At 36.5% G+C, this 144,179-nt stretch overlaps 1 protein-coding gene across 2 annotated transcripts; it reads right to left on the reverse strand.

Annotated features, from left to right (window-relative positions):
- Window positions 1-42,583: 42,583 nt before the first annotated feature.
- Window positions 42,584-101,546, reverse strand: LOC107863465 (putative elongation factor TypA-like SVR3, chloroplastic). Of its 2 annotated transcripts, XM_016709398.2 has the most exons (14): window positions 101,142-101,546; window positions 100,782-100,891; window positions 99,840-100,043; window positions 89,063-89,239; window positions 80,093-80,245; window positions 79,288-79,377; window positions 77,687-77,821; window positions 77,440-77,556; window positions 65,315-65,466; window positions 65,162-65,246; window positions 45,076-45,170; window positions 43,905-44,070; window positions 43,394-43,589; window positions 42,584-43,034 (listed from the first exon to the last, which is right to left on the reverse strand). In XM_016709398.2, exons 1-14 carry the CDS (start codon window positions 101,353-101,355, stop codon window positions 42,901-42,903), a joined length of 2,028 nt encoding a protein of 675 aa, XP_016564884.1. In that variant the 5' UTR covers window positions 101,356-101,546; the 3' UTR covers window positions 42,584-42,900. The 2 variants fall into 2 exon arrangements, with proteins under 2 accessions (XP_016564884.1, XP_047264337.1); XM_047408381.1 differs by lacking the exons at window positions 65,162-65,246; window positions 65,315-65,466 and having other exon boundaries at window positions 101,142-101,544.
- Between the last annotated feature and the right edge of the window lie 42,633 nt (window positions 101,547-144,179).

Consider the following 144,179-nt stretch of genomic DNA (forward strand, 5'->3'; position numbering starts at 1 on the left):
CTATACGGTGTTCATGTAGATGTGTTTACAGATCATAAAATCCTTTAGATGTATTCTCTTAGAAATATCTCAATCTTCATTGGAGAAGGTAGTTAGAGTTCTTGAAAGATTATGACATGAGTGTCCTTTATCATCCGGGCAAGGTCAACGTAGTGAATGACGCTCTTAGTAGACTGTCTATAGATACTGTTACTCATGTTGAGAAAAGTAAGAAGAAGCTAGCTCAGGAAGTCCATCAGCTTGTCAGAATAGGTGTTTTCCTAGTTAATTAGGAAGAGGGTAATTTATGGGCTTAGAGTAGTTCAGAATTATCCTTAGTTTCTAAGGTTAAATAAAATTAGGATAGAGATCCCAGTCTTTCTAAGTTGAAAGAGTCAGTCAAAGATTAGAAAGAAGAGATTTTCTCTCAAGGGAGAAATGGTGTTCTGCATTATCAGGGTCGTCTGTATGTCCTAGATGTAGATGACTTAAGGAAATAAATCCTTGCAAATGTACATAGTGAATGCTACTCTATTCATCCAGGGGCCACTAAGATGTACTACGACTTATGGGAAATCTATTAGTGGAGTAGGATGAATAGAGATGTTGCAGGGTTTGTGGCTAAGTGCTCTACATGTCATTAAATTAAGATTAAGCATCAGAAGCCTAGTGGGTCCATGCAGGAGTTCAAAATTCCTACATAGAAGTAGGAAGAAGTGAACATGGACTTTATGATGGGTTTGCCTCGTACTCATCATCAGTATGATTCAGTTTGGGTCATTGTAGATAGAATGACCAAGTCAGCTCATTTTTTTCTAGTCCATACCTCTTATTCAATCGAGTATTATGCCAAACTCTACATCAGAGAGTTGGTTAGATTGCACGGTGTTTTCCTATCTATTATCTCAGACAAAGGTACCCAGTTCACCTCTCATTTTTGGAAAGCGTTCTAAAAGGGTCTTGGTACCCGCGTTCACCTCAGTACATCCTTTTATCCTCAGATAAATGGTCAAGTAGAAAGGACCATTTATACCTTTAAAGATATACTAAGGGTGTTTACAATTGATTTTAAGGTAGTTGGGATGACCATTTGCCTTTGAATAAGTTTGCATACAACAACAGCTATCATTCTAGTATTCAGATGGCTCCATTTGAAGCTCTCTATGGTAGGAGATGTAGATCTCCATTCGGTTGGTTCAAAGTTAGTGAGGCCTTAATTATAGGGCCTGATTTAGTATTTGATGCTTTAGAAAAAGTCCAGTTGAATAGAGAAAGACTTCGGGCTGCTCAGAGCTGATAGAAGTCTTACACAAATGTGCACAGAAAAGATCTCGAGTTTGAGATTGGTGATCATGTATACCTGAAAATCTCTCCCATGAAGGGAGTGAAAAGATTCAACAAGAAGGGAAAGTTCAAACCCCGATATGTCGATCCCTTCAAAATTCTCAGTCACTTCAGCAAGGTAGCTTATAAGCTTGAATTGCCTTCAGATCTAGGCTAAGTCCATCCAGTGTTCCATATCTCCTTGCTCAAGAAGGGCATAGGTGACTCAGCAGTTGCAGTCCCTCTAGAAGGCATAGGTATTCAGAACAACCTCTCTTTTGAAGATATTCCAATTGAAATCCTCGACTACCAGACTCACAGACTGAGGAACAAGGAAGTTTCTCTAGTCAAAGTCCTTTGGCGAAATCAATCCGTTGAGGGAAATACTTGGGAAGCAAAAGCAAAAATGCGGACCAAGTGTCTTCACCTCTTCTCCACTAATTCAGACTCCACCCAAGGTAATAGTTTTTCTTAAAGTTTATTCATGTTTTATGTCCAAATTTTAGTTACAACTTGGCATTCATTTTTATGCTCAGATTCTCATTATAAACTCGGTATCAAATTACCATTGCATATCCAGTCATAAGTTCATGCATTATGTCCATCACATATTCATGCATTAGATATGCATCCTCATTATAAGAAACTCAACTTATCAAAAATCTCAGTCATACATTCATGAATCAGTTACGCATGCATCAGATATGCATGTTCAATATGATACATTCAGTTTATCAGTCATGTAATCATGTTACAGTTATTTATGTCCCATATAAACTTAAGTTATTATTTTTTCTCTCTCAGTAAGTTTCATTCGAGGATGAATATTCCTAAGAGGCAGATATTGTAAAGCCCCGCAAAATTTCTAAGCTTAATTCAGTCATTTAAGCTTGTCAAGGGTTCCCACACTTAGAAAACGCTAGCTAAGTTCAAAGAGTTAGCTTATTTTTGGCCTTTGAAAGTTGGAAATCTCAGTTTTCCACCTTAATGTCCTTTAGTGGTCCGTATGTTATTTAATTCATGATTAGAGAGGTCAATAGGTGTTCCCAAAAAAGTTTCATATTTTTTGGACTTCGAATAGACCACGTTTAGTGTCCCAAAGTAGTGGATCAATGCGATCATGGCGTGCCATGTCGTCCATCGCGTTGGTTAACATTGTTGCAGGGACTGTCAGTGAAACTACTGAGGCTTGGCACGATTATGGTGCGACGCATCGGGTGTCGCATCGATGGCAAATTTCAGTCATTAAATGTCCATATTTTTAAGGATAAAAGGGTCAATTTTTCACCCCTATATAAACCCAATAACACATGATTCAGTCATTTTTTACCCAAAATATACTAGTTTCCCTCAATTTTCCTCAAGAACACATTTAGGGTTTTCAATTGGGGATTTAAATTCAAGAAAATTCCACCGTCAAACTTCATAGAATCAAGAACTAAGGTATGCATAGTGTTCATTAATGGATTACTTCCATCCATTAAGTTCAAGAATCAGTTTTAAATTATGTATTGTGAATATTTTGTTGTGGGTTGATTATGTTTGTGAGATTATGATGACGTGATTCCAAAGCTAGAATCTTTTGTGTTGTTCATGAAACTATGTTAATGTGTGGCTTGAAATCTATAAGTTTAGTCGATTGATGGAGTTTTGAAGTGATAATTTGATGATTATTGCTATGCCTTAAGTTGTGCATGCAAGGTGTTTGATAAAATGCCTAAGGGACTAGAAATTATGCATCATAGCTCAATTGTAACCCAAATAATAAGTGCATGTTTTACCCCTATGATCATAATGGCTTCTATGATACTGTTCTACATTATAAATATTTTATAAAATACTCATAAGACTAGTTGATGAAATTATGACATGTTTATATGCTTTCCCATTCATGTACAAGATTATGATAACCATGTACTTCATGAAATCCTCAACTTATTGTATTGTGGCTTGTTGATGTTGGTCATTTATTCAAGAATTTCATGCCTAGTTAGTTTTCTTCTATCGAGTCCTGGGGGTACTTGTACCCAACAATTAAGTTGTGTGCCTAGAGCCAGTGTGTGTTTTCACGATATCCTCATTCAAGCCGTATTAAGTCAAACTTAGTCAGTCATGTGACTCAGGAAAACTTAGTAAACTCTGTAATCCCTGTAATATCAATAATATTCTATTAGTCAACGGAACTTAATGAACTCAGTCTAGTTTAATTCAATTAATTATGTTCAGTATCTATTCAGGTGGGAGTAAGATTTAGCACCGAGTGAATCCAAGGATGAGGAATCACACAAACAGTTGAGGGTGTGATCCTTAGAAGAAATCCTTGCATTTTTAGAATTATGTAGCTCGTATAGGTTGAGAAATCAATACTAACAGAAGATGGTTGATGAGTTATATAAACACTATTAGATGAGGGTCCCACCATTCTCTTTTGGGGACACTACCAGATAAAGGTTACCCATAGCCTGTCTTTACTAGTGGCGCGGTATTGACACCCTTCCAATTAGGATTACAGATTGCACCCCAACTCAGCTATAATACGTTATTTAGGGCTTATTGGTTCGATAACTACTTACCATAGTGAAAATCTCAGTCTCAGTCTCAGTAATAGAACTCTGATAGTTCTACAAAATTTAGGACTATCATCTATAGTCAATTTAGTACAGTACGGAACCCTGCTAGTTCTATCAGAACCTAGACTATCAGACATAGTCACTCTGTATCAGTTATATTAGTTATCAGTAACTCAACTTATCAGTATTCAGATTCAATAGTCAGTATCATCACGAATTCACTTACAGTCACTTATTCATATATGTATTCTCACATTCATGTTATATAGTTAGTTTGCATTGTTCGTGCATTTAAACCCTTTCCATTTAGCCTACCTCACTTATACCAGTACATTCAATCGTACTAATGCATTTACACTATGGTGTTTTTATACCATAGGTTTAGAAACACGAGCTCTAGAGCATCAGTAGCATTCCAATCTCAGCAGTCAGAGTCAGTAGTGAGTCCTCATCCTTTGAGGATATTATCATTACTTTATTTCTTCATTACTTAGTTTTTTTCAGTAGTTGGAGTTAGTTGGGGATATGTCCCATCAACTCCTTATTCAGACAGTTCAGCTTTAGTGGCTTTTCAGACCACAGTATGTTCAGATAGTTTTTTTTAGTTTGTTTTGATACTGATGTATCGTACTTTCAAATGTTATGTTTTATTAGCTTTGAACCTTATGGCCTTTCAGTCGTTATTTTTGCATTTATATAGTATATTATGCAGTGCTCAGGTACAGATATCAGTCATGGATTAGCTTATGATCCTTCGGGGTCATGACGACCGTGTGCCATTCTGGGTGTCAGATTCAGGACGTTACATCACTCCTTCCTCATTGTTATTTTACTTAAATCACATATTTTAATGTAAGGCTTTCATGGTATTATTATGGCATTGAGATAAAGGTTGGGGATTTTGAATGCTTATGGTTGAATAATTTTTTCCCATTGTTTGGTTATGGTTTTCTATGTTTTAAATATGGTTTTGAACATGTAGGTTCATGGTATGGTAGGAGAATTTTATAATGGTAACTTTCTCTAAACTTGTGACTTTTGAAGTTGTTAAGACCCCCAACCCTGTATTGTAAAATTGGTTAGTAGTTATGAGAAAGGTGATAATTTAAACTAGGGGTACAATGGAATCCCTAAAGTGTTTGGTTTGACTTATTTCTTGAAACTTATGCATGGTATAATTGATTAAATCGTTATTGATGGTTTTGAAAACCTTGTAGGGTACACGGGAATCCTCCAAGTAATTATATAATAAAAACCTTATGAGGTACACAAGAATCCCTCAAGTAATTTTAATAATAGAGTTTGTGGGGTTCATGGAAATCCCCTAAGTGTTGGATAATGATATTTCTTTCAAGCTATAATCAGTATAATAATACCACTTATAATGCCTTGATAATTGACTCCTAGAATTTGTGGTTTGGTTATGTGCTTAATGTTTTAATCGGACGATAATGAGGGTTGTGATAGCTAGTTGTGAAGGTATGAGTCCAAAGGACGAACACTGGAAACTCATGTTTTCCGACAAAAGGGTTGTTCCTGGTGACCATATGCTTGTGGGATACATGGGAATCCCCCAAGTATATACTTGTATATATGTATCATGTAGGGCAAAGGGTACACAGAAATTCCAGGCCATATATGATATATTCGGTTTGTGTACTTATGTCTGTTCAGAGGGTAACACTGGACCCATATAGATCATGGGTGGATTTATTATGGTAAAGCTACACAATCCAAGTTAAAGTTTTAAAATATATGATAAAACTTGTTCCCTATCCCAGCATGGTATATATGTATATATGTATTTGCGTATGGTTTATGTGTATTAGTTTGACTTGGTTTGGATTATTGGAATTACTTTATCTTTATCCTTGAGTTACATGCTAGTGTCCACCCTGCAAACTATCTTCAGGCATCGTATCCCCACGTGATGCAGAAACTAACTGTACTTTCACTCATCTTGTTCAGTGACTTAGTGATTCAAGGATAGCTTTTGAGTAAGACTGAATGGTGAGCTTTCATATTCCGAAATACCCCATTTTGTGTTATGGACTTCTTTATATCATATTTATTTCTTTGTTTTTGGTTGTGGCTATGGTTGGGGGCATGTCCCAACTGATATTCTTTGATTCTATTTAGAGGCTTTGTCAGAATACTATAGGCATGGGCCGTGTCGATATTAGTGTTAACATTGTATTAGTATTGGTATTGGGATTAGTATTGGATGGATAAATATTTTTGGCTTTTGGTTTTTATTTTGGACTTATTATCATGTCCTTAATTTGAAGTTATCTTATCTTGTTATATGTTTAGCATTCATCCGACATAGGGTGTAGGGCAGTTGACGATTTGGGTATTGGAGGTGGCCTCCTGTCCTGGTTTAACTTGATATACCTGACACGACTAAGCCTTGGTTTGGGTCATGTCAAATTTCAATCAAAGCCTAGGTCATGGTCAATTGGGTGTCTACAAACCCATGTCGAGTAGAGTCTTTTTTACCAGTGTAGCATGCCACACTCATAAGGTAGAATCAACGAGGCATTTAGGAATATTTTTATTTTGTGTGTTCTATTCTTGAGTTGTAAAGTATAAGGTGTTGGATCTCTCTAATTATTGTTTGTTCATGTTTCTGATCATGCCTTCGAGAAGATCTAATGTTTGTAGAAACCCTTCTATCCTAACTGAGGACAACAGAAATAAAGACCGTTCTACCCGAGAGGTTCAAACTAGTTTTGGGGTCACTGTCTCCAATGGTCCTAATGGAGCTCTACCAGTTTCTCCTCTCCCTTCTCAGATACCTCAAGCTGATATGTCTAATGCTAATTTTGCCAGTTGATTCATTTGCTCACTCAGTTACTCACCTCTCAAACTGAGCGTGTGGATTTTGTTATTCCATCATCTGAGGCCACTAGAGTTAGCCAATTTATTTGGTTGAATCCTTATGTCTTTACCAGTACAAAAGTTGAGAAGGATCCTTAGGGATTCATAGATAAAATAGAAAAGATTTTTTGGGTGATGCATTTTATTAAGGTGGAAGGTATGGAGTTTGCAGCCCCCTAGTTGAAGGATGTAGCTCATCAGTGGTATGAAGAGTGTGATCAGGTTAGAGGTGTGGATGTTGAGTTTGTCTTATGGGAGGACTTTTTTAGACATTTTATTGATCGTTTCTTTCCTTAAGAGATAAGGAAGGCAAAGGCGGAAGAGTTTCTTAACTTGAAAAAAGGCAAGATCTCAATCAAGGAGTATGCCTTGAAATTTCACTAGTTGTCTCGGTATGCTCCAAAGTTGGTTTCTAGCATGAGCGCTAAAATAAAAAAATTTGCTTTAGGGTTGTCCCAAGACTTGATTTTGGAGAGTAAGGATGCCTTGTTGAACAAAGACATGGATATTTTGCGAATAGTTATGCATATGCAACAGGTAGAGGAAGAGAAAAGGAAATAGGTTGGAATTAGGGAAAGGCAGAGCATGAAATTTTGTCATTCAGAATAAGGGAAAGGTCAACAGCAAAGTGGCAAGAAAGAGTTTTGGGTCCTACTCAACGATTAGTGATCCCTACCCAAAGCTGCCAGGTGACAGATATTGTTAGAGTGGTGACAAATATAGGGCACAGGGTGTCCAATCTCAGGCTAGTGGGGCCATATCAGCTCCATCATATCCTCCCTACAAATTTTATGGTCGATTGCATCAGGGTTTATTTAATAAGAAAAAGGACAAGAGCTTCAACTATGGTCAGCCAGGGCATATTCTTAGAAGTTTTCCAATGGATTAGGTTTTTTTGGGGAAAACAAGGTTTGATAGCCTCTTCATCAGCTCAGAAACAAAAGGGTACACCATCTGGCTTCGGCACTGATCGGAACTGACTCTATACTCCCACTACCTGTCAAAAGTATGAGGCATAGCTTGATATTGTTACTCATATGTTGAAAGTCTTTTCCTATTATGTGTATTATTTACTTGATCTGGGCTCCATTCTTTCTTATGTGACCCCATTTGTGGCTGTGCATTTTGATTTTGGTCCTGAGTGTATTTTGGACCTCTTTTTTATTTCTACCTCGATGGGTGACTATGCGATTTACAGAAGAGTCTATAGGGTTTGTGTGGTAACTTTGGGTGGTCGGGAGATTTTGGTGGATCTTTTTGAATTAGACATAGTTGATTTTGATGTCATATTAGGGATGGATTGGTTTCACCTGTGCTATGCTTCTCTAGACTGTCGGACTCGTAAGGTCATCTTTAAATTCCTCAATAAGCCACTTATTAAATAGAAAGGTGGTTCTCTAGCACCTAAGAGAAACTTCATATCATATCTTAGAGCCTGGAGATTAATCTCCAATGGGTGTCTCTATCATCTGGTTTGGGTTAAAGATTCTAACTTGGATAGCATTTCTTTACATTCTATCCCAGTGGTGAATGCATTTCTTGAGGTCTTCCCTGATGACCTTCCTGCTGTCCCTAATAATAAGGAAATTGATTTTGAGATTGATCTTGTTTTGGATACTTGTCCTGTCTCTATTCCCCTATATAGAATGGCTCCAGCTGAGTTAAAGGAGCTTAAAAAGAAATTAAAGGATCTTTTAAAAAAGGGTATCATCCTTCCTAGTGTGTCTCCGTGGGGTGCACCGATATTATTTGTGCGCAAGAATGATGGTTCCCTTCATATGTGTATTGATTACCAGCGATTGAATAAGGTGATGGTAAAGAATAAGTACCCTCTTCCAAGGATAAATGACTTGTTTGATCAACCTCAGGGTGCTAATTTTTTCTCCAAGATCGATCTTTGATCCGAGTATCATCTGTTAAATATTAGGGAGGCAGATATCCCTACGACTGCCATATATACCCAATATGGGCATTTTGAGTTCCTGGTTATGTCTTTTGGGTTGACTAATGCCCGGCAGCATTCATGGACTTAATAAATAGGGTCTTTCATCAATTTCAGGATTTGTTCGACATTGTATTCATTGATGATATTCTGGTGTACACTAAGAGTGAAGTGGATCATGTCGATCACCTCCGCATTGTGTTGAATACCCTGAAAGATCAGCAGTTGTATCCCAAATGTTTGAAATAACGTTTTCACTTTTTTGGGTTAGGTCATATATAGTTAAGGTATCATGGTGGATTCGGAGAAGTTATAGTGGTTAAGAAGTGGCCTAGACCCACGAATCCAATCAATATTCAAAGTTTCTTGGGTTTAGTCGATTACTATAGGAGATTTATGGAAAGTTTCTCAACTATAGATGCCCTATTGACTAAGTTAACTCTGAAGAAGGTAAATTTCTTTATGTCCAATGCTTGTGAGGGTAGCTTTGAAAAGCTGAAGGATAAGTTGACTTTGACTGACTTTTGCTAAAGTCAATAACAAATTTGTAGTTTATTAGGATGCATCGCGTATGGGGCTTGGTTGCATTTTTATGGAGCATGTCAAAGTGATAGCTTATGCCTCTAGACTGTTGAAGGTTTATGAGAAGAATTATCCGACTCATGACTTGGAGTTACTTGTCATGGTGTTTGTATTGAAAATCTGGTGTCACTATCTGTATAGAGTGTATATGGATATCTTTTCAGATCATAAGAGCGTGCAGTATGTGTTTACTCAGAAAGAGCTTAACCTCAAACAAATGATATGGCTTGAGCTGCTCAAGAATTACGATATGAGTCTTCACGACCATCCAGGTAAGGATAACGTGGTTGTTGATGCTCTTATAAGGTTATCCATGGGGAGTCTAGCTCATGTTGATGAGAATAAGTGGAAATTAGTGAAGGACATTCACCGTTTGGCAAACCTTAGAATTTGTCTCTTGGATGGTGTGTTTTTTCAAGAGGTGAAAAGGTCATATCTTGGTGCAGAGGTGAAAGAGAAGCAAGTATTAGATCCTATATTGATGTAAATCAGGGGAGATGTAGGTGGGCAAAAGGTGATGGCCTTTGAATTTAGTGGTGATAGTACCTTACGATACCAAAGGATATTACTTGTTCTGGATGTAGATGGATTGAGAGAGAGGATCTTGGCCGAGTATCATGAGTCATGTTACACCATTTATCCTGGTTCGATGAAAATATATCATGACCTTACGAAGATGTATTGGTGGAATAGCATAAAGCGAGATGTGGCTAATTTTGTGGCTAAGTGTTTGGTGTGTCAGCAAGTGAAAGTTGAGCACTTGAGGCCTGGAGAATTGTATCAAGAAATTGAGTTGACTTTGTAGAAGTGGTAAGTGATCAATATGGATTTCATAACCGGTCCTCCTCAATCTCTAAATCAGTTTGATTTGATTTGGGTCTTCGTGGATAGGATGACAAAGTCTTCTCACTTCTTACCAGTGAGGACTAATTTCATGACAAAGAATTATGTAAAGTTGTGCCTCTAATAGATTCTGAAGCTGCATGGAGTACTTGTTTCTATTATCTCAGATTGTGGTATGCAGTTTTCATTGCATTTTTAGCGATCATTTCATAGAGGTTTGGGGACTAAAGTGACTCTTAGTACGACTTTCCACCAACATTCGTATGTGCGAGCAAAGAGAATTATTTAGACATTGGAAAATATTTTTTGAGCTTGCGTGATTGACTATGGTGGTAGTTGGGTTAAACATTTTCCTCTTATAGATTTTACATATAATAATAGCTACCACTCTATAATCAGGATGGCTCCGTTTGAGTCCTTGTATGGTAAGAAGTGTAGGTCTCGTATTGGGTGGTTCGATATTGGTAAGGCAGAGATGTTTGGCCCAAATTTGGTTCACCAATCCTTAGAGTGTGAAGGTGACTCAAGATAGGATTAAAGCCGACCAAAGTATCCAAAAGCCCTATACGGATGTAAGGCATAGAAAGTTAGAATTTGAAGTTAAGGATAGGGTGTTCTTGAAGGTACCTCCCACGAAGGGGGTAATGTGGTTTAGGAAAAAGGGGAAGCTCAGTCCTCGGTATGTCGGAGCTTATTTGGTTTTGAAGAGGGTTGGTAATATTGCATATGAATTGGAGTTTCCCTCTAGTTTGGATCCGTTCACTTGGAGTTCCTCGTATCTATGTTGAGGAAGTATTTCGGTGATCCGTCGCAAATTGTACCTATCAAGGATATTTGTATTTCAGATTTCTTGTCTTATGAGAAAGTTCCAATTGAAATCTTGAACCAGCAAGTTCGTCGGTTGTGGACCAAGGATGAAGCTTCAGTAAAGATTATATAAAGGAACCACATGACCGAAGAGGCCACTTGGGAAGCTGAAGAGGACATGAAGTCCAACTATCTATTCCTATTTCCTATTCCGAAATATCGTGCTCATGGTATGTGTTGTTCTTAAAATATATGTTGTTGTATTTGTTAAAGGAAGATTGTAGCTTCTTTGGTAATCAGTATTTTGTCTTAAAGGTAAGAGTAGAGATGTTTGGGTTTAATCGTGCTAGTCATTGCCTTGTCCCATCATTCAAGGATGAATGATCTAAGTGGGGGAGAATTGAAACACCCCAGTGTAGACACCTAATTCTGTCACTCCCGAAGTTCAATTTTATCCATTTTTAGCTCACCTTACCACATACCCTCACCACATTCTACACTTTCCCCAAAAGAAATCAAATACAACAAATCCTAACAAATTAAATCCCTAATCCCTAATATTCCCTTATCCTAACTAATTTTTATACCTCACCACTACCCTACCCAACCCCCTAACCCCATATCCACATACCCCATCCCACCCTTGGTACATTTTTTTTCACTCACAATAAAATATACACACAGAGTAGCACACATCAAAAGGGGGGCTAATCATCATATTTCATTTTTTTACACACACAACACACAAAAATCACTGGAAATACGCACACATAGGGAATAATCATTGAACCTGCTCTATTTTTACTGAGAACACACAATAGAAGGAGGGAGGCATACTGACTGGAAAAGAGGAGCACGTCATTTTTAAGAATCTATTTTTTCTTTTCTTTTTCTTCTTCTTCTTGACACACCCAGCAACCAAAAATCGACACCACTATGACAAAATACATACAATGAACACAACCCATTGATGCATATACACACACCAGTAAGTGAGATAGAACCATGGAGAAGAGTGATCAAAAATTAAGAATGAAAATAGAGAGATCGAGAGAGGTATTTGGAGAAATGTAATAAGTGAGAGAGAAGAATAAAACAGGTGTGAATAGTGGAAATCAACAAAAATTCGGCCAAGGTCCAACAGTCGTGACCTTGTTTCAACTCTTTCGGTGAAATTTTGTTGTTGGGATTGACCTAACCTCATCGAACGAATTTAAAAAACCATAAAAACTTGCCTAATTTTTGGTTTTTTTGATAACGGTTTGCCAAAAACCATTATTCCATCACTATCGAGTTCTATTGAAACTCAGACGTTCACTGTTACGGCAAAACTCGCTGGAAAAAGACCAAATCAGAAATGGGTAAGTCAGATCGATTTAAATTAACAAAGTTTTTGGATTTTTTAAGTTGCGGGTTCATTGTTTTAGGTTGGACTGGTTCTTGGCCCGTGCTTCATCTTATTTAATCGAACAACACATTGATTTTGAAAGGTCCAATTTCTAACTCTACTTTTCTTAATTTTCATGTGATTGTGGTTGTGATTTCATACCGTTGTTTTATTTGCTTGGGTGATTTGTTGCTTGATATGTGTTTGTGTTGAACGATTGATCTTGAATGGTACAATTTGGATGAAAATGATATCTTTTTGGATAATTAAAATTGATAATTGGTTAACAAAATCGGGGTGAGAATTGAAAACTTGTTGAAAAGTGAATTTGAATTAATTTTGATTTATTTTTGTTCTATTTAATTTGGAATAAATATCAATTTTCTGATCTCGATAGGATCATGTTTTAGGCCGAAATCTTAATAGGCAAAAGTTTAGGTTCGGGTAGACAAAATTTAAGAATGGTGTTTTGTTAAATGTTCGAATGTGTGTGTTGAATATTTTCTAGTTTATCGCATTTGATTCAAGTGTATTCATTTGGCCGGAGAATGCCCCGATGTATTTATATTATTTTTATACGGGGAATGCCCCAAGAAATTTGTATAAAAAGCAGGCTCGTGATCAAGGCCCAAGACATTGGGTAAATCATTGGAGCGTAGTTTAGGACTAGTGTAGGTTAGCATAGGTTTATATTTTAGTACCTTTTTATTTTGGGTATGTAATAAATTGGACTGGACACTATATTTTTTAGATTTGTTTCATTTGTATTTGTTTGTTTGATTATTATGTGTTTTATGTGGTTTATACATTCATGTTTCAAATTAGCCCATATGCTCCACCGAGTTACCATAGTTGAACCATGGAAACGAGGGGTGCCTAACATCTTCCCCTCGATCAACAGAATTTCTTAGCAGGAATCTATGTTTGCTGACCAATTTTAGAGTCAAACCCATTTTGAAAAAGGATTTCCAAAGGTGAATTGGCACACCCGATTATGCCAAGTGGAGACTCTGAGTTAAAATGTAAAAAGTCCTTTTTTTTAAAACAAATCTTCATTTTGTCACTTTAATAATAAAAACTTTTTCAAACCTTAAAATTAAAATATCTTTTTTGGTTAGAAAAGGAACGTGACAGCTCTGGTGACTCCGCTAGGGATGTTTCAGAATTTGAGCTTATTTTTTTCAGTTGTGTCGGCTTAGTTTGACATTATGGTTGTATAAACATTTTTGTGTTATCTTTTGTGTTATTCTTTTATCATTATTTAGTGACTACATGCTAAGTGTTTATAGTTCTTTCTTTATGTGTTACCATTTTATATCTAGCATCATTTGCATAACCTAAGTCAATTTTTTCTGCAGTAAGTCCCGGAGTACACATCGTGTACACGAACTCTAGTTGAGTCACACTTATTTTAGGAGGGGTAGCCGTCGGATGTATGGAGTAGGTGGAAAGCAAAGAAGCCACTATCGACCATATGCTCCCCCGAACGGCCTTGTTAGTGGACCCCAGCATAGTCAACCTTTAGGTCAAGCTTATCTACATCATATTAAGACCTAACAGGACCCACTTAGTCTTTTGTAAGAGAGTCACCCATAAAGTATCCCTACGTTCTAATTGTTGCATCTTTGATGGTAATATAGTCATTTTATAGACTGATTTGGGGAAAGCATGTGCTAGAATTAAAGAAATATGTGTAGGCATGGAAAGAAAAGGAAAAAAAAAAAGAAGTAAGTCAAAAAAAAGAGTTTCGTAGTTTATTTTTGGAGTTTTTTATGGCTTTTGTTCTTCACAACCCAAAAATTCAAAAAAGATTTTTTACCTTTTGCATTTATTTTCTCAAAAGATCAAAAATTCAAAAAGATTTTTTTACCTTTTGCACTCATTTGTCAAAAACAAAAACATCAAAAAGATTTCCCTTTTGTTTCTTTAGTATGCATTCATAATTCAAAAATTTCAAAAAAAAGATGTTTCCTTAATAGGAACCTTTTGTAAAAGAAAATCAAAAGATGGTAGGTGCTTTGTACATCTCTTATAACGAAAATACCAAAAACATTTTCCTTTCAGAGTTGTTGGTGTCAATTTTATGTGAAATATCATATTTAAAAAATCAAAAAGATTTTATTGACATTGTTCAACGTCTTTCTTTGTTCATGTCTCTCAAGTTAGGGTTCAGTTCATTATTTAATCCTTAACTATCTAATCGGGACGAACTACGCACACCTGATTCTCCTCTCTCGGGAGTAAGATACATAGGCAGCCCTTCTAGGGTTAGGTGATCTTATTTAAAAAATTCAAAAAGTTTTTCTTCACTCTTTAGTAGAGTAGGGGTTTCATATGCATCTTTAAAAGAAAACTACAAAAAGATTTTTCTTTAATAGGTTCAAGTTTTATTTTCATATGAAATTCAAAATCGAAAATCCAAAAACATATTTCTTTGGTAATCATAGGTTTTATTTTGTATAAGGACGTTAAAGCTGAAAAATTCAAAAAGATTTTCGTCAATTTTGTTGAAAATTTGTTATTTTCTTTTCTCCTTAAAGTGTTGAAACAAAAAAAAGAGTTTGATCAGTCATGTTATGCTAAAACTTCACAAACTACGCACACTTGATTCTCCCCTCACGAGGGTAAGATACATAGGCGCCTTTCTTGGGTTCGGTGATCTTTTCAAAGAAATAGGGGTGTTCATCGATCGGTTCAGTTTGTTTTTATATATTATTGGTTCGGTTTATTGATTTTTGATTTTTAAATATGCTAAACCAATAATCAAACCAATAAGATATTTTTTATCTATTTTTGATTTATTGGTTTTTAGTCCTTAATGGTTTGGTTTTTTGTTTAACAAATAAGAAAATATTCATAAAATAGAAATAGTAGTAACTAACATGAAAAAAAATCGAATCTTAGTTGCAACCAAAAATCCTACATAATGTGTTCTAATTTACAAGAATCTTCAAGTTTGAACTAAATGTTGTTAGGAGAAATTAAGAGTTTGTATAATTAAAATAACTAGTTTGTTAATCGGTAGAAATTAAAGAGAAATATATAATAATTCATATATATATATATATATATATATATATATATATATATATATATATATTCTTATTGGGTTATCGGTTTACCCAATAACCCAATAAGAAAATATCAAACCGAGCCAATAACCCAATAATTTTTTTTATAAAACGATTAACAATCCGTTAACCCAATAACCCAATAACAATAAACCAATAACATTTTTATCAGTTCAGTTTATCGGTCGGTTTGGTTTTTGCACACCCCTACAAAGGTAAAGGAAAAAGAAAAGGTTTTGATAAAGTGTTGAACTCTAATGCATTTGCTATCTTTTGTCCAGTTAGTTTAAGGTGGTTGGTTTGTGGCATTTTGACTGGTCCTCCACATTGTGCCAAGTCGAAGAGAAAGTTATGGCTAATAAGGATACTGAGATTTTTGTCACTAATCAGATAGAGAGTTCAGGGAATGAGAATTTAGGAGCTAATAAGGAGATTCAAAAATTAAGACAACAAATGATAGAAATGCATCGAGCTTGGGCTAATGGGTTTCCACCTCCTCTATTTCCACTGACAATCTAGAATATCTTTATAGCTTGCCTTCAGTGTCACATGCATAGTTCCATATTTTTGTTGACATGCCACAACATGCATTAGGGTCTACTCTGGGGCAACACTATCCAAACACTTCCAATAGTCAATTCCTCACTCCTCAACACAAAACCACCACACACTCGGCTCCACCTACGATTCATGTTTTTACACCCCCCCCCCCCCCCGAAGCCCCTACTTTTGATATTCATGCATCGGTTGTGCCTCCCTACTCTACGGGAGAGCATGTATTGAATATTTTTGGTGATCAGCATTATTCTCCTGAGCCCATATTTAAGTCGACTGGTCCTTATGGCTACACTCAACCGCCTGAATTTTCTCTTAACACTGAGAAGCCTGTAAGAACAAGAGGAAATGACCAGAAAATAATTAGTTTGGAATTGGTTATGAAGAACTTTCATGTACTTGGGGGTTACAAAAGTATCTCATATAAGGACTTATGCATGTTTCCAGGTGTCAACCTTTCCCTCGGTTTTAAGATGCCAAAGTTTGAGAAGCTTGATGGACAGAAGGATTTTGTGAAACATTTGGGATGACATTGTAATCAGCCAAGGGAAATTGAGGAAAAGAAGAAGGAAAATGCACCTATTGTCATGCCAGGGAAAAAGCAGAGTTTGAAAGGTCCAACCTACCAATACTGTCAGTCTCAATCTCGAGCTTACATATTAGATCCACATAACCACTTGCAACAAGGTTCCTTTCTCCAAAATCAAAGAAATCTCATTCCACTTCCTTAATATCCTTTGAACAATGCATAGTCATATGCTCATCTATCTTCCCATCACAATGGCGTGCCCTGGTCCCTCAACGTTGTCCTCGACCCCCACAAATTTACCAAAAACCTCTAAATCCAAGTTTTATCTGAGGCTAGATTTTGCAATGAGGATGAAGGCAAAAGATAATTTCATGCCAATTAGGGAGTCCTATACCAGCTTATTCTAGACATTCAGACAATGGGGCATGATTACTCTTATCCCTGGGTATACTTACGATCCATATTCAAAGAATTTTGATCCTAATGTTTGATATGCTTATCATTCTAATGTGCAAGGTCACAGTACTAAAGATTGTCATATTTTGAAAAGAGAAATAGAGAAGATGATTCAAGAAAAATTGATTGTGGTGCAAAACATTGGCACCTCAGCCATCCCACAGAGTTCTTCACTAGCATGTGGTACTACACAATATGTGGGAGGAAATGAGTCAGTCATGGGGATCCAAAACTTATTTATTGAAGGGAATGTGTCTAGTCATGCTGGTATGTAAACTAGTGGCTAATATGTCAGGCTGAGCAATTGAGAAGTCACCGCTCTCCCTACTAGGAAGGGGTTTTGGTATCTAGTCTTGTCTTCCTTTCTGTTTTCTGAATTATTTCAAGTTTGTAATTCAGAATCTATCTTGTTTTATGTCTTTGTCATTTATGTTTAACCTTTTATCTTTTCTTTTAGCAAAATGCAGTGTCCTTTTTGCCTTTTGTCATATTTTAAGTTGTCTGTTTGTCTTCTTTATACAAAATATTTTATGTTAATTTTAGTGTTATGACCTACCTGCGGAATTTTCAGTCAAATCTTAAAATCCAACTTAATTATGAAACATTGAATCAAAGGGCTAAAGTTAGAGTAAAGAATCAGAGAAAATAGGTAGAGTGTTGAGATATTTGATGACAAATGAAGCCTTCTTTGAAAATTGAGGCAATTATTCTATGAATCACAAGAATAACTTGGTCATCAATTGAAAGATACGTCTCAATTAAGTCAAACAGTGGATGTGTGATCCTATATTAAGAGGGACAAAAAGAAAATCAGCTCCACAAAATCATGAGTTGTTAGATGTGAGGGTTGCACAACAAAGATGGAGTTGTATGTTTGACAATTGTATAAGAAGAAGTAACGCACATGCTCAGTTAAAGTTAGTGTTGTAAACGTGTCACAAATGATCTTCATCTTTCACTTCATACTGCATGATGTGTACTAACATTTTCAAGGACTGATATGATTAAGGAATTTCATTCTATTATCCCAACATGGTGTCATCCTTTGTTTACCCCGTTTGAGATTTAGTTCTATTTTCTTTCACACCCCTTTTTTGGAATCAAGAAAGAGTCAGCAAAGTTAAAGAAAAGTGACGAGCAAAAGGTTAGACACAAAAAATTTCCGAAAAAAAAAAAGAAGAAAAAAAAGTATGTCAAAAAGAAAAAAAAGATAAGAGCGTCAAGCAAAATAGAGTCAGAAAAGGTCCCAAAGAGAAAAAAGAGTCCAGAAAAAAAAAGAAAAGAAGAAGAAATCAAAATCAAGCAAAAGAGTGAGCTGTCGAAACTACGTGTGACCTGATTCTCCTCTCTCAGGAATGAGATATGTAGGCTGCCCTACTTGGGGATCGGTCTAACCTAATGATCAATTTAGAATTGCCCATTTAAAAGAGACTGGGCATGAGTTAATCTTCATTATTGGAGTCGATTCTAAAAGTTGTAAGACCCACCCCACTTCAAGTGCCGTTGGGGCCTCATGCCATCCTTTCTTTCTAACCTTATCCAAAATCCAAGTCACAACCAAAGAAAGACCTTCATATTAATATTTGAGGATATTAAGGCTAAGCATGCAAAGGATATAATAACGCATTTTGGGAACTTGTCTTCTTCAGCAAAATTAGGAGAGAAATAAAAATGAGAGAGTCTTATTGGTGAAAACCCTCATGGTCATTGTAAGACGATGGTAAGTTGAGAGAGATAAAAATGAGAAAGCCTTATCGTTGAAGACCCTTATGGGCATTGTAAGACGACTATGAGTTGATATAAATAAAAATGAGAGAGTCTTATTGGTGAAAAATCCTCTTGGATACCATAAGGCAATGGTGAGGTGAGAAAAAAAGAATAAGAGAGGCTTGTTAGTGAAAACCCTTCGAGGCGTCACTAGCCGAATGAGGTCTCTGGATACAATTGGCCCAGGGAAGTAACTCAGTTTCAAGGCCATTAACTCAAGAACAATTGGTAGAAAGTTTGGATGGAAAGATCAGGCAGCTTAATCCAAAACGCATGGCATAATCATTAGAGTTAACTGTCATTTTTAGATAAATTTTTCCTTTATTTTTTTAGATGGGGACATTCATTATCTTTTCTTTCTTTTTTTTATTTTTATTTGATTTTCTTGAATCAGTTATCGAAATAAAAATCATTGTCATTTTTCTCTTGTCTTTGAGTCAAGTCCATGTCAAAACAAGTGAGAAAAGAATTCAAAACTTGCTATCAGCTTCTTCAATTGCACAAAGTAAGACAAAAGCCAACACATGAAAGAGACATGATTGTGAGCCAAAAAAAAGCATGCAGAAAGTTTTGTCAACAGACAAGTCTGGGAACTCATGGAAATACCAAGGTTCAAAGGGTTTATCTGAGAAACATGGCAAGGCAGAAATACTGTATTTGTTTCAGAGTCACTCTTAATGATCTGAGTTTAGGTCAATGATGCAATAAATCAATGACATATGCTAATGGTTAGAAGTAAGGTTAAATGTGACGAGGGCAAGAACGATCTCCGCGAAAGCTAAAGCCACAAACCACTACCATGTTTTAAACTCACAAGCTTTCTTTGATGAAATAGGAAACATATTACCTTCAAAGAGGACTTCACAACATAAATATCAAGGTCTGCAATGCCTTACTTTTACAAATGCAGGAAGAAATATTGTTGCACGGTTTTGATAATCAAATCATGGTTAAAATTTATCATCATATATCCCTCGGAGACACACTTTCTTGTCCAGGGATTTGAGTTTTTATTTGCTAAGTGATACATTTCTTAAATTGAACCTTCACTCCTAGAAGACGTACATTATAGTTGAGTCATTCCCTTTGACTCCCAGAAGATGTACCTTTTATTCGATTCATTCCCCTTGAATCCTATAAGACGTAACTTTTAGTTAAGTCATTCTATACTTTTTAGTCGAGTCATTCCCCTTGATTCCTATAAGACTTACCTTTTAGTCGAGTCATTCCCCTTTACTCTTATAAGACGTATCTTTTAGTCGAGTCATTCCCCTTGATTCCTATAAGACGTCTCTTTTAGTTGAGTCATTTCCCTTGATTTCTATAAGACATACCTTTTAGTTGTGTCATTCCCCTTGATTCCTATAAGACGTACCTTTTAGTTAAGTCATTCCCCTTGATTCCTATAAGACATACCTTCTAGTCAAGTCATTCACCTTGATTCCTATAAGACGTACATTTTAGTTGAGTCATTCCCCTTGATTCCTATAAGATGTACACTTTAGTTGAGTCATTCCCCTTGATTCCTTGATTCCTATAAGATGTACCTTTTAGTCAAGTCATTTCCCTTGATTCCTATAAGATGTACCTTTTAGTTGAGTCATTCCCCTTGATTCCTATAAGATGTACCTTTTAGTTGAGTCATTCCCCTTGATTTCTATAAGATGTACCCTTTAGTTGAGTCATCCCCCTTGATTCCGATAAGATGTACCTTTTAGTCGAGTTATTCCCCTTGATTCCAATAAGACGTACCCTTTAGTCGAGTCATTCCCCTTTATTTTAGAAGATATATATTTTAGTCATGTCATTCTCCTTGACTCCTAGAAAATGCACTTTCTAATCGAATCATTCCAATTAACCCATAGAAGATGCATTTCTTTGTTCGGGTTTTTCAATTAGTTATGATGTGACTGTCACAAAAGTTCTCTAATGTTAAACTGGGGCAAAAAAATTTAATTCCTGCTTTGGGAAATTTTACTTTTCCTACAAAATGGAATCTCTCTTTATAATAATCGTTGTTTGAAATAATTTTCTTTCTAGTTTTAATGAGATTTCAGGATCCCACCTGAAGAATAGGGTGAATAAATGGAAAGTCAAGAAACAAGGTGAAGAAGTAGAAAGTCAAGCAACAGGGTGAAGAAGTTGAAAGTCAAGCAACAAGGTAAAGAAATTGAAAGTCAACAGATTAAAAAATAGCAAGTAAGGAGCCCGCCTAAAGAACAAGGAGAAGAAATTGAAACCAAGCAACAAGTTGAAGAAATTGCAAGTCAGGAGATCACCTGGAGAACAGGGTAAAGAAATTACAAGTCAGTAGCCCGGCAGAAGAATAGGGTGATGAAATAGCAAGTCAGGAGTCAAGAAAATCTACATAGATCGGAATTTTATAATTTTATTTATGTTTTTAACTTGTAATTTTCATTTTTGATGTAATGACAGAGCCTCCAACTGGAACCTCAATAGACCTCACTTGACTCTCTAACTCGGTTGTCCTTATTCCTTCTATTTCTTTCTTTGAATAATAATCGGGTCAAAATTTGGTCTCGTTGTATAATTTTCTGTCTGAAAATACTTTGTATTTACACTCAAAAAGGAGCATGATGTAAACACCTAATTTTGTCCCTTCTGAAATTCAATTTTATCCATTTTTAGATCACCTTACCACGTACCCTCACCACATTCTACAATTTCCCCATAAGAAAATAAATACAACAAATCCTATCAAATTAAATCTTTAATCCCTAATATTCCCTTATCCTAACTAATTTTTACACCTCACCACTACCCTACCCAACCACGTAACCCCATACCCATATACCCCACCCCACCCTTGGTATATTTTTTTCCACTCATAATACAATATATACATACAGTAACACACATCAAAAGGAGGGTTGATCATCATCTTCCATTTTCTTACACATACAACACACAAAAATCACTAGAAATATGCACACATAGGGAATAATCACTGATCCTGCTCTATTTTTATAGAGAACACACAACAGAGGGAGGGAGGCGTATTGACTGAAAAAGAAGAGCACGTAATTTTTAAGACTCCATTTTTGCTTTCCTTTTTTTTCTTTTTCTTGACACACCCAGCAACCAAAAATCGACACCACCATGGAAAAATACACACAATGAACACAACCCATCAATGTACGCACACACACACAGTGAGTGAGATAGAACAAAGAAGAAGAGTAATCAAAAATTAAGAAAGAAAAAAAAAGATTGGTAGAGGTATTCGTAGAAATGCAATAAATGAGAGAGAAGAATAAAATCAGTGAATAGTGGAAATCAGAAAAAATCTGGCCAAGGTCCGACAGTCACAACCTCGTTTCAGCTCTTTCGGTGAAAATTTGCTGTCAAATCGACCCAACCTTGCCGTACTAATTTTGAAATCCACAAAAACCTACCTGTTTTATGGTTTTTTTAATAACGGTTCACAAAAAACCATTATTCCATCACTGTCGAGGTCTATCAAAACTTTGGCGTTCACTGTCACGACAAAACTCACTGGAAAAAGACCAAATCGGAAATGGGTCAGTCGGGTCAATTTAAATTAGTATAATTTTTGAATTGTTCGAGTTGTGGGTTCATCATTTAAGGTTCGACTGGTTCTTGGCACGTACTTCATCTAATTTAATCAAACAACACATTGAGTCCGAAAGGTCCAATTTCTACTTCTAGTTTTCTTAATGTCTATGTGATTGTGGTTGTAATTTGATACCATTATTTTATTTACTTGGGTGATTTGTTGTGTGATATGTGTTTGTGTTGAATGATTGATCTTGAATGATATAATTTGGATGAAAATGATATCTTGTTGGATAATTGGAATCGATAATTGACTAGCAAAATCTAGTGAGAATTGAAAACTTGTTGAAAAGTGAATTTGTATTAATTTTGATTTATTTTTATTTTGTTTAAGTCGGATAAATATCAATTTTGTGAACTCGATAGGTTCATGTTTTAGGCCGAAAGCTTAGTAGGCAAAAGTTTAGGTTCGGGTAGGCAAAATTTAGGAATGGTATTTTGTTGAATGTTCGAATGTGTATGTTGAATATTTTCTAGTTCATCGCATTTGATTCAAGTGTATTTATTTGGCCGGAAAATTCCTCGAGGTATTTTTATTATTTTTATCCGGGGAATGCCCTAAGAAATTTGTACGCAAAGGAGGATCATGATCAAGGATCGAGATGTTGGGTAAAGCATTGGAGCGTAGTTTAGGACTAGCGTAGGTTATCATTGGTTTACATTTCAATACCTTTTTATTTTGGGTATGTAATAAATTGGACTAGACATTATATTTTTGGGAGTTGTTTTGTTTGTGTTTGTTTGTTTGATTATTGTGTATTTTATATGGTTTATACATTCATAATGTAAAATTAGCTGATATGTTCCACCGAGTGACCGTGGTTGAACCACGGGATCGAGGGATGCCTAACACCTTTCCCTCGGTCAGCAGAATTCCTTAGCCGAAATCTCTGTTCGCGGATCATTTTTAGAGTCAAAACCATTTTGAAAAAGGATTACCAAAGATGACTTGGCACACCTGATTATGCCAAGTGGCGACTCTAAGTTAAAATGTAAAAGGACCCTTTTTTGAAATAAATCTTCATTTTGTCACTTTAATAATAAAAACCCTTTCAAACCTTAAAATTAAAATATCTTTTTTGGTTAAAAAAGGGGTGTGACACCCAGATTTTTGGCCTTTGGAAATTTCCTGAGCGTTTCCTTAATTAAGACTTGATCATACGAGTCGTATGGTGTCTTGACGGGTTTGGTGACCCTAGTCATAGGGTGTGCAGTGGATCGTGATTGGGTTTTCTGTCTTGGTTACGACTTGGCGGTGATTATTCATTAAGGGTGTTGACGAATTGTTAGGACAAACCTTAACCAAATTAGTAACTTAGTGGCTTGACTTGGTTCTAAATACGAGTGGCTCACTAGGAGCCGTAAGGATAGGTTATGAGTCATGAGGTGAAGTCATAGGTTGTCCATTGTCTGACATTTTGGGTATTGTGTTGGTCACGACTGGACCCTATAGGTCATAGGATCAGGTTATGAGTGAGATCATGAAGTCATAAAATAGACAGCGTATAGGGGTCCTACACACTGTTTAGGATATAACTCAAGGCTACGAGCCGTACAATGAGGTGATGAGTCAATGGGTTGACTCGTAACCACAGACGGCTTTTTACAGTTTTAAGTTGTGGAAATTCTGCATATTTTCCACTTTAAGTTTCTTTGATACCACGACTTAAAACCTCTTTTAAGACTTCGCTAACATATCATTCCCAATAAAACACTTTAAAATTCTCTCTCAAACTCTAAGTTTAAGCTAAGGCTAGGGTTTCAAAGAAAGTGGTCATCTAGGGTTCAAAGGGTGCAATCTCTTTCAAATTTCTTGGTATTTCAAGCATGTCACTCCTCCCTCATTGTTATTTTACTTAAAGCACAAGTTTTAATGTATGGTTTCATGGTATTGTTTTGATTTTAAGATAAAGATTGGGGATTTTTAATGCTTATGGTTGAATAATGTTTTTCCATGGTTTAATTATAATTTTATATGTTTTAAATAAGACTTTGAACATGTGGGTGCATGGTATGGTGGTAGAATTTGATAATGGTAACTTTCTCTAAACTTGTGACTTTTGAAGTGGTTATGACCCCAATCCTGTATTGTAAAATTGGTTAGTAGTTATAAGAAAGGTGAAAATTTAAATTAGTGGTACAGTGGAATCCTCAATATGTTTGGTTTGACTTATTTCTTGAAACTAATGCATGGTATAATTGGTTAAAATGATTACGGATGGTTTTGAAAACTTTGTGGAATATGAGAAAGTCTCCCAAGTGATTATATAATGAAAAACTTGTGGGGTACACGGGAATCCCCTAAAAAATTTTAATAATAGAGTCTGCAGAGTACATGGGAATCCCTTAAGTATTGGCTAATGACATTGCTTGCAAGCTATAGTCGAAACCTCAAAGTGGCTCTATTTCATTATATTCCATCCATATCCCAATTCCATTCATTTAATATCCCTTTGGTCTCATTGACATAACAGATGTCGTTTCTAGTCTATCTATTTCTATTTTTTTTTCTATATATGGAAAGTGAAAAAATCATCATATAATAATCCAGAAATTGCAATAGAAAAAGAAATAAGGGAGGTTTGTGATGATTTTTCAATCTTTTCTACTAGGTAATCTAGTATCCTTATGCATGAAGATAATCAATTTGGTCGTTGTAGTCGAACTCTATTATGGATTTCTGACCACATTCTCCATAGACCCCTCTTATCTCTTTCTTGTTCGAGCTCTGGTTATGGAAGAAGGAACCGAGAAGAAGGTATCAGCAACAACTGGTTTTATTACGGGATAGCTCATGATGTTCATATCGATCTATTATGCGCCTCTGCATCTAGCATTGGGTAGACCTCATACAATAACTGTCCTAGCTCTACCATATCTTTTGTTTCATTTCTTCTGGAACAATCACAAAGGTTTGGTTATGTGGCAAATGTTTTCATTGGGCGATAATAGGGGTTGTGATAGCTAGCCATGAAGGTGTGAGTCCATAGGACGGACACTGCAAAATCCTATTTACCGAAATGAGAGTTGGTCTTGGTGACCATATGCTTGTGAGGTACACAGAAATCCCCCAGTCTATACGTGTATATATGTATCATGGAGGTCAAAGAATACACGAGAATCTCTAGCTATCTATGATATCTCTGGTTTATACAGCTACACGCATTGGGGCCGTTCAGGGGGTAACACTGGAACTATATAGCCTGTTGGTGGATTTATGACGGTAAAGCCACATAATCCAGGTTAAGGTTTTAAAATACATGCTAAACCTTGTTCCCTATCTTGGTATGGTATATACATATATATGCATTTGCATATGGTTTATGTGCATTGGTTTGACTTGGTTTGGACTAATGGCATTACTTTATCTTTATCCCTGAGTTAATGCTAGTGTTCACCCCGTTGGCCGTCTTCGGAATCGTCCATACTTTCACTCTTTTTGCTCAGTGACTTAGTGATTCGGGGACGGCTTTAGAGTAAGACTGAAGTGGTGAGCTTTCATATTCCAAAAGACCCCATTTCGTATTATGGACTTTTATATGTCATTTTTATTCCTTTGGTTTTGGTTTTGTCTATGGTCGAGGGCATATCCCGACTAGATATCCTTTGATTCTGGTTAGACACTTTGCTGAAATACTTGGGCATGAAAGGTGTTGATATTAGTGTTAGCATTGGTATTTGTATTGGCATTGGGATTTGTATTGGATGGTTAAATGGTTGTGGCTTTTGGTTTTGATTTTAGACTTATTAGCATGTCTTTAATTTGAAGCTATCTTATCTTGTTATATGTTTGGAATTCATCCGACATGGGGTGTAGGACAGTTGATGGTTTAGGTATTGGGGATGGTCTTCGGTCCTGGTTGGACTTGAGATACCCGCCACGACTAGGTTCTGGTTCAGGTGTGTCAAAGTAAAATTTAAACTTAATAAGAAAATTAGGGCAAAAATTCTAACAAATGTTTCTTTTTGGCTTGATTTTCTTCACTTGATCCGCCTTCTTCACATGTATGATCTTCATCCTTCACATAATCTTCAATATTGCTGCTTGACATGTTTAAAAATGGTGCCCGTTTAAGTTCAAAAATATTAAAGTTCTTTCGTATTAAAAGTATTATAGTCCTTTGCAACTAAAAAGAAAACTTTATTTTTAAATTTGTAACAGTAAGATTCTAAATAAATATGATTATAATCGTCTCCACATGTAGTTTTTGGGACATATATCTTCGTAATTATCAAATTGGTTTCATATTAATTTGAAACCGCTTTGAACTTTTCTTTAATCTAGTTTTACCAAATCATTGGACCTTTGAACCATAGGCTCTGATACCACTTGTTGGGTTTAAAATCGAGAGAGCGTCATGTGGAACCTTATAGTTTGGAAACCATAAAGGCAATAATTCAGACGACAAAGAAAATATACAAAAAGCATAATTATTATATGGTTTGTCCAACCATACGTATGAAAACCTAACCTAAAAAAATCATAAAAAACTATTAGAGAAAAATCTCTCCCTAAACGAGACTTTTTAAGGACTACATTGTGGATATTATTGTGTTATGACTTAGAAGATGGATTTTATATTTATAGAGGTCCAAAACTTTTCCTCCAAAAAAGAAGTTAGTCAATTATTGAAGACTTTTACATTTTCCTTTTAGAAAGAATAAAAGTAATTATGATTACTTTTATTTTCCTTACAAGAAAAAAACAAAACTTAAATTTTGTACGAAAGTCGGTGCAAAAACCTAACAAATCTACGTGTATGCATTTGTAATACACGCACAATTGGGTAGTCTAGAAAAAAATCAAAATATTGTGATTCAATAGGTTTAAGGCAAAGGGGTGAATAGGAGAGTGCATGTGACAAATAGGGACACGTACTGACAAATAGGGACACGTACAGGGGTTTCCCAAGAAATTACATGAAATGACCCCCACAGTGGGTGACTTTGATTTTTTTTGTCCCCCATAAAAAAAGTCTTTAAAAACTAGTGTTCCTTTTTTTTTATTAGTAGAAGTTCATTTTTGTTCCTCTACACCTCAAATGTTTTTAAACTGTCCAAGCCTATTTGTCTCTCAACTTATATTTTTATTTCCTTTTTTTTTCACTTTTTCATTTTTCCTTGATTTTTATTTTTTTCTATTCTTTTTTCTTGTTTTAATTCATTTGAGTCAATCTTTATTTTCTTTTACTTTTTTTCTCTTTTTTATTTTTTTCTCAAACATTATCTATTTTTTAATTTCTCTTTTTTAAAAAAATTCATTTGACTCAACTATTATTTTTTTTATTTTTATTTTTATCATTTCTTTTTTATTTTATTTTTCTCAAACTTTATTTTTTTTCTTCTTATTTTTGTTTTTCTCAATCTTTGTTTTTTCATTTTTTTATTGTTTCTCTTTTTTCTTAACTTTTTATTTTTTTTCCTCTCTTTTTTTTGCTCAATTCTTTTTCTTTTTTTTCAACTCTAGTATATTTTGCTAATAAATAGAAAGTTGGATAATCAACAAAGGGATCTTCCTTTTTTGACATCAAAGTAAATTTAAAGGCATGACTTGTTGTTTGGAAGTTCTTTGGGATAAGTCTTGCCTCTAAGAAAAATATTATAAAATATCTCATAAATCAAGACATAATGTGATAGTGCCGAGTCTTACTCGTGGGGTTTAACTTGTTGTTTGAAAATTTTTGAGATAAATCTTGCCTCTGAGGCAAGAGTTATAGAACATCTCACAAATGGAGACACAATGTGGTGATGTCAACACTTACCCATTAAGCATAACTTATTATTTTTTGGATGTTCTTGGACTAAGTCTTGTCTTAGAGGCAAGACCAGTAGAGCATCTCATAAATCAAGACACAATGTGCTAGTGTCAACTCTTTCCCATGGGGTGTAACTTGTGGGATAAATCTTTCCTCTAGGATAAAAGTTATAGATCATCTCATAAATCAAGACACAATGCTATAGTGCCAACTCTTGAGATGGAGCGTAACTTGTTGTTTGAAAGTCTTTGGGAGTCTTTGTTTTTAAGGAAAAAGTTACAAAACATATCATACATTAAAACACAATGTGGTAGTGTCAACACTTGGCTATGGGGCTTAACATATTTCTTGAAAATCTTTGGTCTAAGTATTGCCTCTAAGGGAAGAGTTATAAAATATCTCATAAATTAAAACAGAATGTGATAGTGTCAACTCTTGTCCATTAGGCATAAATTTTTGTTTGAAGGTCCTTAGGATAAGTTTTACCTCTATGCCAAGAGTTATAGAACATTTCAAAGTAAATAACACAATGTGGCTGTGCTGACACTTGCCCAATGTATGTAACTTGTCATTTGAAAATCCTTGAAGTAAGTTGGGCCTCTAAAGCAAGAGTTATAGAACATCTCATAAATCAAAACATAATGTGGTAGTGTCAACTCTTGCCTATGGGGCATAACTTGTCGTTTGAAAGTTCTTGGGCTAAGTCATGCCCCTAAGGTAAGAATTATAGAATATCTCATAATAGAAATACAATGTGGTAGTGTGAGCTCTTACCCAGGAAACGTAACTTGTTTGAAAGTCCTAAATCTTACGACTCTTGCCTCCAAGGCAAGATTTATAGAACATATCATAAATCAAGATACAATATGGTAGTGTCAACTCTTGTCTATGATGCTTAACTTGTTGTTTGGAAGGGATCGAAGAAAAGAAAATAACAAAAGTTGCAGAAAAAGAAAAAAACAAATTCAAATATTAAAAAATAAAAAGTATATAAGTTGAGAGGAGAAAATAAAAATAAATAAATAAATGTTGAGAAAAAGGAAAAAAGGACAACAAAAACAAGGGATGAGAAATTTTTTTAAAAAAATGAGAAAAGAAAAAACAAAAACCTAAAAAAAAAGAGAAAAAGTATAGAAAAATAGGAAGTTAAGAGGAGAAAATGAAAAAAGTAAGGGTTGGAAAAACTTTTTAAAAAAAGAGAGAGAAACGAAAAAATAAAAATCAAAGTAAAATTTTTTTTTAAAAAAAATAGAGGTTGAGAGGAGAAAAGAAAAGAAAAAGTAAGATTTGAGGAAACTTTTTTTAAAAGAATAAAAAATAAAAATAAAAGTAGAATAAAAAAGAGAAAAAAATAAAAGTTGAAATATAAATAAATAGGAAATTGTTTAGAAATATTTGAGATATAGAAGAGAAAATAGGTATTTGTTCCATACATAAAAAAAGAAAGAATGTTAGTTATGTAGCACTTTTCTTATGGGAAACGAAAAATCAAAGCCACCCAAGGACCATTTATGTAGTTTACGACTCCTATAGTAGTGACTTTGATTTTCTGTCTCTTATAAGAAAAGTCTTTAAAAATTAGTCTTCATTTCTTTTCATGTATAGTAAAAGTTCATTTTTGCCCCTCTACATCTCAAATGTTTTTAAACTTTCCATGTTCATTTGTCTCCCAACTTATATTGATAAGACTCATAGTGGAGTTACTGCTAAATTAGAGGTTTGGAGGCAAACGCTGGAGTCTAGAGGGTTTAGGTTGAGTAGGTCCAAGACGGAGTATTTGGAGTGTAAGTTCAGCGAGGTGTCTCATGAGTCCGATGTGGTAGTTAAGCTTAACACTCATTCTATCAGTAAGAGAGATAGTTTTAAGTATCAGGGGTCTATAATTCAGGAGAATAGAGAGATTGATGAAGATGCCACTCATCGAATTAGGGTAGGCTGGATGAAATGGAGGCTCGACTCTAGAATATTGTGCAATAAGAAGGTACCTCTCAAACTTAAAGGCAAGTTCTACAGAGTGGTGGTTAGACCGCTTTTATTGTATGGGGCGGAGTGTTAGCCTGCTAAGAAGGCCCACATCCAGAAGATGAAGGTGGTGGAAATGAGAATATTTAGGTGGATGTGTGGGTGTACTAGAAAAGGTAGGATTAGAAATAAGGTTATTTGAGATAAGGTGGGAGTGGCTTTGGTGGAAGACAAGATGAGAAAAGCGAGGTTGAGATGGTTTGGTCATGTAAGGAGGAGGAGCACTGATGCTCCAGTGCGGAAGTGTGAGAGGTTGGATAGGGATGGTTTCAAGAGAGGTAGAGATAGTCCAAAGAAATATTGGGGGAGGTTATTAGGCATGATATGGAGCAGCTCTAGTTTACCAATGACATGACCCTGGATAAAAAGTTGTGGAGAAGGCGTATTAGGGTAGAAGGTTAGTTTGAGTTTAGGATATTGTATCTTTGGGTGTGTTTCTTGGAGTATCTTGCTTATAGTAGTATTGGATATGCTAATTTCTATTGTATCTTGTTCTTTTACTATTCCTAATATTCCTATTCTTTATTGTAGACTTTTTTATTTTGAGCCGGAGGCTTATCGAAAACAGCCTTTTTATCTCACATTTGAGGTAGGGGTATGAACTACGTACACTTACCCTCCCCAGACCCCACTTGATGGGAATATACTGGGTATGTTGTTGTTGTTGTTGTTGTTGTCTCAAACTTTATTTTTACTTTTTTCTTGTCATTTTATTTTCTCAATCTTTATTTTTTTATGTTGTTTCTTTTTTTTCTTAGCCTTTATTTTATTCTTCTCTTTTTTTCTCAATTTTTTTCTTTTCTCTATTTATTTCGTTTCTACACTCTAGTATATTTTGCTAATAAATGAAAGATGGATACTCATCAAAGGGATCTTCTTTTTTTGTCAACAAAGTAAATTTAAGGGCATGACGTATTGTTTGGAAGTCCTTTGGGATAAGTTTTTACTCGAATTTAAAAATTATAGAACATATCATAAATCAAGACACAATTTGGTAGTGTCAAGTCTTACTTGATGAGTAGCAAATTTTTCTCTCATTTATATCTCATATCTTGCATACTATGGTGAGTTAATTGAATATATGAGACTAATTCTAGATAAAATACACTAATTTCTAGTGTTTGTGATCGTATAGGAAAATCTGATAAAAAATGAGCAAAGGCAAAGTTGGACGGGAAGGAAAGTGAAGAAAAAGGGACAAAGGCTAAATACAGGCCCTAAGATATGACCTCGATTCTGCGATCTCACTATGAGGGTTGCAATCGCAATAGATCAAGATTACATAAGTACTGCATCGCGAGCTGAAGCTCCACAATCGCTGAGTCACGACCGCAATAGAAGGACGCGATCGCAATTGGTCACGAAATATTCAGGGACAGATTTATAATTTCATATTACTCAATCCCAAAATATAAAAGGGCTCAAACCTTCACGTTTCCAGGCATCTAATTTTCAGTTTTTGAGAGCTAAGAACAATATTATGAGCGAGAAATAATTTGGAAGTGATTTCCAACAGAGTTGTTAGCTATTTTTTGGATATGAATCTTGGGGATTATATATTTACTTTGCTTTCCATATATTAATTGAATTCTAATTTGGGTATCTCTTCTCTTTATTTCCATAAGTAGCTAAAACATATTTCTTGGGGTTATGCATGGTTAGTTGGTGATTAATGTATGGGTGTTGATTATTTGTCCATTTAGTTAGTTGTTTGTGATGGGTTTTTCTTTTGTTTCATGTTTAATTGATAATTGGGGGTTGCAAACCCCAATTACCCATAAACCCATATCATCCTTGAAAGAAGGGATATAGGTGAGGAACCCTTAAACCCATACCATCCTTGAAAGAGGGGCTATGGGTGAGGAACAATTATGAATAATAACTTGAGTTATCTCATTTAATAGCATCATCTTATAAATAAGGATGTTAATTGATGTAGTGGATTGATAAAGTTGATACACTTGTGAGGTGTTTGGAGATGAACCACGCGTGATATTTCGTGTATTATTAAAAGATTAACACTAGTACCGCCAAATCTAGCCTACCCAAAATCCTTAACTAAACTTGGATATATAATTCACCACCCATGCATGACTCCCAATAAGGATTTCATAACCCCAAGGCTTCTCTCTATTTGGTTACACTTTTCAATAGTTTGTTCTCATAATAGTGTTAAACATTGTTGTTACAAATTTACTCCAATCAAACCCCCATTTATTTTTACATGTTTAATTTTGCACTACGATTTAACGTCTAGTTAACTTCCAACACACATAGGCCTTGAAATCTACATCTTCACTCCTCTTGGACTTGACCTGACTCCTCGTTGGGTAAATATATTGACAATTTGTGCCTTGCATCAAATTTTGAGTGTAAGTTGAGTGTTATAAAAAAATAGCGTCGTTGCCGGAGAGTGAAACATAATTTTGACTATTATGGTGTTGTTTGTAACCTTGAGTTAGCCGTAGTGTTTTAGTTTACATTATTTGTTATTTTTGTCTTTTCCCAAGTGACAACCATAGCATACATGATATCATAAGCCAACATGGTAGTAATGATGGCTATTTTGATGGGATTGAGGATATGGACCATCTTGGAGATGCAGGGCGAGCTAGTGTTGTGCGTATTTCACAGCAGAAAGAAAATAAAGTGTTTTATGTCACTGATGTGATGCTTCATTTGCTTTAAATGAAAGGGTTATTTGGAGGCCAAGCAAATAAGGATGCTATCTACACTTGAATAATTTTATTGATGCATGTGCTCCATTTAACATAGGCCACATTTCTCAAAATTCAATCCGACTATGTCTTTTCCCATTCTTTTTTATGGAAGAAGCGGTCTTATGATTGTGGTCTTTGCCCATGGGATCTATTACTTCATGGGTTGAGCTCATGGATACATTCTTGGATAGGTACTTTCCTCCTTCTCAGATATTGTATCTAAGGGACAAGATCATAAATTTTGGCCAATTTAATGGCGAACTATTGTATAAAGTTTGGCAAAGATTCAATGATAAATTGATGCAATGCCCAAATCATGATGTGCCAGAGAATATACTTCCCCAAATTTTATATAGGGTATTGGATCAATTTGAACAAAATTGTGGTTGATAATGCGACCGAGGGTTCTCTTGTTAAGTTAACTAATGGTGTTGTGGTTACTTTGTTAGAGGAAGTTACAAAATAAAATAGAGGGTGGCATACAAGGGACACCGAGGTAGTCGTAGGGTCCCCCGTGAAATCCTTTATAAGCAAAGAGAAAAAAAAAAGTAGGAGGAAAAGGAGGAGAATATGGCTAAGGTGATAACCAAACTTGACCTTCTTACCAAACATGTAGTGGGGGCTCCTACTAAAGTAGTCAATGCCATTGATTCCAAGAGTACTAGAGTTTATGATGATGAAGAAGCGGAGAAGCTTGATAAGGATATTTTGTTTTTGTCAAACCAATTGGGGGGTCCCACCCTACCTATCAAAGGCAAGGTGGGAATCAAGGTTTAAAGGATCGAGACTGAGATAGAGACTGGAGGGATAAAGACCATGATAGAGATTAAGATTGGAGAAACAAAGAGAGAGATGATTACTAATACATACCCCCTCATGAAAGGCCCAAGGTGAAGGAGTCGAGCTCCATTGCTCCAAAAATATTTAAGAGTGAAGATGTCTTGGCTCGAATTCTAATACGTGTAGAAGGGACCGACAAAATGGTAAAAGAGATCAAAAGTTACTTCTCTCAACTAAGCTAAGCCATAACCTCTCATTTGGCCTCCATAAAGCAATTAGAAACACAATTAGGCCAAATCTTAACTCAACTCAATGCTAGGCCAAAAGAAGAATTTCCTAGTGATACGGTGGTAAATCCCAAAAGTGATGCTCGTGTTATGTCTATCATCACTAGGAGTGGCTGAACCCTTGGTGAAGATATAGTTGAGATCGATGAGAATTCCAATGAAAAGACACATTTTGAACAAGCAATTGCAAAAAAAAAAGTGGATAGTAAAGCCAAGTGAGAATGCTACAAAGTATGATGAAACGATTATTGACAAACCGGAGATAGTGAAAGACAAAGAGAAAAATGAGGAAACTCCTAGCGTGATCAATGGTGATGCTCAAAAAGTGAATGAACCTCCAATTTCCCATTTCCACAAACTAAGATTCCTCCACCATTCCCACAAAGCCTTAAAAGGAAAGAAGACAATACCAAGTTCAAAAGTTTCTTGAGATGTTTAGTAACTTGTAGATAAGCATTCCATTATTAGAGGCTCTTCAACAGATATCGGGGTATGCTAAATTTATAAAGAACTTGGTCTCAAAGAAGTGATTTGTGAATTGTGAAACTATCGAGATAACTCATAGTTGTAACTCTATAATGACAAACACAATGGTAGTGATGAAAGAGGACCTGGGTGTATTCACCGTTCCTTGCACTATCGGGGTTTACAAGTTTGGAAAGGCATTGTGTGATCTTGGAGCAATTATTAACTTGATGCCATATATTGTGTTTCGAAAGTTGGACTTGGGTGCTCCTACACCCACCACCATGGGACTTTTAATAGCCGACCGTCAATCAAGAAGCCCATGGACGTGTTATATGATGTGTTGGTAAAAGTCGACCAATTAATCCTTTCAATAAATTTTGTCATTCTCAATTGTGAAATCGATCATGAGATACCAATCATTTTTCGTAGTCCATTCTTAGTCACCGAAAGAGCCCTTGTTGATATGAAATGTCAAGATATGAAGTTTTGGGTTAACAATGAGAAGGTCTACTTCAGTTTGTGCAAGACTAAGAAGCAACCAACAGAGTTCCAAGTTGTGTCGGTGATTTATGTAGTAGATGGGGAAGTGACCAACACTATAGAAGTGGATCCTGGGTCACTTCAAGTCAAATATTGGTCCTAAGTGGGTGTCGTGCCGCGATATAAAATCAAGCGCTAGATGAGAGACAACCTATCATTGCTATAAATTTGGCTTGTATCCTTTGAATTTTAGTTATTAGAATAGTGTAGGATTTTTTTCTTGGTTAGTCTACAAAATCTTTGAACTTAGAAGGTGATTTGAATAGGTGAGGAGATAAAAAGTAGAGTGGAATCGTGTTTAGAGATGCCCTAGATGAAAAAAAAGGGGAATTAAACTTGGTCTCAAGTGTCGCGATCATAACATCGTGATCGTGATCCAGAGCCTTAGGTTTGCCCATCATAGTATCAAGTATCGCGATCACCTAAGCTGATTTGTCAGATCACGATCATGATCAGAGTAGTTATAAAAGGGAACCATCTCCAAAATGGTTCCACTGCACACTCCCCTTTAAAAACTCAAAATCCATCAAATTTTATCATTTCCAAATGACTTTTAACGTGCTAAGCATCCTCATTTGCATCCAAATACCAAGTAGATCCTTCAATTCTCCTTTTTAATGCTTAAATTTGAACCTTAGAGGCATACCTAGGGCCTAAACTTGAGTTTGTGGTTTTCTTGCTTAATATGTGAGTAAATTGATGTTATCTTGTGTGGTTGATATTATTTTCGGTATGCACTAGATTGGGGAAGTCTTGAGTACCCAAAATTTTCTCAGAACAAGTAATAATTAGAAATGCACACCAGATGTATGATAAAATGCCCAAATAAGTTCTTTGACAGTTTTTCAATGATTTAGAGGTCATTCTTGTATAATCATGAAGTACGTTCTATTTTTTTATTTTTGTACATCTTTTATGAACATAAATTGGGGTAGAAATTGCAAATTCAAACTTAAACAAATTTGGGACAATTTAGCCTCAGGTGTAGCAATCACCACTCGAACAAGTTCAAACTTGAACAAATCTGGGACAATTTAGCCTCAAGTGTCGTGATCATCATTCGAATGAGTGGCGATTGCGACACCTGAGGCTTGCCTGACAGTTCTTTCAGGTGTCCCAATCGTGACTCAACAGAGTAAGAAAGGGAGGCCTGAGGCATATCTAACGGGCCTTTCAGGTGTCCCAATCGCAACTCAGCCAAGTGCGATCGTGCGACCTATGACTTTTATGAAAGGCCTACCCAACATCTTGAATTATCATTTTAAGCCCTAATTTGATCCTTGATCCATTTCATTAGCTTTCCTCGGTCACATAGCATTGTTTTCATATGATGATCTTGACGATTAATACTTGTGTGCTGTTTTTCGGTTTTCAAAAAGCTAAACATGGCAAAATTTGATCGAACTCACTTTCTCATAGTTGACTATCAGACTATTTACTATAAGTATCTGGCCAAGAAAAGTTACTCCCAGAGCGGGGCATCTTAATGGAGAAAGTGTCCAAAAAACTTCCGGCCTTCCATCAAAGATTGCAAGCAATGGGCTGGATTTATTTTGCCCCAGACCCATGCAAAGACAATGAGCAATGGGTGCAGGAGTTTTATTCCAACCTCAAAGCTATAAGTCTACCCAACCCTGTGATGGGGATTCGGGGAAAGGTTATCAACTTTGGATCTAAGGCAATCAACGAGCAATATGGTTTGCCAAATGCCAATCCGAGGGAGTTTGAGGCAAAAGATTATGCCCTGGGGAGCTGGCTAGTCTCACAGTTGTGCCCAGGAAGAGAAGTCCATGGGCCTCCAAAAAAACAAGGATCACCTTGAATGAGTTCACGGTAGAAGCTCAAATTTGGTTGACCATTATCTGCAGTAGCATCACCCCAAGTACCAACATGACAAACATCCCTGTTATGAGATCCCAGATGGTAGCTTGTATTATAGACAATATTCCTTTGAATGTTGGTCTCTTTGTAACTAAAGAGTTTAGAAACTACACAAATCAAGGTGGCCCCATGCTAATGTTTCCATCTCTGATCACTGAACTATGTAAGTAGGCCAAAGTTAAGGAATATCTGGGGGGACAATTGGATATCCCCGAAGACACCGATTTACCCATTTAAGATACGTAAAAGAGGCATATCTTCAAAGCACAAGAAAATAAAAATTTATTTGGGTAAGTCGGTGGATGATAATCTCTATTCTTATAGGCCATCCTCAGCAAGGCCATTCGAAGAGCAATCTATTTAGATGTGGCTAGTTTGAGACTTGGTGTTCAAACTACCTGCAGGGATGGCTCGTCCCTCCTACGTCTCTTAGAGAGACTATGATAGCTTCCTAGATGATCGGAGAACGCAAGGGGCCACCATATCCAGACTGGAGTAGGCCTACACATCCTTGGTATAATCACACAAAAATTTGAGTAAGTCTTATGGTAAAATAAAGAGAAAGGAGAGGAGGCAAGACAAGTTCTTCACTCGGGTATGGAAAGGGGTGAAAATCTTATGAAAGGTCCTAAATCCAAGTAAGAGACTTCCCTCTCCAAGAACAGACGTTAGCGATGAGATTCTAGCTAGGTGGTTTGAGGATGAGGAGCCAGAGTCTGATGATGTTTATGAGGAGACAAAGAGTGATAACAGCCAGCGATTTTAGGAGCCCCTTTAACTCTTTTATGCTTTCATGACATACAGTGAGGACACTGTATGTTTTTAGTTGGGGGGTTCCCTTTTTTCCATATTTATTTCATATTTGGTCTATAATATTTTGATAATTTGATTCTTGTTTATTTTTTGGTTTGTAATATGTGGATGATTTGGTTTTTGTTTGGTATGGATTTGTGCTATTCTAATGATTTGGTTTGTATGTTGGGTATCCTTAGCGCCTATGTTTTGTAGTGATTTTATGGATTCGTCGTTTTTCATTTCTAGATTTTTTTTTCTTTTTGATATTGATGTTGGACGAGCCTTTCCCTATGATAGATTGAGTGACGACATTCTTAAGGAAAAATCATCGTGTTAAGGTGTTGGATTCATAGATATAGGGGAAGTCTGAGTACCTATGGCACTACAAATTAGGATTGACATCGCAACTACGGTGAAGTCTGAGTAACCATAAGTATTGCCTTCATTAGAGCCCAAATGCAAAATAATGGCTTACTTGGTGCTAGCGACAATTAATCTTACATGTTGAAGTGCAAAATGAGCATCCCCCTCCGTCCAAAATTTTTTATGAAAATCAAGGGCATGGAATTGAATGGTTTTGTAACAACAATTTGCCTCTTTTTGTGACTCCAAATTCTTTAGTTGGTTGTGATGTGACAAATGTCTCCTTTTGTTCTTAAGTAGGAAATGTAATCGATCCTTCTAGAATAGTTTTCATGCCATGTGTGGTGAGCAATAATCGAATGATTCTTATGCTTGTGTCATCTAGAACTTGCTTCGTTGGTCTTTCAAAGTTAATCTTGATTACACGCGGTTGGAGAAATGATTGTAGGATATCTTTGCGATTGCTGAAAGCCACTTTAGCCTAAAAAGCCCACCCACATACGAATGATATCCCTAATCACCTATTTTAAGCCTATTAACCTTTCTTTGGCAACCATGTTACAAGCATAGAATCATTTAAAAGTTATCACTCAATTGAACCCTACCCTCCTTGAACTTGAAATTGCCAACTTGAGGCTAAAAGCCTAAGTTGGGGGGGTAGTGGGATTTGAAAAAGGTGATCATGGACATGGTCTTATAAATAAGTTCCTAAAAGCAAACTAATGTTGGATAAATAAAAAAAACAACAAAAGAAAGAGAAAGCATGTGATTGCAATAAAGAAAGAAATAAAACGAGAATCCTTCAAAAATTGGGTGAACTAAGGTGAAAAAGGTAGTCACATATCTGATTTAGAAATAAATGGAGTAGCCAATGATCCAAATTTGATCTAATTAGTGCTATATGGAGTTCAAGGAGGGTGAAGTCACTTTTATCCCAAATGCTTATTCTACCCTTCCTCGAGCCTATATTGCAAGCTTGAAAAAGTCCTTTGGGATCTCTAACTAAGTATTTTTTAGTTAGTAGTGATCGAAAATATGGGCAAGCATATGGTATGATTTTATGTGTATTTAGAAGTCTTTGTGAGTGTGAGTGCTTGCACATTTGTCCCTTATTACATGTTGAAAATTTGGTGTGCTGGGACTTCCTTTCGTGAGGAGGCATATAGACTAAGATAGATTGGTGAAGTTGACATCTTTCAAAAGTAAGGCAAAGGAGTATATTTGATTTACTATTGATGGAGAGTCACTTCTTGAGAATCGGTTGTTTTTTCTTGATTATTCTTTAAATTTCTTTGCATTCTTGAAAAGGTGATTGAATTTGAAGGGAGTTGTATAGTTAGTGCTTATAATGCTTGTTGACTAATTTTTAATGATAATCAAGTTCAAAATCATGGTGGCCATGTGATTGAAAGTGTGATTAAAAGTTGGGTAGTCTCAAAGAGTATGAAGTAGTGTTGTTTGAGCATAAGCAAAGTCTTTAAGTTGGGGGTATTGATGAGTGAAAAATTTTTCACTCATTTATATCTCATTTGTTGCACACTATGGTGAGTTAATTGAATATATAAGGCTAATTCTATATAAAATGCACTAATTTTCAATGTTTGTGATTTTATAGGGAAATCGTATGATAAAGGAGCAAAGAAAAAGCTAGAAGGGAAGAAAAGTGAACAAAAAGGGACAAAGGCTGAAGACAGGCCCCAAGATACGATCCTCAGATGCTACTATCACGATAGATCAAGACTGCAAAAGTACTGCGATCGGGAGCTGAAGCTCCGCGATCGCTGAGTCGCGACCGCGTTCGCAATTGGTCGTGAAATGTTTAGGGATAGAGTTGTAATTTCACATTGCTCAATCCCAAAATATAAAAAGACTCAACACGTTTCCCGCATCTAATTATCAATTTTTGATAGCTAATAACAATATTGTAAGTGAGAAATAATTTAGAAGTGATTTCCAAGAAAGTTGTTAGCTATTTATTTGGATTTGAAGCTTGGGGGTTATATTTATTTTTCTTTCCATGGATCAATTGAATGCTAATTTAGGTATATCTCTTCTCTTTATTTTCATGAGTAGCTAAACTCTTTTTTTGGGGTTATGCATGGTTAGTTGGTGATTAATGTATGGGCGTTGATTATTTGTCCATTTAATTAGTTGTTTATGATAGGTTTTGCTTTTGTTCCATGTTTAATTGAGAATTGAGGTCAAACCCCAATTACCCTTAAACCCATATCATCCTTGAAAGAGGGACTATAGGTGTGGAACCTTTGAACCCATATCATCCTTGAAAGAGGGGTTATGATTGAGGAACAATTGTGAACATTAACTTGGGGTTATGGGCGAGGAACAATTGTGAACAATAACTTGAGTTAGCTCATTTAACAGCATCATCTTAGAAATAAGAATGTTAGTTGAGGTAGTGGATTGGTAAAGTTGATACACTTGTGAGGTGTTCAAAAGATCCCACATGTGAAATTTGGTGTTTTATTGAAAGGTTAATACCAATACCCCCAAAATCTAGCCTATTCATAATCCATAACTAAACTTAGATGAATAATTGACCACCCATGCGTGACTCCCAATTAGGATTTCATAACCCCAAGGCTTCTCTCTATTTGGTTACACTCTTCGATACTTTGCTCTCCCATAATAGTGTTCAACGTTGTTATTACAAAATTTACTCCAATTAAACCCCCGATTTATTTTTACATGTTTAATTTTGCACTACGAGTTAACGTCTAGTTAATTTCCAACACACATAGGCCTTGAAATCTACGTCTTCACTCCTCGTGGATTCGATCCCGACTCCTAATTGGGTAAATATATTAACAACATTCGCCTTGCACGTAATTTTGAGTGTAAGTTGAGTGTTACATTACCCGTAGGGCTCGGTGTTTGAAATTTTTATATTAAATTTTATCTCTAAGGCAAGAGTTATAGAACATCTCGTAAATCAAGATATAATGTGGTAATGTCAACACTTGCCCATTGGGCGTAACTTATTATTTATTTATTTTGGTGAGGGGAGGGAGGGGTTCTTGGGAAAAGTCTTTTCGTAGAAGAAAGACTAATAGAGCATCTCATAAATAAAGACACAATGTGGCAGTGTCAACTCTTGCCCATGAGGCGTAACTTGTGGGATAAATCTTGCCTCTAAGGCAAGAGTTATAGAACATCTCATAAATCAAGACACAATGTGATAGTATAAACTCTTGCCCTAAGGGCGTAACTTATTGTTTAAAAGTTCTTAGGTTAAGTATTGTGTATAAGGCAAAAGATATAAAACATCTCATAAATTAAAGAGTAAAGCATCTAGTAACTCCCCCCCTCCTCCCGAACTATGACTTCACAGGGATTCTATTACCCCCCCCCCCCCCCCCCCCCCCCCCCCCAGAACTCAATTTTAGTGTATTTTGATCACCTTTTTTAGCTGGTGTGGCACCTTTTTAGTTGACTTATCACCTTTGATGTGGTTTTCATTTTTATGTAATAAGATATCATTTCAGCACAAAAGAGTGACAAAAGTACGCTAAAATTGAATTCACAAGGATAATAGGAAATGTGAAGTTGGAGTGTATCGTAGCAACTTTGGTCATAGTTCGAGGGGTACTGGATGCTTATCTCTAAATTAAAACACAATATGGTTATGTCAACACTTGCCCATGGGATGTACCTTATTGCTTGAAAACCCTTGGTCAAAGTACTGTCTCTAAAAGAAGAGTTGTAGAATATATCATAAATTAAAACACAATGTTACATTGATAACTTTTGCCCATGGGCATAACTTTTCGTTTGAGAGCCCTTGAAATACGTCGTCTCTAACTCAAGAGTTATAGAATATTCCAAAGTAAAAAACACTACATGATTGTGTTGACACTTGCCTAATGTACATAACTTGTTTGAAAATTCTTAAAATGAGTTGTGCCTCTAAGGCAAGAGTTGTAAAATATTTCATAAATCAAGACATTAAAGTGATAATGATAACTCTTGTCCGTGGAAAATAATTTATTTCAAAAAAATAAAAGAAAAGAAAAATAACAAAAGTTGCAAAAAAGAAAAAATTGAAGTCAAATATTTTTAAAAAAAAAATAAAAAACAAAGAAAATAAGAAAGAGAAAAAGAAAAAAAATCTTGAAGTTGACCGAAGAAAAGGAAAAAATAAACGTTGAGAAAAAAGACAAAAAAAAATAAAAGCTGAGAACTTTTTTGAAAAAAAGAAGAAAAAACAAAAATCGAAAAAGTATAAAAAGAGACAAAAATTAAAGAAAAATTAGAAGTTGAGAGGATAAGGAAAATTGTAAGGGTTGCGAAAACTAAAAAATAAAAGAGAAACAAAAAAAATGTCAGTAAAAGAAAAAAGAAAAAATTTTAAAAAAATAGAGGTTGAGAGAAAAAAGGAAAAAAAGTAAGAGTTGAACAAAAAAAAAAAGAAGAAATAAAAATCAAAGTAAAATAAAAAAGAAAAAAAAATGAAATTAAAAGATAAATAAGTATGAAATTGTTTAAAAATATTTAATATATAGAGGGGAAAATAGGTATTTGATCTATACACAAAAGAGAAAAAGTTAAATTTTGTAGGACATTTCTTATGAGGAACAAAAAAATAAAGTAACCTAATGTGAGGGTCATTTATGCAGTTTACCCTATCCCGCCTCCAATAAATAATGGGCTGCCCATTCAGCAAACTTCACACAAATATGGAATTTGATTAAGCTATAGCACAGTTGTTACAATAACAAATAACCAAATATTGCAAATTGTTGTGCATGCTTTCAATTGTATAAAGGTTCAACCCATTGTATTGAAGGCTTGGAATGTTGTATAGCTCTCTCATTACGCGAAAGTTCAATTCACATGTTAAAAAGTACCGACATACTAATAATCATGTATCCACTATCCAAAAGTGAGATCTTTGGAATGAATTAATGAGCTGGGATAACATATGTCTTGTCTCGTCCTATGTATACTTCATCGCATCTCTTTGACTTATTCTATGTAAACCTTCATCGTGTCTTTTTGGTGGCCTTTGGGTTTTTCAGCATCCGGATACTTGATGGAGTAACTTCAACAAGCTCATCTTCTTGAATATACTCTATGCAATCATCCAGACTAAAATCTAGTGGGGTATCAAGAACCACTGCATGTAATGGTAGGGGACTTCAGTTAGTAAGAGGCAGACAAAAGCAAAGACGTCTCTGATCAGAATGTTAGGTACACAAGGAACAATTTCATAATAGAGATCCCCCCCCCCCCCCCCCCCCCAATGCAATCAGGATAATATTGGGGTGCAGAAATAGAAACCACAGTTTAAGGTGAGGAATGAATCTAATCGCAAGGAGAAGCATCACTTTACTTATCAAGCTCGAATTTCAGAATCTTAAGTTCTCTGATACAATATGGGACCGAAATGTAAAAAAAAAATTTCTTGAACAGTTTATTCTCATTTTATATAGGGAAAGGTTGAGATTCAGCAGTATCTTTGGTGCTCGACTTTACCTGTTACTTCTTTGTTTGAACGAACATTTGTCGCAGCTTTTTTCTTGCAGACATTCAGGGCAAGGTCACCTGGCCGTTGGTGAATACCAACTATTTGTCCTTTGTAAACATCAACTCCAGGACCAATAAACAACTGTCCTCTGTCCTGAGAACTCATGAGAGCGTAGGATGTACTTGTTCCATCCTCGAATGCAATCTAGGATGATATAAACAAAATTCAGAATATAATACCATTCTGTCTCCGGAAAAGAACAAGACTCAAGTGTACGAGGATGACTTAATCTAATTTTTGGTGTGAAACTGCACATCGATTTCTTAAAGTTCTTAATAGAATTTACATTTTAAAATTTTTTTAAAAAGAAATACTAACAATCTTTTCTTTTTAAAGTACGAGTATGTAAAATAAATTTGAAAAAACTCAGAACTATCAGCTATTCAAGGATTGTTAAGATGTAAAAACTTAAATGAGATATACACTGAGGAGCAGACTGTACTTAAGGTAGGAAATTACCAGTGAACCTAGATCGCGGGTAGAAATATCACCAGCCCATGGTCCATAGCTATCAAATATTGTGTTGAGAATTGCTGTGCCTCTAGAAGCTGTCAAGATTGAATTCCTCAATCCAAGAAGACCACGAGTTGGTATTTTATACTTAAGGAAAGTTGTCCCTTCAGACCTAAAAGATAAGTAGCATTAGTCTCTTGTATTCAATGAATAAAAATATAAAAGAACTCTGCAGATCAAAACCGTGCCTTTCAAAAACCCAAAATTGAAGTAGGTAAATGTAAGAAATATCACGAAGAATGAAAAATAATATAGTGGACAACAAAGCAAGAAGACCAAGAGAAGTTCTTTTTTTTTTTTTAAGTTTTCCAGGATGAATCCTCTGATATGTACCATATCACTAATGAGAATGCTTGATGTCAATAAAATGCAAATAATTAAAAGAGTTACTTTGCCGGTCTTGGGACAAACATTGAATAAACAAGACCAAAATTTATTCCATGAGCCTAACGTCCATATGTGATCACAAACTACGCTGCCCGGTCTCTCCTCAAATGTCGCCATATCGATGTATCCCCTCCACAATGCACTAGCTTTGGAGGATCTGACACAACACTGGTCGACACTTTTGAAGAGTCCGGGCAACATAGCTCACAAATATATAGGTACCACTTTCCTTCATGATATCATTCAGCTGAGCTAAAAACATAAATCAAAAGTCTTTTTTGAAAAGCTATAGCAATAATTATAAGCATTTCAGTCTTTTTCCCTCACAACGGTGGATCAAAATGGAAATCAGAAGCAAGTTAATACAAACTCGCAACTTTCAGCACAACTAGAACCTTGTTCTGCTTAACAACATACAATTATCTCGTAAGACAACAAGCTGTTGAATTTCCAGATCTATGTAGGAAGGATCTAATTTTAAGGTCCGGTAAGATTGAATGAGATATTCCAAAAGCAACTTGTTTAGTCTATGCTTGGAATGAAGTTGGCAAAGAACAGGTATTCCTAACTTCCCAGTGTAAAACTTGTGTCTTAGCAAATATACACAATTGGACTTAACTATCCTGTTACCGCGTGCAATGATGCCAAACTTTCTCCAGTAAGCTAACAGAATTTGTTACCAACATATCATTCTGAAAAATATCCAGTCATCATGACAATTTTTACTTACCCAAGCCCTTGCATATCAAACATCTGCCCACGTCTTTTCCCTAGAAGTTCAACCACAGACCCCATGTGTTCTTCAGGAACCTCAACAGTAGCAATCTGCAAATATGGAATACAAAAATGAGGACTAACTAACAACTGATAGAGATTACAACATTTTCCTGCTTACAACATTTTCCTACTCTACCTAGCCTTAGCAAGCCTACACAACTTTTTATCCCCGCCTTTCTCCTTTAATGTCGCATATAAGCTCTCCAAAGTTGTTGTTTTAGCTGCCGTAACTGCTAACTTGGTCTTTTTTGGGGCTAACTTATACTCCAGGAGGAGGATGGCAAAGTATTGGTGGAGGATGCGCTCATTAAGAGGAGGCGGAAGTCTCATTTTCACAAACTCTTGAACGACAAGGGGGACGAAGACTTTGAGCTGGTGGACTTGGACCACCCAGAGAGGTGACGCGATTACGGCTATTGTATGCATATAAAGGTTGAGCAGGTCAATGGTGCTATTCATAGGATGTGTATGAGTAGGGTGACTGGGCCAGACGAGATTCAATTGAATTTTTTTGAAGAGCACTGACGGGGCAGGTATGGAGTGGCTAACGGTGTTGTTTAACATCATTTTAGGACGGCAAAGATGCCCGAAACTTGGAGATGGAGTACGATAATTCCATTATACAAGAACAAGGGTTACTGATAGCATCTGGACCGCTTGCATTAAGATTTGTGGGTTTCAATGTGAATCAAGAAGATGCTTATGATAGAAGAAGAACACAAGAACGAGCCCAAGAATTATGGAGAAGCATGGGCTAAGTGCTATACATATTTCACGATTCAAGTCCAAGTCCAAACGAAAGAAGATTAGGCCCATATGGGTTTTGGTTAAATCTAAAAATTCTTATTTATTTACGGATTTATTTTTGATACTATTTTTCTAGTTTAAAGTTTCCTAGTTTAAAGTTTCCTGGATTTATTATTTCCATAAAAGCAGGATTTGAATCTCATGCTATTTGGGATAGTTTTTCTCTCTATATATAGGGATGAATTTTGGAATTTTCAAGACAACATGATGATTGATAATAGTTGAGAGGTTTCTCTTCTTTACACTTTTATGTGGGGTGACTTCTAATTCATCTTGCAACCTTATAGAACAATTCTTTAGGAGGTAAGATTAATTTTTAAATTGATATCTTTGATTTTTATTAAAGTTGATTAAAGAAGGTAATTAGTCTTATACTAATTGTTGTCTTTAATTTCTTCGAAATAAGGGTCTAGATCACTTTTGATCTAAGTTCTTGATTAACTCTATTAGTATCATCATTAGTCTTAATCCACTAATTTTGAATACTAAGATTAATTAGGGTTCTTTGCAATAATCTTGAAATTGAGGATTTATTCTCAAATTTCATCTATCATTAATTTGTTGGCTTTAATCTTAGGGTTTTTCGCTTCCACATTATTTTCTTGTTTATTCAAGTAAACTAATTCTTATCAAGTGGTATCAGAGCGGTTCTATCAAGGTTCTGTTCTTGATAATCTTGGGAGTTGCAAAAAAATAAAAAATAAAAAAATCAATTCTTTCTATTTAATTTTTTTGTTAAACTTAAAATTTTTTCTAAAAAAATCCAATTTTCTTCATAATTATTTTTATTGCTAAGCTACATAGCTAATTAAAAAAAAGGGAAAATTCAAGTTCTTGCAAATTAAGTTGATTTTTAGAAACTCCGGGTTGTTGTGTTTCTTGGTTTCCAACATCAAGGAAAATCTAGAAGATGGAAAATTTAAAGTTTTTCTATTTATACAAATTGGTTTTTTTTCCTTGTCTCATCAAACCCAATATATCTGAGAATTGATATATTCTTTTCTTTCTACATCTTCTAAAAGGTTGTTGCTAATAGGGTTATACTAAATTCTAAAGGACCCAGCCAAAGGTAGTAATTTGAGTGGAAAAAGGACAACACACTGTGAGATCAATAAGCGGGAAAAAGGGGCCAAAATTGAGAGATCTTTGTTTTCTCTAATATTATTTCGGGATGTCTCAAACCAGAAAAGATATTGATGCTGGGACTCGAAACAACGACATAGCCAAGGCAATTAGGAAGATTTCCTCTTGACTCAATGCGTTAGAGTTCACCCAAAATCCATCCGTGAACATAGTTGGTTTAAGCTAAGTTGCTCGAACTCTCCAAAAATGTTGCCGCACCCATGTCGGATCCTTCAAAAATACACTATTTTTGGAGGATCTGACATGCACCCGTAGACATTTTTGAAAAGTCCGAGCAACTTAGGGTTTAAGGAAAAGTATTTTCCATACAAGGTGTGGGATAAAAGGTAATATTTGCTCTATGATTATTGATTTTGAAAGTGGTGCTAATGTGAGAAGTCATACATGGTGGAGAAGTTAGAACTTAAATGCATCAAGCACATTACTCCTTATAAGCGGCAATGGTTGAATGGTTTTGGTAAACTTAAGGCGACTAAGCAATGCATGATTTCTTTCTCCATTGGGAGGTACTCCGATAATATTCTTTGTGATGTAATTCCAATGCAAGATTGTCATATCATGCTTGGGCATTCATGGCAGTTTGATAGGAACGCAATTTACGATAGGGAAAAGAATAGAGTTTCTCTAGAGCTACACAAAAGAAAATATAAACTTGTACCTTTAACTCCATCCCAAATTTATGAAGATCAGAATCGTGTGAAAGACACAATGAAAAATTTTGAAAGAGAAAAGAATGAGAGGAGTAAACGACTGCATGTTGACATCCGATGAGAGGAAAAGAAAGAGGTTGTGTTGTGTGGAGAGAATGAGATGTCACGTGAGGATGAGAGAAAAGAAAAGAGAGATGATCATGAGAGACAAAAAGGGAAATAATCGTGAGGAAGAAAGAGAAAAACAAGTGAGTGTGAGTAAGGTTATCTCTTATTCTAACTCTAACCTTCCTACTTCTTCTTCTAGTTGCTTTAACTCTCTAGTAGATACTCATGGGAAAGTTTGCATTGAAAAGCCTTCATTCGATGAACTTGATACTAAGGTCGCCAAAACTACATCTCCTATTGAGCAAATGTTTCATGAGAAGGACATAAGTAAAGAGAATTATTTTGGACTTGTCCAAGATAAGATTCATGACAATAAATCCAACAAAGAAATGTAGATCTGACGCCAATGAGCAAGGAAAAATGAGGTGATATTGTTCCTGGAATTCCTAAAACACCTAAGGTAGTTTTAGAGGTGATGAACTACACTTTTAGTTCTTATGTTGGTGACTTTATTAAGTTTGAGGATGATGATATCTTGCTATATAAGTCATTAACTATAATCACTAAGTTCACGAAGAGTAAGTTGTTCTCCTCTAAAATTGAGAATGGCATTGTTGAATATGAATTCCCACTTCTTGAAACAGGCATAATGTTTGTGGGCGAAGAATGTGGACTATAAATGAGTTAGATGATTCTTCTTCTCTTTTTCTAGTGTCGAAACAGTTTTTGTGTGATGACTTATCGAAATATGATTCTTTGGAATAAGACATACTTCTTCAAGTCTTGATAATTGTAAGGTTAAAAAGATATTTGCTCCTAGTGATGAGCAAATATATGAATACTAGATATTCAAGGGGCCATGCCAATATATGTTAATTTTTTTTAATCTCAATTTATGTGATATAAATAAAATTTAGATAATCAGTTATATTTTTAATATATTTTTAGATATTTTAAACCATTAACTATTGCAATTTATAATACTTTTTGGCATTGTAATTTGTTATATTAAGTCGTTAGCTATTGTAATTTATAATACTCTCCGTATCCAAATATTTACAGAAACAGCCTCTCTACTTCTTCGAAGGTAACGGTATGGACTGCGTACATTTTACCCTCCCCAGACCCCACTTTGTGGGAATACACTGGGTTTGTTGTTGTTGTTGTTGTTATTGATAGTAAACTATATTTTTTAAAAAAATTAAGTTTTTAATAACTGAGATTTATAATACTTTTTTTAATTCAAATTTAAGTGACACCGATATAATTTCGAGAGTCAATAAAATATCACGATTGACTTTGCAAAGCAGACATGTCTTAAATTACTCATAATAACTTTTTTTTGGGTGAACCAGAATTGCACAAAAGACAGGCTCTGGATCAACTGTGAAAGAGTTTGGCATTGGCCTAGAATCAAAGAGCTATTACTACCAACCCTAGCATATTTAGTTCCATTGATGTCTACCCAGATCCGTTCTAAAGCATACACCGGAGGAACTACAAACTTAGTGGTCTCCCCTATTGTTTCCTTCTTCATTACTGCTCTTGCCAAAGCATCTGCAACCCCATTCTATTCTCTATAGCAATGGAGTACGGTTGGTCCTTCTAGCTCTCTTAGAATCAGTCTGCAATCATAAAGAAGATTGTTAAATTGAATGTTTGCTTTATGGAACAAATGTATTACCTCAAGGGAGTCAATGTTAATCTCAATGGGATAGAGATTTTTTTCTTTGGCCAGCTTGAGGCCTTCTTTGAGAGCTAAGATCTCCATTTGGATGGTTGTGGCGTTTGTGAATCCTTTATGGAATCCAGTGATCCAATTGCTGGAGTGGTCTCTGGTGACAACCCCAATCCCCCGTTTTCCAGGGCTGCCCAAACAAGCACCATCTGTGTTTAGATTGTAGAACTCCCTTTGTGGGGGATCCCAGGCTAGATGTATGGTCGACTTATTGTGGTTTCGACTGGATTGGTGGGTTAGTTGATGGTATTCCACTACCTGAGCGTGTGCAGGGTGGTTATTTCGATTCTTGAAGAGATTCCAGGGGTAGGTTATCAAACTTCGTAGAGTTGATATTTTTCCAAGTCATTCTCCACTTAGCAGCAGAGAAGCTGTCATTGTCTAGGTTATTGTTATTGGCTTTTGAAATGACAGTCTGCCAGAAACTTGTAACAATAGGGCAATCAAAAAAGATGTGGTTAATAGCTTCTTCCGTGTTGTTACAAGTGGTGCAAATGGGGTTTATGTCAATGTCTCTGTGGGACAAGGTATGCTTGGTGGGGAGGCTATCATGGAGCAATTTCCATATGAAGAATTTCAGCTTGTTGGGAACTGGGAGACGCCAAAGCCATGTGAATTTGGTGCTCCCAGCTCCACTGTTGCTCTCCCCATAGAGATAGTTGCAGGCACTTTTGCAAGAGAAAATGCAATTGGTATTGAGTCTTCATATGATGGTGTCTTTCTGGAGATTTGGGTGGGGGAAGACAGTGTCTTTAATAGTAAAGAGAAGTTCCTCAGGAATCTCATAGGAAAGAGAAGAAAAATTCCTTTCCCCATTTACCCAAGCTGAGTTGAGGGTAAATTGAGGGTGGAGAGAGTTTTGAGGACCCTGGAGCTTTCAAGAGCCTGGTGGTTAGGGATCCATCTATCACTCCAGATGTTGATGTTTTTCCCATCATGAAGGAGCCATTGAGTAGCATCCTTATAGGTGTTCCAGACTCTATTAATGGAGTTCCAAGTTCTGGAACCCCTGCATTTGGTATTAAGTCTCTTGGGATCATATTAACTGGTAAGAACCCTGGCCCAGAGAAAGTCAGGATTCTTGTTGAGTCTCCAGGCTAGGCTGCAGATGATGGCATCATTTTTTACCTTGGCTTTTTGCATGCCTAACCCCCCTTCCTCCTTGGATTTTGTGATGGTGTCCCAGCTAACCATGTGCATTTTTTTGTAGGTGTTGGTAGTACCCCAGATAAAGTTTCTTCGGGTTTTGTCTATGCGCTTATGGATTTTTGCCGGCAGTTGGATGTACAGCATTATATGGTTAGGCATTGAGCTGAGACTAGCTTTGGCTAGGGTAGTTCTTCCTGTTTTGTTCAAGAATTGGAGTTTCTAGCCTGCGAGTCTGGTATTAAGACTATCCACTATGAACTTATAAGAAAATTGTTATAAAAAATACTTCTGAAAAAAATTTAAATGGACATCATATGATGTCAAGCGAATTATAAACATGAAAGTTAATTTATTATTTTATGTCTATTTTAGTTTTTTTATTAAATAATATTAATTTTTAATACTAATATAACTTATAATAATTAATTAAGGGGCAATATAGTAAAATTACGATTGAAATAGCTAAAGCAGACATGTCATAAATATCTACTTTACTTTTTTATTAAATATTATTATTTTTTAATACGTAAATGACATATAATAATTAACTAAGGGTGATAGAATAAAATTATGGAGTAAGTAGGCGTGTCGACGAACACGTACGGTCGAAACAACTGAAGCAGACATGTCATAAATGTTTGTTTTACTTTTTTATTAAATATTATTAACGTCATAATACATAAGTGACATATAGTAATTAATTAGATGTGATATAGTAAAATTACGGAGCAAGCCGGCACGTCGACGAAGAGGTGTCTGCTTTACCACGCTTATATATAGTAGTAATTATAAAAAAAAATTGATGTAAAAAATACTTCTGAAAAAAATTTAAGTGGGCATCATATAAGATGCCAAGTTAATTTAAAACACCAAGAGTTAATTTATTATTTTATATCTACTTTACTTTTTTGATTAAATATTATTAATTTTTTAATACTTAGATGACTTATAATGATTAATCAGGGGTTAATATAGTAAAATTACGATGAAACAACTCAAGTAGACATGTCATAAATGTTTGTTTTACTTTTTTATTAAATATTATTATTCTTCTAATACGTAAATGACATATAATAATTAATTAAGGTGATATAGTAAAATTACGGAGTAAGCAGACATGTCGACGAACACGTACGGTAGAAAAAACTGAAGCAGACATGTCACAAACGTTTATTTTACTTTTTTAATTAAATATTATTAATTTTCTAATACATTAATGGCATATAATAATTAATTATGGGTGATATAATAAAATTACGAAGCAAGCAAGCACGTCGACGAAGAGGTGCTTGCTTTACCACGCTTATAAATAGTAGTAATTATGATAGCCGTGATCAAATACCCTTTGTTGAACCTATTCATGATTCCTTGTTGGAGAATTTGAGCAATTACTTGGAATTTGATGGAGATTCTATTTTGAGATAGAAAAGTTCTTCTAACCTTCACGAAAGCTCCTATGTTTATGTGAATAAATTTTATGTGGAAAATCTTTTAGTGTAATTGATGATGCTTGGCCATACCATAAAAGTGTTCAATTTGATACATATTCTATGAAGCTTACGTCATCATTGGCAAGCCCATTAGAGTACTTTATTGATAGAGCTAAATTGGAGAGGCACATATCATTCGCTACGTCATCTATACGTGAATTTTGTTGTGCTTATACAAGGAAGAGAATTTTCTATTAGGACGATGATGTCCACATGCCTTATAAAGGTGTAATTACACATGTGATGCGAGTCAAAAGCCCTCAAGGCCATTTACTCTGAGCCAAGCCAAGGAACTACAAGGATTGCAAGCTATGTTCGCCAAAGGGGAAGTATTAGAGCTTGTTTTGATGCCTACCAAAGGATGCTATGTGTTGAGAATTGGCTTCACTGGTTGGTTGCGACTAGGGGTGCAACTCACCGTTGCCCAAGCGACTGGCCGTCCCAAGAAGCCCAGGGCAGTAACCCACTGGTTCAAGGTAACGGGAGGAGGAACTAACCGTGCCATGGGAGACTGGCCATCCCAGAGGCCGTCGCAACAAAAGCAGGAACCATATTTCGTGGGCTTTTATTCCTTTAATGCCTAGGTCACTTTTGGGCCTTAGTTTAGACTATAAATAGAAACTCCTAGGGTATTTTCATTAAGTTTTTATTGAATATTAAATGAGTATTGCACTAGAGAGTGTGATTGGTGAACTTGTATTGAATGTTTGTTTAGAAACGGAGGTTTTGAGGGCATCAAATCCCTCTTGGTCCACATAAGAGAATTGGTTGAATCAATTACATTAAGGGTTTTTTGAGTTTGAAACACTTAATAGTTCTTAATTACTCATAATTTCTCGTGTCAATCTTACTATTTTCTATCTTGAATCAATTATCCTTAGTATCTGTTGTTAGTTCCTTGTTTTCTTAGCTTGGATTGCATCATTTGGTATCAGAGCCGAGCTTAGAATCGTTCCTACGGTTCTAGTCTTGAGTTTGCTATCCAGAAAATCACAAAAACAGTCTCATCCATGTTTTTGGATTGTCTTGAAAATTTGAGTTTTTGGTTTTTGTGTCTTTTTGTGTTTCTAGTGCTAAAATAGTATTCTCTAGTACTATTTGAATCATTATCTAAAACTTGAACTTAATCCGATAAGTGTTGAGTGACCCACCAATGTTGAAGCTTAAGTTTGAAGAAAATTTCAAGTGGGTTTGAAAATCTAAAATTATTGGGTGAGTTTTGAGTAATAAAAACTATTGAGGTTTGGTCGAAAACTTGAAAGGAGCATGGGTTTCGAATTTTATCGAATTTCTAGTTCGTTTGATTAAGGGTCAAATGGTGTTCTTCAAGTTCTTCATATTTTGTTGAAAAAAAAGCAACAAAAGTAAAGGTTTGATTCAAAAGAAGTGATGAAAAGGGAGACCTTGTTTATTCCAAAGAATATTTTAAGGACAAGGGCCCACAAAATTTTCACCTGGTGTTGGGCGACGACCAGAGGGACGGCCAGTCATCTCTGTGACGGCCAGGGAGGCAGTCTCACACACTTTCTGGATAAGGGGCGACGGCCAGTCGCACTTTCAGTCACGCCGAAGAAGTTCCGTAAGCTCATTTCAGATTCTTAGTTTCCTCTCCTTGATTCTTCAACCTATTTTACTTGATTCTAACACTAATTAACAACTAGTAATCCGTTTACTTAGTTGTGAATTAGTTCTTGAGCTTATTTCTTTCTTTGTCCCAATTCTTTTAGTGTTTTTCTCGTTTTCATTTCGTCGTAACTTCTTGGCTCAAGTCAGCACGAGATTTCTTTGAGTCCTTCAAACAAGAATCCATTCCGGGCAAGAGTAGACACCTCAACTCTCATCGGAGTATAAACCAACATTCAACACTTGTGTAACCAAGTGTGAAGTATACAAAGGTGTGTAGAGTTGTGAGGTAGTTTCTTTAACGCTAACTTATTTGCTGTTTTTGTTCGTGTTTTTCTTCATAGGTACAATGACTAGGGAAGGTGAAACATCACAAACCATAAATAGTAACACTACCAATGCTATCTTGGCCTCTCTTGAAACTCTCAACCGTAATTTTGAAGCTTTACAAACTAAGAAGAGGTTGATTAAGGGAGTGGAAGGTTGGATAACATGGAAGGTCAGTTGAACTCCACCCCCTAAAACTACCATGCTTCTTCAAGTAGACATGCTCAAAACACTTCCTCTACCCTTTCCCCGAAACCCTCCACCAAATGCTCCACCCACCAAAACCCATACAAGACCCTGCTACCCAAGCCCCCACGTATCCATAGAATCGAAATCCCGTTCGACCACTCCAACCTCAATTCAACCAAGCAAAGCAAAAACCTAGAATCCAAATACCCCAACCTCTACCAAACCAAATTCCCCCATTCCAAGCACCGCTCAACCAAAACCAATTGATCCACATAGAAGAGGAAGGAAAGGAGGAACAACAAGAGGAATAAAGAGCATTCGATGATGCCAACATATTGGTAGGAGAGATGAGAGATAGACCAATGGATCAAAGGGGATATCGGGGTCAAGGAGGAAGATTTGGTATGATGCCTTATGGTAGAGAAAACTTGGGAAATCAACCCCAAGGTCATGATCAAGGGAACCAACAAGGTAATACAGATCGGGAAGTGGGTATCAATTCCATCAAGGTTAGTCTTCTGACTTTCAAAGGCGAGAGAGATCCCGGAGCTTATCTCTCATGAGAGTCCTCTTGTGAAAAGATCCTCCAAGTCAATGATATCACTGAAGAGAAGAAAAGTTGATACGCCATAGCCCATTTTGAAGGGTACACCAATACATGGTGGGACTATGTTAAGAGATACGAAAATGTGTTGAATAAAGGACAACCCCTCCATGGGATGCATTGAAGGTATTCATGAGACAAAGATATGCACCGGAAAGATTGGGTTATTATGATGAATTCCAACAATTGATCTTGAAGCTCGATCATCGAGAGAACATAAACCATGACATCATACGCTTCAAGGTTGGGTTGAACAAAGATATCTCCTCATGTATGACCCTACACAAGTTTGAAACCATAGAAGAAATCTTCTAAGCGGCTTTGGAGATCGAGAGGGATATCAATGAAAGAGAGACTTACAAACCAAAATAGTACTCATCTACCAACTCTTGGAGTAAGAACAACAAGGTAGCTCAACCTTCATCGAGATAAAACAAGAACAAGGACTACAAATCCAATGATAAGAAGTGATACAAATGCGACTATGAAGATCAACGTGTGTACAAATGCAGCAAAGGATCATCCTAGGAAGTGCAATGCTGAGATGTGAGAAGGATCAAAGACACACCAAAGTCGCTCCATTTGCTCATTTGTTACACTCGAACCAAACCCGAACCCTCCCATCCAAACTCCACTTGACCAAAGACCTCGCTATCCAAATCCAATCCCGCCGCTACAAGCTTCACTTAACCCAAATAGACCCGTCCATGTTGAGGGGTATGATAGGGGAGAACAAAATGTTGGTTATGGACTATATGATGATGTTTACATGACAAGGGAGGAGATGAGGGGCAGGCAAGGTGATCCGAGGGAAGTTGGTCATTGGAACCAACAAGGGAACCAAAACCGTGATGTAGGGTTAAATACCATCAAGGTGGAGCTTCCAACTTTCAAAGGTGAGAGTGATCCAAAAGAGTTTCTAGCTTAGAAGTTCGCTTGTGAAAGAGTCTTCCAAGTTAATGACCTTACCGAGGAGAAAAAGAGTTATGCGATTGCACACTTTGAAGGTTACGCTACTACGTGGTGGGAGTATGTGAAGCGGTTTGGCAACGTTTTGATTGAGGGGCAGCCCCCTCCTTGGTTTCGGTTAAGGTACCTCATGAGGCAAAGGTACTTACCGGAGAGTTACCATCAAGAGCTTCTTGCTAAGTTGTATAACTTGAGGCAAGGGAACAAGACCGTCATGGCTTACTATGATGAGTTCCAACAACTCATTTTGAAACTTGATCACCGAGGGGAGCAAGTGAGTCATGACATTGTGCGATTCAAGGTGGGATTGAATAGATACATTGCCTCACGGTTGACACTTCACAAGTTCGACACATTGATGCCATCTTCCAAGCCGCCTTAGAAGTTGAGAGGGAATTACAAGAGAAACCGGGTGTCAAGCTTAAAGGGCAATCACCCTCGGGTTGGCACAAGGACAAGAATGGCTCATCCAATGTGGAGCAACCCGAGGCCAAGGCTGCCCAAATCGAGAACAAGGCTCACCAAAGGTACCCTCCGAGAAATAAAGGTAAACCGCCTTCCTCTTCTGTTTCTAAAGGCTTTAAATGTTTTAAATGCCACGGTTGGAGACACAAGGCTAATGAGTGTCCAAATAAGAGAAATATAATCCTAAGTGAGGGGAAATTGTACTTTCTTGGGGAGGAGGTGGGGCTTGAACCAAATGAGATTGATGACCAATCTCAAGATGGAGAGACCGTTGAACCCGAGGAGCCAAAGGAGGGGGATGAGGAAGATGTTTGGCCATGTGAAGGTGAGATGGTAGTGCCTATGTATATGGCAAGGAAAGTCATGCTTAGTGAGGGTGTGGAAGAAGAAGCCGAGATTGAGACGGGTGAAGAAGGAAAGAAGCCGAGAGTTGGGTTTGTGGGATTTGCCTACAAAGACTCTTTGTTGATTACAAACCGAGATACTAGCACTTTGCCTAGTATCAAATCTTCTTATGTGCAGGTTGTAGAACATATAAGTCCAAGGAGCATGCTTTAAGATCTCATGGGACGCTTGGTTGAATATCCTAACCTTGGGAAGAGCAATGAAGAGATGATGCAAAGAGGAGAGCTTGTCGGTGATGATTGCTTGAATTTGAGGGCAAATTCCTCTCAAGATGGTACGAGTGCAGCAAAAGATCATCCTAGGAAGTGCAATGTTGAGACGTGAGAAGGATTAAAGACACACCAAAGCCGCCCCATTTGCTCATCTGTTACACTAGAGGGGCGCCCCTTTTCATTAAAGGTCTTTTGGGCATTTCATCTTTTGTATAATAAAAAGACTATATATAGTTTAGTAGTAGGGATTTCATTAGTTAGTTGATTATTTTTGTATGAACTTGAAATACTTGAAACACCAAAGTCCTCTCTCTACTTGAGGCAAACCGAAACTAGGACAAGAAACTAGTGTGGATTCACTAGTGATTGTATTTTGCTTGGAAACGTCGATACTTGAGAGGTAGATTCCGATCTCGTGTTTACGTAAAAGTTAGGTGATTGTTGTGTGTAGGTGTTAAGGGTCTTAGAGTTTAACATACTCTTTGGTTCTTAGGATTTATACCCTCATTTGTCTCACTACCTATCTTACATTTCTTGTAATCGTGTTTGTGTTCTTGTTCTAGTAAATCTGTGTATTGTTGTTATTGTGTTGTTGTTGTTCTCCTCATCTCGTGTTCATCTTGTACTTGTTGTACTGTTGTTGTTTGTTGGTGCTAAACACCTTGTAAACTCGTGATACTTATGTTGTTGTTGTTGGCTGAAACTAGCACTCAAAGGGGCCCTCGGGTTGCTCTTAATTTGTGGACTGTTTTGTTTAGTTTTTGTGCCTTTCGAGGTCTCTCTTGTATCAAGAAGCCTATAGAGAAGATCGCTCCAAAATAACCGCCAAGGAATGAAGGTAACAAATATCCTACCCCTACCCCCAATCCTAAGGGATTTCAATTTTTCAAATGCCAAGAATGGGAACATAAGGCAAATAAATGTCCCAACCAGATAAATGTGATCATTAGGGAACTATGTTGCTCGAACTCTTCGAAAATGTCAGTGGGTGCATGTTGGATTTGCCAAAGTAGTGTATTTTTAGGGAATCCGACACAAGTGCGGCATCAAAAGTGAAGAGTCCGTGCAACTTAGTTAGGGAAGGAAAATTATATTACCTTGGAGAAGACATGGGATTAGAAGCAGATGAAAATAAAGAAAAATCCCATGATGGAGAGCAAGTTGAAGAAGAGGTGCAACAAGAAGGAGATGATGAAGATGCTTGGCCTCAAGATAGAGAGTTTGAGGTGTCTAACTTTGTGGTAAGACAAGTGATGATTAGTAAAGGCTTTATATGACCCGAGTCAAAGGAAAAATCTATTTCATATTGTTTAGTATCCCACATCGAAAAAGGGATATAATTAATCTCCTTATATGGACTTGGACAATCCTCCCCTCATGAGCTAGCTTTTGAGATTGAGTTAGGCCCAAGATTCATTTTTTACATGGTATCAGAGCCAGATGTGCGGAGGAGTGATAAGTATCCCACATCGAAAAAGGGATTGGTAATTAGTCTCCTTATATGGACTTGGACAATCCTCCCTCATGAGCTAGCTTTTGAGGTTGAGTTAGGCCCAAGATCCATTCTTTACACATACTAAGTGTCTTATCAAGGAGAATGTATGCTCCTTGATTATTGATAGTGGCAGTTGTGCCAATGTAGCTAATGCCACCATGGTTGATTTCCTAAAGCTACCCTCTATCAAGTATGCTAGTCCATACAAACTCAAATGGTTGAATGAATGCGGAGAGTTAAAGCTAACTCGGCAATTCGTGATTCGTTTTAAAGTCGGGAATTACCAAGATGAGGTGTTATGTGATGTGATTCTCATCCAAGCTTGTCACATCTTGTTGGGAAGACCATGGCAATATGATAGGTCGACTAAGCATGATGGGAGAACTAACTGGTACTCCCTTGAGTTGAATGGCCGAAAGTTTACACTACATCCTCTCTCACCCTCCCAAGTGAGTGAAGCCCATCAAAGATTAAGGGAATTGAAGGATAAAGGAAAGAAGGCGAGAGAAGAGGAATCCATTGAGAAGGAAAATAAAAGAAGGAAAGAATAAAGTTGACAGGAAAGACTCCGATAGTGATGTTGGCTAGGCAGAGATCTCTTCAAAGTGCATGACGATGAAACACCCATGCTCCTCCTAGCTCATGTTTTTACTACTAACCCCTCTAATTCTTATATTCTCTATTTTATTTCCCTTGTTTTGCAGGATTATAAAGATGTGCTCCCAAGAGAACTTCCAAAAAGGTTAACCCCCACGCCGGGGAATTGAACACCAAATAGACTTCGTGCCGGGCTCTCAATTGCCAAACAAGTCATCTTATCGGAGTAACCTTCGGACACCGAAGAACTTCAAAGGCAAGTTGAGGAACTCCTCAACAAAGGATACATCAAAGAAAGTATGAGTCCATGTGCAGTCCCGGTATTGCTAGTGCCAAAGAAAGATGCGGAATGACGCCTGTGTGTTGATTGTTAAGCCATCAATAAAATAATGGTAAAGTATTGTCATCCAATTCCCTGTTTGGATGATATGCTTGATAAGTTGAATGGTTCACGTGTATTCTCTAAGATAGATCTTAGGAGTGGGTACCACCAAATTCGAATGCAATCAGGTGATGAGTGGAAGACCGCATTCAAGACCAAGTTTGGTCTCTATGAATGGATGGTCATGCCTTTTGGTCTCACCAACGCTCCTAGTACTTTTATGCAGTTAATGAATCATGTGATGAAACCATTCATTGAGAAATTTGATGTGGTATACTTTGATGATGTCCTAATTTATAGCAAATCCCTTAAAGAGCATGTTCTATATTTGCAAAGTTTGTTTGAAGTGCTTAGAAAAGAATAATTGTATGCCAATCTAGAAAAATGCTCTTTTGGTGTGAGTGAAGTAGTGTTTTTGGGATTTGTTGTAAGCTCAAGAGGAGTCGAGGTGGATAAATCTAAAATAGACGTCATCAAGAATTGACCAACTCCGAAATCCATGAGTGACGTACGAAGCTTCCATATGTTGGCTAGTTTCTGTAGGCAAATTGTCAAAGGATTTAGTACCATCATCGCTCCCTTGACCGAGGTGATCCAGCAGGACAAACCTTTTAAGTGGGGTGATGAGCAAGCCAATGCATTTGAAGCTTTAAAGGCTATGCTCAGCTCCGCACCCTTATTACAATTATCCAATTTTGATAAGATGTTTGAAATTGAATGTGATGCAAGTAAGGTGGGCATAGATGTCGTCTTAATGTAAAATTATAAATCCATTGCCTATTTTACTGAGAACCTCAAGGGCGCTACTCTAAATTATTCCCCTTATGATCTAGAGTTGTATGCCTTGGTTAGACCGTTGGGTAATTGGCAACCTTATTTGTGGCCAAAAGAGTTCGTGATCCGAACCGACCATGAATCATTGTAGCACCTCCAGGCCCAAGATAAGTTGAATACGCGACATGCGAGGATATTGCTAAGATTTATGGCCAATGTATGGATTGTAGAAGTGTGAAATCCTGCCTTCTCTCTTAAGGATTATATACCCCGCTACCCACTCCCTTATGCCCATAGCTTGACATTTCTATGGATTTTGTTTTGGGATTGCCTAGGACGAGGAAAGGTAGGGATAGCATCTTTGTGGTAGTTGACTGGTTCTAAAAAATGGTCCACTTTATCCCATGTCATAAGAGTAAGGATGCACCCAATGTCGTCTCCTGAACATGTTAAATTGCATGGGATTCCTACAACCATTGTTAGTGATAGGAACTCCAAGTTCCTTAATCACTTTTGGAGGTCATTGTGGGGTAGGCTCGGCCCAAAATTGCTTTTCTCAACGTCGTGCCACCCACAAACTGATGGTCAAACGAAAGTAGTAAATAGGACCTTGGGTTCTATGTTACGTTCCGTGGTTAAGGTAAAATGGCCTCGTGGGAAGATTATCTACCCTTAGTTGAGTTTGCTTATAATCATGTTATCCATAAAACTATTGGTATGACTCCCTTTGAGTGTGTATATGGTTTTAACCCCCTTACCCCTTTGGATCTCACTCCCTTATCTAGTGATATAATAAGTTTAGATGGCAATCAAAGAGCGGAAGAAATGAAAACTACATAAGAAGGTGAGGATTCATCTTGAAAGGAAGAATCGAGAAGTTGAAAAAAGAATGAACACTGGGCGAAAAAGATTTGCTCTTGAATCGGGTGATTAGGTATGGATACATATTCAAAAGGACAGAATTCCTTACCCAAAGAAAGACTAAATTGATGCCCTGAGGAGACGAGCCATTCCAAATGCTTGAGAGGGTAAATGATAATACTTACAAGATTGATCTACCCCTGAACTATCAAGTGCACAACACCTTCAACATACGTGATCTTTCTCCTTGTGATATGCTAAGAGATGATGACCCCGGGAATTTGTGGTCAAATTCTTCTCAAGATGAAGAGGATGATGCAAGTCAAAAGCCCTCAAGGCCATTCACTCGAAGCCAAGCCACGGAACTACAAGGATTGCAAGCTACGTTCGCCAAAGAGGAAGTGTTGGAGCTTGTTTTAATGCCTACCAAGGGATGCTATGTGTTGAGAGATGATTTGGAAGACTAAAATGACATAAAGGAGAGTGGGTTTCACTGGTTTGGTGAGACTAGAGGCGCGACTGATCGTCACCCAAGTGGCTGGCCGTCCCTAGGGTCGTCCCAAGAGGCCCAGGGCAGTAGCCCACTAGTTTAAGGCGGCAGGAGGAGAGGCTGACCGTCCCATGGGCAACTGGCCGTCCCAATGGTCGTCACAACAAAGCAGAAACCACATTTTGTGGGCTTTTATTTCTTTAATGCCTAGGTCACTTTTGGGCCTTAGTTTCGACTATAAATAGAAACTCCTAAGGTATTTTCATTAGTTTTTGCTGAATACTGAATGAGAATTGCACTAGAGAGTGTGATTGGTGAACTTGTATTGAGTGTTTGTTTAGAAACGGGGGTTTTGAAGGCGTTGAATCCCTTATGGTCTATGTAAGAAAATTGGTGTTTGAATCTATTAGATTAAGGGTTTTTGAGTTCGAAACACTCAATAGTTCTTAATTTATTATAGTTTCTTGTGCCAATCTTTCTATCTTCTATCTTGAATCGATTATCCTTAGTTTTCGTCGTTAGTTCCTTGTTTTCGTAGCTTGGATTGCATCAACATGCAAGGATTAATTGGGTTAAGTGGAGGCATGTTCACTATCTTGTTTTGTTCCTACCCTTGTTGCTTTAAAGTAATGGTGGGTGTTGTTTAATATTACATGTCTTCTTGATTTTATGAGATTCAAATTCGAGGACGAATTGTTTTCAAGAAAAGGGGAATGATAGCATTCGGGCTGGCCCACTTGCATTAAGATTTGTGGGCTTTAATGTGAATCAAGAAGATGCTTATGATGGAAAAAAAAGCTGAAGAACGAGGCAAAGAATTATGGAGAAGCATAGGCTAAGTGTCATACATATTTCACGATTCAAGTCCAAGTCCAAACGGAAGATTGGGCCCATATGGGTTTTGATTAAATTTAGAAACTTTTCCTCATTTAGTTAGGGATTTATTTTTTATACTATTTTCCTAGTTTAAAAGATTCCTAGTTTAAATTTTCCTTGTTTAAAGTTTCCTAGTTTTAAAGTTCCTAGTTTAAAGTTCCTAAATTTATTATTTCCATAAAAGTAGGATTCGAATCCCATGTTATTTGGGATACGTTTTTCTCTATATATATAAGGATTAATTTTGTTATTTTCAATACAACATGATGATTGATAATATTTGAGAGGTTTCTCTTCTTTACACCTTTGTGTGTGGTGACTTTGGATTCATCTAGCAACCGTGTAGAACGATTCTTTAGAAGGTAAGATTAATTCTTAACTTAAAAACTTTGGTTTCTATTAAAGTTAATTAAAGAAGGTGATTAGCCTTACTAATGTTGCCTTTAATTTCTTCGACATAAGGGTTTGGATCACTTTTGATCTAAGTTCTTGAATTGACTCTATTAGTATCATAATTAGTCTTAATCCACTAATTTTGAATACTAAGATCAATTAGTGTTCTTAACGCTTAATCTCGGAATTGAGGATTTATTCTCAAATTTCATCTATCTTTAATTTCTTGTCTTAATCTTAGGAATTTTCGCTTCCGCATTATTTTCTTGTTTATTCAAGCAACCCGATTCTTATTAGTTACATTCAGAGTTGCAACAACTATAGGGGCATCAAGTTGTTGAGGCACACTATGAAGGTTTGGAAAAGGATGGTAGAGTTAAGGCTGAGGAGAATCGTGACTATTTTCGAGAATCAGTTTGGTTTCATGCCAAGTCGTTCGACTACCAAGGCCATCCACCTCGTGAGGAGATTCGTGGAGCAGTATAAGAGGAGGAAGAACTTACACTTGGTGTCCATCGATCTTGAGAAAGTGTACGACAGAGTCCCTTGCGCAGTTCTGTGGAGGTGCTTGGAGGCTAGAGGTGTTCCCGTGACATACACTAGATCGATTAAGAATATGTACGATGGAGCTAACACTCGTGTGAGAACATGGGAGAAGATTCGAAGCATTTTTCTTGTTTTGACAGCGTTGCACCTGGGATCGACACTAGGTCCATTTAAATTCATCTTGGTAATAGATGTAGACGAGATATATTCAAGGGGAGATATCTTGGTGAATGTTAGTTGCTGATGATATAGTTCTAGTTGATGAGACTCAGGGAGGAGTTAACAATAAGTTGAAGGTTTGGAGACAAACCTTAAAGTCTAAAGGGTTTAGGTTGAACAAAACCAAGACGGAATACTTGGAGCGCAAGTTCAATGATTTGATGCATGAGGTTGGTGTGGTAGTGAAGAGAGATAGTTTCAAATATCTTGGGTTTATATTTCAGGAAAATGGAGAGATTGATGATGATATCACACACCGTATTAGTGCAGCTTGGTTGAAATTGAGGCTCACCTCGGGAGCCTTGTGCAATAAGAAGGTGCCACCTAAACTTAAAGATAAGTTATGCAGAGTTGCAGTCCGACCAACTGTTTTATGGAGTTGAGTGTTGAATAGTCAAGAACTCCCACATCCAAAAGTTGAAGATGGCGGAGATGAGGATGCTACAATGAATGTATGGACTTACTAAGAGAGATAGAGTTAGAAATGAGATTATTCGAGAGAAAGTGGGAGCGTCTTCGATGGAAGACAAGATGCAGCAAGTGAGGTTGAGATGGTTCGAGCATGTGATGAGGAGGTGCACGGATGCCCCAGTACGGAGGTGTAACAGGTTGGCTGTGGATGGCTTCAGGCGAGGTAGACTGAAGAAATATTGAAGAAAAGTGATTAGACATGACATGAAATAGTTACAGCTTACTAAGGACATGACCCTAGATAGAAAGGTGTAGAGGATGTGAAGTGAATTAAGGTAGAGAGCTAGTGGGTAGGAATGAGTCGTTGCGTAGTTTCTTGTTCGTGGTGCTTTGGTGAAATAAAATTTTGATGTAGATTGTGTATAGTATTACTTTGTGGGTGTCTTGTTTCTTTTATTATTTAGTGGTATGTTATCCCATTTAGTTTGTTGGTTTGTCTTTTTTACTGTTATTTGTCCTAAGTCGAGGTTCGTCGAGGTTCTATCAGAAACAGCCTTTCTACTTCGTCTGAGGTAGTGAGTGGTATGGACTGCGTACACTTTACCCTTCCCAGACCCCACTTTGTGGGACTACACTGTGTATGTTGTTGTACAAGTTCAACAGATAAACCATAGAAAGTCAGTACCAGAACAATATTGGACCATCTTCGAGATGTCGAGATATATACAATTGGATAATGATTTTGATTTCAAACCAAAAAATCTGTTTAACGCAGTTATTGCAGAAAAAGATTTTTATTCTCTCTCTGCACTAGTTATAAGAAGAGAATTCATGGCAACGAACAATTTTGGAATACATATTTCAGATTCTCCAATATCTTATCCGGGGGTTTGGGTGGAAACATCAGGAAAATCATGAGCCATTACCACAGTGCTACCAGAAATACAACAAGAGAGTCCGCCAAGCACAAAGTAATCAAATAAACAACAGTTATGTGCCTCCTCTCCTTTTGAATTAAGTACACTAATAAAAGCAATGGAAATTAATATATTGAAAATGATCTCAAGTTATCCAATTCGGCCAGTAATATACAAAGAAAACTCAGCCAAGGATTACCTCATAAGGTTCCAGCAACTTGTCACCCTCTTTCTTATTTATCACTTTGGGAGGTCCCACCATGAACTCGTATCCTTCCCTTCGCCTGACCATTTCTGATCATTAGTATGAGTAAGATATCATGGTCCAGGTTATGTGATAGCATTTTCTTACATGTTCTCTATCAGGATGGTAATATGCAAAGTACCACGCCCACTGACAATGAATGTATCTGCAGTTTCACCATCTTCAACTTTCATTGCCAGATTTCTTTCCAGCTCACGGTACAATCGATCTCTTAGGTTTCGACTAGTAACAAACTTCCCCTGCGAATTGTTTAAAATCATTTTCCATGAAAGCATGCAAGTTTATCTGAGAATCCTCTTCAACTAATTAACACATACAATTGTTTCAAAATCTTTTCCCATGAAAGCAAGATCTATCTGTGGTAAAGGTGGCAAAATCCTCATCAATTAAACTAAGCTATTGTTCTCAAATTTGGTTTTCAGTACAGAATCTGCAATCTATAATGTTCTCAGATCTCAACTGCTGTCTACATAAGAGCTGGTTTCAAGCACAACAGAAAAAAGACAGAGAAGGGAAAAATTCCCTGAGCTAATATCAACTTCAATTTGCGATCTCCCATGAATTTTAAGCTCACGCTCTCTCTGTCTCTCTTTAATAGAGGTTTACACTTAGTATTTAAAGTTTAAATTTAAGAAAATAAAATATTTAAACTACTAGCGATGGCCTCTTTAGCGGCTAAATATGTATACTGCTATTGAATGGAGTATGATAAACAAAACAAAGATTTGGGCGGTAAACGTTTAGCATAACTTAACAGAGAATAGCTTCTGGTATTTACCTGAGCATTCCTCAATAAATAAAATGGAATTGTTTGTTTAATATTTACTCAATTTTTTAGTCCAACAACAGGGGCTTTCTACTGTCATTTTGCTTCCCACCTCTCCATAATATTTAACATAAATATATTTTTGACCAACTCTTGTTAACCAGGGGCGAACCCACATGGAACCCCCTCACTCGAAAAATGACACTGTGTACATGGGATTAAATTTGCAGGTTACGTATATATATTACATATTGAACCCCGTTTAGAACAACACTAGTGTGCTGTGCAGTGCAGTGGTTGCGGGTGTTCAAAGCTCCCCGTCAGGACCGGGATCGAGCCTCACTGGATGGGATTTTCCTTGTCTCTTTTAGTTGAGGCCCTTCTTTATAATTTTCTTGTTAAATTATTCTCCTGTCAACTTTTTCAAATAGCTTTATAGTATAAGCTTATTCAAATTTTAAAATTTATGGGTTTTTTTAAAATTCTAAATTAATATTTAGTAATAATTAATCAATAAATTGATTTCAAAGTAAATATTACTATATATTTAATAAACTTTTTAATAAAATATTTAATTTAGATAAAAATTATTTAATTTAAGCTCACTCATATAAGGTCCGATTTGTTCATATCTAATCCGATCCGCTAATTTGCAATAGCCTCAACATGCTTAATTTTTTCGAACCCCTGAACAAAAATTCTGGGTCCGCCACTGTTGTTAACTTGGACTTCTGTTTTATATTAATGCAGTGCAATAAAATATTACTATACTGGTTAAAAAGTTGCTAGAACTGTGTCAAACATTTTGGAAGTTCCAAAACAGAAAGAATGCCATATAAATTGAATCTGAGCTAGTATCACTTCCAAGGAGTTGGACACAGATGTCAAATTCTTCTTTTTGCAATTGCTATGGTACAATTACAGCTCATAACTGATAACTGAATGATTTTGTGAATGTAAAATTTTTCATATTAATTGACACATCTGATTGTCATCATTTTTACTCAAAACCTGTTCTGACTTCATTCTATCATGGAACAGTTTGAGGGATTTAAAGAGGCTTGAGACTTCAATAGTCAGTATTTATTTTAAAAGAAAAACGCAGCACACATTAAAATGTAGAGAAAGGAATACACAATATTCTAGGATAATGACACATCGACATGTCCTAAAGTCTGCTGAAACCTAGGCCCACTATTGATATTGTTCACTTTGAGTAGGCTTATATGGCTTTAAAACACGTCATCAGGCCTTAAGCCTAGGTTGCATGGCTTTAAAACACACCAACATTGCTAAGGTATTTTTCGATGTCGAATTCTCTTGAGAGTTTTACACCATTAATTGATTCCATATGTAACAACCGAACGTACTACTGATATTGTCGGCTCAGGCCTAAGAACGCATGGCTTTAAAAGGTGTCTATATGGTCTAAGGCCTCATTTGGTTGCACTTAATGGAGGTCTGAATCTGAATGGTTCAGACTTCAGACCGTTAAGTGTATTTGTTTTTTTATTAAGATTTTAACTCTTAATAGGTCTGAATAGGTCTTAATCATTCAGATCTAGAACCAAGTCTTAATAGGTCTGAACGAAAATTCTGGTGTTGGATAATATTCACCACTCTATTCATATTCAGCAGTCACCACCACTAACCACCTCTGCCACCATCACCATTGTCAACCACCACCCACCACCACCAACCACCTCCACCATCACAACCTCCATCGACAAAAAATACCGCTACCAACCACAATTGTCAACCGCTACCACACCTACTATCTCTTTTATTCTAATTATACTCACTGTCACCACTGTCGTTACAACACAATCAGCAACCACTACCGGCCAATCCTACTACCAACGAACTCATCTATAACAACTAGCACCACCAATAACTACCACTAATACATCACAACCTCTACACATTCTTTGACCGTCACCACCAGTCACTAGTAACGCCACCTCTACCACCACTTCAACCAGTATCATCGCTACAATTTATCTCTACTAACAACCATCTCCACCATCACAACAAATAATATCTCCAACTAGCACCAACACACCGTCAATCATCATGCATTCATGTTTCACCCAACACAATCAACACCTTAAACTACTAACATCAAGCAACGTCACATCACAACAACCACCACCATCATAACAGTCACTACAATACCAACCATCACAATTATCACCACCAACATTATTAATCACTAACATCAATCATCGCCACCGCAACCACCATTATAAGCCATCTCCACTATCACTAACAAACATAAATGTTTTTTCGCAATCAAAGACTAAATTACATACTTTTTAATATATAATTAATTTTTTATTTGAATTGTATTTTTATTTTATTAGGTATACAAATAAAAAAATTTTATGCATTCAGATGTTGAAAAACAAACAGTCTTAATCATTCAGTTTTCAGATCTAGAGACAACATCTTATTCATTCAGATGTGCATTCAGATTCAGACGTCTGAATCTTAAAAAAACCAAATGGAGCCTAATTCTTGTTTCCCTTGTATACGTTGCATATCTCCCGCTTTTTGTCAATGTGGAATTTGTCTAAACTGCTAGATACATCCCCTCTTAAGGACCCTGTGTCCTCGCGAGATTGGTTTATGTTCACGCTTGTACATGGAGTGACTATGTAACAAGTTACTCCACTTGGGTTATTGTTGAGTAAGGGCTTATATCAACATGATTTTCTTCTTAGTGAAATAAGAAGGATATCATTAACAAAGCACCAAGTAGATGCACAGATAACAAAACAAGGAGAATATCAGCTCCTAAAACAGAAAAAAGAAAAATTTCTACATGATCTTCAATGACGTCATGAGAGTCTGAGGAATTTGTCGGTGTAAAATTTTCCTATGTTCATTGTTCTAGATACCCCTCCCTACCCCTCCCTGTCTCTTAGAAACTCGATGTCCTTGAGTTTGGCCCACAATAAAAGAGATTGCACACAAGTAGCTCTAACACCACATGCGAAAACCCAGCTCACTAGTCATATTATCAACATTGACCTTCAACCGGCACGATTTTTAAATGTGTTACTATGATCTGCAGCTTGTTTCCTTATATACCTGGTATTGTCTTGGTGTTTTTCCAATGAGAGATTTGGTTGAAATGTAGCATTGTAAAGAAGAGAAGAGAAAGATGACCTTGTACCTGTCCCGCCTTGTAACGATTTGCATGATCGTTTTGTGATTTTAGTCTTTTTCCCCTATTTGACCCTCCCCGTAGCTTTCTTTAATTGTTTATGAGTTAAGAGATGGGTGGCCTAATTCCCGAGGTGATCAGGCATGTTTTGAGGAAGATTTTCAGTTGTAGAAGTTTAAAATTTAATGTTTGATGAAAGACAACATTTTGGGTTAACGATGTCGGATTTGTGTTTTGACGATTCCATTAGGTTCAAAGGGTGATTTCTAACTTGCTTGGATATTTTGCATGGATCCCGAGGCGTTCAGGGGTGATTGGAGTCATTGGATGAATTCTAGTCATTTTAGAAAGTTTGGTTTGACCATGGTCAACATTTAATCAAGACGATCTCGAATAGGTGATTTGATGGTTCCAACATGTCTGGAATGCGTATTTTGGTTGATTTGCATATTTGGTTTGTATCTCGAAGGTTTCGGATGAGTTTTGATGGTTGATTTAGGGATTTTTGTTGAGTTTGGGAGTTGCTAGTTTTTTCTACTCTGATGCTAGTGAAATGTTTGCGAAGAAGGGGTGGTTGGTCTTCGCATTCGTATTGTCAATGTTGCATTCGCAAAGAAGAGCATTCCAAGGTTGGGTCAAGTGTGTATCGCGTTCACGGGAGGGATATCGTGTTCGTGATGGGTAGGGTCCGGGTCAAATGATCACGTTCACGAAGGGCTATTGGATCCCAAAGAGCATTTAATGCCTACCAATGTTTTATTCCTCAATTTGAATTTAGACTTCACATTTCAATTTTTAGAGCTTGGAAGCTTAAATTTTAGCAATTGCAAGGGGTATTTGCTCGTTTTGGCTAGAGGGTAAGAATCTACCCCTATATTTGGCATTTCCTTACTATCCCGTCATTTATTATCATGATTTAATTTGCATTTGAGTGGTAGAAATTAGGGTTTTGTACATAGAGTTGAGAAATTGTATTCTGATGATTTGGAGTTCAATTCGAACTCCGTTTTCAATGAAATTTCATATTTGAGCCCCTAGTATTATGAAAAACTAATTTTAGATAAATTAACTAAACGTTGGGGGCTTGGAACAACAGTATAGCAACATGGGTAATGTTAGACTCATATACTCACATAGAGTACGTTCTTTGTAGAACTGGAGTATTTTGAGGCTCCTCGAAGAGGAAAGGCGCGCCTGTGAGGTTTCATGGCACGTTTGCTCGACATTCAAGGTAGTTATGGCTTACCTCTTAGACTTTTCTTTGGTAGATAATTGTCTTATATACAATGGGTTTGGAGCGTGTTAGGGGTACCGTGCTTGTAACTGTGATGAATACTCCTACAGGTACCGACCGTTGTATTCTGAAGCACAGTTTACTATCAATTATATTAACAGAATGGCATTCTATTATGAAATCTAGGTTGGAACTTCGATGCAACAGCATATGAATTGAATTGGCTTGACTGATTATGGCTAGAGCCATGAATTTTGTACAATGTATCATTTTTTATAGAAATTCATACCACTCATAGTGATGCATGATATTTATCGACTCGTTAGAATTGATTTGCTAAAAATCATGCTCATTTGAAAAAGTTTATCTATTCTTGTGATGTCAAAGGGAAATAGTTCCAGTGAGTTAAATCATGTTTCACACTTTATATGATGATAGGAAATGATTTCGGTGAGTTGATTTTTTTTAATCAGGTAAACGTGTCTTCATTCATTAACATGGCCATACAATTGGCCGTATACAAGGGGCATACAAAAACTAAAAATTCTACAATAATAAATGATTCTCTACAAACTCCACCCAATCTCCTATACAAGTTGGAATTCTATAGGTGCACCAAAAAGAAAGTAAGGGACCGGAGGCTACTCCTCAAATGAGAAAAGCTCGATTCTACCCCCTCAAAAGCACTCCTATCTTTGTCTTTCCACACCACCCACATCAACGCGAGTGGAACCACGTTATAAGCCTTGTGTCTTCTTATCTCCTCCTCCCACTCTTCCAACTAATCATCAATTATTTCATAGTTCTTGGCATTGCCTATGAAGTATCAAACCACCTAAATATATCCCACCATAACCTCGTGCTAAAATCACAATGAAGAAGAAGATGATTCACATCCTCACCCATTTTCTTGCACATACAACAACTAATGCAACCAACCCTTCGCTTTCTAAGGTTTAACGTTGTCAAGATCACCCCATGAGTGGCTAGCCAGACGAAGAAACACGCCTTCGTCGGTGCCTCGAGAATCCAAACCTCTAACCAGAAGTTTTCCATACATACCATTATTCCCCCGCCCATCACAAAGCATCAAAATTATTTACTATCATGACTTGTTTATGGAGCAAGTCCAACAATCTTTGTAACTCGTTTACCTCCTAATCGCGGAAGTCCCTCTTTAATCTCAGGTCCCAAAAGGTCTCTCCGCCGTGTGTCCCCCTAATTTGTCGTATTGTCAACTCTCTTTGGAAAGAAACTCTATGAAGGCTCGGAAGTCATCTTTCAATAAACTGTCTCCACACCACCTAGTTTCGACAAGTTGATATCATGAATGCATATGGGAAATGGTTCTGGCGAATGGTATACCGAGGTAAAATTTTGACGAACCTTAGGAGAAATAATTACAAGCAAGTATGTGGACCTGCGAATACCCATGGATCATCGCTCTTGAAAAACCCACCACTAGAAATCTGTGTATATTGATTGACTATAGGCCAATGCATTTGCATTTCATCAGATACATTTCATCTAAGTGGAACCCATCGGCAACCCCTTAAAGTTGGCATTAATTTTCACTTAGACAGCTCAAGTAGGCCTAGCCCATTTTAAACGCTTCATTTTGACCATTTTTAAGCAATCGGCAAAAGGACATGGAGAGTGTAATACACCCTAATGGCGTGGCAAGCAACTAACTAAATGATTGCATGTAGCTTTCTAATTTATTTAAAAAAAAAAAAAAAAGCCTTTAAAATTTATTTAATAACTAAAATAAAAATATTCTTAAAAAAATAAGTTTACAAACACACACCACACCTTGAGTAGTCTTCTCCACCACACCCAAAAAATTTCTTTTGCAAAAACAAACCCCCCACAATCCACCATGTTGTCCATACCTCTAAACTCTCTCAATCTCTTATGACAAATCATTAGAATCAAAGAATTGGTGTTTTCATCTAATAATCAAAAAATGAATTGGGTTACAAAAAATGGAGTCTTCGATAGTATTTAAGTGCGATATCACCATCTTTCTTCCAACTTTACATCTTTTTCTTCATCCCACTATAAATTTGTGTTTCTTTTTCGAATCTGTTCTTTCTTTTTAATTGTTTCAAATATGTTCTTTTTTTTCTATCTACGTTTTATTTTATGGGAAGAAGAAAGGGTTAGAGGGAAGGAGAGGAAGAGAAAGAAGAAGTCTAAAATATGGGTGTTGGTATCCATTTTTCCCGCAAAAAAGGTAGCGGAGAAGGTAGATCTGGAAAAAAAATGCAATGAAGAAGACCAAAAAAATAAAGAAATTTGGCTTGAGAACATATTTAAATCGAAAATTTGATCTCTGTTGAAGGAGTTTAAGCTTGGAAAATGGTGGGAGGTAGTAGCTCGAGAAAGGAAGAAGAAGACAACAATGAAATAAAAATCAGCTAAATATAAGCCTCTCGCGCGCCATTAACAAGTGTATCACTCACTTTGCCATGTCAGCAAAAAGTCTCAAAATGAAACAGCAAGGCCTTACGTTGTGTGTTTAAAATGGACAAGGCCTACTTGAGATGTCTAAGTGAAAGTTGGTGCCAACTTTAAAGGGTTGTCGACGGGTTCCGCCTTTCATCCATGTGAATTCATACGAAAGGTCCATTTTGATGGTTACTTGATTATTTGACTCCTTTCTAACTTGATTATTCGACTTCCTTATGCTATTTCGTTTTAACTAAGAGTTTAGAAGACCTTGTTGTGGTAAATTTCATGTTTAATATAATATATTTGTTAGTACTGAAGCTTTGTCAGCCTGGCAAATGGTATGACGAGGTAAAATTCCGACAATCCCGAGGGAAAATGATTTTGGGCAGGTAATGGACCTGCGAATACCCTTGGGTCACCACTCCTAAAAGCCCACCATAGAATTGTGTTTATACTTGTTGACTGGTGGCCAATGCATTTGCATTTCATCGCATACATTTCATCTAATTAAATTCATATGAACTGTCCATCTTGATGATACTTGATTATTTGATTCCTTTCCAGCTTGATTATTCCACTTCTTATGTCATTTCATTGAACTAGGTAAGAGTTTGGAAGACCTTGTTGTGGTAAACTTCATGCTTAATATAATATAGTTGTCAGTACTACAATATTGTCGGCCTATGATATCTATTGAGTACATATGCTTCCCGTACTCATACAACAATTGTTGCACTCTTTTGATGCAGATTGTATTCCGAGCACTAGCGGGCCTGTTCATTGATCGAGTTCAAGGGCTATACATCTGGAGATCTTTTGGTGAGGTGCATCATTGGTTTCAGCACCAGACTCCCTTTATCTCTTTACATTTCTGTCATTTCCTCAAACAGATAGTGCATTAGCTTTATTTCGTTGTAGTCATTCGTAGTAGCTCTTGTACACATGAATACAACTAAATAAAGTATAGTAGCCTAGCTACACAGAAGGAAATGACAGAAAATTAGGGGTTGCACTTTGTTAAATTCCAAGATTCGTATGGTTTCGACCTACTTAATGTCTTTCTTCCGCTTATTTACTTATATTCAAATATGTTGGGTGGTGATTTTACTTACCTACTGGGGAGAGAGTGTAGGTGTCATCATGATCCATGTGGATTAGCGAGTCATGACACGTCTCCCGCCTCCTTGCCTAAAAAAAGGAAAGAGGCATAAGTACCTCATTGAATTAAGGCTAAATTTCAGTTACACACCCTACCTTTGCAGAGTATTATTAACCCCTAGACAATCTTGAAGTAAAATTAGTACCCAAAACTGTTGAAGTGGTAGGGAGGATGTACTGCACTCCAAAAGGGAGTGAGAAACAAACATAAAATTAAAAAATTACAAAATTTTTATATATTCTCTTGCTTTTTTTTCTATTCCTTTACTTATTTTTTCCTTTTTTTTCTTTAATTTTCTTCTCTCCTTCATCACCCCTATCGCCGGCGCCAACACATCCACGACGACGACGACGCCACCATCTTTCCAACACATCTACCACTACTTGATTCAACATCTCCTAATCCTAAATCTCCCCCTAAAAGCACTTGACATAGCCAAGCATCAATGGGGTCAAATAAAAACTGAAGGAGTTGGGGTCCAGAGTTGAAAAGGAACCCAACGAGCACTTAACAAATGTGACTATAGATTTAGAGAAATCAGATATGGGATTCTCAACTACGAAGGAATGGATTTTGAAGGCTTAAACAATGTCAAATCATCATCTTTGATGACGAAAACTGTGGGGTTCCTTTTAGTAGACTCCTCTGTTGTTGCTTCTTCTTGAATGAAACTGTGATTGGCATTGATGGATCAGCAATGTCATTTCGCTTGCGGGAGAAACCATTGTGTTGTCTCCGGTATCATCATCGTCTGAGAGACTTCCCAACATTCCTTTTCTTTTATTTATTTTTTTTAGAAGGGGAGCCTTGGAGTAACTGGTAAAGTTGTTGCCATGTGACCAGGAGGTCACAGGTTCAAGCCTTGGAAACAGCCACTGGCAGAAATGCAAGGTAAGGTTGCGTACGATACACCCTTGTGGTGGGGCCCTTCCCCGGACACCGCGCATAGCGGTAGCTTTAGTGCACCGGGCTGCCCTTTAGAAGGTAACAACTGTTTTATATATCCAAAAGAGACTCCACCAACTTGATGTAGTCAAAGTTGATTTAAAAAGGGATCTCCACCAACTTGATGTAGTCAAAGTTGATTTAAAAAGGGATCATTCTCTTATTTCTTAGATTCACAATGTTCCTATAACCTCTACAAAGGATCCATGACCTTTCATGTATTCTAGTTTACACAAAAAATAATAACAAAGCTAAGCACTTCCCTCTACGTATTCTGGGTAGAACTGGACTTATCTTCAAAGCATCTTATGTTCCCTTCCTTCCGCCTAATGCAAGCAGGGACAATTTTTCATTTTTCCTTGTGTAGCTAGGCTATAACTGGTCTAATTTTCTGGAGTCTCCAGCAAACTTCCAGGCATTGCCCACACTAGAGTCCTTCCAAATTTATGAAAATCTTCCACAGCTGACTTCTGATTTCGCAATCTGAAAGGAAAAACAGATGATTGTCTCTGCCTCTTCTCCAAATAGACAGCACCTCAAACATAATTGTAGTCCCCTCTTCATTAACTTGTCCTGAGTTAGCACTGTATTTCTAGCCAGTAGCCAGATAAAACATGCTACTTTATAAGGAATTTTGACCTTCCAAATCAGTTTCCAAGGCCAACAGTCAATCTGATTCTTAGGCACCTCTGACAGAGTAAGTACCCTTGGCCATTTCCCAACCATAGAACACAGCATTCAGAGATGGATACTCCTTTGAACTGTCCCAAGGTACGATAGAAATCAGTAAGTCTTGCCAATCTCCCAAACATTTAACATCCTCCTGTAGCTCAGATTCCAACCTTAGTTGCCCATATATCTCCAAACAGTTGTATTTCTTGCTGATTCAGATTGTAGATATCTGGATATGGCTGCTTCAGAGGAGTTTGTCCTATCCTTTTATCTTCCCAGAAAGAAATCCTCGCACCATTTCCTACTTTAAAATAAGAGTTGTTTTCGAACTTTGGCCACAGATTCCGTATTGATTTCCAAACACCAACTCCATGGGTGCTGCTTACTGGCTTCCATGGGTGCTGCTTACTGGCTTTGTCATCCAATTATCCTATATGCCATTTTTCATACTGATAACAACTCTCCGTAGGACTGTTCATTTGAGGTAAATCTCCATAACCACTTCATCATGAGGTTGTAAATTTGAATTTTCAGATTTCTAATTCCCAGACCCCCGTCCTTACAAAGAGTAAGGGCATCCAATTTAAGCAAATGAAAATCTTTTGGCGTCACAGTTGCCTTGCCATAAATTTCCTTCTTCCAATATTCCTTTTCCAAACCTACTCCCATTTCAAGTAAAAAAAAAATGGCTTGAATGGTGTGATCCATCTTTTCTACTGCATTACGCCTTGTTGGACTATTCAAGAAGGAAATTTTATTGATTATGTTGTACGTTCTTCATTGCACTCACTGGAGATAATCATATCAAAAATAATTTGAAAAAAAATTGAAAGAGAGCTTCTTTAGTCCATGGCTGAGAGAATTCCATAGCAACCTACTGAGACATTTAGATTAGTTCAAACTTCGAAGCAATGGACAAGTGCAATTTGGAAGACTCACGGTCCTTAGCTTTGGTATGTGAATTTTTTTTTATTCTCGTAAGGGTGATCTCAAAGTTGTTCTATTATTTCTTTGGTAGTTGGGGTAGTGGATGGTGGAGAAAGAAAGAAAGAAAGGAGAAAAAAATGAAAAAGAAAAAGATTAGAGCCTGTTTGGATTGGTTTATTTTAAGTGTTTTTAAGCCAAAATAGCGTTTACGCATTTTTTAGTGTTTGGGTAAAATAAAAAATGTCCTTACAAGCACTTAGTTTTAAGTCAAAATGATAAAAATAAGCCAAAAGTCATAAGTTAAAAATCTTAACTGCTCTTGGCTTATACGCCAAAAGTCAAAAGCCAATCCAAACAGGCTCTAAGTGGTAAAATACAGATGTCAACACTTCTTCAGATCTAGTTATGACATCTGAAGGTGGTTTTTTTGTTCCAATTCGGAAAAGTTCAGGGGGATAATAAGACCTCATAAAGGATGGGTGTGTAACTGAAAACTAGGCCCAAGTTAAGGATGTACTTATGCCTTTTCCATGAAACTCTCTTTAAAAAGAAAGAAAGAAAGAAGGATCTAGACGACAAAGGAAATAAGCAAATAAAGGAAAAAACCTGCATTGAAAATTGACTTTGTAAAACGAAAAGGTATACACTGAAAAGAAGCAATACATTTTTCAGACCTTTGAGAACGAAAGTCAATTCTATATTTGCCCCTTAATCTATTTTTGATATCATTTATCTACTTTGAAACCATTACTATTATAATATAGAAATCCGGCCATCTCTCCTACATAATGATTATGACCCCAAAACCAAGTGAATAGCGAGTTGGTCATGATGATGTGAAAAAACATGTGTAATAAAAAAAAGATGTTACCAAATAGTGATTTACCTCACGGCCAACAAACGGGGAAGTATTGACTGAAAATGACATTTTCACCGTAGGTTCTTCAACCTTGATTGTAGGCAATGGTTTTCCCTCGCTTTTGTCGGCGATAGTCTCTCCAATCTATATTTACACAAGAAAAACAATAGGTCAGAAATAGCTAGGCTTGCATTGTATGTTTGCAATTATATTAAATGGCAAGTAACGTATATAAACGAACCAACCAACATCAAAGTATCTTGTGTTATCGTACCTGAATATCATCAATGCCACACACCGCACAAATATCTCCAGCTTCTACAGTTTCTGCAGGAACTCTACTGAATTTCTCATACACAAACAGCTCACTAACTCTGCCAAATCTGCATTCGTCTTCAGATGTACATATCTGAAAATTTAAACATTAAACAGAAGGGTAAAAGGTTATTGTATAACACGTCAACAAAAGAAATTGACAACTAAAAGAATACACTTATCACACATAGATAGGACTAGCATGTATAACAAGTTCCATAAAACAAATAAAATTTTATAAAGTTATCATCTCAAAAGGTTTGATAAGCTAATAAAGCAAGCAAGAGTCTTAGTCACATTTAGTCGACACTTTTTTATGAGGTCCTAAGATCAACCATTAAGACGAGCACCTGAGGTTTTTATGTATTAGTGGGATTACATAGCAATCAAAGCATAAAGATCAAAGAAGAAGAATCCTGGCATTTGAACTAACATTCTCAAATTCTCATCCTAGATTTGACAATAAGAGGTGGAAGAATGGATGGAGACACAAGACCTGCATTAAGGCAGAGACAAACATTGGTTTTCTTCTGTCGTATCAAATGTGATGCTCTTAACTTAGCATACACACATCCATCAAGCCATAGAAACCATTGTTTTTGACTACTAGAGAACTTCCAGTACGAGAAGTTAAATCTCTCTTGGTAAGTCTGTGAGCTTGTAAATACAATGCACACAGATAAACTGCTTGTATACGGGAGATTTTCCCATTATTAAGAAAATCAGTTACCTTATATATGTGTGTGTGGGCGTCTTCTTTGATCTCATAATAAAACAAGAAAGGTTAGCCTAGAACATTTGGAACTTGGAACTTTGCTTGTGATAGATAAAGCCTTCTCATATGAAGAATAAAGTATGTTATTTCATCTGTTAATGCACCTAACATAGAGACATAACATCCAGCAAGTGACACAAAGACTTCCTTTTTATGCATAACATACTAACATTGGAGGAATTAAATATCTCTTGGTAAGCCTCTTCAATAAAAATCTCTCATTGATAAGCCTCTTCAAAAATAATCGTTCTTGATAAAAGTGTACAACTCTGTGAATTATAATACACACACATCTTCTAATCAGAAGGAAATTCTATATCTGGTACAATTCAGCGAGTGAAAGAAAATTATAACAAATGACAAATACACTCTTGCAATTCTATATCTGAAATTAATTATATCGCACACTTGCAATAGATCCCTGGTATGAGCAAATTAAATGCTCCAGGCAAGCAGTAAGGTAGTGCAGAAGTCAATTTGAGCTCCATTAGTAGGACAAACTGAGATAGCAGGTATTCATTCAAGAATAATATTTCAACTAATAGCATCTCAAACAATTGTATGCAGTGTGTATAAAAAGGAACAACAGAAGTTTGCAAGGGAATAAAGAAGATTGATGCAAGACCTTTCATAGGATAAATAACCCCAAATGAGAAAAGATAGTTTGACCTACCTTCACATCCATTCCCCTGCGCAGACTTAAGTTTGCAAGGGAATAAAGAAGATTGATGTAAGACCTTTCATAGGATAAATAACCCCAAATGAGAAAAGATAGTTTGACCTACCTTCACATCCATTCCCCTGCGCAGACTTCCAGCATGCACACGTCCAATAGCTATGCGCCCTTTATGTTCTTCATACTCAATATTTGTAGCCTATAATGTTTATAGATCAGTTAGATAAGAAAATACATAATTATGGCTCATTTACAAGAACTACAAAGTACTTAGTGGTACAAAAGCGCCAGCATCTGAGTTAGCATTGTCACCAACTCTAACATCTGTACATACAGATGACGTTTCAGCACTGAACTGTTAACCCACAAGGCTGATACTTCATACACTTTCGACAAGCTATCCATAGTGCTATTGATACGCCCTCTTGAATACAGAAATTAGTATAATAGAGGTCATTTTATTTCTTTTTCCTATGTAACAGTGCTTCAGGTGTTTCTCAACGCTTCATTTTTTCCAAAAGCCTTCGACATTTCCCCACAACAAAGATTCCAGAATACATCTTGATGTAAGCACCCATAACACAAGGAAGAAATTCACATTTTATTTTTCAGCCCGGTGCACTAAAGCTCCAGCTATGCACGGGGTCGAGGAAACGGCCGGACCACAAGGGTCTATTGTACGCAGCCTTACCTTGCATTTCTGCAAGAGGTTGTTTCCACGGCTTGAACTCATGACCTCCTGGTCACATGGCAGCAACTTTACCAAATACTCCAAAGGTAGAAAATATTTTAAAATTTGCATCTTTTAAGGAAAACCATTAAAGAAAAAAATATGGTTTATTGCATAGAAAATGTGTAGATCAGCAGCTCTATCATAGGCAATGCAAAAGAGGAAAGGCGAAGAAAGAACTAACAAGCATTTGGAGAGCACCATCTTTATTAATCTTGGGTCCTGGAATACATCTAATGACCGCCTCAAATAATGGGCCAAGATCCTCACCCAAATTTTCAGGTGATAAACCTGCCTTTCCTTTGATACCACTGGCATATATTACCTGGAAATCACACTGCAAAAAGGAGGATAATGAGATAGAGATCAAAATCAATGTCATATCAAGGGTACCAACAATCCCAGAGAGCTCAACTGGTTAATAGCGGGCCTTAATGCTAACAACTGGCAGGCATCTCTAGTAAAGATGTACCTCTTTCAAGAATACCCAAACAACTCTAGAGAATGTTTTAAACTTCATTTTAAAACTCTCAATGATAATCGGTGGTGGACCCGGTAATGGAAAATTCCTCTGGCAATTCATGAACAGGTAGATAAAGAAGAATCCATGGCCATAAAATTGAAGGAACAAGAGGAGATACAAATTGCATCAATGAAGAAGCAACTCCATTGAGAATGCAATCACCAGTGGAGGAGGCTAGTCAAGCTCTCGATTCTTAAGACTGGATTGAACAGCATATCCTTAATTTAAGCAAAGAGTTTGGGGTTGATTTCAAATGTTGAGGTGAAAGCTCAGGAATTATTCATGAAGATTGATAACAAGAAGCAGTTGAATAAGGGGATACAAGCCATTGTCAAAATGAAGGGGGTAAAAAAGCTGAAAGGTCTAGAACTTGATGCAAAATTCTAGAGCTATGGCTCTAGAAACAGAAGGGGTACTTAGCAATAAAAGATCAATGAAGATACAAATAATGTCTTGGAATGACAGAGGGTTAGACTGTAGCAGGAAAAGGAGACTGATTAAAAATATGTTGCACATCTGGAAAGCTGATGTAGTATGTTTCCAAAAAAACTAAACTTACAGGGGATATTATAGAGATAGTGAAAGAAGTAGGAGGGAAAACTGGATAAATCATATCCAATTGGAAGCTAGCGGGACTAGAGGGGGCATTGTGATCATTTGGGATAAGAGGGAATGGGATGGAATAATTAATAGTATAGGATGTACTCCGTTTCTTCTAGTTTCAGGGGAAAGAACCAAGTTTTCAACTGGCACATGATGGGGGTTTATGCTCCAAATAGTAGACAAGAAAGGGAGGAAACTTGGGGGGAAGTGGGTGCTGCTAGGGGTTTGTGTGAAGGGACATGGGTCCTATGTGGAGATTTCAATACTCCACAGACATCCTGTTGAAAAGAAGAGGTGTAGCAGGATAAGCAAGGCAATGAATGATCTTTCTGACTTTATTGAAGACATGGAGCTTGCAGATCTAGAGTTGACGGGGGGAAAGCATACCTGGAAAAAAGGAGACAGCCACAATATTGCTGGCTCGACTTGATAGATTCCTAGTATCAGAAGAATGGGATGCTGGTTTCAGGAACATCGGGCAGTCTATGCTACTGAGGGTAACCTCAGATCATTCTCCAATAATGCTTCAATGTGGACACGAGGAAAAGACCAACTCCTACTTCAAATTTGAAAACTAGTGGTTGCAAACAGAAGGTTTCAATGAGAAAGTGAAGGGGTTGTGGGATTCCTTTACATTCAAGGGAATCCCGACTTTATTCTGGTCACCAAATTAAGAGCACTGAAGGGTAAATTGAAAGAGTGGTGCAAGACAGCTCAAGGAAATTAAGGGGTTCAGAAATAGAATATCTTGGCTTAGCTTGCTGATCTAGAGGAAATACAGGAATGCAGAGCCTTGCAGGAAGGTGAGATAGCTTCCAAATTGACACTGACAATGGAGTTGGAAGACATAGCAAACAAGGAGGAAATTGCTTGGAGACAGATACCTAGGGCGACGTGGCTAAAGCAAGGGGATAGATAAAACAGGTTTTTTTCACAGAACTGCAAATGCAAACAGACGAATTAACTCAATTCATGAGCTGAAGGTGCAAGGGGTAGTTATAAATGACCCAGCGGTGGTGAAGAAAGAAAGTCTATCCTGAGCCGGGGGTCTATCGGAAACAGCCTCTCTACTTCTTCGGAGGTAGCGGTACGGACTGCATACATTTTACCCTCCCCAGACCTCACTTTGTGGGAATACACTGGGTTTTTTGTTGTTGCTGTACACAGAGTCGGAAACATGGAAATCGCATCTTGATATGAGAAATAGCCCTAGGATTGGGGAAGTGGATAACATCTTATTGGAGGTTCCTTTAGCTGAACAGGAAATCAGGGAGAGCATAAGATCTTGTGCAAGAGACAAAGCAAAAGGTCCAGACGAATATTCAATGGCTTTCTTTTCCCACTGCTAGGAGACCATTAGAGAAGACTTGGTTGCAGCAATCAAGTATTTTCAGGAAACTGGGTATTTTGAAAAGAGTAGCAATGCAACTTTTGTGGCCTTGATAACAAAGAAGGTGGGAGCTGTGGAGTTAATGTCTATAAGACCAAAGCAAAATGCTAGCAGAAAGACTTACAAAGGTCATACACAGGTTGGTTGATAGAGAATAAATGGCCTTTATCAAAGGTAGACAGATCATGGATGCACTTTTGATTGCCAATGAATGTGTGGAAAGCAGACAGAGAAGTTCTAAACCAGGTATCCTATGCAAACTAGACATCTAAAAAGCATATGATCACTTGAATTTGGACTTCCTCATACATATGTTGCAGAGAATGGGTTTTGGCACAAGGTGGATCAGATGGTAAACATTTTATCAGCACAGTTAGATTCTTTGTTTTAAATAACAGGAACCCAAATTGCTTTTTTCCATCTCAGAGGGACACCCTATTTATAGACACTACATTACCATCCTTTTCCAAGTAATATTTTGTACACTATTCCTATTCCTACTCATATTTTAACACTCCCTCTCAAGATGGTGCATACAAGTCATATGTACCTAGTTTGTTACCAATGTAATTAATACGAGCACGGGTGAGGGTCTTGGTAAAGATATCTGCAAGTTGATCACTTGACTTCACAAATTTTGTAAAAATATCTCCCGAGAATATCTTTTCTCTGACAAAGTAACAATCAATCTCTATGTGTTTGGTCCTCTCATGGAACATTGGATTAGATGCAATATGAAGGGTTGCTTGATTATCACATACAAGTTCCATCTTACCAGTTTTTCCAAATTTTAGTTCTCTTAGCAATTGTTTGATCCAAACTAGCTCGCAAGTTGCTGCAACCATTGCTCGATATTCTACATCGACACTAGATCAAGCAATCACATTTTGTTTCTTACTCTTTAAAGACACCAAATTACCTCCTACTAAAACACAATATCCGGATGGAGAACGTCTATCAGAGAGTGATCCTGCCCAATCAACATCTGTATATCCAAATGCTCATGGCCTCAATCCTCGAAGAGTAGTCCTTTACCTGGAGATAACTTTATATATCGCAAAACACGAACGGCATCCCAATGACTATCACAGGGGAAGTCATAAACTGACTTACAACACTCACAGAAAAAGAGATGTCAGGTCCAGTCATTGTGAGATAATTTAACTTTCCAAGCAACCTCCTATATCTTCCAGGATCACTAAGTGGCTCCCTCTATCCTGGCAGAAGTTTAACACTTCAATCCATAGGAGTGTCAATGGGTCGACATCCCATCATTCCTATCTCCTCAAGAATCTCTAAAGCATACTTGCGTTAAGAAATAACAATACCTGATCTGGACTGAGAAACCTTAATACCTAGAAAGTATTTCAGTCTATCGAGGGTTTTAGTCTGGAAACACTGAAAGAGATGTTGCTTTAAGTTAGTGATACTATCTTGATCATTGCCGGTGATAACAATATCATCAACATTAACCACCAAATAAATACACAGATTTGGTTCAAAATGGCGATAAAACACTGGATGATTAGCTCCACTACGAATCATGTCAAACTCCTGAATCACTGTGCCAAACTTTCCGAACCAGGCTCAAGGGGACTATTTCAAACCATAGAGTGACTTGCGCAATCGACATACAAGGCTACTAGACTCTCCCTGAGCAACAAAACCAGGTGGTTGCTCCATATAGACTTCTTCCTCAAGATTACCATGCAAAAAAGCATTCTTAATGTCCAACTGATAAAGAGGCCAATGACGAACGACAGCCATAGAGAGAAAAAGACGGATTGATGTTATTTTAGTCACGGGAGGGAAAGTGTCACTATAATCAAACCCAAATATCTGTGTATATCCTTTGGCAACAAGGCGAGCCTTCAGCCGATCAACCTGACCATCTGGACCAACTTCGCATAAACTCAACGACAACCATCAGTAGATTTACCTGCAGGAAGAGAAACAAGCTTCCAAGTACCACTACAATGTAAAGCAGATATCTCATCAATCATAGCTTGTTTCCATCCTGAATGGGAAAGTGCTTCACATGTAGTCTTAGGGATGAAAATAAAAGATAAAGATGATACAAAAGCATAATGGGATGATGACAAACGATGAAAACTCAAGAAAGTATAATGTGGGTTAGCATCACGAGTAGATCTTATACCTTTTTGAAGTACAACTGATTGGCTAAGAGGAGACAGGTCCGCAATAGAGAAAGTGTCAGGCACATGACATGAATCATCTAGGACTAATGCTAGACATGGACGGCAGTGATAAGTCAAAAATGGTGGCACTGCCGCTGGAGATGGAGAAGTAATCGTAGATTCCTCAAAGTTTGGTGTGGGTAAGACTAGAGGTACGAGTAAAAGCTCAAAGATCTCAAGATGATCAGAAGATGTATAGTAAGGTTGAGATTCAAAGAATGTGACATCAACGGACATAAGGTAGCGACCCAGATCAAGTGAATAGCATCGATATCCTTTTTGAACTCAAGAGTAACCAAGGAAGACACATTTGAGAGCACGAGGCGCTAATTTATCTTTTCCAAAGGCTAAGTTATGAAAAAAACATGTGCTCCCAAAAACACGAGGGGAGATAGAGTAGAGATGTAACTAAGGAAATAGTAATGGAATGGGAAACCTGATTCTGGATCGAAGTTGATGGCATTCTATTAATGAGCTAGAAAGATGCGAGGACTGCATCGCCCCAAAAATGTAGCGGAACATGAGATTCAACGAGAGAGTGCGAGCGGTCTCAATGAGATGCCTATTTTTCCTTTCTGCTATGTCGTTCTGCTAAGGTGTGTATGGACATGATGTGTGGTGAATGATTCCTTGATGAGTCATAAACTTCTAAAACTAGGAGGATAAGTATTCTAAGGCATTATCACTACGAAAAGCACAAATAGAAATACAAAACTAATTTTGTATTTCAGAACAAAAACTTTTGAATATAGAAAATAACTCGGAACAATCTTTCATCAAGTAAAACCAAGTACATCTTGAAAAATCATCAATGAAAGTAACAAAGTAACGAAATCCTAAGGGTGAACTAACTCTACTAGGACCCCAAATATCAGAATAAAGTAATGAGAAAATAGACTCTGAACAACTCTCAATACTGCGTGAAAATGTAGCACGGGTGTGTTTCCTAAGTTGACACGACTCACAATCTAACGTGGATAGACTAGACAAACTAGGCACCATCTTTTGTAGCTTGGATAGACTCGAATGTCCTAAATGTTTGTGAATAAGGTCTGGAGGGCCTATAGTAGAGCATGTTGTGAAGGAATTTGAAGAGATGAGATGGTAAAGGCCTTGTGATTCATGTCACATGCCAATCGTCCCATTTTGCGGTCCTGCATTAGAATCATCAAAAAAAGTTATACTACAATGAAGGGCACGTGTCAAATGACTAACAGATACAAGATTAAAAGGACAACCAAGGACATAAAGGACAGAGTCTAAAGTGACCGAAGATAGGGGTTTGGCTTGTCCAACTCCTTTTGGCTCTGTTCGGATTCCATTAGCTAAAGTAATTGCAGGTAGAGATTATAAATAAACAATATCAGACAGAAGTAATTTGTCACCAGAAATATGATCAGAAGCACCCGAGTCCACAACCCATGATCCAAAGATAAAAGATTGTGCAATTGAGGCTATTGGTAGATATATATGCTTACTTGCTCGATACTGAAGATACTCATTATATTCCATGTCAGATAAATACACCCATTGATCACCTGTGGTGTGGTGTTAGACTGAGCAATATGAGCATTTTTAGGTGGTCGACCATGCAAAGAATAGCATATTCCACGAGTATTCCAAGCCTATTACAACTACACTTAGGAATAACATAAGCCACCAGTATGTCCAAGCCTTTTACAATAACTACACCTGGGTTGAGATCTTCCAAATCGACCTTCCCCTCGTCGATGACATTTGAGTTTTTGTTCTCCTCATTAAGATCCAGATTTAATCAGGAAAAAGAAATATTGCCAGAATTTATCTGGAAAAAAATAGGCAAAAGTTGCCTGATATAAAATCTGATGTCCGGAAGTGCTCGAAATCAAAAAATAATCATAGGAGCAACCTCGAAATGAAGAGGCGAGGCTACTGAGAAAAAGTTGTCAAAAAAGTTATTGGAAGACTCTACACGCGTCGGCGTGTGGTATGCGCTCGCCGAGAATATCTTCCGGCTGCGCGTGTGATGCTTGTTCTCGACGAGTCTGACTGGGGTTTGCTCACCGAGAACTGCCGACATAATGGTGGTGTTGGTTTGTTTTGAATTACACCAATGAAAAATATATTCATTTGGACAGCGGCTTCTATCACCGAAAAACGACATAGTGACGCCAGAATGATATTTTTCTCACGAATGCTCTGATACCATGTGAGAAATAATGGAGAAAAATATTATTGAAATTGTATGTCTACATAATTACATTGACACCCTATTTATAGACACTAAATTACCATATTTTTCCAAGTAGGATTTGTATACTATTCATATTCCTACTCATATTCTAACACACTTTAGTGTTTTGTGAACCTGAGGCTGAACAAGTATTCGTGCTGAGAACTATCTTCATTATATTTGAAGTTATTTCTGGTCTACACATTAATTGGGGCAAAAGTTTCATCTATCCTATTAATAATATGATTTAGTTAGAGCACTTGGCAGAGATCTTGGGTGGCAAAATAAGGGAAATTCCTACCATATATCTTGGGATGCCTTTGGATGCAAAAATACAAGTCTAAGGGATGTAGTGGGGAGGTGTGAAAAGAAGTTGGTGAACTGAAAAAGCCAATATCTCTCTAAAGGAGGAAGACTAACCTTAGTTAACAGTGTCATCAATGCTTTCCCCTCTTATCTGATGTCAGTGTGTTTCCTATCCCTGCTAGTGTGATTAATAGACTAGATGCATTGAGAAGAAATTACCTATGGAAGGGTTGTGAAGAGAAGAAAAAGTTCCACCTTGTTAAATGTGGGAACTGGGAAACTAGTAGTGTCCAAGAAAGGTGGCGGCATGGGCATTAGTAACTTAAAGAAGCAGCACCAGAGTTTGATCATGAAGTGGTTGTGGAAATTTTCAAATAAGGTGGCGGCATGGGCATTTCAGAGTTTGATAATGAAGTGGTTGTGGAAATTTTCAAATGAGGATAACATGTTATGGAAGGATGTCATTAGTGCCAAATATGGAATGGAAGATGCATGGATGACACACATGGTAACAATTCCATATGGCTGCACAACATGGAGAGCAATCAGGAACCTATTGTCACATCTCCAGAGGAATGGGGAGGGCTTGAAGCTAAAGATCTCCAAGTGTACAACAAAGCTTTGATAGGAAAGTGGATCTGGATATTTTGAGATGGAGGAAAAGGCTTTTTAGAAGGGGGTGGTAGCGGATAAATATGGTATAATGGATGGTGAAGGGAGGACTAGAAACATTGTAACTCCATTCGGGTGTTGTCTGTGGAGGGTATCAAGAAGGGGTGCGAAGGTTTTAATCGACATAACTCTTTTAAGGTTGGGGATGGAAGTATGATTAGTGTTTGGGCACATAAGTGGAGTAGGGAGGTCGAGTTGAAGGAATTTTTTCCTAGTTTATGTCGCATTTATTGCTCGAAAGATATGACAGTTCAACAAATTTGTAGGTCTCATGAAGGTGTTATTCACTGGGATTTAAGATTCAGAAGGAACATTCATGATTGGGAGATGGAAGTATTTCACAAGTTGTTAGAGCTTTTGTGTGGGCTAGACACATCAAACAACTTGTTAGATGGATGGAGGTGGCAGTATAGTGGTGACAACTAATTCATTGTTAGCTCTTTTCATAAGAGGTTGCAAGTGAAAAAGGAGGGTACCGTTCCTCATAACTCCATTTGGATCCTTAGAGCACCAAGAAAGGTTGGTTTCTTTGCATGGCTGGCGGCGAGGGGTGTGATATTAATAGCGAAGAATCTAAGAAGAAAGAAAATTACTCATGTTAGTTGGTGCTTCATGTTTAAAGTACAGTGTAGATCACCTTCTTCTGCATTGTAAAGTGGCTAGTCGACTATAAAGGGTGGCCCTAAATTTGTTTAGGACGCAATGGGTCATGCCAAGCATAGTGAAATTGGCTTTACAAAGTTGGACTTCTAAAAGAGGGAAGGAAAGCACGAGAGCATGGAGCACTGCCCCTTGGTAGTCATGTGGATCATTACGAAAGAGAGGAGTGTAAGGGCATTTGAAGGGTAGAACTTAATTTCGTAAAGTTAAAAAGTGGTGTTTTGTACCTATTTACTTTGGTGTACTTGCGAGGTCCCAATTTGTATAGAGGATTGGACATCTTTTGTTGAAAACCATATTTTGGTATAGGTTCTCTTCTTTTGGCATATGTATACCGGGTTTCCCCACCAAATGTAAATAAATTGTAAACCTTATCAAGAAAAAAAAACCATAATAACAAGGGTTTATGTATATCACAAAAATCTGAGTAGGAATATGTAGAGCTATTGTTGTTGTTTTTTTAAACCTTTATTCCTTTCTTTTAATTGGGGAAGAAGATTTTGTACAGAAGTTCAATTAATATACGATAAATGTAAAAAGATTTATCGAGGAGACATTTTACTCTGAAAAGCAGCTGACAAGAAATGTACCTGTTCATCCGTTGCATTTAATTCAATGAAGAGTTCAAATGTAGAGTTAACAACAAATTCTGGACGAGCAGAAGGTCTATCAATTTTATTGACTACAACAACTACAGCATGGCCAAACTCCAGAGCCTTCTTCAAGACAAATCTTGTCTGTGGCATTGGACCCTCCACAGAATCTACCTAAAGAATATACAAAAACACCTTTTAGCTAGATGAATCCAAAAGAACACAATTGTAGTTAGCTGTCAGAAAACCAGAAAAAAAAGAGAACATGATTGTAGGTTTTATGTGAAGAAAATGCATCAGGAAAATAATATAGACAATATACTTGGGCATAAATAGCAAAAAAGCAGAAACTCTACCACCGGAGAAGAAACACAACAACAACAACAACAAAAAACCAAGTGTATTCCCACATAGTGGGGTCTGGGGAGGGTGAAATGTACATAGTCCATACCACTACCTCCGGAGAAGTAGAGAGGTTGTTTCCGGTAGACCTCCGGCTCAAGACAAAAAATAATAATCAAAGTCGTAATAACGCATGAAACAAGAAGAAATAGCAGAAATAAGATACCCACAAAGTAATACCCTACACTGACAAACCAAGGCACCAACCACCCCCATACCCTCCTACTATCAGCTCCAACCTTTGAACATAGCCCTAAACTACCAGCCCAGCTACCCCAAAGCTCTCGTAACTACTGGCTACGACTCCCCCACATGCACTAGCCTACTAACCTAATTCGCATCCTCCATACCTTCCTATCTAGGGTCATGTCCTCAGTAAGCTGTAACTGCTCCAAGTCACGTATAATCACCTCTCCAATATTTCTTCGGCCTACCCCTACCCCGCCTAAAACTATCCAAAGCTAGCCTCTGACACCTACGAACTGGGGCATCCGTGCCCCTCCTCATCACATGCCCGAACCATCTCAACCTAACTTCCCACATCTTGTCCTCCACCGAAGCCACTCCCACCTTCTCCCGGATAGTCTCATTTCTAACCCTATCACTCCTAGTAAGCCCGCACATCCAATGCAACATCCGCATTTCCGCCACCTTCAACTTCTGAATGTGGAAGATCTTGACAGGCCAACACTCCGCTCCATACAGCATGGGTGGACGAACTGTCACTCTGTAGAATTTGCCTTTAAGCTTGATCAGCACCTTTTTATCGCACAACACTCCGGAAGCAAGCCTCCACTTCATCCATCCTGCCCTAATACGGTGGGAGACACCTTCGTCAATCTCTCCATTCCCCTGAATCATAGACCCGAGATACCTAAAACCATCCTTCTTACAAATAACCTGGGAATTCAAGCTTACTACCACTTTGTTCTTCTGCCTCAAGTTACTAAACTTACATTTCATATATTCTGTCTTGGCCCTACTCAACCTGAACCCTTTAGACTCAATAGTTTGTCTCCAAACCTCCAACACCCACCCACCCCCCGCGTCTCGTCAATTAAAACCACATCATCTGCAAAAAGCATACACCAAGACACCTCTCCTTGAATACGCCACGTCAACACATCCATCACCAACGCAAACAAAAACAGGCTAAGAGTTGGGCTAAGAATTTTAGAATTTAACCAAATGAAAAGGGCTACAATGCGACTATATATGGTGCTGAAAGATAATATATTAATATGATGTCACAACAAAAGAGAACACTATAATATTCATGTGTCATAGAAATGAAGCAAACAGTTCTATCAACTGAAAAATAAAGTTAATGACGCATGAAGTAGATCTTTTTAAGCAACTAATTTCTTTTGTTATTGTTTAATGTGAATCAGAAGGTGTATCACAAATAAAAGCATTACATTAATATTTACCGTAGTCAGCAACTTTGTGCATAGCCTAATTACAACTAGAGGCAGACCTACGTGGAAAGGTGGGGATGCACGTGCACCCGTTAACTTAACAACAATATACCCAGTGTATTCCCACAAAAGTGGGGTCTGGGGAGGGTAAAGTGTACGCAATTCATACCACTACCACAGATGATGTAGCGAGATTGTTTCCAATAGACCCCTGGCTTGTTATAATAAACAAAAAACATAAAAATAAACAACAAAATGGGATAACACACCGCTAGATAAGAAACAAACAAGACACCGACAGAGTAAAACTATAAACTACCTATTCAAGATTACATAATCATCGGAACACTACGAACAAGAAACTACAAGCATAGATACAAACAAAGCACTCCTCCCTACTATTACGGACACACTCTTGCTGATACGAACCCGAATGCGGATGCTAAGATTATCAAAGAAAATGAAGCACGATTAAGACTAATAACAAGAGGATTAACAAAGGAACAAAAGAAGATAAATAGATAGACACAAATTGAGAATCAAAGACAACCAACTTTAATAAATTAAAGTGACCTTATTCAAATATCCCAACAAGCACCAAACTCCAGGAAGAACCTCAAAGGAATTGATATCCCAAGCAACTCTTCTTCCAAACAAGAAACAACTAAAAGCTTAGCAAGCTCTCATAATCTCTCAATAACAATGGAGTTTTTTTTAGTTCATGAAAATTCTTAAGTTTTCCAACATTAAAGAAAAGCTACTTATACTAAGCAAATAAAAGAAAACCCGAGGTTATTACATTTGTACCCTTGATGAAAGTAAAGGTCTTGTTTGGATGTTAAATACATCAAAAGCCTAATCCTTCTTCTCAACGTATGCCCCATCAAATGTAAAAGAAAACCCGAGGTTATTACATTTCTACCCTTAATGAAAGTAAGGGTCTTGTTTGGATGTTAAATTCATCAAAAGCCTAATCCTCCTTCTTCTCAACGAATGCCCCATCAAATGTTATCACAAACACATGAAATTCCCATGAGGACTCTATAATGCACTCAAGTGCATCCTTTTTCACGAATAACCCTTGCCAATGTTGAAGTTCACTGGCTTTCCTTGTGAAATGTCTTGGGGACCCTTGGGGTGCATCACTCTCCCCTTCCTAAGAAGAATTTACCCTCAGATTCAAGGGGTCTTCATCACACACATCTATAGGAGAAAAATCACAAATGTTGAATGTATAGTGCACTTGGTAATCCAGGGAAAGATCAATTTTATAGGCATTGCCATTAAGCCTTTCAAGCACTTTAAATGGACCATCTCCTCTAGCCATTAGCTTGGTTTTTCTCTTTTGGGGAAATTTTTCCTTTCGAAAATGAACCTAAACCCAATCACCCGATTCAAGCACCACCCTCTTTTGCCTCTTGTTGACTTTCTTGGACTTTTCTTGATTCTTCTTCTCAAGTTGAAGTCGCACTTTCTCATGCAAAGCTTTCATGGCCTCGACCCTATTGTTACCATCTACACTCAACACAACATCTTGAAACAAAGGGGTTAGATCAAGAGGGTTTCAGGAGTTAAAACCATAAACAACCTCAAATGGAGACATGTCAATAAGATTATGAATCACACAATTATATGCAAATTCAACTAAAGGCAATTGCTTTTCCCAAGATGTGAGTTTTCCTTTAACCATGGCCCTAAGCGTAGACCCAAGGGTGCGGTTCACAACTACAGTTTGACTATCGGTTTGTGGGTGACATTAGAGAACAACAATATTGTCCCAAGTCTACCCTACAAGACCTTCCAAAAGTGACTAAGGAATTTAGGATCCCTATCACTCACTATGGATTAAGGAATACCATGCAACTTGACAACATGCTCAACAAACAAAGATGCCATATGTGGTGCATCATCACACTTATGACCTGCAATAAAGTGAGTCATTTTGGAAAAACGATCAACAACCACAAAGATGCTATCCATCCCCCTCCTAGTCCTTGGCAAGCCCAACACAAAATCAATAGAAATGTCAAGCCAAGGTCTTTGAGGGGTGGGGAAGGCTAGACTTAGCACTACGGCATTCGATACATTGACCACAAACTTTAGTAACATCACTACACATTTTAGGCCAATAAAAATGTTCTTCGAGGATTTCCAATGTCTTATTAATACCAAAATGCCCCATAATGCGCCTCTCTCATAAAAAGTTCCTTCCTAGAGCTCATAGGCACACAAAGTTGTCTGTTCTTGAACCAGTAACCATCAAATGTAGAAAATGGAGTGGTAGGTTTATCCTTAAGCTTATGGTCCCTTACCCATGCTCCACAATCTTGGTAGATTTGAGCAAAAATGGGGTCCTTGGGTACAATGATTTCAAGCTTTAAAAACCCAACAACTTAGTCAAAGTAGAGAGCAAAACGTGTTTCCTTGACAAGGCATCCACCACTACATTATCCTTCCTTTTTTATAATGAATCACATAAGGGAACATTTCGAGAAATTCAACCCATTTGGCATGTCTCTTGTTTAACTTTTCTTGCGACCTAAGATGTTTGAAGGACTTATTATCAGTCATAATGACAAACACCTTAGGCCATAAGTAGTATTGTCAATTACCCAAAGCCCGAATCAAGGAATAAAGCTCAAGGTCACAGGTGAATTAATTCAGCGTCGCACCTCTAAGCTTTTCACTAAAGTAGGCAATGGGTTTTAATTTTTGCATCAAAACAGCCCCAATACTTGCTTTACTAGCACCACATTCAATTTCAAAAGGTCTATCAAAGTCGGGTAATTATAATCAATGATGCGGAACTAAGCATGTGTTTCAAGGTGGCAAAAGCCCGCGCTTGTGCCTCACCCCAAAAAAATGATGTATCCTTTCGGATCACCTTAGACAATGGGGTAGCTATGGTGCTAAATCCTTTAACAAATCGTCTATAAAAACTAGCCAATCCAGGAAAACTATGCACATCACCAACGGACGTGGGAGTTGGCCAATTCTTAATAGCACCTATTTTTGATTCATCCCCTCAACTCCCCGTGAACTCACAACAAAACCCAAAAAAACTTTATCAACACCAAACGAGCATTTAGACACACTAGCACAGAGTTGTTCTTGCCTAAGCACATCAAACACACACTTCAAATGATCAACATGCTCATCCATTGTCTTACTATATACCAACACATCATCAAAGTACACCACCACAAATTTACCAAAAGGTTTCATCACATGATCCATCAAACGCATAAAATTACTAAGAGCATTGGTGAGGCCAAAAGGCATCACCAACTATTCATAAGAACAAATTTGGTCTTGAATGTCGTTTTCCACTCAACCCCGGGTTTCATCCAGATTTGATGGAAACCGCTCCTAAGATCTATTTTGGAAAATATGCAAGAACCACTCAGAAAGTAAGTCTTGAAGTAACTGGTAAAGTTGTTTTCATGTAACCAAGAGGTCACGGGCTCAAGCCTTGGAAACAGCCTCTGACAAAAATGCAAGGTACGGCTGCGTATAATACACCCTTATGGTGGAGCCCATCCCCGAACCCTGCGCATAGCAGGAGCTTTAGTGCACTGGGCTATCCTTTTTTTTATGCAAGAACACTCAACTCATAAAGCATGTCATCAAGTCGAGGAATGGGATGGCAGTACTTTACCATTATTTTGTTGATGGCTCAAAAATCCACACACATGCGCCAAGTGTCATTTTATTGGGAACCAAAATTACCGGTACCGCACACGGGCTCATGCTCTCCCGCACCACTGGTTTCTCAAGGAGTCCACTTTTCTTTTGTAGTTCCTTAATGTTTACCTGATTGGTGTATAAGCTAGCTCGTTTGGCAATTGGGACCCCGGGATAAAATCAATTTAATGCTCAATTCCCCGGATAAGGGGAAATCCTTTTGGAAGTTCCGGGAAAAACACATCTTCATAGCCTTGCAAAAGAGAAATAGAACTAGGAAAAGAAAAGTTAGGTCATTATTAAGCAAAAAGTAATTCCTATGCATTAGAAGGACCATCGAATGCCTCTCCTCCAACTTATCCTTAATCTCCTTAAACTTACCAAAAGGGCTACCTTCTCTTTCCTTTTAGTACTACCTTTCCCTTCACTCTCATCCACAACACCCTTGACCTCACTACTAGCCTCCACACCCTTGCCCTTCTCCTTCAACACTCTTAACTTATGGTAGATGTCGCTAACTTGTACCGATGTCATAGGATGTTGAATGTACTTATGCCCTCCATATTCAAAGGAATACCAATGGGAGCGACCATCAGATTAGTAGCTTTATCATATTGTCACGGTCGCCTAAGAAATAGGTAACAAGCTTGCATTGGCACCATATCACACAAAACTTCATCTTGGTACTTGTCAACCTTAAACTTAATCACAACTTGCCTATTTACCTTCAATTCCCCACATTCACTCAACCATTGAAGCTTGTAAGGAGTAGAGTGTTCGGTGGTGGGAAGGTGAAGAAAATCCACCAAAGTAGTACTTGCCAAATTAGCATAATTCCCTCCATCGATTATCAAGGAGCACACATTTCCCTGGATGAGGCACTTAGAGTGGAAAAGGTTTTCCCTTTGGTTTGGGTCATCCAAGGCCTTGCTTAACATTGTCCTCCTTGCTACATAGTTTTGGAGTGTGGGCTCCCCTTCTTGAGAAATGTCGTTACGAAACAAGGCCCTTCTAGCCAGCCCACAAGGAATAATATCACCATATTCTTCACTCTCCTCCTTTTCATCAACCACCACCACATCATGAGCACCCTCATTATCATTACCCTTAAAAAAATATACATCATCAACATTACAAGAATCATCAACCATAACAACAAATGTCCTCTGATTAGGCACTCACTCATTCTATGACCAAATCCTTGACATTTAAAACATCAAAGAGGTTTAGAAGAAGTACCTCCTTCACGTAGAATGGATTTGGGAATAGTTTTCTCAACTTGAGTAGTTTGGACCAATGGCTTCTTGGTCTCTTGTATGGTGCCCTTGCTTTTTGACCAAGTGGAAGAGGAAGATCCCCCTTCTTTGTTGTGGTTCCAAGACCCTTTGTAGCCTCTTGACTAGTCAAGGTTCTCTTCCTCGAGTCCAACTCAATCTTAATAGTCGTTTCAAGAGTTTCATCAATATCACGATAGGTGTGGTCTCATTTTGGAAGCAATATCTTTACTCAACCCCGCTCAAAATCATGCCATAACATACAAAGGATCTTCTTTAAAGTCTATTCTTATCTTCATAAGTTGGAACTCATCATAGTATTGTTCCACACTCTTTGTGCCTTGTTGCAAAGTGTAAAACTTCTTGAGTTGCTCTTGGCGATACCACTCGGTGACATACTTAAGCCTCAAGATAGCTTTGAGTTCTTCCCAAGTGGGAGTGGGAGCTAAACCATGTAATCTCCTTTCCTTCACTTGGGTTTCCCACCAAGTAGAGGCAAACCCCTCAAATTGAGCAATTGCATAAGATGCCTTCCACACCTCGAACATCTTATTAGTCAAAAAAATCGATCACATTGTGTCACTCAATCAAAAACCCGTCGGGGTTGCTTTCACCCTTGAAAGGTGGGAGGGTTACCTAAATGGAGTTAAGACTCGAAACTCGACCCCCAAAGATAGCCATGAGGCCCGATGTGCACATATGGATCCTCATCATAGTTTTCATCATGACGTTCTCGACCTTGAAATCCCTGTTACATATCCAAGTGAGCGATAAAATAGTGCCTTCCTCTTCTACCTCTACGAGCACCATGGGAATATAAGCATTGACCCCTCATTCGGTTGTCGTAGTCATCATTGACTCCTTTTAACTCATCTTGGAACTCTTGTAGCTCATCACTCAATGGTTGGATATTGGGGATTGGTAGGGTATTTCGACATGGTTGGGGGTCATTTGGGGATGGTGGAGGTCTATTTAGTGGTGGTTGAGGTACTTATTGTGGGCGGGGAAAAGCATGGTGGTGGTTGGAGGCGTTAGTGGATAGCATTTGTGGTTTGGGTAATAATTGAGGGGGCAATTGATGTGTGATAGAGGATTCGATGAAGAGCATCGGTGAAATTGGAGTGGGGGAGTCATGGTGAACTCTGCTTGTGTTGCCAAAATAATGAGTCGGAAGAGTGAAGGAAGCATCCCTACTCCTTGCTTCAAGAGTTTCTACTTGATTACCTAATCTTTCCAACCGCTCTTCTATTCGGGATTGGAAAGCGGTGAACATGTTCAACAATTCAAGTATCGAGGGATCTCGTGTTGTAACTGATTTACCTTTTCTGTGGTTCGACATAGGTACCTAGTTATAACACTCAAACAAATATGTTAAGTTAGTTAAAATAAAAGGCTCACGAACACTCAAGAAATCACACCTTTATATGCCTCACAAATTGCCTCGGCTAATGGTTGTAGCTTGTTTTGCAAGGGTCCAATCTCTACTTGAAGTTTAAGAATGGATTTTGTTGACTTAAGAATGAAAGCTCAAAAGCTAAAGACAGAAATCACGAACTTTCAATGGAAATTAAAGAAGAAAACTAAAAAAAAATGGCACGAAAAAATCGAACTCAAAAATGAAGTAACAAAAGTAGAAGGAATTACTTGTCGTTACTTAGTTTGAAGGATCAAAGAAATGATTTGGATATTTAAAACTAGTTAACAAGTAATTAAATATGTTAATTACTTGCTAAATAGTTGAGAAATCGAAGGAAGAAAGTGTGGAAAATAAAAACCACGGAGTTTGGACAGTTGGAAAAATTTTAGGTCCCAAAAACTTAGAGACCCTTAAAGAAAACTGTGTAAAAATTGCAGCTTTCTGAAGTTGAGAGGGTTTTTGGCTTATTGTTGCTCACTGACATGGCAAGTTCGGGTGGCTGTTGCATCAGCAGTCAACCCATTGGCGGTTGACGTGGCCTGCCACGTGGAGATTCTTTTTTCAAAAAAAAATTTGAAATATTCTTTTTTTCAAATTTCCACAATTGACCCACTACCACTTTGACCTAACAAATTTGGATCAAAGTATACTTTTGCTATCTTTTTCTTCAAGAACAATATGATGATGCTCAAGAACAACAATGAAAAAAACTCCAATCTTCACATCATCATAACTTTTCCATTTCAACTCCAAATTCGATGAAATCATCACCCACGTACTCCTTTCAACGTCACAAACAAACCCCACTAATTTTTAGCCGTCAAAACCAAGCAAAAATAAAGTCATTTTTCAAAATTAACAAAGTTTCAACAACTCAAAACTCTTCTTGGTATCTTCAATTCTACACCATCAATCAAGTGAAATTCGAGATTTAAGCTCAAAAACCACTAGAGAATCAAGATCTACCACCCTTTTCCAAACCTTCATAGTATGACACAGCAACTAGATACCCCTATAGATGTTACAACTCTGACTATCCCCCTTACAACGGCACCCGTTAACTTGAGGAAAAGTTATGTTTATATATGTGTACATACCTTGTAAAACCAAATATATTTAATTGTGCACTTTATGACCCTAGTAGACAAAAGTGGGTTGGAGGCACATTGGTTGCAGCCACTACTTCCCTAAGCTGTGACCCAAGATCAAATCCCAAATATCCCTTTTCAGTAGTTTCCTTTTGTTTTAATTTAAATGGTTTATAATAGCCATGTTAAACATCCGTCTTTAACACCTACTTTTAGGAAAACAATACGCAAAAATGAGAGCGATGAGAAAAACCTACAACAGTTCATACATTTTGCATAACCTTAACCACCGAGCTATCTCTCTCAACTATTTAAACGGTCTTAAAGCACAATTATTGGCACAGAAACCTATTTGACCTATATACTTGTGTTTGACACTGCTCACATTTACCGGTGACCAGCCTGACATGGAATTATCCCTTAGTCATTATTAATGGTGCCGCTGCCGTCTTCAAATCATGGATTCGCATTTGACTATAACCAAAGGCACGTAGAATACTATCGATAATCTAACCACCATAAAAAGTTTCAAACTAAAGTAGGAGCAATAATGTATTACTTACAAAATCAACCTACCAGAAGTTCAACAGCAACTTAAATCTTTATCTACACAACAAATTGAATGAACATCAAAGTGCCAAATATTGTTTTGATGTAAATTCCTATATAAATGAAAGGCGTGGTGTTTCATTTCTTTACCAAGTGAGTTGACACTCTAACCTCACAAATTATATAGATTTAGTGTTGAAAAAGAACAAATCTTATTAGGACTAAGGGGTTTGCTAAATTGGTTAAAGCAGAAGTTATTGAGCCAAATTCAGATACCCTTTCAATTCCACGATTCCCAAAATTCCCAGTTTGGGGTACCTATCTGGATAAAAGAGAAAAAAGAAAAAGGCAAAGTAGACAATTCATTGCTCAAAGTAGAGGCTACGGGATCATTGATTAGTATAAGCTACCAACCTAATTTTCCATCCGCATTTAATGATTTGAGTGATCTAGAACTATCGTGCTACAAATTAAACTATCAATTAATATTTTTGGGTCTAATACACTACAATTAATATTTTAAGCAATTCTAAACCTACATTTCATCAAATTGATCTCCTTTCTTTCATGTCAAGTGTTCCAAATGAACTTCACTTTTCGGAAGCAAATACTTGTAGTAACATATCCATAAAGGCCTGATATTTAACTCTAAATAGAAGCCACATGGTAAGTTGAAATTGACGACTCTTAATTTTGCATAATTCAGTTCCTGTCCTAATAACTTAGCATCCTAGTTGACTGCCTTTCTTTTTACAGTTCTTCATTGTTTTTTACTAGCAGAAAGAATAAACACAAATAAGTCTAAAAAAAAAAAACACAGCCAAATCCAGGCACACACGAGCAAATAAAAAACTATCTAAGAAATCCCAGATATCATGATTGATCATATTAAATTGGAAAAGATCCCTCTAATAAAGTTTGTAGTAGAAGTAGTCATGGTACCACAAGGAGAACCCCTTCAACCATGTTGAGGATGCGTTCTACTTCACCACCAAAGTCAGAGTGCCCTGGAGTGTCAATTATGTTAATTTTTGTATCCTTGTAAGTAATTGAGGTGTTTTTGCTAAGTATTGTTATTCCCCTTTCACGCTCTATATCATTGGAGTCCATGATCCTTTCTTGTACAAACTGGTTATCACGAAAAACCTGCAATAAAGAATCGCAATACAACTAAACTTTAATACTTTGGTCAAATGGCTTCAAAGAGAATCATCCCAAAAACATAAAAATGATATCAGCTTCTAAATTAAATTATATAAGTCAAGACAACTTTGAGGAGTATAAAGCTTTTAACTTTTTGTTTTTTTTTTTAAAAAGTGTTTTATTCCTTTCCCGAAAGCAAAGGTGTGGCTCTCCCTGAAACATACATATATATATACTTTGAGGAGTATGAAGCTTTTAACACTTTTTTTAAAAAAAAAAAAAAAAGGTTTTCTATTCCTTTCCCGAAAGCGAAGGTGTGGCTCTCCCTGAAACATACATACATATATATATACATACATATATATATATATACATACATATATATATATATATACAAACAAAGATATCAGCTTCTAAATTAAACTATATGTGTTAAGATGATTTTGAGGAGAGTATGAAGCTTTTAACTTTTTTTAAAGATAAAAAAGGTGCTCTATTCCTTTCCCGACAGCAAAGAGGGGTGTGGGTGTGGGTGTGGGTGTGGGTGTGTGGGTGTGGGTGTGTGTGTACATACATACATACTTATACTCCACCAAAAATCAGAAACAACATTCCTAATAACTTGATCTAAATTCTTAAGCAACAGCTATTTATCCCAATACACAGGAGCTTATTGCCATTTCTTTATAGACATCAACTTTAAGCCTTAAATAGAAAATCTATATGAAGTGATTTACGAACCTTTGCTTGTTTGAGCATTGAATCAACCAATGTGGTCTTGCCATGATCAACGTGTGCAACGATTGCTATGTTCCGTATATCACTTCTCCTCATCAGTTGTCTCTTCTTCTCTAAAGCAGTACATAGAAAGGCAACAACATGTAGAATCACTAAGTATACGTACAACAAAATTATTTTCCAATACCATCATTTCTCTTTACTCTTTTTCAAGGAAAATATCATTAAAACTCCCCTCAATTGTAAACCTACTAAGGGAAACAGCTAAATTATCAATCAGAAAAGCCAGGACTCCTCTGAGCTACATTATTGAAATATCAAAATAATAAGGAAAAGAAAAGGGTAGAGAATGAATAAACTGACCAGATGGTGCTTCACTAACAGAGGATTTCATAGAAGTGGGAAGTAGGTTTAAAGAACAACGTTTGAGGGGTACTTTAGAAGACAAAAAACAAGGCAAAGTGCTACCAAACAAGTGTTTTTTAAGGAAAGGAGTGGAAAGACGGAAAGTTTTCTTGGTACAAGTGGAGTTGGGGAGGGGAAAAGACACAGTTGTAGAAGCCATTGACATCTCCATTCCGCTCCCTCTCTCTCTCTGTTTCGTGAGGAACTGAGAGAAGGAGAGCAAAGAGGATTGTAGTGTGAGGCTGGTAGGGGTTGAAAGGGCGAGGGTAAGGAGGATTGAAGTGAGGCTCTTGTTTACTCTGGATTACTATTTTCTCTTTTTCTTTCTTTTTTCTTTTTGTTGGATGGCTTTGTTAAATACACAACACAATTTTATCAACTGTTCTTTGCTATATTTACTTATTTTTAGTTGGCGTTGAGAAAATTAAAAGAAAAAAAAAGTTTAGAGTTGTGACTTATCATATTTTTTTGAAAAGATTTTTCAAAATACTAGTTTAGTTGCATCTGTCTCGAACATATAATATTTAATTATTTAAAATTAAATAATTTTATCCATTGCGAAGATTTTTAATAAAGTATAAAAGTTTAACTCATTTTTCAAAGAATTTTTTTCTGTTTAATATAATAATGTAAACATAAACATATTTTGAGAGATTGAAAACAATCCATGAAATTAAGATGAATAAATAATTAGTCATACCATACAATTAGGAATGATAATTATATTTTAAATTTTTTTAAAGATAGCTATATATGTAAAAAAAAACTTTCATTTTTGTAATATTAAAAAAAAATACTATCATTCATGTATAATTTTACATGAAAAAAATGGTAAAATAAATTATGTGGATATTAGTTATACATGAATTAAATAACAAAATTGTATATTTATCTCTTTTAATTCACTTTTAAATATATATTGATTAACAACAAATTAAATAATCAATACATATGTATTAATCAAACTGTTGCACTTCCAATATTTTCTCTTGTTTTTTTTGTTGTTATTAATTCTTTCACTTATTGTCGGTTTTCTCGCTGGATTTTTTTCTTGTTAATTCGCTTATTTAATTCCTTTTGATTTTTGCAAGAAATAAAAATAATGGCATTATTTGTTGATTAATTTCTTTTTCATTTCTAGATTTAAAATTCTTCCTTATTTTTAAAGCCAAATCTTTATAAATTCATTGATTACATTCTTATTACATACTTAAAATCTTAAAAAATTTAGTAATTCTTAAATTTTTCTTATTTTAACGCTTTTATTTTTATTTTTAAAATTTTCAAATTTTCTTTAAATCAAATTTAGTTGATTTATAATTCTAAAATTAAAGAAAAAAAATTAGTTGTCACTAATTATGATGACTTCTAATAATGAAAGATTTTATCATAAATATATTTAATTAATTTTCAAGTCTTAAATATTAGGAAAAAATAGTGAAAGATTTTACCATAAATATATTTAATTAATTTTCAATCTTTAAATATTGCGAAAAATAGTGAAAAACGATTTTGTCTAAAACAAAGACTTTTAATGAAGGGCAAAGAGTTCAAATTACGTTTCTAAGACCCTTCACACTTTTAACATTCTAGTTTAAGTGTACGCACCTCGCTCGTATACCTCACTTTTTTTAGTTCAAAAGGCACTAAATAGGATTTTTGCTTAAATAATAAAGATGAATATAATAATTAAATTCAACGTCTTTTGGCGAATTTATTTAATTAAACTTAACCTTGATCAAAAATAAATTTTTAAAATTGATCGACATTCATTTACCACCTGTAAACTGCAAGAAAACAATACGATGATAAAGGCATCAAAACAATATAATTACATCTAATCATTATAGAAAAATTTCCTCAAAACCGTCTGACACCCATCTACCACCTATAAACTATAACAAAACAATATGATAATAGAGATATTAAAATAATACAACTAAACTTTACCTTTATACAAAAAAAAATTCTCAAAACAAAGATATAAAAGTAATACAATTAAACCTAACATTTACCTAAAAAATTTCGCAAAACAAAGATATAAAAATAATACAATTAAACCTAACATTTACCTAAAAAAATTCTCAAAGCCGACCGACATTCATCTACCACCTGTAAATTTATCTACGACCTGTAAACTACAACAAAATAATACAATAGTGATCACAAAGCTTTGATTTTGAAAAAAATCTAAAAAAAACAATTCTAGAGAGAGACTAGCATCTCACCAAAAATTCCCCAAAATCTTAGTAAATGTCAACAGAGAACCTATGTGTACTCGCCAACCCACCTAATGACCCGTTGAATCAAATGGATATTGAATCACAAATTAAGCCCTCATACAAAGAGATTCTGAGAAATGAAATTAGTACCCCAAGCCTTAACAAAATTCCTGAAATCCACCGATAATCTAAGTAAAGCTTACAATAATGAATCTGGAGATGTAATCCAACTCACCTACGAAGAGAAACTCCAACTGTACACCCCTTGGAAACAGTTTGTGATCATCAAGGCGGTGGGCCGGAAATTTAATCATCAATACTTAAAAACAAAGACTTCGGATCTATAGAAGTTGAAAGAACACTTTACACTAATAGATTTGGGTTGTGATTATTACACAGTTAAATTGAGCGAAGAAGCTTCTCAAAAGAGGATTACACAGGAGGGTCCATGGTTCGTAGCTGGTCTTACCTATTAGTACGCATCTGGGAGCCAAACTTCATCCCAAACGAATCTCAAATCGAATCAACAATAATATGATTGATACTACCACAACTCCCAACCTAATTCTACGATGCGCAAATATTGGAAAAAGGTGGGGAGAAAGATCGGTAGACTCCTAAAGGTAGATGCATGTACCTCCTCCACCCTTAGAGAGAGGTACGCGAGGATATTGTTCAGGTTTCCCTAAATACCCCCTTAAAGACTTCGGTAACCATCAGAAACCATCATCAATCGATAATTTATGAAGGAGATGGTTTTTTGTGCAAAACCTGCAGAAGATTAAGGCAAACCACCTCATGCCCCTTTAAAAATACTCAGGTGACGAAGAAAGCTAGAAAATCACCAATCTTTGAACAACCAAAGCAAGACGAGGAATGGAGAACAGTATAGATTGCAAGAAAAAAAAAAACCTAAAACACCAACCAATGGTAAGCAAGGTACATTTCCTTCCACCCAAAACGTCAAGGTAAAGATGTTCGATGCAAATTCATGTAAGTTCCTTGAAACCTATGATTTCCAATACACTACGCCGCCACAGAACCCTAACGGAGGGCAAAGGCTAGGGAAATTCCTCCAAACTCAACCTCCAATCGGGGCGGGCCAACAAAAATGGACAAATTATGAGTCCTCATCCAGTAGGTCAAAATCAGAAGGAAACCTAGGCCAACAACAAGGCCTTAACAATAACCCCAAGACGAAATCCACAACTACTAGGCCTGAATTACCCAATCCATTGGGCTCAGAATCAATGAGCCCAATGCCTACAGGGAGTCAGTCCACTAATGGACAAGACCCCAACTTTGACTTAATAAAACACGTGATTAAAAAATATCCCAATCATGTCAGCAGAAATGACAATACCACGCTTGCCAAAGAAGCAGACATGGCCCACTAGCATGTCACCCCCTTTTCCCCTCAAATACTTAACTACTTTTCTCCACCCTAGGTAATTTGCCGATGCATATCATCCACAATGACCTTACTGTCACTTCCCAAAGCCTTGCATTAATTAAAAACAATGATACAATGATGAGGGAAACCCAAAGGTTATGGACTTCAATGTTTTTTCTTATAATCTTTCCCCAATATAACACTCAAATAAGCCAAACCACTCAATTATCTCTCCAATATCCAAATCTGCAGTTGAAAATGGAAATTTCACCTCCCAAACGTTGGTATTTCGAATGAAACCACTGAGCCCAAGTTATCAGCCAACCTCATAGCTGGAGATAGGGCTATCACAAACATCAATCCCATTACGTTTGAAGATAGAAGGGAACTAAATCATCATGCACATCCAAGACGCCCACCATCTAGCCCAACCAGTCATTGAGGAATTCAATCAGGGTCTAGCAAAATATGGACCAATGGTGTGGACAACCACAATGATAAAAATTATTGGGTCCCAAACCATGAGAAGTCTAACACCCAAAATAATCATAGAAGAGATGAATGTGATGACCCAATGTCTACCATTCTTTCTTCCTGAGAACCATATGTTATTGGAGAAGGGACCCACTTTTGTACTAAACTATGGGGCTAACCTATAAACCCTAAGCACCATTCCTCAGAACTCCTTGACAAAAAGCTTACTATGTCTAAAAATGAAGGAGAGAGAAAAGACTCTCAAAGCTATCCAGGGCAACAACAGAGAGATGAAGAAAATTCTATCATCTCTAAAAACTCCAAAAACAGACGTCTTAACTCTAGAAAGACCACTCAATCACTCCTTCGAGGACCTTATCAGCAAAATAATGTTGATCCTGCTTCTCATCGAACTAAATAAGTTCGACCTTGAAATTATACCTCTTGTGAAGGACATCTTATACAAATTTAAGATGTCACCCCTATCCAAGAAGAGAAAGGAGTTATTACCTTCCTAGGTCTCATCACGCTAGGGAAAAGAAAGGAAATTCTGATGGATAACCCCCAAACAAACCAAACAATGATGAAGAACTATATCATTTAGAATGTTGGGGGTGCAAACAGTGCAAAATTTAAGAGGCACTACGGAACAATGATCCATATGCACAAACTTTCTCTGCTTATCCTATTAGAAACTAGGATGGCTGACCATACAAAACTGGTTGATGAGCTTGGCTATAATAGTAAGATCCAATTTCCTGGAACTGGATCATCTGAAGGAATTGTTGTTATGTAGGACAACATTGTGCTCAACATTAATCATATTGCCATATATCCCTAAGCAATCCATGTCTCTGTTAAGGTAATCCACTTCACTTCTCTCTATTTTTTTTACAACTGTTTATGTTAGCAACAAGTTTGAGGAAAGAAAAATCCTCTGGAAAAGTCTCATTGACTTTGCTAACAACATTAAAGATCTTTCCCATACCCCCTAGTTAATAGGGGGAGACTTTAATGAGATTCTTAGATCCTCTGAGAAGTTTGAAGGCAATAACATAAATAACAATATGGTTTCTTGCTTCTGGGACTGTATTAACCTCTATGGTCTAATTGACCTAGGGTTTAAGGGGAAGAAAAATATCTGGTCGAATAAAAGGTATAAAATAGAATAGGCCTAATCCTTGAAAGGTTGGATAGATGCTTAGCCAATAACTCTTGGATTAACATGTTCCCTCATGCCATTGTCTCTCACCTCTCTAGAACTTACTCTGATCACTGTCTCTTGATGGTGAATATTCAAAAAATTCCCCCTCTACTCAGAAACCCTTCAGAATGGAGACCATGTGGTGCTCTCAATTTCAATTCAAATCCATTATGGAGAACTTCTTTCCCCCAGACAACCCACTGTCTGAGGTAATTCCTAATTTTGAGACTGAAATAACAAGCTAGAACAAGAAGGTGTTTGGTAATATTTTCTAAAAAAAAACACATCCTTACCAGACTTGAAGGGATCCAGAAGTCCCTAAATTACCCCCACAGTCTCTTCCTTCAGGACCTAGAATCCAAGCTTTCCAAAAAGTTTAGTGAGATCCTAAAATAAGAGCAGAAATTCTGGAGGCTTAAATCCAAAATAAATTGGTTTGCTGCAGGAGACTCAAATACTAGATTCTTTCATACCTCCACTCTAAATGGAATGAGAAAGAATAAGATCTCTTCTCTAAAGGATGACAATGGGAATGAGAAAGAATAAGATCTCTTCTCTAAAGGATGACAATGGGAATTGGAGCTACTCCCTAGAGAAAATCAACTCTGAGATCCTCAAATTCTATTTTAATTTATTCTCCCTGAAATAATACCTCTCTCCCATCAAATACCAAAACAACTCCTCATCAAGAGGCTCCATCAAGACTGAGGACCATCACCATTTGGATACCATACCCTCTCCTATGGAAGTCAGGAAAAATATTTTCTCTTTCAAACCCACCAAAGCTCCTGTCCCTGATGGCCTCCACCCTCTCTTTTACCAAAAATTCTGGAACATTCTTGGACCTCCCATAATCTAATTTTGCACCAAAACTTTCTCATCCATGAAAATGGAAGACAAAGTCAATTCCACCTACCTTTGTCTAATCCCTAAGTACCAAAATGCTACTAGTTCGAAAAACTTTAGATCCATTGACCTTTGCAATACCCAATACAAAATAATCACTAAGATCATTGCTACCAGACTCTAACCTTTCCTTGCAAAGATTATCAGTCCCGCTCAGTCTAGATTCCTACCTAATAGGAGAACCTTTGATAATGTCATTATCATTCAAGAGGTAATCTCCGATTTTAGGTAAATAAAAGGTAAAAAAGCCAATATGGTCCTCAAGATTGACTTAGAGAAGGCTTTTGATAGAATTGAATGGTCATTTGTCAAACAATCCATTCACTTCTTCAAGATCCCCCAAGACTTACCAACCTCATCATGTCTTGCATCTCTTCCTCCACCATCTCTGTGCTGGGAAATAGGGGCAAAACTGAGACCTCCTACCGGGAGGATAAGATAAGGAGACTCTCTTTCTCCTTATATTTTCATCATGTGTATGGAACTCTTATCTAGGAGAATAGACTATGAGGTGGATATCCTCAACTGAAAACCAATAGCCATAAGCAAGAAAGGTCTCAAAATTTCCCACCTCTTCTTTGCAGATGACCTTACCTTTTTTGCTGAAGTAAATAAGATAAACTATTGGGCCATCAAAAATACTCTCCAAAGATTCAGTCAGCATTCAGGACAAAAGATCAATCACATCAAGTCAAAATTCCTCTTATCTCAAAATTGTAAACCGAAAGATAGGTTAAACCTCTCAAATATCATGAACATTCAAGCTAGGGAAAACTTTGGGAGATACCTAGGCTTTCCTATCTTTTAAAAAAAGCCTTATTCCAATGACTTCTAGTTTATTGTTGATAACCTCAACTCAAAACTGTCGGATTAGAAAACAGACTTCCTCAATCTAGTAGGAAGAACCACTCTCACCAAATCATGATTGAGCAATATCCCACTTATGTAATGCAATATATCTCCCTACACTCTACTATCTACAAACTTATAGATAGAACCCAAAGGAATTTTGTATGGGAATCAACTGTTGAAAAGAGAAAACTACACCTCCTGAACTGGAGCACCACTACTACTCCGAAAAATAAAGGAGGACTGGGTCTCCAAAAGTTATTCACAAAAAATGACACCATGCTAGACAGCCTGGTATGGAGATTTCACAAAAATCCTCAAAGTCTTTGGGCTACCACCCTCCAAAAGAAGTTTTCCCAGTCTAACCAATAACTCAACCATAAAAACTCTTCCAGCACCTGGAAAAACATTGCCAAAGGGTGGGGAATATACGAAAGAGACTTCTTCTGGATTGTCTATAAAAGAGATAAGGTAATCTTTTGGATCGATAAATGGATTCCTCACTATGAACCACTCATAAACACTATTTATGGTCCCCTCCCATTGAACCATAAAAATACTAAACTTTCTGAGGTTTGGAACAATGATGAATGGGGCCTCAGTAGGCTCCCAATAGAAATTCCTCAGGATATCCTCCAAACCATCAGGTCCTCCTTTACTCCAAATCCTAGAACCTACTTTTATACCCTTATTTGAAATATCACTAGGAACGGGAAATTCTCCAGCAAAAGTACATACAATATGCTGGCAGGCACAAGTGAGAGTGATCTCAGGCACAACTCCATCACTCTAGGATTTGGAAAGCAAAAATCCCCCCCAAAATTAAAACCTTCCTCTGGCTTATCTACCATAATAGGCTCCCTACCAGCCACACTCTTTTCAGGATGAAAATCAGGGACTATATAAATTGTCAAATTTGAAACCACCTCACAGAAGATGTTAATCACATATTCTATGAATGCCAAAATTTGCAAAATTATTGGAGCAATATTATAGACAAAGGTTCTAATAAGAACCTGATAAACCCTCAGCATATCTATCCAACTACTTGGGGTAAAACCTGGAAAATCCTCCACCACACTGTCTATAATAATATCCTTGACTGACTGAATCTCCTTCTTTCTACCCGTGGTCAATATGGAGAACCAAGAACCTGAATACTTTTAACACCAGCAACACCACCCTAAATCCTATTTATGCTTACTATGAAGCAGTAGGGTACAAAACGACCACCATGAACAACAACACTACTACCCAATACAAAACCATCAACATTAGGTGGGAGCCCCCAAACAATGGATGTTCAAACTTAATACTGATGGCAGCTATTTGGGAAACCATGGAAAGGGGGTATAGGAGGAGTTATCAGATCCGATATTGGGGACTGGATTGTGGGCTTCTACAAAAGCTTTCACCAAACTACTAATAATCACTTAGAACTCACAACCTTTGTAGAGGGACTTAAACTGGTAAAGTAAAGAAACCTGATACCCATTGAAATAAACATTGACTCATCTAAGGTAATATCCATGCTTAAAATAGGTAACTTACATTATGATGTCTTGATAAATGATTGCAGGTTAAGACTAAGAAAACTAGGGGGACCAAGAATAACACATTGCTTTAAGGAATAGAATGAAGTTGCGGATCTCATGGCCAAGGAGGGAGCTACCTCAACTAACTTCAAAGAAACAAAGCTTTTTTAAGTTCCACCACTGTTTGCTACAAAAGCAATATGGGCAGACAACGCAAGAACTTTTTCTTGAAAGAAAGGTCAATACTTGTAATCAAAACAATGATATACGTCCCCTTAGCTTCTCTCTTTTGGATCCTGGATAGCATAGCAGAAATGTGATGGTTATGTTTAAAACTACTTTATTTTAATTAAATGCATATCTTCATCATAAAAAAATAGCTTTAGTTTTGATGAAAACAAATCTTGTCTGAGCGAAAATTTTGACACTAAAGAATGACTTGAATGAAAACAAAGAAGATATATATATACACACACGTTAAATTCTATTATGTTAACAAAAATAGTAAAGAAGTTGAGGGTTAGAAAATTAAGCATACATCAATTTAGGCATGCAACCAAATCAAGTTAGATGAGCATCAATCATATTTTCATAATAAGTGATCAGTTTCTTCTCTAGTTTAACGTGCATCTCAATATTTATAGAAGTATTATTTCCTTAATAGAGTTTTATTTTAGGAGTATTTTTCTATCCGATTTTAGGAATATTTTTCTAATTGATCAGTACAAAGAAAATATTAATTGATTCTCCTTCTATATATTTTAGGAGTCTCATATGTTTTAGGAGTCTAGTTAATATAATAAAAATAATTAAATAATAATTTGATGAAAATTGTGAAAAGACAGTTTTATCTAAACGAAAGGCTTTTAATGAAGGACAAAAAGTTCAAATCACTTTTATAAGGGTGTTCATACTTTTAATATATTATAGATTATAGATATAGATAAAAGTGAAGTTGGAGTTGGAAAAAGGTGAAAATAGATTGAGACATTAAGTAGCCATTTAGCTATGAAAATTATTTATATTTTTTTGAAAAATTATTTCACTTTAGTGGAAATAGTGAACACAAGATGGGTTTGGCCATGAAAATTCAAATACAATTCCATAATTCTATTTGAAAAAGTGAAACTTGTTTTCACTTTTTTCACTCATACTTCACTCAAAAAGTTTCAAAAAAAATTTTAGTTTATATTCATGGCCAAACACAACTTCAACTGCGAAAAATTATGATTTTCATGGCCAAACGGGGCCTAAATAAAGTGAAAAAATAAAGCTAAGGTATCGTTTGGAGTTTTATGCCCAAAATCATCTTTTAAATAAAATAAAAAAATCTTCCAAAAAACTAAATATTTCTCATGATCAAACGAGGAATCGTTTTTTCGCAGATTTAGTTTGTACTTAATTAATTTAACTACACAACTTTTTTAATATGATATCATTATAAATGATGTGAAACATATCAAACTTTTATAATTTTTTCATTAAAATTGTGAGTGGACATGGGAAATCATGAAAAAACTGAACAAAAGGTGTCAAATAAGAGGTCAATTAAGTTTTAGTGACATCTTGATCAACCAAGGTAAAAAAGAACTTAAATATATATTTAAGTTAATTATGGACCAAAATTAACATTTCTAAAACTTGTTAAACTTTCTCAAAATACAGATAAATCCAAACCATTTAATTCAAAAATAAGACAAAATCAATTTTTTTTTAAAATCAAACCGTTTCCTTCAAACATCTCATGCCTCTCTCTTCTCTCAACCCAAAACCCATATTTGTTGTTATTTTTTCCAACAGATTGACACGACCAGCCACCTTCGGCAACCTCAACTTTGATTTCTTGTCATTTCTTCTTCTATTTTAACCTTCAATTTCTCTCTTTTCTAATGTAATGGCTTTTTTATTTAAAAAATTTAGGGATTTTAAGTTAATAAAGAAGAAGAACTTATTTGTATTCTCTTCAAAGTTTAGGTTAAAATTTTTTATATTTATGCTAAAAAGGAAAGAGAAATTCAAACCCTAATTTGTTGTATTTTGTTCTCTTAATATTGTGGTTGTTGTATTTGTGGTAGATTTTTCAATAAAATATGATTTTTGTTGTTGTTGTTGTTGTACTCAAACATTATTATAAAATAGTGAAATTTGAATTTTAAATTTTTTGAATGAATTCCAACAACTGCTGAGATTGTACCATAGCTTTTAGTGAACACTTAAACACTTATTTGTATTTATATTTTGTGTTCTTAAATGGGTCTAAAAATATAGCGAAATGGGTTCAAAATGTTAGCGTTTTGAACAGATTATTATTTAAGTTAATAAGAAGTTAGAATCGTTTTCTCTTCAAATTAAGTAAAGTTAGTGATTGTTAATCAATTTGTGATATTTGTTCTCTCTCTACACTTGATATGATTGTTGTATTGTAAATGTTAGTGTTGTTGGTATTATTCTGGAACATTGTTATTCAAGTGGTGATATTTGTGGCTTGTTATTGGTGTTGTTGGTGTTCTGAACATTAGAGAATGGTTTTGATTTTTTTTATTGGTGGTGATGATTTGTTTTTGTAAGTGTTTGGATCATTTCCAATATATGAGTAATATATTACAATTGGTTAGTCACCTGTTGGACAAAAACAAAATAATGTGGTAAGAATTTTAATATGTTGCAACATATTACACATCTGGTGGGAACAACTATACCATATGTTTCAAAATAGAATTTGTTAGTTGGTTTACTATTATGATGTTTCCAACTGATAAACAATCTGTTGTGACAGATGAATTATCTATTGAAAATATATTGTCACGATCCTAAAGTTGAGGTCATGATGGCACTTACTGAGATCCAACCTTAGTAAGTAAGCCAATTAGCCAATAAAGCAAGATAATGAGACTTCTTAAACTAAGACAAGTTAACACATAACTATATATAACGGTATGAATGAAATATCATAAACCCCAAGAAGAAATGTCACAAGTTCAAGAATCTCTCGACACATCATTTGAATACTAAAAATACATAAGTGATACAATCCTAGTGAGCTCAAGACTCTTCACTAGAAGCCAAGCTTAAGAACTTCAAGTTCTATAAGGAGTTCTCATGAAACGAGAGGTGTTTGAAGAAATCCTATCACCATCAAAAGGGTGTTATGATGGCACCTACTAAATATCGCTACTAGGTAAGTCGAACCATAGTTCAGAGCTAATTACAATAGGCTAACTTGGTGGAGATTGCCCCCAAAAGGCAAAATAGGGAACATAACTTATAAATAAGCAAGTAATAGAAATTGTCTAAAAGGTAGCCATATCATAGAAAACCATTCCACGACCTAGTAGAGTTAGTACAAGAGCTACTACAGATATACCAGAAGTTCTAAAATAGTCAATACAACCTGTCTCGAAGCAAAAAAATTAGACATAGATAAATGGAAGAAGAAATGGTTACTTTGACTCTAAAAGCTCACCCTATCTTCGAAGTCCACCACAGCACGATCCTTAAATTAATGACGATAACTAGTACTTGGATATGCACCAGAAAGGTATAGAAGTATAGTATGAGTGACCAAACTATGAGTACTTTGTCGGCATCATTGACCGACTGAGCCAACTCATAATATAGGTACCATATGATACAAGATAACATAACTAAGTCAAGAAAAGAGCAAACTTAAAAGTAAATCCAACGTTACTGTAAACAATTAAATAGATAAATTGGAACAATAGCATAATAAACATGCTATTATAACTACAAGATTGGCCCCCATAAACAAATAAGTGCAGAAAAGTAAATAACCTAATGAAGGCCGCCATAAGCCTGGGGGATACAATCACGGATAATATAACTGAAAAACCATGACTTACCAATCTTCATACTATCAAACTCAACTGTATCATGTCACACTAAGATCCATTCCTCCTTACCAGACTCAAACCGGCGCATGTGTATATATATATATCATAAATGTCATAATCAATTGCCAGACTTAAACCGATACATATATCATTAATATCAACATTAATAGCCTGACTTAAACCATCATATATATCATCAATATCATGTTTAGTAGCCGAAATTGAACCGGTATTCATATCATCAATATCATAACTACTAGGTTTTACCATAATTAACATCAACTTCTAACATCAACCCGTCATGACTATTAAATATCTAGACTCATCAAGCCTTATAATAAGTATCTTAATAATATATAATGAACGTATAAAGGTATATCAAAAATAGTTTAAGTGTTGGCCTAAGGCGGCCAAAGGGACCCACTTCTAATCCCCGAAATCTATTATAAGGGAATTCTATCCCAGACTAGGCTAAGGTATCTAAATCCACTTTTAGATGTTAAATAAACCTTAGTTAGCTATAAGATAGAAATCCTACTAAATAACTAAGCAACTAAGCCAACTATGCCTAAATTACTGTTTTCTAATAGCCTAAACAGTCTAACTAACCCAAGTATTGTAAATTTTATCATCAACATCTAAAACCTGCCTTGAATCTAACATAATATCATAAACATATTATGACATAGCTTCATCTATAAAGGGAAAAAACCTAGCCCTCCTGTACTCTTAAGAAAGCTCGAAAAATTTACTAAATCATTGATTTTCCCCTCCAAGAAGCTTCTGCAAGATGCCATACTATCAAAATATAATCTACTCATCAAAACAAGAACAATGATAGTCATATTGCACTATTGTGCTTCAGATCCAAAATCACGTAAAAAAATCCCACATGAGGCCTATTTATGGAAATTGCATTTCCAAAACCAACTTAACGTCCCTATATATGTAAGGAGTAATTACCCTCAAAGTGGGTGAATTCCGAGCTATATTGGTGCTAAAATCAAGTCACCAAGGATTGGGAATTTTAAAGGAAAAAAGGGAAATCAAACATGGAAACCATGAAATTTTACCTCAAATTTGAAGGAAAATCATGTAATTAATCTTTATCCAAGCTCCCAAAAGCACCCACAGTGCTATTGCCAAAACTCACCCACTTCTTAGGGTTTAAGACTCTTGAGAATGGATGAGAATTGGGCAAAAAAGGGCTGAATGAGGGGTATTTAGACCCTTCCCAAGTATCCGGGTATCGCATACGCGACCCATCGGTTGCATCTGCAATACTTATCTGTAGTTTTGTTTGCGACTCTAGCGTCATTGCTGAGGGTGTTGCATTTACGACAAGGTCATTGCTTCTGCGACACTCCTTGGTACTTGCTAGATCAAAATGAGCCTGGGTGTCTTGAGACCCAAACCAAGGGTCCACCTAGCGTAAAATTGATATTCTGGAGTTGTTGAAACAAACAAAAATGGCATACAAAGTTGTTTGATTGAAAATTTCACCCGGTAGATAATTTGAACCAATGTAGACTTGAAAATAAGACATTGGCTCTAGAAATCAAATAAACTGCCTTGTAACCGAACTGTTAGTCCCAGCAAGTCATAAATGACTTGGGGATGCAATAGGAAAGCTCTAACAATGAAAATAAGTGGAAATATGGAAAATGACCTCAAGGGTCATTACAGTATCTACTACTAAAAGGACTTTCATCGAGGTAAGGCTAACTCATAAGCCACCTCACCCATTGTGCAAATAATCTCGAATGGTTTAATATATTTGCGGCTAAGCTTGACCTTCATCCTGAACCTCATCATACCCTTCATGGGCGACACACGAAGGAATTTCCAATCACCAACTTCAAATCTCAAGGCATGAATCCTATGGTCTACATATGCTTTTTTCCTACTCTGAGCTTCTCTCAACCCGTGTTGAACCACCCTGACTCTATCCAACGACTCCTTAAGAAAATTAGTACCATGAGTTCTAACCTCAAAAGTCTTAAACCATGCAATCAGGGCATGACATAGCCTACCAAACAAAGCCTCAAAAGGGGCCATCTCAATAATTGAATGATAATTGTTATTGTATGCGAACTCTGCCAAGGCTAAGTTCTGCTCCCACTGACCTCTAAAATCCACAACACATGCTCGAAGCATATCCTCGAGAACCTAAATAGTCTTCTCCAATTGGCAATCAGTCTGCGAACGAAAGGCTGTACTAAGGTCCACCTGATTACCCAACTCCTTCTAGACAGCCCTCCAAAAGCTAGAATTGGACATGGAACCTCAGTCCAAAATGATATTTATAGATATACCATACAGGTGAAATATCTCATTCACATATATATAGGCTAACCTCTCGGCACTAAATGATATCTCAATAGGGATGAAATGTGCCGACTTGGTCAATTGATCCATAATTACCCAAATACCAGCGGAGCCACAGTAAGTGTGAGGTAAAAAACTAATAACGTCCATTGTAATCCACTCTTATTTCCACTCGGGAATGGGCAACCTCTAAATGAATCTACTTGGTCGTCGATGTTCGGCCTTCACCTATTGATAACATAGGCAACCAGCTACAAAGTCCACCACATCTCACTTTATACTGCTCTGCCAATAATATTACCTCAAGTTTCTATACATCTTAGTTGTACTCTGATAAATAAAATATCTAGAACTATAAGCCTTATACAAAATTGACTAAGTTAAGTCATCAAACCTTAGAACATAAATACATATATCAAACCTCAAGACATCCTTAGAATCTATGGTAGCCTTCTTGGACTCACCACTCAATATCTAATCACGGAGGATGTAGAGTCTCTTATCCTCAAACTGACAATCCCAAATATGCTCAAATAACGAGGATCTAGCCTCAATACTAGCAAGAATCTTCATAGAGTTTGAAATATCAAGTCGCACCATCAAGTTGGCCAAAGACTGAATATTCTGCGCTAATAACCTCTTAGAAATGAATATACAAGCCAAGCTACCCATACTCATTGCTTTCCAACTTAAGGCACCCGCTACCATATTTGTCTTGCCCGGATGATACATAATGGAGACATTATAGTCCTTAAGCAACTCTATCCATCTATATTTCCTAGAATTAAGCTTTCTATGATTCATAAGATGTTGGAAATTGCGATGATCGATGAAAATCTCATAATGCACACCATAAAGAAATGCTTGCAAATCTTAAGCTCAAAAACTATTATCGGCAACTAAAAATCATGAGTGGGGTAGTTGCATTTGTGCACTTTAAGCTGCCTAAAGCATAAACAATAATAAGACCTTGCTGCATCAACACACAACCCAAACCAACACCAGAAGCACCACAATACACGATGAGTCCCTAACCCTCCACAAGAATAGCCAAAATAGATACCGAAGTAAGAAACTTCTTAAACTTCCCAAAGCCCGACTCACACTTATTGAATCATCGAAAAGGAATTTCGTTACAATTTAATCTGGTCATAGGTTTTGAAATAGTAGAAAAACTCCCAATGAAACATCTTTAATAACTGGCCAAGCCAATAAAGTTGCGAACCTCAATTGGAGATGTGGTCCTTGCGCAATCACAAATTGCCTTAATCTTTATTGGGTCTACCATAATCCTATCCTTAGACACCACATACCCAAAGAATGTCACCGACTCAAGCCAAAACTCACACTTACAAAACTTGAAAACAAAAAAATGACCTATCAAAGTCTGGAGCACTATCCTTAGATACTACACGTGCTCCTCTCTACTCCTTGAATATACAAGGATGCCATCGATGAACACAATAACGAAGGAATTAAAATAAGTCCTAAGCACTCAGTTCATAAAGTATATAAATATGGCTGGGCCTTAGTCAACCCGAATGACATCACCAAGAACTCATAATGATCATAACGGGTCCTAAAGGTTGTCTTCAGGATATCCTTGGTTTGAATTCTCAATTGATGGTAAAAAACCTCAAATCAATCTTATAAAACACTATTGCTCCCTGAAGATGGTTAAATAAATCATCAATGCGAGGAATAGGATAACAATTCTTTATTGTTACCTTAATAATCTGCCTATAATCAATACACATATGTATGGGGCCATCCTTCTACTTCATAAACAACACAAGAGATCCCCCAAGAGGCACACTTAGTCTAATGAATGCTATGAAGATCTTAAAGTTGAGAATTTAGCTTCTTAATCTCGGAAGGAGACATATGGTAAGGTGTCATAAAAATAGGTCAGGTGTTTAGCTCACGATCAATAAAAAACTTAATCTTTCGGGTAGGAGGTATACCAGGCAGATCGATAGGGAAATATTAGAAAACTCATAGACTACAGGAACAAAGTCAAGCGATGGACTCTCTGTACTAAGATCATGAATATAAGTGAGATAAAACTTATTACCTCTCGAGATAAGTCTCCTAGCATAAACATAAGCAATAATCCCTGTTGGTAAATGGAACAACTCCCTACCATATGATTAGAGGTATGCAATACATGGCTAAGGTAATGGTATTGGCAAAATAATCCAAGATTGCATGATAGTGGGATAACCAATCTATGCCTAAAATCATATCAAAATCAACCATGTCCAATATAATAAGATCAACATGAGTATCAACATCTCTAATAGTCATAACACATGTTATAAAAACCCAATTAACTATTAAATAATCACCTATAACAGTAGATACAATAAATACACAAATAATTAATCCTAATATAACTCTAATCACGAGGCATAGTAAGTAGAAATATAAGACTAAGTGGATCCCAGATCAAATAATACAAAGGCCGACTGACAGCATACCAAAATCATACCTGTGATAAAAACATCCAAAAATCCAGTCTTAAGCCTAGCAGGAACTGTATGCAACTGACCTCGCTTACCAATTGGCTGGGCTTCTAACCGATCACCTACCCTACCTGCCTGAGAACCTATACAAGTACCCTGGGGACCTTTCCTATGAACACGTATACCACTTCTATCAAAGGGATGAACTGCTCTAATAGGGGAACACTTTGGTCTATAGTAACAATTGCCCCACGACTAAGGCACTCTCGCGAGTAATGACTAAAACTCCATACCGATAACATGCCCCATGAGTTGAACCAGAACTAGAAGATTTAGCTAGCACAAAATAACCACCATGACTTGAATAACTATAATACAATCCCCTCAAAGAATGGCTACTACACTGACCAGGGTGATCACTAACATAAGGCTGACCTTCGTTAGTAATATAGAGATGTAATGACCCAACATATCATTTTTTTTGTTCTCGCCTATTTTTTCCATTAGAGCCATTCCATAGCTGCCCCAAGTCATTTATGACTCACTGGAATTGATATTTCGATTATAGTTTGTTTGGTTTTTAGAGCCAATTTTCTTTTTAGAAGTCTTCGCGGGTTCCAAATGGCCACTAGGCAAGAACTTCAAGAAAGAAAATCTTGGATGAAAATTTAGAATATTCCCATAGATTTGGAATATACATTTTAGGCTAGGTAGACCTTTGGTTTGGGTTCCAACACTCCCGAGCACATTTCAACCTATTGGTGGAAAAGTTGAAAAATGGGAATTTATGTGGGGCCTACATTTGGTTAAAACATCCTTGGATAGAATATTCAAATTTGCTATCATGTCCATAATGTTGAAATTAGTATGGTTGCATAGTTCATTTACTTATATAGGATTCTAAATGAATCACGTGGCATAGTTGGAAAACTTGGAAATTTCCCAAGCTGCTGGTGTTGAAAGGTGCAAGATCGCACAAAGGGGAATCATGATCTCCCTCTGATGATTGCCATAAGAAGGGTATTGCCTTTTTGCAATCTCCATCCATGGTTGGTGAGCACCACACTTGATTGCCTTTGGTGGCCATAAAAGGGACCCTAGGGTTGAATTTTTGGCATTTTTACTCATCTGTGAGACCAAGGAACCCTAAAATAGTGTGAAAATCTTAAATTGAGTCTTGGGTGTTAGTTAGAATCTTGAATAACATTTATTTTCATGATTAAAAATAGATTTGAGGTAAGAATCCATTCATTACATGCTTGAATTTCTTAAATTTTTAACTGAAACCCCAAACAACATGGAGTCCTAATTTAGCCCTAAATAAGCTTAGTCTTCACCTATTTCTTGAGGGTTCTAATTCCTTTATGTTTATGATCCTTGGGTTGACTTGAAAAATATTTTTTTTCAGTAAGTGGGACCCACTTAGGGGTTTTGGTGTCATTTTTAGACTCAAAGCACAATGGTGCAATATAGGTATCGATATTCTTGTAATGATGTGTAGATTGTGTTTTTGATAGCTTGGCATCCTGAAGAAGTTTCTCAGAAGAAAAAAGCGAAGGTTTTGCGGATTGTTCAGCATTCATCAAATTTGAGGTAGGCTAGCTTATTCCTTTTTTGATTGAGCTATGTCATAATATAATTATGATATCTTGTTAGATTTGGATGGGTTTTAAGTATTGGATAGATAAAATACAACACTTAGGTTAGTTGGACCACTTAAGCTATGTGAATGTTAGAGTTGAAAAGCTTAACTTGTTCCCCTTTATCTTAGGTGGAATAAACTTCATTACTCATGTTTAGCATGAGAATGCCTAAGAATATTCAACCTTAGGTAAAATGCTCTAGTTGTTCATACTTAGAGTAAGTGGGCCTTAGTTGCCTACTCTAGAGAAGGTTGCCTTAGTTCCATTGAACTTAGTAAAAGTGCTTGAGTAGAATATCTACCTTAGGGACTATAATGGCTTGCTGTACATCTAAGAGTTGATTTAGATACCTTAGCCTAGTTCGGGGTAAAAATTGACATGGACTGCATTATGAGATTTAGAATTGAGCTCGTTGACCCACCTTTAGGCAAAACTTCTGGATAGCTTGAACCTTTACGCTTAGTAATTGACTAGAGAGTTCCGTTTGAGGCAATATTAATGACTCTTGGTAGTTGTTGGTTATGTGGAATGGAATTGGGAATAATGCCCAAGTGATTATGACTTTTGTATGCCTTGTTGGCTAAAGCTTAGGTCAAGCTATTAATTATGTCATTGAGATTAACTATTATTTGGGTTAATGAACGTGCTATTGAATGAGCCCTTGACCATAATATGGCCTAATCCCTAAATAATGTTATTGACCATGCTATGAATAAGGTATAGGTTATGTCATGCTCTAGATATTGCTCATACTAATGATAAATTATCTTTAGGCTAATGAATATGCTACTAATGGGCCATTATTCATGATATTGGTTATGGTTATGCCCATGGTATAGTCAAATAAATTATTGATTATGTAATGATAAGTCCTTCACTTCTTCAACATCCCCCCAGACTTACCAACCTCATCATGTCTTGCATCTCCTTCTCCACCATCTCTATGCTGGTAAATGGGGGAAAAACTGATTCCTTTAAGCCACTGGGAGGATAAGACAAGGAGACCTTCTTTCTCCTTACATTTTTATCCTGTGTATGTAACTCTGGTCCAGGATAATAGACTATGAGGTGGATATGCTCAACTGGAAACCAATATCCATAAGTAAGAAAGGTCCCAAAATTTCCCACCTCTTCTTTGCAGATTACCTTACCCTTTTTGCTGAAGCAAATGAGAGAAACTGTAGGCCATAAAAAATACTCTCCAAAGATTCAGTCAGCATTCAGGCCAAAAGATCAATCACCTCAAGTCAAAATTCCTCTTCTCTCAAAATTGTAAACTGGAGGACAGGTTAAACCTCTCAAATATCATGAACATTCAAGCTAGGGAAAACTTTGGGAGATACCTAGGCTTTCCCATCTTCCAAAAAAAGCCTTGTTCTAATGAATTCTAGTTTATTGTTGATAACCTCAACTCAAAACTATTGGATTGGAAAATAAACATCCTAAATCTAGTAGGAAGAACCACTCTCACTAAATCATGATTGAGCAATATCCCACTCATGTCATGCAATATATCTTCCTACCCTCTACCATCCACAAACTCATACACAAAACCCAATGGAATTTTGTTTGGGGATCAACTGTTGAAAAGAGAAAAATGAACCTCCTGAACTGGAACACCATTACCACTCCAAAAAATAAAGGAGGACTGGGTCTCCAATAGTTATCCATAAAAAATAACACCATGCTAGCCAACCTGGCATAGAGATTCCATAAAAATCCTCAGAGTCTTGGGCTACCACCTTAAAAAAGAAGTATTCCTAAGCTAGCCAACAAGTTAACCATAAAAACTCTTGCAGCACCTTGAAAAACATTGCCAAAGGGTGGGGAATATGCCAAAGAGCCTCCTTCTAGATTGTCCATAAAGGAGATAAGGTAATCTTTTGGACCAATAAATGGCTCACTCACTGTGAACCACTCATAAATACCATTCATGGTCCCCTCCCCTTGAACCATGAAAATATTAAACTTTCTGAGGTTTGGAACAATGGTGAATGGGGCCTCAGCAGGCTCCCAATAGAAATTCCTCAGGATATCCTCCAAACCACCAGGTCCTCCTTTACTCTAAATCCTAGAACCTACTCTTATACCCTTATTTGGAATATTACTAAAAATGGGATATTCTCCAGCAAAAGTACCTACAACATACTGGCAGACACAAGTGAGAGTGATATCAGGAACAAAATTGGACTTGGAAAGCAAAAATCCCTCCAAAATTAAAACCTTCTCTGGCTTATCTAACCATAATAGGCTCCCTACCAGCCACACTCTTTTCAGGATGAAAAGCAGGGACTCTCCAAATTGCAAAATTTTAAACCACCCCACAGAAGATGTTAACCACATCTTCTATGAGTGCCAAAATTTGCAAAATTATTAGAGCAATATTATAGACAAAAGCTTTAATAAGAACCTGATAAAACCTCAGCATATAAATCCAACTAATTGTTGTAAAACTTGGAAAATCCTCCACCACACTGCTTATAATAATGTCCTTGACTAGTTGGATCGCCTTCCTTTCTACCCATGGTCAATATGCAGAACAAGGAACCTGAATACTTTCAACACCAGAAACACCACCCAAATCTTATTTAAGCTTACTCTGAAGCAGTAGGGTACAAAACGACCATTATGAATAACACTACTACCCAATACAAAACCGTCAACATTAGGTGGGAGCCCCTAAACAATGGAGTGTTCAAACTTAATACTGATGGTAGCTGTTTGGGAAACCATGGGAAGGCTCCAATACTAGGGTCTGGATTATTGGCTTCTACAAAAGCTTTCACCTAACTACTAGTAATCAATTGGAACTCACAACCTTTGTAGAGGGACTTAAACTGCTAGAGCAAAGAAACCTGTTACCCATTGAAATAAACATTGACTTATCGGAGGTAATAGCCATGCTTAAAATGGGTAACTTACATTATGATGTCTTGATAAATGATTGCAGGTCAAGACTAAAAAGGATTAGGGGGACCGAGGATAACACTTTACTTCAAGGAATAGAATGGAGTTGCGGATCTCATGGCCAAGAAGGAAGCTGCCTCAACTGACTTCAAAGAAACAAAGCTTTTTGAAGTTCCACTACTGTGTGCTACAAAAGCAATATAGGTAGACAATGCAGGAACTTTTTTTTGAAAGGAGGGTTAATACTTGTAATCAAAACAATGATATATGTCCCCTTAGCTTCTCTATTTTGGATCCTGGATAGCATAGCAGAAATGTTGTGGTTATGTATAAAACTGCTTTATTTTAATTAAATGCATGTCTCATCATAAAAAAAATAGCTTTAGTTTTGATGAAAACAATTCTTGTCTGAGCAAAAATTTTGACACTAAAGAATGACTTGAATGAAAACAAAGAAGATATATATATATATACACACACACACGTTAAATTCTTTTATATTGACAAAAATAGTGAAGAAGTTGAGGGTTAGAAAACTAAGCATCCATCAATTTAGACATGCAACCGAATCAAGTTAGATGAGCATCAATGATATATTCATAATAAGTAACTAGTTTCTTCTCTAGTTTAACGTGCATCTCAATATTTATAAAAGTATTTCCTTAATAGAATCTTATTTTAGGAGTATTTTTCTATCTTATTTTAGAAGTATTTTTCTAATTGATCAGTACAAAGAAAATATTAATTGATTCTCCTTCCATATATTTTAGGAGTCTTATATGTTTTAGGAGTCTAGTTAATATAATAAAAGTAATTAAATAATAAATTGAAAAAAATAGTGAAAAGACAATTTTGTCTAAAGGGGAGCCTTTTAATAAAGGACAAAAAGTTCAAATCACTTTTCTAAGGGTCTTCACACTTTTAATATATTAAAGATATTGATTACAGTTATAGATTATAGATATAGATAAAAGTGAAGTTGGAGTTGGAAAAAAGTGAAAATAGATTTAGACTTTAAGTAGCCGTTTTGCCATGAAAATTATTTACATTTTTTCTGAAAATTATTTCACTTTAGTGAAAATAGTGAACACAAGATGTGTTTGGCCTTGAAAATTCAAATATAATTTCAAAAACAATTTTAATTTATATTCATGGCCAAACACAACTCCAACTGCAAAAAATTATGATTTTCATGGCCAAACGGTGCCTAAATAAAGTGAAAAAATAAAGCTAAGGTATCGTTTGGAGATTTATGCCCAAAATCATCTTTTAAATAAAATGAAAAAATCTTCCAAAAAACTAAATATTTCTCATGATCAAACGTGGAATCATTTTTTTCGTAGATTTAGTTTGTACTTCATTAATTTTAACAACACAACTTTTTTAATATGATATCATTATAAATGATGTGAAACGTATCAAAATTTTATAATTTTTTCATTAAAATTGTGAGTGGACATAGGAAATCTTGAAAAAACTGAACAAAAGGTGTCAAATAAGGGTTCAATTAAGTTTTATTGACATTTTGATTAGGCAAGGTAAAAAAGAACTTAAATATATATTTAATTTAATTATGGACCAAAATTAACATATCTAAAACTTGTTAAACTTTCTCAAAATACAGATAAATTCGTACCATTTAACTTAAAAAAAACAAGAAAAAATTATTTTTTTTAAAAATCAAACCCGTTTCCTTCAAACATCTCATGCCTCTTTCTTCTGTCAACCCAAAACCCATATTTGTTGCCATTGTTACTAATAGATTAACACGACCATCCACCTCTGGCAACCTCAACTTTAATTTTTTGTCATTTATTCTTCTATTCTAACGGCCAATTTCTCTCTCTGCTAATGTAATGGCTTTTTTATTTAAAAAATTTAGGAATTTTGAGTTAATAAAGAAAAAGAAGAACTTATTTGTATTTTCTTCAAAGTTTAGGTTATCAATATTGGTATTTTATGCTAAAAAAAGAAAGAAATTCGAACCCTAATTTGTTGTATTTTGTTATCTTAATATGGTGGTTGTTGTATTTGTGGTGGCTTTATCCACAAAATATGATTTTTGTTGTTGTTCTCAAATATTGTTGTAATAAGAAGTGAGAATTGTCGTCTCTTCAAATTAAGTAAAGTAAGTGATTAGTAATCTATTTGTTATATTTATTGTCTTTTTCCACTTGATATGATTGTTGTATTGTAAGTGTTAGTGTTGTTGGTATTATTCTGGAACATTGTTATTCAGGTGGTGATATTTGTGGCTTATTATTGATGTTGTTGGTGTTCTGAACATTAAAGAATTGTTTTGATTATTTTTTTGTTGGTGGTGATGTTTTGTTTTGGTAAGTGTTTGGATCATTTCCAACAGATGACTAATATATTACAATAGTTTAGTCACCTGTTGTACAAAAACAAAACAATGTGGTAAGAATGTTAATTTGTTGCAACATATTACACATCTGGTGGGAAAAATTATACCATATGTTTCAAAATAGAATTTGTTAGTTGGTTTACTATTATGATGTTTCTAACTGATAAAGAATCTATTGTAACAGATAAATTATCTATTGAAAATATATTGTCACGATCCTAAAGTTGAGGTAATGGTGGAACTTACTGAGATCCAACCTTAGTAAGTAAGCCAATTGCCCAATAAAGCTAGATAACGAGACTTCTGGAACTAAGACAAGTCAACACATAAATTATATAGCGGTAAGAACGAAATTTCATAAACCACAAGAAGAAATGTCATAAGTGTAAGAACCTTTTGACACAATATTTGAATACTGAAAATACATAAGTGATACAATCCTAGTGAGCTCAAGACTCTTCACTAGAATCCAAGACGAGAACTTCAAGTGCTCCAAGGAGTTCTCATGAAATGAAAGGTGTTTGAAGACATCCTATCACTATCAAAAGGGTGTTATGTGTTGGTGGTTGCATCTATGATGGATCAAGGGACCTTGGAGGGGTTAAAAGAGAGCGAGACAAGGCTAAAGATCCCACTGGAGATAACATGCACCCTATTTGCACCCTAGATGTGTATGGCCTACTAAAATAGGTTCCCAACTATGACATCTGTATGCCAACTATGCCCAAGGTGTGCTCTATCTTCTTGAGTAGATACCGAAACCATCGATGTTGTTTTTTTCTGTTACAAATGGGTCACTATTGGGCTCAATTTTGTAATAATTAGGATAATGGTATAAATACCCAAGACCCTACCTCACTTTAGTTGTTTTTATTGATTATTAATAAACTATTCTCCTAGGGAGAGATTGTTGAGCTTGTGTTGAACTTTTGGCTTAGAAATGTGTGAGTTTGAGGGTGTTCAATCCCTCTTGATCACCATAGGAGTTAGGTGTGATTAGGAGATTGTAATTAGGTGTTTTAGGATTCATATATCCTATTGTTCTTAATTCTCTTTTCTTATTTGTGTCTAACTATCTTTATCTTTGATTCTATCTTTATGTTACATACTCAATTTCTAGTTTTCGTAGTTTGTTTTGGTATCATTTGATATCAAAGTAAGGCTCAGATTTGTTCTAACGATTCTAATCTTAGGTTAGATATCCAGAAATAATTTTTTTTTGAAGTTTCTTAGAAAATACCCAAAATTAGTTTTGATTTTTGAGTCATTTTTGAAGTTTCAATATCAGACTTAGTTTCATCTAGTGTATCGAGTCGAGAACTTGAGCTCTAAGTGTGTTTTATAGGTGTTGAAGAGAAACCCACCATTGTTATCTTGAAACTTAAAGAAAATAACTAATGGGTTTTTAGATATACAAGCTTTGGTGTGGAATTGAGAGAGAAGTTTAGTAGAAAAGTGTTTTTTTACGTTTCAGGGAGCCTACAATTAAAATTTCAACGCATCTAGAGCAAAGATGCAATAGTTGGAAGTTTGGCGTTCATAGTGGTCTTGAAGGTCTTCCCTTCTTCAAGAGGTATATTCATCTCAAACGTTTTTGTTTGATCCAAGAAAAAGAAAGAAAAAGCGAGCATAAGTGTTGATCTAAAATCATGTCCATAGAGCCCAAGGAATATTCCAAAAGAGAGAGGCAAAGGGGGGCATAGAGGAGGAAATTTCAGCCCCTCCCAGGTGGTCTGCTTGGTATCTTCGCCCCACCTTCACTCGCAGGTGGCCCACTCAGGTCACTAAGTCAACTTATGGTATGATCTGTGCCCAATCTGCGTTACCAGATCCAAGGTGCGTCCAATCCACCTGCTTCAAAATGCATATCAAGCCTTTCGAAATCACTTTTTCTCAGGTTTAATTAATACATTCCTTGATTCTTGATTTCATATTTTAATTCTTAAACTACTCTTCAACAAGTAAGTTACCTACTAAGTTGGCTGATTAATTCTAGAGTCCGATTTCATTTCCCTGGCCACTTCTTTCAAGATTTTCTTATTTTCACTTCATCTTTAATTCTTGATTCAAGTGCATATGCATTTATTTTGAGTCTTTCAAAGAATAATCCACTTCAATCAAGATTAGCATTTGACACCACAACTACCCCCAAAGTATAAGCCTTTCTTCAAGATTTGTTACCCAAGTGTGAGTCATACAAAGGTATGTAGAGTTGTGAGGTTGTTTCTCTAACTAACGTGTTTATTTCTTTTGTTATTGTCTTTTATTCATAGGTAAAATTGCTCTGGAAGGTGAAACATCATAAGCTATGGATAACAATACCACTAATATTACCTTGGCAGCCATTGAATCCTTAGGTCGGAGGATGGAATCCATAGAAGGACACATAACCTCCCTACAAGGAAGTGTGTCTTGTATGGATGGAAGGATAGTTAACATAGAGAGGCATCTGAACTCCAACCAAACCACCCCTTAAAACTTCCATACATCATCTAGTGGTGTAATACCCCGTATTTTCGTGCTAGAAGTCTAACCGTCGTTCCTGCGCTTCTAAGCTATAATACAAGTGATTCTCACGTGAATACAAGTTTTATGATCACTATCCTAGTCTATGGAGTAGTTTAGAGGTGAAAAATGTTCATAGCAATGACCTAGAACAAAGTTGAGTTAAGACTAATTGATTCATCCAAAGTTTGACATTTGATTTTATAAGGGTCAACTTTAAACGTGTATATCTCTTAATATACGTGGAATTTTCCATCCCAATATATATCAAATTGTATATAATTGAATTAGCTTTCCAAGGATACCAATTTCGCAAAAATTTGATACTCGAGTAAAGAGTTATGCCTATTTTTGTGAGAGATAGTAAGGGTATACGATGGGCAATGCACCGCCCAATCAAATGTGTGAGATTGGGAGTGCGAGGCATACTTAAATGTGTACCATAAGGTGTGCGACGCACACCTTAAGGTCTGCCATGGGTTGTGCATCGTATATCTCACTTCCAAGTGCCAAAAACACCCCTATATATGTCTATAACACGAGATTAAACTCCCATAACACCAAAATAAGTTTACTTTCTCTCAAAATCACCAAGAACATTTATTAGGGTTTCAACCTAAAAATTCAAATATCTTAAGATTCAACCATGAGTTTTCAATAATTCTTTGAGATTCGGAATTCCCATTCTGAGGGCTACAAGAAACACTCATTATTTTTACGAATAGAGTCCCAAGGTCAAGAGTTCATTCAAAGCTTCAAGTTTAAGGTATGTGGGATTTTTCAACAAAAACATTCTTTCGTTCTTGTGTCCAAAGTTAATTTTCTTTACAAAGATATATGATTTGATATGCTTTACTACAAATTCAAATATATGAATTTATGACTTATGATGTTTTCATGACAATGTTGATATGGTTGCCTATAAAGATGAAATTTTAATTTTTAAGTGATTATTTTTATGCTTATGACATAAAGTATGAAATTCTGAATAGTTTTATTGTGATATTAATGTATGGGTTTTTGGAACCCCTTTTGAGATTATTATTTTTAGAAAATAACATGTTATAAACACCTCGAGTTTAAATAATTTGAGATGATAAAGAAGCTTTGCCTTTTTGGTCGTAAAAAGGGTTGTTTTTGAAATCGAGATGAGAAAATAAATCCACTTTTGTTGATTTATTATGAAAGGGGTAGCATGATGACTCTCGTTATGAATTGTTGAAATATTTATTAGTGGATTTTCTTTTGAAAAGATCTGAGCTAAGTTCGGGAGTAGTCTTTAGCACTGAGCGGGAGGTATAGCAGGATTGGTACTTTCCTAGAACTACGTGCCCCTGTAGGTTGTGTACCTGAGGCTGATTTATATATAGTGATTACTAGTGAATAAAAGATTAAGGTCCTACTCCGATGGCAAGGATAGGATAGCTCTCCCCAACGTGGGTTGGACGTTGGACTCCATGTAGCTTACATGGTTTATGTAGGTTATGAGAGACTCCCAATGTGTGTGTGTGTATTCTCCTATCTAATATGAAAATTCTTATTCTTCTATATGAGATGAAAACATATTTGTTTGAAAGACTGAGTTTCCATGGTATTAAGATATTATTTTATATATGCATTGCGCCCCCACATGCTCGGTACGTTTCCATGGTACTGACCTGTATATTCGTATGTGGGCTATATTTTCTTGAAATGTAGGTACAAGGTATAGTGTACATCTTCAGATCCAGTCAGTTCGTCACATCCAGTCAGCAGGTGATGAGTCCTTTTGATTCAAGGGCTTGAGTTCGTTATACGTTCGAGAAATATTGTATTTTTTTTATTCAGTCGTATTGAGTTGGGTTAGTTTGGAGTCATAACCCGGTTACCTACAGTCAGTACTAGTAGAGGCTTCATAGATAGTTAGTAGAAGATGTATTCTATTTCAGTTTTGGTTGTAAAAGAAGAGTTATAATCTTGTAAATTCAGTTTTGTATCTATCATATTCAGAAAAGAGTTATTTTCCACAAATTTGTATAGATTTATACTTTTAATTCAGTTGCTTATGAGTTATGCCAGTAGAAGGGTTAGCTTGGGGTCACTTGTGACCCTAAGCACCGTGTGACGTCTCGGGACCTAATTTCAGGGCGTTACAAACTTGGTATCAGAGCACAGAGTTCAAGTGTCCTAGGGTGTCTATGAAGCCGTGTCTAGTAGAGTCTTGCGAAATGGTACGGAGACGTCTGTACTTTTCTTTGAGAGGCTACAGGGCATTTAGGAAATGTCTCTATTCTTTTAAGTCTTAAATCGTGCTATAGAAAATTTCTCTGAGAAACTTATACAGATTTTCATCTTACTCTAGTCTGGCCATCTCTATCTTATTTCTAAGGTATTAGAAATAGTTGAGTTTCTTTCTCCATAGATAGTTATAGGACTGTAAGAGAGCTAGAAAGTATCCTGTCAGTACTTTTGAGTTTCGAAAACTGAAGTGCTTTTTCAGGCATGTAGAAATCGTACACATAGCCTAAGTTAGATGTGCTTTCAAATTTCTCCTCATAATCCATAATGGTAATCTATACTTCTCTATCTATGTTCTTGAAGTAGCACGATCAACAAGTTCTAGTTCCTCCCCAGATAATGCTTTTATAATTACTAGTAGAAGTTTTAGAAGTTTTATAAAGAGGCTTGAGAGAAGCCTTCTACTATGTTATAAGTCCATCAGATTTGAAGTTATACCATTGTTCTTATAAGTTATTTAATTAAGATAGAGTAAGGTGTATTCTTAGATCGTTGAATGTTGTGTGTCAAGTTTCTATCTCTTGTATTATGTAATCTTGTTATCATTATGTTTGTGAAAAATTAAAGTCTAGTGAAGCCTTGTGAGGCCTATTTCGATTCACTAGCATAGTTTCTTTGTTATTTATATAATTTTCTTAATCAAAACACAAAACCAAAGTCTAGTGAAGCCGTGGGAGGCCTATTTCGATTCACTAGCAACTTGTTGTTTATCTTGTTGTTCTGATGTTAGTTGAAAGTGTGGGTTTCTGTGTAGTGACAGAAGTAGTAACGTTTAGTTGAAAGTCTTGTGTTAGTTGAACTTATGGGTTTAGAAGTGTAGTAGCAAGAATGGTGGTAAGGGCAATTTATTGAATATGTATAGCTGAATTTTTGCTTATGATTGAATTAGTAATGAAGTGATATACCCTTATTTGTTAGTTTAGTGAAGTTAGAGAAGGAGATTATTAGTTAAGGTAGATTGTTGTTTGCTTGAAGTATGAAAATAGTTATTGATGGTATTTGTTTTGCTAGGAAAGTATAGGTTTTGATGGTACTTGGTGGTTGAGTATTGTTAATTTAGGCTTTCCTGAGATTGCCAGAGGAAGTTTAGTTGAAATTTATAGAGCTATGAAAGTAATTTAGGTGTGAAGATGGGTAAATAATAATGATGTGAAGAAGGAAGATGTGTTAACAGATTATGAATAAGATAGGCCATATGATTATGATCGATTGTCATTGTGTACTAGTTTTTCTTAATGTTGTGTTCTATAGTTTTGAAGTGAAAATGTGTGTGAGATTGGGTTGTAAATCATGTTTAGATCTAGATATTAAGTTTGAACAGTTGATGGTTCGATTGTTGATGCTAGTTATATGAAGGTGATCTAGTAGGCCTGAACAGTGTATGCAAGAGTATAAGATCATGTGTTCGTAATTAAGTATGGTGCAGAGGTGTGCCCAAGGTGCTATGGGGCTGTATTATTTTTTTTGAGGATTATTACATATTGTGTGGTTAGTAGTAACGTTGAGTTGCTAGGTGGAGAAAGGCTAGTTAGATAATTTATGTTGTTCTTGATAGCTAAGTTAAGGAGTTATGATTGAAGATGTTAAGTCTTTTTAGTATGATTTTATTCTCATAGTTTGGTAAAAATATAAGTATAGAAGTGTGATCTTGGTAGGCTATGATTATGTGATTAGAGATGTAGATATGGTTGCAAATGAGAGTGTAAGTCTTTGATGATTATTATTGAAGCTAGGAATTAAGGATGGCATATGGATGGGTTGTTCAAGAATGAAGTCGGTAAGTTCAAAATTAGTTTATTCTTGTGAGTTTAGCATTTATTTTTAGATCTTAGAATGATGAAATTATGGCTTAATCTCGAGAATATGTGGAGTATGCCTTAGGGATATTTTCCTTAAAGTTATATGTGGTTTTGATGATAGGCTTGAATGTCATGTTGGGTGTAAGATGATGTATGCAATATGCACTAGTGAATCCATATCAAGAGTTTTAAATTAGTTATTGAAGTGGTAAGACATGTTATGCTTAGGGTATGAGCTCTAAAAAGATATAGAATATTGAACCTTGTGGTTTAGACTAGTATTATGGTTGTGAATGTTGTATCTTGTGATTTAGTGTTAGGCTTGATCATGGTGAGAGAACTTAGTTTAGTTTAGACCTTAGTAGAAAGATTTCGCAGTGCCAATATGAGAATTATAAGTTGAATCAAATGAGTATGGTATTTAAGGGGAATAGTATAGTTGAGAGAGCATTTGAGAAGTGATGCTAAGCTTGAAAGTAAGAAGTTGCGTTGCCTACGACCTAGCAATCCTATCCTAGTTTATGAGTTATATAATTATATTCCAGGCTATAGAGTTATATCAAAGTTGTAATTCCTTAGTCAAATGTCTTGTTCAGAGCATGCCCAAAATTCTTTGCTCCCTAATGTCAATAGAATTTTGTAGAAAAGTGCTAAAGAAACACTCCATTTGAGTATGGGTAGTTAGTATGATCCAGTCCATATAGCCTATAATCTAGTTTAGTAAGCAAGGAGATAAGCTCCTATAGATTCTTAATTTTCCAGCTAGTCTTACTATCCACAGTCTTATACGTATGTACATTCCAAGAGGCAATGTGTTTGTGTCCTATTAAACTATGAATTCAGCTCAGTTCATGCATCAGTTTCAGTTTCAGATATTAAGTCATGATTCAGTTCGTAAGTATCCTGTATAGTATCACAGTCTCTTCCTATTATTTTCATCAAATTTTTATCATTCGGGGATGAACAATCCCAAGAGGCGGATGTTGTAATACCCTGAGTTTTCATGTCATAAACCTCTCATCCTTTCTCATGAGATCAGATCCAGTGCAAGGTAATGGTTACTCATAAGTTGACACTCTTGTTTCTATCTTAGCTATATAGCTATTTTTCTTAAGGATTCATGCACTTGCAGACCAGTTCAGTAGCTCATTATTCTTGAGATCTAGTGATTCAGTTCTATCAGTTACATATGATATCTTGAAGACTAATATTCCTCTGTGTTTCAGGTTAATTATCCACATTCAAGGACGAATGTTCCCAAGGTGGAGATAATGTAATACCCCGTATTTTCGTGCTAGAATTCTAACCGTCGTTCCTGCGCGTCTAAGCTCTAATACAAGTGATTCTCACGTGAATACAAGTTGCATGATCATTATCCTAGTCTATGGAGTAGTTTAGAGGTGAAAAATATTCATAGCAACGACCTAGAACAAAGTTGAGCTAAGACCAATTGATTCATCCCAAGTTTGACATTTGATTCTACAAGGGTCAACTTCAAACGTGTATATCTCTTAATATACATGGAATTTTTTATCCCAAGACATATCAAAATGTAGATAATTTAATTAGCTTTCCAACGATACCAATTTCGCAAAAATTCGATACTCGAACGAAGAGTTATGCCCATTTTTGTGAGAGGCAGTAAGGGTGTGCGATGGGCAATGCGCCGCCCAATCAAATGTGTGCGTTTGGGAGTGCGAGGCATACTTAAATGTCTGCCATAAGGTGTGCGACGCACATCTTAAGGTCTTCCATGGGTTGTGCGCCGCATACCTCACTTCCAAGTGCCAAAAACACCCCTATATATGTCTATAACCCGGGATTAAACTCCCATAACACCAAAATAAGTTTACATTCTCTCAAAATCACCAAGAACATTCATTAGGGTTTCAACCTAAAAATTCAAATATCTCAAGATTCAACCATGATTTTTCAATAATTCTTCGAGATTTGGAATCCCCATTTCGAGGGCTACAAGAAACACTCATTATTTTCACGAATAGAGTCCCAAGGTCAAGAGTTCATTCAAAGCTTCAAGTTTAAGGTATGTGGGGTTTTTCAACAAGAACACCCTTTCATTCTTGTGCCCAAATTGATTTTTCTCTTATGAATATACATGATTTTACATGTTTTGATATGAATTTAAAGCATGAATTTATACCCTATATGGTTTTACATGAGATTATGATACTCTCTATGTTTTGGAAGCTGAATTGAATGAGAATGATGACATTTTTGTACATAAAGCTAAATTTTTCAGATTTTAAAGTAAGTTATATATATTTATGATGAAAAGCATGAATCTTGAGAAAATTTAATGTGATTTTGATGTATGAGACCTTGAGTCCTAATTGGGATTGTACTTTGAGAAATTATGTGCTATAAGCACAGTGAGATTTGAATCCCAAAGATAATTTTCTTTAACAAGATGTATGATTATAAAGCTGAAATTTTAAGTTTTAAGTGATTATTTTTGTGCTTATGTCATAAAGTATGAAACTTTGGAAGGTTTTATGGTGATATTGATGTATGGGTTTTTGGAACCCTATTTGAGATTATTATTTTGAGAAATCATGTGTTATAAACACCTTAAGTTTAAATAATTTGAAATGATAAAGAAGCTTTGACCCTTTGATCGTAAAAAGGATTGTTTTTGAAATCGAGATGAGAAAAGAAATCCACTTTTATTGATTTATTATGAAAAGGGTAGCATGATGGCTCTCGTTGTGAATTGTTGAAATATTTATTAGTGGATTTTCTTTTGAAAAGATCTGAGCTAAGTCCGGGAGTAGTCTTTAGCACCGTGCGGGAGGTATAGCAGGATTGGTACTTCCCCAGAACTAAGTGCCCCTGTAGATTGTGAGCCTGAGGTTGATTTATATATAGTGATCACTAGTGAATAAAAGATTAAGGTCCTACTCCAATGGCAAGGATAGGACAGCTCTCCCCAACGTGGGTTGGACATTGGACTCTATGTAGCTTACATGGTTTATGTCGGTTATGAGAGACTCCCAATGTGTGTGTGTGTATTCTCCTATCTAATATGAAAATTCTTATTCTTCTATCTGAGATGAAAACATATTTGTTTGAAAGACTGAGTTTGAGAAAGTCATTATTTTCGAAAGATTTAATGAACATATATATTCCAAAGAGAATTGTTATGAGATTTGATTGCTTTGATGATTTGGAATCGAGATGGAAGTGAATTGAGATTTATTATGATGACTCACATGTTTCACCCAATATATTTTACTCTCTTATGATTATGATGATTTTAATTCGAGCTAAGTGAGCATTGCACCCCCACATGCTCGGTACGTTTCCATGGTACCGACCCACATATTCATATGTGGGCTATATTTTCTTGAAATGTAGGTACAAGGTATAGTGTACATCTTCAAATCCAGTGAGTTCATGGCATCCAGTCAACAGGTGATGAGTCCTTTTGATCAAGGGCTTGAGTTAGTTATACAGTTCGAGAAATGTTGTATTTTCTTTATTCAGTTGTATTGAGTTGGGTTAGTTTGGAGTCATAACCCGGCTACCTACAGTCAGTACTAGTACAGGCTTCATAGGCAGTCAGTAGAAGTTGATGTATTCCGTTTCAGTTTTGGTTGTAAAAGCAGAGTTGTAATCTTGTAAATTCAGTTTTGTATCTATCATATTGAGAAAAGAGTTATTTTCCACAAATTTGTATAGATTTATACTTTTAATTCAGTTGCTTATGAGTTATGCCAATAGAAGGGTTAGCTTGGGGTCACTTGTGACCCTAAGCACCGGCCCCAAGCACCGTGTGGCGTCTCAGGACCTAATTTCAGGGCGTTACAAGTGGACATAAACAAAACACTTCCGCTGCCATTACCCCGAAAACACTTCACCAAATATTTAATCCACCAAAAATAAAACACGACCATAGCCAAACCACTTCTTATCCACAAAATAGAAATCCTGTTCGTCCACTCCAACAATAATTCAACCAAACCAACTAAGGTGAACCACAAAACCAAATACCCCAACCTCAACCCGACCAAAATCCACCACTCCAAGTAACCTCTAGCTATAACCAACCCATCTAAGTCAAAGAAGAGGGTAGAGAGAAAGCTCAAGGAGAGTTAGGAGTTTTTGATAAAGAGGCTGTGTGGATGGAGAACATGAGGGATAGGCCGATGGGTCTAGGATATCATAGAGGTCGAGGAGGAAGATTTGGTCTGGTGTTGTATAGGATAGAAAACTGGGGAATTCGATCCCAAGGTAATGATTAGTGGAACCATAATGGGAACCAACATGGTAATAGAGATTGAGATGTGGGAATCAATTCAATCAAGATTAGGCTTCCAACCTTCAAAGGCAAGAGTGATCCCGAGGGTTATCTAACATGTGAGTCTACTTGTGAAAGGATCTTCCACGTCAATGAGCTCACCAATGAGAAAAAGAATTGATATGCCATAGCCCACTTTGAAAGGTTTGCCAATAGGTGGTGGGATTATACCAAGTGGTTTAGGAATGTGTTAAATGAAGAACAATCACCCCCATGGGCTGCATTGACTCATGAGGCAAAAATATGTGCCAGAAAGATATAAACATGATTGCCAACTTATACAATCTAAGGCAAGGGAATAATAGGGTGACCTCTTATGATAAATTCCTACAATTGATATTAAAGACAGAGTATCATGAGAACATGGCACATACCGTCATCCGCTTCATGGTTGTGTTGAACAAGGAGATCACCTTATCTATGAATTGTTATAAGTTTGAGAACATAGAAGTAATCTTTCAAGTAGCCTTGGAAATTGAGAGGGATCTCAAGGATAGGACATCCATCTAACCCAAAGGGTACTCGTACACTAATCCATTGAGTACGAACAAAGAGGTAGATCAATCTTCTCGCCCTGGAACAAGAACAAGTACTACATCAAGTCCTATGACAAGAAGCTCGTAGAAAAGACCACTCTAAAGTAGCCACCAAGGAATTGTCATGACCCAATTTATGAGTCATGATGGCACCTACTAAATCTCGCCAGTAGGTAAGTCAAACTATAGTTTGGAGCTAATTACAATGGGCTAACTTGGTGGAGATTGCCCCAAAAGGGAAAAATAGAGAGCATAACTTATAATTAAGCAAGTAATAGAAGTAGTCTAAAAGGTAGCCATATCATAGAAAACCATTCCACGACCTGGTAGAGTCAGTACAAGAGCTACTATAGATACACCACAATTTCTAAAATAATCAATACAATTTGTCTCGAAGCAAAAGACTAGACATAGACAAATGGAAGGAAAAAGGGTGACTCCGGCTCCAAAACCTCACCCTATCTTCGAAGTCCACCACAACACGATCCTCAAATTAATAACGACAATTAGTACTTGGATCTACACCAAAAAGGCATAAATGTATAGTATGAGTGACCAAACCATGAGTACTTTGTAGGCATCATTGACCGACTAAGCTAACTTATGATATAGGTACCATAAGATGCAAGATAACATAACTAAGTCAAGAAAAGAGCAAACCTAAAAGTAAATCCAACATTACTGTATACAATTAAATAGATAAATTGGAATAATAACATAATGAACATGCTATTATAACTACAAGATTGGCCCCTATAAGAAAATAAGTGCAGAAAAGTAAATAACCGAATGAAGGCCCCCATAAGCCTGGGGATTACAATCAAGGATAATATAACAAAAAAAAACATGACTTACCAACCTTCATACTATCGAACTCAATTGTATCATGTCACACTAAGAACCACTCCACCTTACCAGACTCAAACCGGTGTATATATATATATCATGAATGTCATAATCAATTTCCAGACTTGAACCGATACATATATCATTAATATCAACATCAATAGATAGACTTAAACCAACATATATATCATTAATATCATGGTCAGTAGCCAAACTTGAACCGGTATTCATATCGTCAATATCATAACTACCAGGTTTTACCATAATTAGCATCAACTCCTAATATCAACCCGTCATAACTATTGAGTATCTAGCCTCATCAACCCTTATAATAATCATCGCAATAATATATAACGAACATATAAAGGTCTATCAAAACTAGTTTAAGTGTTGGACTAAGGCGGGCTGAAGGGACCCACTTCTAATCCCCAAAACCCATTATAAGGAAATTCTATCCCAGACTAGGCTAAGGTATCTGAATCCACTTTTTGATGTTAAACAAACCTTAGTTAGCTATAAGATAGAAATCCTACTAAGTAACTAAGCAACTAAGCCAACTATGCCTAAATTACAATTTCCTGATAGCCTAAATAGTTTAACTAACCTAAATATTATAAATTTTATGTTCAACATCTAAAACCCACCTTGAATCTAACATAATGTCATAAACATACTACGACATAGCTTCATCTATAAATAGAAAAAACGTAGCCTTCCTGGACGCCTAAGAAAGCTCAAAAAATTTACTAAATCACTGATTTCACTCGGTAGACATTTTGTACCAGTATAGACTTGAAAATAAGGCATTGGCTCTAAAAACTAAATAAACAGCCTGGTAACCTAACTGTTAGTCCCAGAAAGTCATAAATGACTTGGGGATTCTATAGGAAAGTTCTAGCAATGAAAATAAGTGGAAATATGGAAAATGACCTCAAGGGTCATTACAATATCCACTACCGAAAGGACTTTCGTTCACAAAAGTATAGGATTAGGATGTACCTGAACTGTCAAATAGGTGAGGATACTACATCCATATCTCACTCTCAATCTCCCAAGTTGCCTCCTCCATTAGGCGGTTCCCCCACTGAACCTTAACTACAGAAATCTCTCTAGTGCGTAACCACTTGACATCAGTAGCCAAGATAAGCACAGACACTTTTTCGAAGGTCAATCCTCATCCAACTGGACTGAATCTCATCTAAGAACATGAGATAGATCAGGAATACATCACCGTAATATGGAAAAATGGATGAGCAACAACAAAATCTGGGTGTATGGCTAACTCATAGGCCTCCTCGCCCACTGTGTGAATAATCTCGAATGATTTAATATATTTGGGGCTGAACTTGACCTTCATCTTGAACCTCATCACACCCTCCATGGGAGACACACGGAGGAATTTCCAATCACCAAATACAAATCTCAAGGCACGAAGCCTATGGTCTGCATAAGCCTTTTTCCTACTCTGAGCTTCCTCAACCCGTCTTGAACCACCCTGACTCTATCCAATGACTCTTTAAGCAAATTAGAACCACAATTTCAAACCTTAAAAGTCTCAAACCATTCAATCAGGGAATGACATCACCTACTATACAAAGCCTCAAAAGGCACCATCTCAATTATTGAATGATAATTGTTATTGTATGTGAACTCTGCCAAGGTTAAGTTCTGCTCCTACTGACCTCTAAAATCCATAACACATGCTCGGGGCATATCCTCGAGAACCTAAATAGTCTTCTCCAACTGGCCATAAGTCTACGAATGAAAGGCTATACTAAGGTCCATTTGAGTACCTAACTTCTCCTAGAAAGCTCTTTAAAAGCTAGAAATAAACACGGAACCTCAGTCCAAAATGATGTATATAGGTATACCATAGAGATGAAATATCTCATACACATAGATATAGGCTAACCTCTCGGCACTAAAGGATATCTCAATAGGGATGAAATGTTCCAACTTGGTCAACTGATCCATAATTACCCAAATACCATTGGAGCCACAGTAAGTGCGAGGTAAAGAAATAACAACATCCATGGTAATCTGCTCTTATTTCCACTAGGGAATGGGCAACCTCTAAATCAATCCACTTGGTCACTGATGCTTGGCCTTTGCCTGTTGACAACATAGGCAACGAGCTACAAAGTCCATCATATCTCTCTTTATGCTGCTTTACTAATAATATTTCCTCAAGTCTCTATACATCTTAGTTGTACTTTGATAAATAGAAAACCTAGAACTATAGGCCTCATGCAAAATTGACTGAATGAAGTCATCAACCTTTAGAATGTAAATACATCTATCAAGCCTAAAGACATCCTCAGAATCAATGGTAGCCCTCTTGGACTCACCACTCAACACCTAATCATGGAGGATGTAGAGTCTCTTATCCTCAAACTGACAATCCCAAATATGCTCAAATAATGAGGATCTGTCCTCAACACTAGCAAGAATCCTCATAGGGTTTGAAATATCAAGCCGCACCATTAAGTTCACCAAAGACTGAATATTCTACGCCAACAACCTCTTAGAAATGAAAATACAAGCCAAGCTACCCATACTCACTGCTTTCCAGCTTAAGGCATCTGCTACCATATTTGCCTTGCCTGGATGATACATAATAGAGTCATTATAATCCTTAAGCAACTCTATCTGTCTACATTTCCTAGAATTAAGTTCTCTATGAGTTATAAGATGTGGAAGCTACGATGATCGGCAAAAATCTGATAATGCACACTATAAAGAAATACTTGCAAATCTTAAGCGTGAAAACTATTATCGGCAACTATAAATCATGAGTGAGGTAGTTGCATTTATGCACCTTAAGCTGCCTAAAACATAAGTAATAACAATACCTTGATGCATCAATAGACAACCCAAACCAACACCAAAAGCACCACAATACATGATAAATCCCTAACCTCCTACAAGAATAGCCAAAATAGGTACCAAAGCAAGAAACTTCTTAAGCTTCCCAAAGTTTGACTCACACTTATTGAACCATCAAAATTATTTTTTCTTACAATTCAATCTGGTCATAGGTTTTGAAATAGTAGCAAAACTCTCAATGAAGCGTCTATAATAAACGGCCAAGCCAATAAAGTTGTGAACCTCAATCGGAGATATGGGCCTGGCCCAATCACAAATAGCCTTAATCTTCATCGGGTCTACCATAATCCTATCCTTAGACACCACATGCCCAAAGAATGTCACCGAATCAAGCCAAAATTCACACTTACAAAACTTGAAAAAAAACAAATGACCCCTCAAAGTCTGGAGCACTATCCTCAGATACTACGCGTGCTCCTCTCTACTCCTTGAATGTACAGGGATGTCGTCGATGAACACAATCATGAAGGAACCCAAATAAGGCCTAAACACTTAGTTCATCAAGTCCATAAATGTGGCTGGGGATTCGTCAACTCTAATGACATCACCAAAAACTCATAATGATCATAACGGGTCCTAAAGGCTTTCTTCAGGATATCCTTGGTTTGAATCCTCAACTGATGGTAAAAAAACCTTAAATCAATCTTATAAAACACTATTGCTCCCTGAAGATGGTTAAAAAAATCATCAATGCAAGGCATAGGATAATGGTTCTTCATCGTTACCTTAATAAGCTGCCTATAATCAATATGCATACAGATGGAGCCATCCTTATTCTTCACAAACAACACAGGAGATCCTTTAAGAGGCACACTCCGTCTAATAAATGCTAAAAATATCTTGAAGTTGAGAATTTAGCTTCTTAATCTCGGTAGGAGACATATGGTAAGGTGCTATAGAAATAGGTTGGGTGTTATACGCAAGATCAATAACAAACTTAATCTTTCGAGTAGGAGGTATACCAGGTAGATCGATAGGGAAATATTAGGAAACTCATAGACTACAGGAACAAAGTCAAGGAATGGACTCTCTGTACTAACATCATGAATATAAGCGAGATAAAACTTACAACCTCTCGAGATAAGTCTCCTAGCATAAACATAAGCAATAATCCCCATTGGTTAACGGCTAATAGCTCCCTACCACACAATTGGGGGCATGCCAGGCATGGCTAAGGTAATGGTATTGGCAAAATAATCCATGATCGCATGATAGTGGGATAACCAGTCTATGCCTAAAATCACATCAAAATTTACCCTGTCTAATATAATGAGATCTACATGAGTATCAACATCTCTAATAGTCATAACATATGTTCTAAAAACCCGATCAACTACTAAATAGTCACCTATAAGAGTAGATACAATAAATACACAAATAATAAATCCTAATATAACTCTAACAACAAGGCATAATAAGCAGAAACATAAGAGTAAGTGGATCCCAAATCAAATAATGCAAAGGCCGACTGATGGCACACAAAAATCATACCTGTGATCAAAACATCCAAAGACTTAGTATCAAGCCTAGAATGAACTATACACAACTTACCTCACTCGCCACCTGGCAGGGCTCCTAATTGATCACCTGCCCTACCTGCCTGAGAACCTACACAAGCACCCTAGGGAACTCTCCTATGAATATGTATTCTACCTTTATATAAGGGATGAAATTCTCTAATAGGGGAACACTCTGAGCTATAGTAACAATTGCCCCACGACTGAGGTATTCCTGCAAGTAATGACTAAAAGCTCCATACCTATAACAATCCCCATGAGTTGAACCAGAACTAAAAGATTTAGCTGACCCAAAATAACCACTACAACTCAAATAAATAGAATACAAACCCCTTGAAGAGTGGCTACTACACTGACTAGGGTGATCACTAACACAAGACTAACCTCCATTAGTAATCTAGAGCTGTAATGACCCAATAGGTTTTTTATTTGTGTTCTCGCCTATTTTTTACATTAGAGCCATTCCATAGCTATCCAAAGTCATTTATGACTTGCTGGAATTGATATTTTAGTTACAGGCTAGTTCATTTATTTTTATAGCCAATTTTCTATTTAGAAGTCTTTCCGGGTTCCAAATGGTCACTAGGCAAAAACTTCAAGAAAAAAAATCTTGGATGCAAATTTAGACTATTCCAGTAGTTCTGGAATATTGATTTTAGGCTAGGTAGACCTTTGGTTTGATCCCAACACACCCGAGCATATTTCAATCTATTGGTCGAAAATTTAAAAATTAGAAATTTATGTGGGGCCTAGATTTGGTTGAAATATCCTCGAATAGAAAATTCAAATTTGCCATCTTGACCATAATATTGAAATTAGTATGGTTGCATAGTTCATTTACTTATATAGGATTATGAATAAATCACGTAGCATAGCTGGAAAACTTTGAAATTTCCCAAGCTGCAGGTGTTGAAAGGTGCACAATCATACAAAGGGGAATCATGATCTCCCTTTTACGATCGCTATAAGAGGGGTCATGATTGCCCTTTTGTGATATCCGTCCATGGTTGGTGAGCACCACACTTGATTGCCTATGGTGGCTATAAAAGGGACCCTAGGGTTGAGTTTTTGGCATTTTTACTCATATATGACATCAAAGAACCCTAAAATAGTGGGAAAATCTTAAATTGAGTCTTGGATATTAGTTAGAATCTTGAATAACATTAATTTTTGTGATTAACAATAGATTTAAAGTAAGAATCCTTCCATTAAATGCTTGAATTTCTTGAATTTTTAATCGAAACCCTAAATAGCATGGAGGCCTAATTTAGCCCTAAATAATCTTAGTCTTCACCTATTTTAAGGGTTTTGATTCCTTTATATGTATGATCCTTGGGTTGACCTGGAAAATATTGTTTCAGTAAGTGGGACCCACTTGAGGGTTTTGGTGTTGTTTTTGGACCCAAAGCCCAATGGTTCAATATTGGTATTGATGTTCTTATAATGATGTGTAGATTGTGTTTTTGATAGGTTGACATCCTTAGGAAGTTTCTCAAAAGGAAAAAGCAAAGGTTTAGCGGATTTTTGAGTATTCTTTAGATTTAAGGTAGGCTAGGTTATTCTTTGTTAGATTAAGCTATGTCCTAATATAATTATGATATCTTGTTAGATTGGGATGGGTTTTAAGTATTTTATAGATAAAATGCAAAACTTAGGTCAGTTGGACCATTTAAGCTAAGTAAAAGTTAGAGTTGAAAATCTTAACTTGTTCCCCTTTATCTTAGGTGGAATAGACTTCATTACTTATGTTTAGCATCAGAATGCCTTAGAATACTCAATGTTAGGTGAAATGCTCTAGTTGCTCATACTTAGAGTAAGTAGGCCTTAGTTGTTGATGTGTGAGCTAATGCTAACACATTTGAGGCTTTTAACTAAGAATAATTGCAAAGTCTTAAGCAACTTTTGTCATTTTTGATTGGTTTGTATTTGATTTTATAGTTGAAGCTAATATGATAAAGAACCAATAAAAATGGAAGCAAAGGAGTTGAAATCAGAAGTAGATAGAGGCAAAAGTGTGGCTGACGATATTTCTGATAAATCATCAGCCTTGTGATAAGCTATCAGATTCATCGTCAGCCATAGGCAGAGAATTGGCCTAAGATTGAAAGCTGTGATAACATTTTTTGATAGGTTGTCAAGGATCTGATAAGTCATCAAGAATGTCGTCAAC

This window comes from Capsicum annuum, chromosome 3 (genome assembly GCF_002878395.1).
Source record: "Capsicum annuum cultivar UCD-10X-F1 chromosome 3, UCD10Xv1.1, whole genome shotgun sequence".
In the NCBI taxonomy this organism is placed as follows: Eukaryota; Viridiplantae; Streptophyta; class Magnoliopsida; order Solanales; family Solanaceae; genus Capsicum; species Capsicum annuum.

Coding starts and splice junctions, on each gene's coding strand:
- LOC107863465 (XM_016709398.2), bottom strand. CDS start 101,355: ATGGAGATGTCAATGGCTTCTACAACTGTGTCTTTTCCCCTCCCCAAC. Junction 89,240..99,839: donor TTGAAGGGGTTCTCCTTGTG/GTACCATGACTA, acceptor TATATTCTTTAG/GTAGATTCTGTGGAGGGTCC. Junction 80,246..89,062: donor TAAATGCAACGGATGAACAG/GTACATTTCTTG, acceptor TCCTTTTTGCAG/TGTGATTTCCAGGTAATATA.